Source organism: Scyliorhinus torazame, chromosome 11 (genome assembly GCF_047496885.1).
Source record: "Scyliorhinus torazame isolate Kashiwa2021f chromosome 11, sScyTor2.1, whole genome shotgun sequence".
Taxonomy (NCBI): domain Eukaryota; kingdom Metazoa; phylum Chordata; class Chondrichthyes; order Carcharhiniformes; family Scyliorhinidae; genus Scyliorhinus; species Scyliorhinus torazame.
In genome coordinates, this window is record NC_092717.1 from 132,897,425 (window position 1) to 133,041,603 (window position 144,179).

The following is a 144,179-nucleotide window of genomic DNA, read 5'->3' on the forward strand; positions in this document are numbered from 1 at the left end:
GGCACTCCCACCGACCCCCCCCACCAAAGACTCCCCCATAAGAGAGACACGCCACAGAAACTCCCTCCCATTACAGAGACCACTACCAGAGAGCCCCCCACCCCCAATAAGAGAGACCAATGCCTGGACCCCCCCCCCCATTGCAGAGACCCCTGCTTGTTAATTGAATCCTTGACCACCAGCTCGGTTGGATGGATAAGTGTGGATGCACTTACTCAGGGGTCAATAACCAGGAAGGTTTCCAGTTCAAGGTGTAAAGCAGGTGTGCAGGGGGTGTTGCCAGCGGCCACTCCTGCAAGCCCTAGTTTTGGAACTGGAGCAGCATCAGGGGACATTGTGGAGCATCCACGTGGCGGAAAGTATCGTGGATAGCACGTATACAGAGGTGGGCACATCGCAGGCTCAGACTCCACTGGCAGGAAGGGAATGGGTGACTACCAGGCAGAGCAAGAGGACTAGGCAGACAGTGCAGGCATCTCCTGTGGCTATTCCCCTGCAAAACAAATATAGCGTTTATATAGGATACTGTTGAGGAGAATGACCTCTCAGAAGATAATAGCAGCAACAGCCAAATTTGTAGCCCCACAGTTGGCTCTGTTGTACCGGGAGGAGCAAAATGCATAGAAATGCAATAATCATAGGGGATTCAATTTTGAGGGGATACAGATAGACATTCTTTGGACGGAAAAGAGACTCCAGGATGTTATGTTGCCTCCCTGGTACTAGGGTCAAGTAGGTCTCAGAGCGGTTGCAGAATATTCTGAAGGGAGAGGGTGGACAGCCAGTTGTCGTGGTACACATTGGTACATACGACATAGGTTAAAAAGAGGGATAAGGTCCTAAAAGCAGAATATAGGGAGCTGGAAACATGTTGAAAAGTAGACCTCAAAAGTAGTCAGCTCAGGATTACCACATGCTAGTCAGAGTAGAAACAGCTGGATCTATATGATGAATACATGGCTGAAAAGGTGGTGTGTGAAGGGGGTTTTTAGATTCCTGGGGCATTGGGACCGGTTCTGGGGGAGATGGACAAGTTACACCTGGGCAGGAGCAGGGCTTATGTCCTTGGGGTGGTACTTGCTGGAGCGATTGGGGAGGGTTTAAACTAATATGGCAGGGGGGTGGGAACCTATGTAAGGATTAAGAGCAGGGGGAATCCAGAACAAGAGAAAAACACAGCAAGGAGAATTAGAAAAGAGATAGGCAGAGAAATCAAGGGCCAGAATCAGATAAGGACACAATAAAAAATAATAGGGACAGGACAAGGAACGTTAAAAGGTTTTGTGCCTGAACACTCACGAGCATTCAAAATAAAGTGGAATAAATAGTTGCACAGATAAACGTAAAGGGGTATTATATACAGAGACATGACTCTAAGGTGACCAAGGATGGGAACTAAACATTGAGGGATATTGAGTTTTTAGGAAAGACAGATAGAAAGAAAAAGGTGATGGAGTTGTATTGTTTTATTTTATAAATTTAGAGTATCCATTTCATTTTTTCCAATTAAGAGGCAATTTAGTGTGGCCAATCCACCTACCCTGCACATCTTTGGGTTATGGGGGTGAGACACGGGGAGAATATGCAAACTCCACAGAGACAGTGACCCAGGGCCAGAATTGAATCTGGGACCGCGGTGCCGTACGACAGCAATGCTAACCACTGTGCCACTGAGCTGCCCTCGGAGTTGCATTGTTGATTAAAGAAGATATTGATACAATATTGGGAAAGATATCAGCACAGATTATGCTGAATCTTTATGGGTCGAGTTATGGAACACCAATGGGCAAAAAACATTCATAGGGGTGGTATAGACTACAAAACTGCAGTGGTAATGTTGGCAATAGCATTAGACAGGAAATCAGAGATGCATGTGATAAAGGAACATCTGTGATTATGGGTGACTTTAATCTGCACATAGATTGGGTGAGTCAAATTAGTCACAGTACAATAGAGGAGCAATTTCTGGAGTGCATACGGGATGGTTTTCTGGACCAGTACATTTTTAAATATATAAATTTAGAGTATCCAATTAATTTTTTTCTAATTAAGGGGCAATTTTACTGTGGCCAATCCACTTATCCTGCACATCTTTTGGGTTGTGGGGGCGAAAACCACGCAAATATGGGGAGAATGTGCAAACTCCACACGGACAGTGACCCAGAGCTGGGATTGAACCTGGGACCTTGGTGCCGTGAGGCAGTAATGTTAACCACTGCACCACCGTGCAGCCCCTGGCCCAATACATTGAGGATCCAACAAGGGAACAGACCATCTTGGACTGGGTATTGTGCAATGAGAAAAGATTAGTTGGCAATCTAGTTGTGAGAAAACCCTTGGGGATAAGTGACCATAATATGTTAGAATTCTTTATCAAGGTGGATAGTGAGGTAGTTGATTCTGAGGCCAGGGTCCTTAGTCTCAATAAAGGTAACTATGATAGTTTGAGGCATGAGTTGGCTATGATAGACTGGGAAACATTACTGAAAGGAACAGCATTGGACAGGCTATGACAGGCATTCAAGGAACAAATAGCTAAACTCCAAAAGATATTTATTCCTATCTGGCGCAAGAGAAGAAAGGGAACTGTGGTCAAACCATGGTTTACAAAGGAAATTAGAGATAGTATTAGATTCAAAGACGAAGCACACAAATTAGCAAGAAAAAGCAACAGACCTGAGGATTGGGAAAAGTTTAAAATTGAGCAAAGTCGGACAAGGGATTGATGAAGAAGGCAAAAATACAATATGAATGTAAGCTAGTGGGGAACATAAAAACTGGCTGTAAAAGTTTCTATTGGAATGTAAAGAGAAAAAGATTGACAAAAATTAATGTAGGTCTCTTACAGTCAGAAAAGGGGGAATTTATAACGGGAAACAAAGAAATGGCTGAGGAACTAAATTCACAAAGAACGACATGAATAATGTACCAGACGTTCTGAGAAACACAAGTTTTAGTGAGGAGCTGAAAGAAATCAATATTAGTAGATAAATAGCTTTGGGAAAATTAATAGGATTGAAGGCAGACAAATCTCCAGGGCCAGAGTATTTAAGGAAGTGGCCCTAGAAATAATACTTTAATTGGTGATTATTTTCCAAAATTGTTTGGACACTGGAATGGTTCCTACAGATTGGAGGATAGCTAATATAAGCCGCTATTCAAAAAGGGAGGCAGAAATAAAATAGGGAACTATAGACCAGTGAGCCTAACATCAGTAGTAGGGAAGGTGCTAGAGTTCATTAACAAGGATTTCATAACACAGCATTTGGAAAGCAGTGGGATAATCAAGCAAAGTCAACAAGGATTTACAAATCTACTGGAATTCTTTAAAGATGTAACTAGTAGAGTTGATCAGGGAGAACCGGTGGACTTGGTTTATTTATACTTTCAGATGGCTCCCGATAAGATCTCACATAGCAGATTACTTTGTAAAGTTAAAGCTCATGGGATTGGGGGTCATGTCTAGAGATGGATAGAAATCTGGCTAGCAGGCTGGGAGCGAGACCTTGGTATGCTTGTGCATCAGTTGCTGAAAGTAAGCGTGCAAGTACAGCAGGCAGTAAAGAAGGCAAATGGTATGCTGGCCTTCATAGAGAAAGGATTTTAAGTGTAGGAATAGGGATGTTTCACCTCAATTGTATAATTTGTTGGTGAGTCCACACCTGGAGTATTGTGTGCAGTTTTGGTGTCCTTATCTGAGGAAAAATGTTCTTGTCATGGAGGGAGTGCAGTGAAGGTTTACCAGGCTGATTCCTCGGATGGTGGGACTATCATATGATGAGAGACTAAATTTGTTATTATATTCATTGGAATTTAGAAGAGTGAGGGGTGATTTGATTGAAACTTACAAAATTCTAACAGGATTAGAAAGGGTAGATTCAAAAAGAATGCTCCTGATGGTGGGGGAGACCAGAACTAGGGGTTTGAGCATAAGGACTAAACATTTTTAGGATTGAGGTGATGAGAAATGTCTTCACCCAGAGACTGGTGTATCTGTGGAATTCACTACCACAATAAGTAGTTGAGGCCAAAACATTGTGTGATTTCAAGAAGGAATTCGATATTGGGGCTAAAGGGATCAAAGGATATGGGGGGGGGGGGGGGGGAGCTGGTGGAGGTGGGATCAGGGCATTGAATTTGAAGATCAGCCATGATCAGAATGAATGGTGGAGCAGATTCGAAGGGCCAAATGGCCTCCTTCTGTTCCTATTTTCTAATTAAAAGGAAAGGTAAAGTTGCCATAGTCCAAGATGACCATGGGCTGCTCTCCACTTTTGATGTGGAGATGCCGATGTTGGACTGGGGTGGACACAGTGAGAAATCTTACAACACCAGGTTAAAGTCTAACAGGTTTGTTTTGAATCGCTAGCTTTTGGAGCGCAGCTCCTTCCTCAGGTGAATGAAGAGGTGGGTTCCATAACCACATGTATGGACAAAGTCAATGATGTAAGATGATACTTTGAATGCGAGTCTTTGCAGGTGATTAAGTCTTTACAGGTCTAGGCGGAGCAACTGGAGAGAGGGATAATCACAGGTTAAAGAGGTTGAATTGCCTCAAGCCAGGACAGTTGGTAAGATTTTGCAAGCCCTGGCCAGATGGTGGGGGGTGAATGTAATGCCATACGAATCCAAGGTCCCGGTTGAGGCTGTGCTCATGTGTGCGGAACGTGGCTATCAGTTTCTGCTTGGTTATTCTGCGTTGTCGCTGTCTTGAAGGCCACCTTGGAGAACGCAGCAAATGACCCAGCCTTCAGGAGAACAGCGACTACGACACCACACAATCCTGCCATGGCAACCTCTGCAAGACGTGCCAGATCATTGACATAGGTACCGCCATTACATGTGAGAACACCACCCACCAGGTACGCGGTACATACTCTTGCAACTCGGTCAACGTTGTATACCTCATATGCTGCAGGAAAGGATGTCCCGCTGCATGGTACATTGGCGAGACCATGCAGACATTGCGACAACAGATGAACGGACATCGCGCGACAATCATCAGGCAGGAATGTTCCCTTCCAGTCAGGTAACACTTCAGCAGTAAAAGGCCTTCAGAATCTGATCTTCAGGTACGCGTTCTCCAAGGCGGCCTTCAGGATGAGCGACAACGCAGAATCACCGAGCATAAACTGATAGTCAAGTTCCGCACACATGAATACGGTCTCAACCGGGACCTTGGATTTATGTCGCATTACATTCATCCCCCACCATCTGGCCTGGGCTTGCAAAATCGTACTAACTGTCCTGGCTTGAGACAATTCACGCCTCTTTAACCTGTGATTATCCCTCTCTCCAGTCGCTCTGTCTGGACCTGTAAAGACTTAATTACCTGCAGAGACTCGCATTCAAAATATCGTCTTGGATCATTGACTTTGTCTATATGTGTTTCTAGAACACATCTCTTCATTCACCTGAGGAAGGAGCAGCGCTCCGAAAGCTAGTGATTCAAAACAAACCTGTTGGACTTTAACCTGGTGTTGGAAGACTTCTTACTCCACTTTTTAGGGGGAGAGCTGACTGGTGGTGGTTTAACCTGAGGAGCACCACACCTCAGGCGGTGGGGTGGGGCAAATTTGAGAAGGCTGGGCCTTCTATGTATGTTCCTATGTAAATGCAACACAAGCTGCAGGACAGCATATTTCAAAGCACACTCGCCAGGAATAGAAAATTCATTTTTCTGTTTTTTTTAAATCATGTTTGCTGCGTGTTCTTGCTTGTCTATTTATTTAATCGACATGGACTTGTTACTGGGTGGCAGCAGGCAGCCAGAATTGTGTCTTTCTTTTCAGGCCCTTAATAATTTAAACCAGCAACTTTTGACAAATGCTGGCATTCAAAGGTGACAGGACAGGGACAGGGAAGGTGATAAATAACATTGCTTTGTTGGGGGGTGGTGGAGGCGGACGGGGGATTTCCTCGCCCTGAAGATATAAGGCTGCAGTGAATGTGGTTGAAGAAGGATCCCACTGGATGCTCTGAGATTAGGCACTGTTTACACATTTCTCTCTCCTGTGTTTTAACTGACTGAAAGCTCTGCCCGCTCGACTTGACAATTCTGACGTCAGCGGCTTTGAGGGAATCCCAAAATTGTGAACATAATCCTTGCACAACATGGCACCGCGCCGCTGATGATCAGATTTGCAAGTAACTCGACAGGCATTTACTGCTCTTGGGGAAATCACTTTCTGGAGACTTCAGCTCGATCCTAATTGATGGACCTCAGTTTCAGTCCTCCGGGAGGAGAGGGGACGAGTGCCAGCGGCAACTTGGGAAGCAAGATTAGCAGGAGATGAAATTGTCATTACTTGCCACCTACCCAAATTCGATAGTATCATATTGAAGTAACACTTTGCTGACTGTATAAAACGCCCGGCGTGTGGATGGATGAATGCAGAACATTGTGCTTCTTACCTCGAGCCACTGGATCTACTTAGTGCGACACGGAATTGTTTGGAAACACGGGAGCACCTTTCTTCAAAACGGTCGCCTCTCTCTTCCCCGGAAGGAATCTGAAAGGGGCCGAAGGCAGAATCGTTTGAAGTTCAGGTGAGCCTGCGGGCAGTGGGGAAATGCTGCCAGCATAAAACTACTGTAAGATATTTTGACGAAAGTTTCACCGGCTGAGTTTTAAATGTCATTCCTAAGATATTGTGAGTTGAACGTATTATTTCGGAGCAGGTTGGCGAAGTGGTGCAACAAGTTCTGTCCAGAGGGACGCCAGCCACACTTGCTTTAGTGGACCATTGGAAACAGACAAAGTTGCAGAGTCTCAATGCTTTTTGTCCATTTGTTCCTAACCCCTGCGGTTTGCTAAAAGGGTCGATCCAGTGATGTGTGCAAAGTAGATCTAAACTAAAGCCTGGATTGCAATGTGCTGCTTTGGACACCTTTCTTAATCCATGTCTATAAATGTGACCTAACGAGATATTTATCTGGAACGAAACAAGCGACGAGGGGGGGAGGGGGAGGGTAGAGCAGCAGCTCGCATGATGCCGAGCAGGATATAAACTCAGGGATGTGGAGATTGAGTTATCCTTGTGACACCACCTCATCCCGTGATGAGAAGATTTTAAATTTGATCCAGGGAGCCTTAAGTAAAAGTAAACCCCGTGCATATTGCGCCAGCTCTCTGCTTTGCTCCCCGGTCTGATGTAACCCCCCCACCCCCACACCCCTCCCGGGCAGGATTGAAACACTTTTTTTTTCGGTCAGCAAGCTGTGTGGCAGGATTAGGAGAGAATTTGTGGTTCCAAAAGCTTCTGAAAGGAATGTTCATCTCCTGTCGGTCTCTCTTTTACCTAGAGATGGGCCGGAGGAAATGGCATACTGTTCTGGGCATCGTGCTCCTGCTGCTCTCTGTGGGACACTGTGGAAACAAAGCAGGATCCAGGCAGAAAAGGCGACCATCGCCCCGAGACGTCACTCTCAAAGGTGTGGGAGACAGCAGTCACGGGGGCAGGCACATAGCCAAACCATACAGCACTTCAAGTGCCTTGGACCGAGACTACAAACACTTCACAAAGGAAAAAGCCACGTTTCTCCCAAGGTCGGACAGACCAATAGGTAAGAAGTGACCAGGGTAGGTGCCTGAGTGTGTGTGTGTGTGTGTGTGTCTTGTTACACGCGGCGTCCTCCACTTCCCAACACTAATCCTGTGACAACAGACTATAATCCCGGGTTAACCTCTGTGAGTTAGTGGACAAGTGTGGATCATTCTACCCACAATAACAGGGGCAAGCATACAAGCGCACGCACTTTGGTCATGAGGAATGGCGTTAAGGGCACGATAGGATGATCCTGTATTGTGTTCGTGCGATGTCTGAATGGAACAATTGTAGTTTAAATATAAAATCCTCTTGTAGTAAAGTAAGGATGTGGGATAGCCCCATGCTTAAAGCGTTACTGTTCCTAGCCGCCAGTTCGTGTCTGATCTCAAATCAGGTGATGTTTTTGTCTGGAATTCACATGAGAATGTTTGGATTTATTTATATACTCCGCAAGAAGTCGGAACAATTTATAAATAACCCGATCTAGCAAGAAAAAGATCATTTACAAAAACTTTTTATTTTTATTTTGCTGTTTTTGATTTCTATTTTTGCCCACATCATTCTGGCTTTTATTCCAAGTTGTCAAAAATTAAAGCAAATAAAATGCAAGCGGCCCCTGTTCAGCTTGTGAGGCAGTCGGGATCTATTGCAGAGTCATGTGCTCCATATGCCGACAGGACAAATTATTTCACCTGTCCGCACCTCGGCTTTCTGGGCTTTTAAAATTCATTTCTACGGGGATGTGGGCTTTGCTGGTTAGGCCAGCATTTGTTGGCCATTTTTAATTGCCTTTAAGAAGGTGATGGTAAGCTGCCTTCTTGTACCAGATAAGGTGAAGGAACTGCGATATATTTCCAAGTCTGGATGGTGAGTGGCTTGGAGGGGCTACCTCCAGCTGGTGGTTCTGCCATCCATCTACTGCCGTTGTTTTTCTCGATGGTCGTGGCCGTGGGTTTGGAAGGCACTACCGAAGGAGCATTGGTGAGTTCCTGCAGTGCATCTTGTGGATGGTATGCAAGGCAGCTACTGTTCAATGGGGTAGAAGGAATGAATGTTTGTGGAAGGGGGAGCAATCAAGTGGGTTGCTTTGCTCTGGATGGTTGCAAGCCTCTTGAATTTTGTTAGAGCTGCACTCATGCAAGCAAGTGGGAATTATTCCATCACACCTCTGACTTGTGCCTTGTAGGTGGTGGGCAGGCTTTGGGGAGTCAGGGGGTAAGTTACTTGCTGCACAATTCCTAGCCTTTTTACCTGCTCTTGCAGCAACAGTATTTATATGGCTAGTCCTGTACAGTTTCTGGTCAATGATAACCCCCAGGATGCTGATAGGGATTCAGTAATGGCAGTGCCATTGAATCTCAAAGAGCGATGGTTTAATTCTCTCTTGTTGGAGATGGTCATTGCCTGGCACTTTTGTGGTGCAAATGTTATTTGGTTGTGATCATGACAGGAGGCGATTTGAGATGTAGATAATGAAACCGTTAAACATAATTAGAAATCTATCAGTTGAACTGTTGTGAAGATTTTGGTGTTTTCAGTTTAACACTCCAGCCAACACATATTTAGTATAGTATGGAAAAGAAACTTGCTGAATAACATGAATAAAATTGTACAATAATGAATTTACATTTGGAAGTGGAGTAGCATGAACAGTGGTTCAATGTGCATGCTATGTTGAATGGGAACTTGGATTAATTTGTTGTTCAAATTCAGATTCATTGAAACTTCACAAATACCCAATTCTTGATTATTCTTTGTGTCAAATGCCTCAAAGGGACTCAGGATACATCTTACAGAGGCATTTCAAGTGTGTTTAGCTGAATTCCTGGGGTAGCTCAGAACTCCTCTAAAAAATATTCCCTTGCTTTGAGGATGGGTCTGTATAAAACAGATCCACTGCGGGCACTTTACCTAAAAATGGCAACCTGGGGAAAGAAAATATGTGGAATAATGGCAGAGCCAGGTACTGCCCCACGTTGTGGCCCCTGACCCAGAGATCCCTGGGATTCTTCTTGTGCTCCGCGGACCATCCAAGGTTTTCCAACCAAGTTTACCTACTAGGGAGTAGAATTGTCTCCTTCCAGGCAGAGCTGGGACCTCTTTTTAAAATAAATTTAGAGTACCTAATTATTTTTGTTTTCCAATTAAGGGGCAATTTAGCGTGGCCAATAAACCTACCTTGCACATCTTTGGGTTGGAGGGGTGAGGCCCATGCAGACACGGGGAGAATGTGCAAACTCCACAATGACAGTGACCCGGACCCGGGATTGAACTCGGGTCTTTGGCGCTGTGAGGCAGCAGTGCTAACCACTGCCCCACCATGCTGCCCCCTACAACAGGGATCTTAATTAATGCTGGGCAATGTTGTTCGAGCTCTCTGATTAATGATGCAATGTAACAGCAGGCTTCATCACAATCAAAAATAAAGCTTTGATATTGTATGAAATCGTTTCATCTGCTATTTTCACAGACACCCATGCCTATTAAGGTAATTGGTTAATGCCATCAAGTGGTAATAATGTTGAAAGTGGAATTGCATGTACAGAATAAATGTGGCCTCAGAGTGTTTTAACCTGACCTCCTTGCACCTGAAAAAAAACTACCTGAGTGTATACTGGGGTGGGATGGAAAGTAGGATCTATTATATGATACAGTCCCCTTTTCCTTCACAGTGGAAAGTCCTGACAGGAATGATAGTCGTCACTCTCTGTGATCTGCCTCCTTTTGTTCTGGAGTCAGAGAGGAGGCAGATGGGGATGGCGTCATCTGTTGTAAATCCAGTCAATTCCTCCCCACTTGCACCAATTTATTTGGATATGAGAACCACCTTTGTGTTCACATAGTTTTTGAACTCAGTGTAACCAAGCCCGTGACTATGCTGCCATGGAGGTTCCACATGTTTAAATATGAGCTTTTTAAGAACTAAGATTACTTTCTTCAGCCAACCTTTCAAGTATACTCTGTATTCAAAGTGATGACCAAAAGGATAAACAGCTTGAAAGTTGTGATTCAAATCATTAATGTGCAACAATGGTGCCCTCTACTGATACATATTTCAGAAAAGCAAGTCAGCTCCGCCCTCGGTATGACCTGTACGAACAAAACTATCACAATCAAGCAAAAATGGTGTAAATTTGTGAAATCCTTTTTGGAGGTCATAGCCTATGTTTATCGTTTCAGCAGGAAATAATCTCTGATCCATCATTTTCTGAAGTTAGTCAATAAAGGCAACTGCAGTTGATATCAATGAGTTACTTTGAAAGAGTGGCACCATTTACTAGATGGTACATTCTGCATAATTCTGATTATATCAAAATCCAAATTTTTAGAGATTTTCAATTTGCTTTGGTGCTGGTCTGCTAAAGGCTAAAGGTCTGTGCATCCACTCCATATGTTATGATAGTATTTTGAATCATGAGCGAAGCTTGTGGATGAACACAACTGACTCTGAATTAGTTCTTGAGTTGTCACTTCACGCAAGCTGGAATTGTAGTAATGACAGGTCAAGAAAGTGTTGCACGGTGGCATTTATGGTGTTTCCTATAAGAATGTGACAGGATGCTACAAATATTCCACTGCTAAGAAGGAACTACTAATTTTTGAGTCACTTTGCAACTTCTTGAGGAGCCTCAGATTACTTAATTATCCTATTTATCTCTTGCATTTTGTGCACTAGTTGCACCCCTACCTCCGCCTCCTTTAATGGAATAGAATGCAGTACAATGCCAAGAAAATATATGATTTATATCCCAAAATGTCAAGGCTAAATATCATGATTTTCTGTTCCCTGACATGTATTTTCGCTTTGACACCAAGATCAATTGAATATTTCTGATCTTGAAAAAAATGAAACATCATATCAATTTGCCAACTTCTTATAAATCCATTTGTGGCCTTGTGGACAGGAATGGCTACAGAAAACACTTGTTATTCTTAGTCTTGATACATTCTGCAGCTCATCAGAAACTCTTACTTTTCAGCTGTCAGATGAATAATGCGCCTCAGTGAATGCTCCTCCATTGGGTTAGATGGCATGTCCAAAATAAAAAGCATTAATCAACCATGCAGTGAGATTAACAGCACCTATTCTGTTGTTCATATATTCATAATTGCAAGAAAAAATACAAATTTTGAAAGTGTTGACTTTAAAGGTCGAACTCATTGCTGAGAATATTGGTAAAACACAGAAAATGCTATAAGTACACAAGAGATCCAACACCATTCAAAACAAAGACAGTTTAACATTTTTGGTTCAAACTTTCTGTCGGAACTGCTGGGCTTCCTAAGTAGCTTTTGTTTTGTATTTTCAATATTCAAAGCTTCTTCTTTGTAACTCAACCTCCAAGGGTCTTTAATTTGAGTGGTGACTCTTCTGTAAAATAAATAGGAAGATATATGGGTGGCATGGTTGCACAGTGGTTAGCACTGTTGCTCCACAACACCAGGGACCCGGGTTCGATTCCCAGCTTGGGTCACTGTCTGTGCAGAGTCTGCACGTTCTCCCCATGTCCGCATGGGTTTCTTCTGGGTTCTCCAATTTCCTTCCACAAAATCCCGAAAGACATGCTTGTTAAGTAAATTGGACAGTCTGAATTCTTCCTCAGTGTGACCGAACAGGAGCCGGACTAGTGTGGCGATGAGGGGATTTTCACAATAACATCATTGCAGTGTTAATGTAAGCCTGCTTGTGACAATAATAAAGATTATTTTATATATTGCATTCCTGGGACAGCAGCCAGTCTTTGTATGAAAAATAATTGATCTCTTTTTTCAAATTTATACATTTGGAATTTAAGATAATTAAAATGTACTCCACGCATTTTGCCATCCACCTAGGCCAATACAAAATATATCGATTTTGCCAATCAGATAAAAAGGACAAGGATTTGCAAAATTCTAAACTCTAAAACTATCGAAAAGAATATCTAAAAAAAATCATCTTTTTTCCCCACAGAAGCTGTCCATAGAGACCCCAAGGCGAAAGAAAAGTTCATAAAGCATTTTGCAGGTAGGAACCACTCGGACTGTGTTAAATTAATCATGATTCATTAAAATAATAATACATTTTCCTGTGGCTGAAGCATTTTTATAAACCTCCTACTAATTATCAAACAGGACCAATTTCATTCTCGTCAGAATGTAGTAAGCAATTTCAACGTCTCTACTACAACACAAGGGATTGTTCTACACCAGCTTGTGAGTACTAAACACATTTATTTACCCACAGTTTATTCCTTATTAAATGATTTTGTTCTTTATTTATATGTTTTCTAATGTACCATTATAAACTTGAATCAAATTGCTAAATGTGATTTGGTGAAAACTTACGTTTGGCTTAATGTGAACAAATAGTTTTCCATTTCTTTTGGGGACATTAATTCTCAGAGTGACTAATTGACAAAAGAATATTATTTACAGATGTCACTGAGTGTATGCTCCAAAATGGGTAAAAGATGTTCTAAGGTTACTTTATGAGGATAATATTGACTGCTGTTTTCAACTTTCATTCAAGACTATTGGGAAATGTTAACCCCTATCGGTGCCACAATTCTCAACATGTTTCCCAACATTTTAACAAACCTGAAATTGTGAATATCACCTCCCCCGATGGGTCAGGGACCTAATATAAATTGCAAAGTCATGTCCGAATGATATCATCAAGTTTGTGTACCATTTTAACGATCAACTTTGCCAAGTGTTGTAAGGTCTCAAACCCACCAGACCAAACCTAGAATTGAGTGCCGAATTTTATGTTCCCCTGCCATCAGGTTTGTAGGCAGGTGGATGGCCAGAACATTCTTTGGATGGCCTTCCCACTGGTCTGTTGCCTGGCCTGCCTACCTCTCCACAATTTTTAAAGGGATAGGTGAGTCTAAGTCAGCACACCAGCCTTCACCCTGACTGAGGTCTTTAAGTGGCCAATTAATGTTGACCTAATGGCCATTACCTGCACTGATTCAATTTTCTGGCTGGTGGGAAGAGTTCAGGGGCTGAGGGAAAACCTAAAAGCTGACCCTCCTCACACCTTGGCAGAAGGCTGGGAGATGGGCACATCCACCAACTACTTCCTTTCAACAGCAGGCATTAGGTTCCGAGCAGCTCCATGATGGCACGGTGGCACAGTGGTTAGCACTGCTGTTTCACAGCGCCAGACATCTGGGTTCAATTCCTGTCTTGGTGGCTGTGTAGAGGTTGCACTTTCTCCCCGTGTCTGCGTGCGTTTCCTCCGGGTGCTCCAGTTTCCTTCCATAGTCCAAAGATGTGCAGTGTAGGTGGATTTACCATGAACAATTGCTCCTGAGTGTCCAAAGATGTGTAGGTTATAAAGGGTTACAGGGATAGGGTGGGGGAGTAGACTTGGTAGACTGGTCTTTCAGAGGATTGGTGCAGTCTCGATGGGCTGAATGACCTCCTTCTGCATTATAGGGTTCTATGATTCCATACTTGAACCTTTAAAACTGTCAATCCCCTTATTTCTGGGAACCACTACCAGTGTGTCTCTCCTAGATATCATGAGCCAGTTTCTGGTAGAGCAATGTTAATAGCAGAAAATGAAAATAAGTAGATGAAGCGGATCTCAAAGGTGGCAGCAGAGAGATGATCTTTTCTGAAGCAGGTAGTAGGGGAAGGACCCTGTCACATGAGAGCTTGGAGTTGCAAAAGGCTTTATACAAGAAGAGATCTAAACAGGTGGAAGTGTCAGAGAAATTTTGGACCATGATGTATTATGAACACACATGTTATTCTGTTTATGCATTGAGTGTGTCCCACGATGCCTGAGCAAAAATGTGACAGTCATCTTCTCTTGCGATGTCTACAAAGTGACTTTTTCTGACATTGGTTGATTAGTTTGGTAATTGAAACGTGGCACTCAGCACCATTGCCACCTCTTTACACATGTCTATGCTAATTACATGCCCAAATGGTTATTTCTCTGCTGAGACCTTGTCCAGGAGGATCAATAGCTCAGTAAACTCACCTCTTTCTACCATCTTCCTTGTGATTCACCGATGTGTGAATTTGTAGCTGAAAAAGAAAAGCAAGACATGCCTTTATATAAAATGTTGGACACCTCAGGTGATCCCACAGTGACTCTACATGCACTTTTGAACTGTTGGCATCATGACCGAGGGCACAGAAAAGTGCTCATTGCTTTATCTTCTGTTTCATATAAATTCTAATTTGTGGCAGACATATGATGGACTGAATGAATGACCTGTGCTCGATGATTCGAATAGTTATTAATTTGTAAGCTGCATCTTCAGTAAATTAGAATGGATTGACCCAGCTATGGGCGTATTCAAAAGATATCCAAAACATATATCATATAAAGAAGACATGAACAAACTTTGTGCAGCATCCTAATCTAACAGTTAATATGTTATATTTTGGATGACAGTTACTGACATTCTTGGCTAATAAAGTTTGAGGCAGCACAGTAATGTAAATTGGATACAGGTGAGCAATTTTATATTATATTTCTGATGTATAGGATAGACACGTGTTAGGATTATTACGCCAGTGGGAAAAAAATACTTCAGTAATACATTCAAGGAATCCATTCAATTCACTGCATATCTGCTATATTTTCTAACTTTCTGAAGAATTATTGAAAATAATTTCTCTGAGCAAATCTGCCTTGATTTGAAGGCAAGCTCTGTCTAACGGCACACAAACCATATGGGGGTGGAATTCAGCATTGACAGGTTGCAAAATCGGTGTTCGTAGACTGATCATCTATGATACACCATCCTTTACTTTTTCAATGCCTTCAATGCACCAATGTATTTTAGTACCCATGCCAAAGTTTAAAATAGTAATGAATACATGGGGATAATTTCATACTCTTCCATTCTCAGCAGGAACCCAACTTCCATGGAATACAAACAAGAGAGTTGTGCAATATCGTAGTACTCATCTCTTCAACTGATATTCTTTGTGTTCATGGTTACCATTAAGAGTGCAGAAGTATCAGAGTGTCATCCAGAAAAGCAGACTGGTCTTATAGAGAGGAAATTAAAAAAAACATATCCTGCACAACTCAGAGGCTGATTACAATGATAGGAGGGGCAGATGTCTTGAGCAAATCCCACAGGTGCACTGCCATAAATATTCTTGGCATATGCTACAAATGAATGCCAAATATGCAAGAAAAGTGGTACATTATTTGTCTTCCTACCCTGTGTAAATGAGGTGCTCTCCCACTAACCTTGCAAATTCTGATTGGGTCGGTAATGGAAGGCACTGGCTGATGTGATTCTGACATAACAGTTGGGATCGCAGCAATGAAAGCTGCTGATATAATTGGAAATTTGAAGATCAACAGGAGGAAAATGACTATGAAAATTGAGAGGCTGCTGTCCAAAAACCCAACTGGTTTGCCAATGTTTATGCAGGTGCTGCGACTCCACGTATTTAAAAAAAAAAATTTAGAGTACCCAATTCATTTTTTCAATTAAGGAACAATTTAGCGTGGCCAATCCACCTACCCTGCACATCTTTTGGGTTGTGGGGGTGAACCCCACGCAGGCACGGGGAGAATGTGCAAACTCCACACGGACAGTGACCCAGAGCCGGGATCGAACCTGGGATCTCGGCGCCGTGAGCCAGCAATGCTAAACACTGCGCCACTGTGCTGCCCTTCATTCCACATATTTAATGTCCTATAAAATTGTCAAGCACACCCCAGCAAGACAATTATTGCGAAGCATAGTATCATTGTAGGAGTATCATCACCAGGGCAGCCTGATGTCTTCTGAATTGATAAGGATAGGCAAAAAGGAAAACAAGGTGGCATAGAGCTGTTAATAAAGTGTGAAATCAGAACATTGGTAAGAAAGGATCTTGGATCAGAAGATCAATTGCAGTATCGGTTTGGATGGAGCTAAGAAACAGCAAGATCAGCAAATTTTGGCAGATGTTGTTTATAGGCTACCAAACAATAGTGATATCAATGGGCATGGTACAAATCAGGAAATTAGAAGTCCATGCAACAAGGTTAATACAGTAATCATTGGGGGGGGGGGGGGGGCCTTCGATCTACAAATAGAACTGGGTAAACCTAATTATCACTAATGTGGAGGGCAAATTCCTGAAATGTAAACAAAATGTTTTTTTAGAACAGTATTTTGAGGAACCAACTGGAGAATGGGCTATTATTGTGCAATGATAAAGGGATAATTAATAACATCATTGTAAAGGGGCCTCTGGGGAAGAATGACCATAATATGCTGGAATGTTATGTTAAGTTTGTAAGTGATGCAGTTCAATGTAAACCTAAGGTCTTAAGTATAAACAAGGAAACTACAAAGGTATGAGGGGAAAATGGCAGTGGCAGATTAGGAAATTACATTAAAAGATATAATAGTAGACAGACAGTGGCTAGCATTTAAACAATTAATACATGTTTACAATAAACATTCCTTTGAGATTCAAAAACCCAGCAGGAAAGTTGATCCTTTCATGACTAACAGGAGAAGTTAAAGATTATATTAAATCATAGAATCATAGAACAGAATCATAGAATCCCTAAAGTGCAGAAGGAGGCCATTTGGCCCATTGCGTCTGCACCGACCCTCTGAAAGAGCACATTATCTGGGCCCAATCCCCCACCTTATTCCCATAACCCTTCCTAGCATGGCCAATTTGCCTAACCTGCAGGACATTCGGGGGGGGACGGGGGACGGGGGACGGGGGGGGACGGGGGGGCGGGGGGGAAGAGGGTGAACAGCCAGCTGTCATGGTGCACATAGGCACCAACGATATAGGTAAAAAACAGGACGAGGTCCTACAAGTTGAATTCAGGGAGTTAGGAGTTAAACTAAAAAGTAGGACCTCAAAGGTAGTCATCTCAGGATTGCTACCAGAGCCACGAGCTAGTCAGGGTAGGAATGTCAGGATAGATAGGATGAATTTGTGGCTCGAGAGATGGTGCAAGAGGGAGGGATTCAAATTTCTGGGGCATTGGAACCGGTTCTGGGGGAGGTGGGACCAGTACAAACCGGACGGTCTGCACCTGGGCAGGACTGGAACCGATGTACTAGGGGGGTGTTTGCTAGAGCTGGACTTTGGACTGTGGGAGGAAACCGGAGCACCCATAGGAAACCCACGCAGACACGGGGAGAACGTGCAAACTCCACAGAGGCAGTCACCCAAGGTTGGAATCGAACCCGGTCCCTGGAACTGTGAAGCAGCAGTGCTAATCGCTGTGCCATCATTCAAAAAAAGAAGCTGCTGAAGGAGCCCAAAAAAGTAGCAAGCCTGAGAGAATAGCGAGAATGAGGAACTGAAAGAAATTAGAATTAGTAAAATAGTACTGAGACCATTAATAGGACTAAAATTTGACATCCTCTGAACCTGATGATCTACATCCCAGTGTGTGAAAGAGGTGGTTGTAGATAAAATGGATGCATTGGTTGTCATTTTCCAACATTCTATCATTTTTGGAATGGTTCTTGCCGATTGGAAGGCAGCAAATGTAAACCACGATTTAAGAATGGGAGTAGAAAGAAAATGGGGAACTACAGACCTATTGGCCTGACATCAGAAGTAAGGAAAATGCGAGAATCCATTAAAAGGATATGATAACTGGACACTTAGAAAATAACTGAAGGATTGAGTGAGTTCTCCCAGTGAGCCAGAGAAGGCACAGCAAGAGTGAGACAGCAAAGAGTGAGTTTGGGAATTTGAATCTAGGTGGGAATTCGAAGCTGGGTGGGGAGGAGGTGCTTTTTATCCCTGGTAAGTAGTTTTTCTTTTCATTGTCTAATTTATTTTATTTTTTTTCGTTTTTTGGAATTGTAGTTATATACGTTTACCTAAGGTTTAAGAATGGCAGGAGATCCCAAACCCATGCCATGCTCCTCATGTGTGATGTGGGAGCTCAAGGACACGTCCACTGTCCCTGGCTCCTTCACGTACAAGAAGTGTGTACAGTTGCAGCTCCTGTTAGACCGCTTGACGGCTCTGGAGCTGCAGATGGACTCACTTTGGAGCATCCGCGATGCTGAGGACGTCGTGGATAGCACGTTTAGCGAGTTGGTCACACCGCAGGTGAATGTTACTGAGGGAGATAGAAAATGGGTGACCAAAAGACAGAGCAAGAGTAGGAAGGCAGTGCAGGTGTCCCCACCGGTCATCTCCCTGCAAAACAGATATACCGCTTTGGATACTGTTGAGGGAGATGGCTCACCAGGGGAAGGCAGCAGCAGCCAGGTTCATGGTACCATGGCTGGCTCTGCTGCGCAGCTGGGCAGGAAAAAGAATGGCAGGGCTATAGTGATAGGGGACTCAATCGTAAGGGGAATAGACAGGCGGTTCTGCGGACGCAATCGAGACTCCAGGATGGTATATTGCCTCCCTGGCGCAAGGGTCAAGGATGTCTCGGAGCGGCTGCAGGACATTGTGGGGGGGGGGGGGGGGGGGGTTGGGGGTGGAGGGTGAACAGTCAGCTGTCATGGTGCACATAGGCACCAACTATATAGGTAAAAAATGAGACGAGGTCCGACAAGCTGAATTCAGGGAGTTAGGAGTTAAACTAAAAAGTAGGACCTCAAAGGTAGTAATCTCAGGATTGCTACCAGTGCCACGAGCTAGTCAAAGTAGGAATGTCAGGATAGATAGGATGAATGCGTGGCTCGAGAGATGGTGCAAGATGGAGGGATTCAAATTCCTGGAGCATTGGAACCGGTTCTGGGGGAGGTGGGACCAGTACAAACCGGATGGTCTGCACATGGGCAGGACTGGAACCGATGTCCTAGGGGGGGTGTTTGCTAGAGCTGTTGGGGAGGGTTTAAACTAATGTGGCAGGGGGATTGGAACCGATGCAGGAAGTTGGAAGGTAGTAAAACAGGGACAGAAACAAAAGGCAGTAAGGGGGAAAGTGTAAGGCAGAGAAGCCATAGTCAAAAATCAAAAAGGACGACAGTACAAGGTATAGTGACTGAGGGGAGCTCAGTGAATAGGACCAGTAATACTAAAAGGAATAAAACGGGAAGTAAAACCATTAATGGTAAGCGACGCGGCAAGTTGTTACACGAAGATATGGGTTCAACGACAAGGAAAATTAGGAGATAAGTTAAGAGGAAATATAACTTAGGAGAGGTTACTGATGGAGGTGTTAAGATTCAAAACAGCGGTTAAAAAACCCAATATAAGTGTACTTTACCTGAATGCTCATAGTATTCGGAATAAGGTAAATGAGTTGATGGTGCAAATCGTCGTGAATGACTATGATTTAGTGGCCATTACTGAAACATGGTTAAAGGATGGTCACGTCTGAGAGTTAAATATCCAAGGATATCAAACTATTTGGAAGGACAGAGTGGATGGTAAGGGAGGTGGTGTAGCTCTGTTATTATCGGATGACATCCGGGCAATAGTAAGGGATGACATCGGTGCTATGGAGGATAAGGTTGAATCCATTTGGGTGGAAATCAGGAAAAGTAATGTGAAAAAGTCACTGATAGGAGTAGTCTATAGGCCACCAAATAGTAACATTATGGTGGGGCAGGCAATAAACAAAGAAATAACGGATGCATGTAGAAATGGTACAGCAGTTATCATGGGGGATTTTAATCTACATGTCGATTGGTTTAACCAGGTTGGTCAAGGCAGCCTTGAGGAGGAGTTTATAGAATGTATCCGCGATAGTTTCCTAGAACAGTATGTAATGGAACCTACAAGGGAACAAGCGGTCCTAGATCTGGTCCTGTGTAATGAGACAGGATTGATTCATGATCTCATAGTTAGGGACCCTCTCGGAAGGAGCGATCACAATATGGTGGAATTTAAAATACAGATGGAGGGTGAGAAGGTAAAATCAAACACTAGTGTTTTGTGCTCAAACAAAGGCGATTACAATGGGATGAGAGAAGAACTAGCTAAGGTAGACTGGGAGCAAAGACTTTATGGTGAAACAGTTGAGGAACAGTGGAGAACCTTCCAAGCGATTTTTCACAGTGCTCAGCAAAGGTTTATACCAACAAAAAGAAAGGATGGTAGAAAGAGGGAAACTCGACCGTGGATATCTAAGGAAATAAGGGAGAGTATCAAACTGAAGGAAAAAGCATACAAAGTGGCAAAGATTAGTGGGAGACGAGAGGACTGGGAAATCTTTAGGGGGCAACAGAAAGCTACTAAAAAACCTATGAAGAAGAGTGAGATAGATTACAAGAGTAAACTTGCTCAGAATATAAAAACAGATAGGAAAAGTTTCTGTACATATATAAAACAACAAAGAGTGGCTAAGGTAAATATTGGTCCTTTAGAGTAGGAGAAGGGAGATTTAATAATGGCTGATGAGGAAATGGCTTAGGAACTGAACAGGTTTTTTGGGTCGGTCCTCACAGTGGAAGACACAAATAACATGCCAGTGACTGATAGAAATGAGGCTATGACAGGTGAGGACCTTGAGAGGATTGTTATTACTAAGGAGGTAGTGATGGGCAAGCTAATGGGGCTAAAGGTAGACAAGTCTCATGGCCCTGATGCAATGCATCCCAGAGTGCGAAAAGAGATGGCTAGGGAAATTGCAAATGCACTAGTGATAATTTACCAAAATTCACTAGAATCTGGGGTGGGCCCGGCGGATTGGAAATTAGCAAACGTGACCCCACTGTTTAAAAAAGGAGGTAGGCAGAAAGGGGGTAATCATAGGCCTGTGAGCTTAACTTCGGTAGTAGGGAAGATGCTGGAATCTATCATCAAGGAAGAAATAGCGAGGCATCTGGATGGAAATTGTCCCATTGGGCAGACACAGCATGGGTTCATAAAGTGCAGGTCGTGTCTAACTAATTTAGTGGAATTTTTTGAGGACATTACCAGTGCGGTAGATAACGGGGAGCCAATGGATGTGGTATATCTGGATTTCCAGTAAGCCTTTGACAAGTTGCCACACAAAAGATTGCTGCAAAGGGTAAAGATGTATGGCATTAAGGGTAAAGTAGTAGCATAGATAGAGGATTGGCTAATTAATAGAAAGCAAAGAGTGGGGATTAATGGGTGTTTCTCTGGTTGGCAATCAGTAGCAGGTGGTGTCCCTCGGGGATCAGTGTTGTGCCCACAACTGTTCACAATTTACATAGATAATTTGGAGTTGGGGACCAAGGGCAATGTGTCCAAGTTTGCAGACGACACTAAGATGAGTGGTAAAGCAAATAGTGCAGAGGATACTGGAAATCTGCAGAGGGATTTGGATAGGCTAAGTGAATGGGCTAGGGTCTGGCAGATGGAATACAATGTTGACAAATGTGAGGTTATCCATTTTGGTAGGAATAACAGGAAAAGGGATTATAATTTAAATGATAAAATATTAAAACATGCTGCTGTGCAGAGAGACCTGGGTGTGCTCGTGCATGAGTCGCAGAAAGTTGGTTTACAGGTGCAACAGGTGATTAAGAAGGTGAATGGAATTTTGTCCTTCATTGCGAGAGGGATGGAGTTTAAGACTAGGGAGGTTATGCTGCAATTGTATAATGTGTTAGTGAGGCCACACCTGGAGTATTGTGTTCAGTTTTGGTCTCCTTACTTGAGAAAGGATGTACTGGCACTGGAGGGTGTGCAGAGGAGATTCACTAGGTTAATCCCAGAGCTGAAGGCGTTGGATTACGAGGAGAGGTTGAGTAGACTGGGACTGTACTCGTTGGAATTTAGAAGGATGAGGGGGGATCTTATAGAAACATCTCAAATTATGAAGGGAATAGATAGGATAGATGTGGGCAGGTTGTTTCCACTGGCGGGTGAAAGCAGAACTAGGAGGCATAGCCTCAAAATAAGAGGAAGTAGATTTAGGACTGAGTTTAGGAGCAACTTCTTTACCCAAAGGGTTGTGAATCTATGGAATTCCTTGCCCAGTGAAGCAGTAGAATCTCCTTCATTAAATGTTTTTAAGATAAAGATAGATAGTTTTTTGAACAATAAAGGGATTAAGGGTTATGGTGTTCGGGCCGGAAAGTGGAGCTGAGTCCACAAAAGATCAGCCATGATCTCATTGAATGGCGGAGCAGGCTCGAGGAGCCAGATGGCCTACTCCTGCTCCTAGTTCTTATGTTCTTATGTTCTTGTTGAGCAGAGTCAACATGGGATTTATGGAAGAGAATCATGTTTGACAATCCTGTTTTTAAAGATGTCACTAGCAGAATAGAGAAGAGGAACCAATGGACATGGTGTTACTTGGAATTTCAGAAGACTTTCAACAAGGTCCTACACAGGACATGAGTAAGAAAAATGAGAGCATATGGAATTGGTGATAATATACTGCAATGGATTGAGATTTATTTATTGGAGAGCAGACAGAGGATAGGAATAAATTAGTCATTCTCGGGTTGGGTGGCTGTTACTAGTGTGGTACCACAAGGATTAGTGCTTGGGACCTAGCTATTCACACACCATATAAATCATTTTGATCAGGGGAACAAATGTAATACTTCCAAGTTTTTTGATGGCACAAAACCAAGTGGGAATGTGAGCAGTGAGGAGGCGCAAAGAGGCTTCAAGGGGATTTAGTCAGGCTAAATGGGCAAGAACATTGGAGATGGAATATAACGTGGAAACAATGTGAAGTTACCCACTTTTGTAGAAAAGTGTTGATGTCCAAAGGGTTCTGGGTGTCCTTGTTCATAAGTCACTGAATGCTTACATGCAGGTACAGCAAGTGATTCGGAAGGCAAACGGCCTTTAATGAAAGAGGACTTGAGTACAGGAGTAAATAAGTCTTGCTGCAAAAAGGGATGAGGTCCTGAAAGCAGAATTTAGGGAGCTAGGAAGTAGATTAAAAAACAGTACCCAGAAGGTAATAATCTCTCCATTACCTCTGGTGCCATATGGTCCTGAATATAGAAATATAGGGTTAGTCCAGAGGAATGTGTGGCTGAAGAGATGGTGCAGGAGGGAAGGCTTTAGATTTCTGGGACATTGGGACCGTTTTGTGGGACAATGGAACATATACAAGGCAGATGGTTTGCACCTGAACCGAAATGGGACCTGTGCCCTTGCAGGGAGGTTGCTGGTGCTGCTGGGGAGGATTTAAACTAACTTGACAGGGCTGTGACCCTGAGAAAAGATTCAGCAGGGGGAGATGCACTGTCACAATTAAAAGAGACAGCAAGTGAGTCAAGAAGGTATAGAAGTTATAGGCCAGTTGAGTCACAACGAAGTTTGGCAAGATTGGATGGTATTTAGTTTAATGCAAGGAGTCTGATGAACAAGACAGATGAGGTGAGGGCTCAAATAATTAAAACATGGGGGCATGATATTAGTGCTGTCACTGAGACAAGGTTGAGAGAGGGGCAGGATAGGCGGCTTAATAATCCAGGATAGAACTTAAAAATCAAAAAGGAGCAATCACATTGCTGAGAGTGTTCTACAGGCCCCCTAATGGTCTGAGAGAAATAGAAGAACAGATATGTTGGCAAATTTCAGAAAGGTGTAAAAGTAATAGGATAGCGATAGTGGGAGATTTCAACTTTCCCAACATTGACTGGGGTAGTCAGAATGTGAAAGGTTTAGAGGGAGAGGAATTCTTAAAATGCGTCTAGGAGAACTTTTTAAAACCAGTACCTAGAATGTCCTATAAGAGAAGGGGTGGTCCTGGATTTAATCTTAGATAACAAAGTTGGACAAGTGGTTGAAGTATCAGTGGGGGAGGATTTTGCAGACAGCGACCATAACTCCATTTGGTTAATAATTGTTACAGAAAGGGACAAGGATGGACATGAAATCAAAGTTCTAAACTGGCAGAAAGCCCATTTTAATAAGATCAGATATGATTTGGCCAGAGTGGACTGGGAGAAGAACTTGTAGGTAAACCTGTGACAGAACTAAGGGACGCATTCAAGAAGAAAATAGGAAGAGTGCAGGGCCAACATGTTCCAATCAAGAAAAGGGTGGGACCCACAAGTCCAGTGAATCCTGGATATTGAGGCATATGGTAATGCATAAAGAGGAAAAAGGAGGTTAATGGTCGTAAAAAGGAAATTAGGAGAGCAAAAAGGCGACATGAAAGGATACTGGAAGGTAAAATAAAGGAAAACCCAAAGTTGTTTTACAAGTATATCAAGGATAAAAAGATGTATAGGGAAAGAGTATGGGCCATTAAGGACCATGGTGGTAATTTCTGATTCTGATTCTTAAGTCATCCAGACTCGAAACATTAGCTTCCTTCTCTCGCCACAGATGCTGGCAGACCTGCTGAGATTGTCCAGTATTTTATGTGTTTGTATTAGACAGACTGGGGCTGTTTTCCTTGGAGCAGAGGGGACTGAGGGGTACGTATTTGAGATGTATAAAATTATGAGGGGCATGAGTAGAGTAGACAGGAAGAAACCTGCCCCCTTAATGGAGAGATCAATGACCAGGGGGAATAGATTTAAGGTAAGGGACAGGGGATTTAGAAGGGATGTGAGGAAAAGCTTTTTCACCCAGTAGGTGATGGGAGTCTGGAATTCATTACCTGAAATGATGGTGGCAGGGGCCCTCACAACACTTAAGAAATATTTTGATGTTCACTTGCGATGCCAAGTCATACAAGGCTATGGACAAAGTGCTGTAAAATGCAATTAGAATAGTTATCTTTTTTTTTGACAGGCTCAAATGCAATGGAATCATGGACCTTTTCTGTGCTGTAGACATCTATGACTCTATGAATTGTATAGAACCTTGGATACATGACACCATGAGTATTATGTACAGTTACCAGTGAGGAAGGATATATTTGCCATAGAGGGAGTGCAATGAAGGTTCACCAGACTATTCCTGGGATGTCGAGATTGTCCTAATAGGTGAGAGTGATTGAGGAGACGAGGCCTGTGTTGTCTAGGATTTAGAAGAATGTGAGGTAATCTCTTTGAAGCACACCAAATTCTTACAAGGCTCAATCGGGGAGATGCAAGATGGGTGTTTCGCCTCCCTGTGAGATCTAGAACCAAGGGATGCAGTTTCAGAATACGATGTAGACTATTTGCGGCTGAGATGAGGAGGAATTTCTACACTCGAAGGGTGGTTCATCTTTGGAATTCTCTATCCCTGAGGGCTGTGGTGAATGTGTGACTGAGCACATTCAAGACGGAGACCTATAGATTTCTAGATATTGAACATAGTAAGGGATTTGGGGTAGTGTGGGAAAATGTTATTGAGTTAGAAGATCAGCCATGATCCAGTTGAATGGCGGAGCAGGCTTGAGAGGCTGAAAGGCCTACCCTTATTTCCCTATGTTTCTTCCTGCTGCTGTAACATATTATCAGCACTGAGAGCCTTTGCCATGCGACCACCCAGCGGGCAGTGAATTGAGAAAGCACATTGAGAATAATTTGCTACCTTGAGCTACTTTTTGTTCACATTGGGAATGCCTGGCACCGCGCTGGCTAAATCCTGGTGATATTCCAATGGATCCCAGTAGGGAGTCCATTTTTATGTATCTTCTATAGTCCATTGAGAGACAGCTAACAGCAATGGCTACCCCAATGGGTGCTGTCCACAATTGGCCCCTGGCCCCAGTGATGGCTTGTTAATTGAATTTCAATGATAAACTTCAGTACATGGGGCGCGATGCTATGGCCATGCTGCACCCGAAAAGCAGCTTGCTGCGGCACAGCATGGCTGATAGAAGCCGGGAGACCCTGCTCCTGGGATCTACCCTGTGGTGTTCTTTGTGTTGCTTATTTAGGATGGTTGGCGTAGTGTTCCACAAAGACCACAGTATAGCTTTTATTTAAACAAAGCTATGATTTTATTTACACCACTAAACTTAGTCCTTTTGGAATAAAGAATTGATCAATGACATCTAAGTACACTCATCTTCTGCTATAAACTGGTATAAACTATAATCTAACCTTCTCACACTAACTGCTCTTATGACCTTCACTAGCTGTCTCCTGCTTACACTCGTCCCCAAAGGTCTGGCATCACTGTTTTATCTAGTAGTATCTGCAGTTCCCTCTAGTGGCTACTTGGGGTAGTGTGGGGAAACTACATTAATCCTTGTAATGCTGATAGTTATGATACTACCACATACCCGGCTCACAATGTCTCGCGAGGTCTAAGGCAATCACGCGAGATATTGCAATGTAAATCCCACCTGTTGTGGGCGGGATCACTTTTTAGCAAATCTGCATATTGAAATAGATAGCTCGTCTCATTTTAATGGGCAGATTCCCGAGGTACCCCATGCATGGGATATATCTCCTTCACTTCGGAGACCTTGGCGAATGCTGTTCTGTACTGGTCTCCACAAATGGGAACTAGGTGAAACGGCCCTCGTGGGGTCTCTGAGGGGATCGGAGAGCCCCCAGTGTATGCCCTTTGGGTAGGGTGGTATCTTAGCATTGCTGGTGCCACCTGAGCTCCCTGGCACTGCCAGCCTGGCACTACCAGCCTGGGTGTACCCTGCCAAGGTGACCAGTAAGCACTGTCAGAAGGCAGGGGCACTGCCTGGGTACAAAGTTGGCACTTTGTTACATGGTGGTTGGGCCGAGTGTCCTGCATGGATAGTGTATTGGACCTGGGGGGGGGGGGGGGGGGTGTCGGGGGTCACTTTGCGAGCTCCAGAGATTGAGACATCATTTAAAAATGGCCGTTTAAAAATGGTTAACTGAGCGCTGGGTAAGCTGTTCCCTTCCATTGAGAGAGCAGCAGATCTGCATTAGGTCAGGCCCAATTTTGGGCATTTTGTTGATGGTGAATCAGCCTAACAGTCCAGCCTATCCTGATTATCTATTTATAATGATATAATGGCACCCATCACTTCTAAGGGATTGTGTAAACATGTTGTGGGTTCATTTATTTAAACTAACGCATGAGATACAAAGCTTTGAAGACATCAGAGCTGTACTCTGTTCTCCGAACAGGCAAAAATGAAAAGGAGACTAAATCACAGGACACACTTCCGTTCTGATGATAACATGCTTCTACTTCTTAAAGGCATGTTACAACATCTCCCTTTCTTTTAAAAAATACTTTTCCCTCTTCCAGAGAAGTATATCTATTGACAATACATTTTCTTGTTTAATTACCATTATCTAAGTGTTTGTAAAAGATGTATTTATGATATTTTAAGCATAGAATTTATGCTAATATGCTCAGATGTTGCCATGCTAACTTTATCTGGAAGTTTCTTTAATGGTCCTCAATTATCTGTCGTTCTTGGATGTTGTTCCTGGTTGCATTTGGGACCTTGTCAGGCTGCACGGTGTTTGAGGAGCTGGGATGGATCTGATTTGTCCTCGATTACGCCTCACCGCTGTGCCTTTGTGTGCAATGACCTCATAGCACCTTGGTTCTGAGTAAATCTTTGTCACCTCGGCTGGTTGGCATATACCTTCTGTGTGATCCTAGAAGTGAACTTTTTGTCTCAACTATAAACTTGGCAATTCTGCACCTGCATTTTTAGAACGCACACTAATCATCTTCTCTTGTTTTAAAAGTTGATTTCTATTTTCTGGGAGAGTAGAATGGGTAAATTGGTGCACACTAGTCTACCATGCAATGAGCCCTTCTGGTGGTGGAGTACTTGCACTTAAAGGTGCCACTTTCAGATGTAACATAGATCTTGCTTAATTTGTCTACATTTGAGAATTAGGGATTTTGTCATGTGAATCATTTGTTCTGCTTGGCTGTTTGATCTAGGGTATGGAAGAGAAGAAGTAGTGTGATCCACTTCTCACACATCTAAAATGGTTTCCGAATAAATTGCATACTGTTATCTGTAATGATTTCTCCGGGCACACCCAATGTACCGAAAATAGCACTTGTTTGTGCAACAGTGCGCTTGATGTATTGTGCAGTTGTTGAATAATGGGGTACTTGGTAAAGCAGTTCGCAGTAACAATGAAGTCAGTACCATGGATACGATTTTGGACCAAGGATGTGTCAGAACCTCATTTTAAAAAAATTTAGAGTACCCAATTATTTTTTTTCCAATTAAGGGGCAATTTAGCATGGCCAATTCACCTAACCTGTACATTTTTGGGTTGTGGGGGTGAACCCCACGCAGACATGGGGAGAATGTGCAAACTCCACACCAACAGTGACCCAGGGCCGGGATTCGAACCCGAGTCCCCAGCGCTGCAGTCCCAGTGCTAACCACGTAGGAATCTCATTTGAAATCTGTTGTTAATTGTGCTAACATGACATTCCTCAAATATCCTCATGACAACATCAATATTATTGTTCACACCCAGCCAATAGACTGCTTCTCTTGTGAGTCTGCGTGTCCAATCCATGCCCATACATGAGTGATGAAGTTGTTGAAGAATATCAGGTCACAAAGATTCCGCTATGATGACCTGCCTGCCTTTAAAAATGACTCTCAGCAGTTGCCTAGCTCATCTCCTCTGTAAGGCCAACTTGTCTCACGTGTCTGTGAACATGTTGAATTGAGTCACTAATGATATTTCACAGTTTCTGTAGCAAGGAATCCATTGCCATTTCTTCTTGTAGCTGCTGACATTTGCACAGCACAAGATGTACCAGCTACTCATCCGACTTGCATTCTCCTGCAAGTGTAATATTGCCGTTCTCTTGAAACTACCAATTTTGTGAAAACATTCTGGATATTTCAAAGCTAGGTCATGAACTGAGGCAGTTAGGAAGTTATTCCTGAAGTTTATCTGCCGTTTAGGGTCTGATTCCATGCATTATCACTAGTGCAAGGTCACGATATGTCGGTTTACCTACAATCGCTGGGACTTTAGCTTCCATGATATAGAACATATATGACACCCAGGAAGACTGATTGTACTTGGACTTCAGGACTTTAGATCTTGGACCTGTAATAAGTGAACTGTTCTAAACTGAAAGTTGTGCAGTAGTAGGTTTCTTTGTGGCACTCCATGTCTGTGGATACATGTCATTTAGATTCCACAGATAGAGCATGTGGTAGCACTATTGCTTCACAGCTCCAGGGTCCCAGGTTTGATTCCCGGCTTGGGTCACTGTCTGTGTGGAGTCTGCCGTTCTCTCCGTGTCTGCGTGGGTGTCCTCCGGGTGCTCCGGTTTCCTCCCACAAGTCCCGAAAGACGTACTGTTAGGTAATTTCGATGTTCTGAATTCTCCCTCTGTGTACCCGAACAGGCGCAGGAATGTGGCGATTAGGGGCTTTCCACAGTAACTTCATTGCAGTGTTCATATAAGCCTACTTATGACAATAAAGGTTATTATTATGTTTACACTTTCCCCTATCTCAATCTTGGCCAATACTGAGTCGTTACAAATTTTCTTCAGACAGATCATTGGGTCGCACTTTGGACACTGTGACACTGGGCATCAACTAACGGCTGCGTCCCGCCCGAACGAATGCGCAACGCGGTTGTTAGATGCCGGGAGATGCCTCCCCATGTTTTTTGAAGGCCGGTAAGCCTTGCAAAATCTAACCAGGTGTCGTGAGGTATCACAATTGTTTGAGTGGGTTTAAGAGCCCACTTAACCATGCTGATGCTGGATCTAACAGGCTCCCGGCATCTACTGGCCTCAGCAAGGAGACCACAGCCGGGCGCAGTTTAATACTGACCCACACAAATATGGCTATTGTAGGTACCTGGGTGGCCAGGGACAGGGCAGTACGGCACCTTGGCGTTCCTCTGGCACTTGGGCATCTTGGCACTGCCATCCTGGCACTGCCAAGGTGCCTGCATGTCACTTTCAGGCTGGCAGGAGCACTGCTAAGCTGACAGGAACACTGCCATGGGTGCCAGGGTGGCAGTGTCAGGATGCCCAGGTGCCAGGGTGGTATTGCCAAAGGTCAGGGCCTGAATGGGGTCATGCCCATGAAAGGAGGGATGAGGGAGATATGAAAGGTGAAGGGGTGAAGGATGGGTACGAAGGGGCCTCTGGAAGCCCGGGGATCCTGGAAGGGGGAGACCTGAAAGGGGTATAGGAAGGCCTGAAAAGTGACCTCATAGTGGGGTATCCTCACTTAGGTGGCGGAAGGGGGGGAAAATGCCCATGTGTGTGTGTGTGTGTGTGTGGGAGGGGGGTGGGGGTGGGTGACATTGCCCATGAGTGGGGGATGTCAGGGACCCCCAAGCTCACTTAGAGATCGTTGAATGTTGTGTCAATATGGCATGAAAAAGAATGAAAGCTGTGTGTATCAAAACTTGATCTTGTTTTATTATTTTTAAATGAACCTCTTCTAAACTACAAATAGGCTCCTATAAGCTACATGACTTATGATTGTTCCGGAAGGTTCCAACAGAAATGCAAGAACAAAAGAGTTCCATGTCCATACTTGTGGAATCTACACCCCGTTGTAAGACCACATTATAATGATAAAACTGGATAACTAACAAGATGAACTAGCTCTTCCAGCCAGGGTGATAACAAAGATAGAGATATAAAAACTCGTTATACCTGAAGATGTGTTAACGGCACCATTTTGATCCCAAGAGAAACAGTTGGCGGGATTTATTGAACAATCCACCGCTTGTTTGTCGGCGATGGAGGTGGCCAGCCAATGGGATTTACCGACCCAGCCGTTGTCAACGGGATTTCCTGGTGACTGCACTCCTTGTTGGCGGGAAACCCTTTAGTCGGTGTGGGACCGGAATATCCCATTGCCGTGGACAGTGAATCCCACCCAATAGATTTTAACCAGGAGTACAGGAACTGCTTGCGAGGCTGCAATTAACTAATTAATGGGCCATGACATGTAACCTCATGCTTCTAGCCTTTTGGATTATTTAATATTACATTTCTACCCTTGCAGCTCAGACTGCTGATGTTTCACAAACCAGAAAGAGCTCCAGCAGCTCATGGCTAACCAAGCATTCAGCCACTTTATATCAAATCCTTGAAGCCTGTTTGATTTTTAAAATCTCTATTCATTGTCTGCCACATGGTGTAAGCACAGAAAACCCATTGTGTTGCACTATCCTTAGTTTCCAGGATTTTCATGTTGTTGGCTCCAACGAAAGATCATCTGGACTGAATTCCACCATGAAGGAAACACCCTGAGAACTTTGAATTCTCAGACTTTGGAAATCACGTGAACTGATTCATTTCTCTGGTTCTTTTATTGTTGCTGCCCAGAGTTGTAAATCTTCCTCTTTTCTATCCCCTATATGTGTGTGAGTGTTATTGTTTGGACAGGGAAGCATTAGGTGCAAAAATGTCAGAACCTCTGGATTGAGTGCCACAAATATTTAAATGGCAATTAGCTGGTGAAAAACATCTTGAACCCTGTTCCTAACACTGGCTTCAATTCCTTAGCAAGAGGATGTCTTCCACACACATAGGCAAAAGAGTGGTTCCAGTTAATGACCCCAATCTATCACCGCAGAGTCTTTGGCATCAAAAGTATTTGCCCAAAATTGCATCCAGAAATGTTTACTGGGAAAAAGTTGACACAGAAATCAAACAATGGGAAGTTAATTTGAACAAGCAGGACTGCATGTTGAAGTAATTTTTTTTTTCACATCATAGTTGTGTGCATGATATTTATAAAGTAACGTAAATCCTGTTATTTTCCTACAACAAACTTTGTAAGGAATTCTGGTAGCCCTGAAAATATGTAAAATCTCATGAAAAACTTGTCATTGTAAAACATGACGTATAAGTCAACATGGTGTATAAAACAGTCCAATTTTTCTGGCCCCAAAAATCATGGGCTGGATTCTCCATCGGCAGGATCCCCTACTTCACCGGTAGCGCACTCACGCCTGCAGATTTCCCAATGGCGTGCGGGTGCGGCAAACAGAGAATCCCGTCCCAAGTTTTTGCATATTCTCAGAGTACACTCAAACCTATTTTCAGGCTGAACATGCTATACTTGCAGAAGAAGTTGGCTTCAATATTTCACCTCACAAATGGTGTGCTAAAACTGGATACAAGGGATCAAGTAGGCGATGTGAGCTTTATTGTGAAGATGCATAGGAATTTAAGACACATTCATTCTTTCTATCGCACGTTGGTGACATTTCAAAACAGCAACCATCCACAACCATGCGACAGTTCCCTCTTCTATTCGGCATAGAAGTTGACTCCCATTATGGAGGGATTTTTCAAGGCTTCAAAGGCCATCTTATATGGGGACATCTGCAATGCTTAGCTAAAGAAGCATCAGACTGTTAGAGACTAGAATACATAGAGTGATTCTGAGAAATGGTTGTAAGCATTTGACACACTGATTTATTTTAAATATTGGTAACTCAGAATTCCAGTAAATTGAGCAAAATAAGCATGTGGGCAAAATAATAACAAAGGTAATTTAATGCTGTCAAATGAAATTTACTGTATATAGGTTATTCATGAAGGCTCTGCCTTTTCAACTTTGCCCCTTGCCTAAGGTGTGATGATCCTCAGGTTAAATCACCACTAGTCAACTTTCCCCTCTCAAAGCAACCTATGGTCATCTAGGACTATGGTGACTTTATCTTCCCTTTACTGTATATATTATATATATATATATTTGTCTACTGTGTACATTTCCTTGGTGGCAGAAAGATATTTTCCACTGTACTTCGGTACATGTGAGAATAAATAAATCAAATCAAAAAATATAAGAAAGAAAAATAAGTGGGATACATGTTCCATGAATGGTAATGAAATAGCTAAGAATGAAGGTGAAAGTAATGTGGATGTTTTGGTATACTCAACACTAAACATGCTCAACTAATCCAGGGTAGTAATAGACAAAGCAGATAGAATGGTAACCAAAAAAGTAGAATAGAAATTAGAGTAAAGCAGGATCAAACTGTACAGCATTCATTCAAATTGCAGCTTGAATCCTGCACCCAGTTCCAATCATGGAGCCAAGAAGAGATAAACATTCAAGAGCAGCGAGGCTCATCCCTTATCATGTGGCTGAATCATGTGGAGTGATTGAAGAACTGGAGGCATTTGAGAGGTGCTCTTATAAGGAAAGTTAAAGGAATTGGATATATAAAACTAACATATTACTTTAAATAGTACGAAGTCTTACAACACCAGGTTAAAGTCCAACAGGTTTGTTTCGATGTCACTAGCTTTCGGAGCGCTGCTCCTTCCTCAGGTGAATGAAGAGGTCTGTTCCAGAAACACATATATAGACAAATTCAAAGATGCCAAACAATGCTAGGAATGCGAGCATTAGTAGGTGATTAAATCTTTACAGATCCAGAGATGGGGTAACCCCAGGTTTAAGAGGTGTGAATTGTCTCAAGCCAGGACAGTTGGTAGGATTTCGCAGGCCAGATGATGGGGGATGAATGTAATGTGACATGAATCCCAGGTCCCGGTTGAGGCCGCACTCATGTGTGCGGAACTTGGCTATAAGTTTCTGCTCGGCGATTCTGCGTTGTCGCGGGTCCTGAAGGCCGCCTTGGAGAACGCTTACCCGGAGATCAGAGGCTGAATGCCCTTGACTGCTGAAGTGTTCCCCGACTGGAAGGGAACATTCCTGCCTGGTGATTGTTGCGCGATGTCCGTTCATTCGTTGTCGCAGCGTCTGCATGGTCTCGCCAATGTACCACGCTTCGGGACATCCTTTCCTGCAGCGTATGAGGTAGACAACGTTGGCCGAGTCGCACGAGTATGTACCGCGTACCTGGTGGGTGGTGTTCTCACGTGTAATAGTGGGATCCATGTCGATGATCTGGCACGTCTTGCAGAGATTGCCATGACAGGGTTGTGTGGTGTTGTGGTCACTGTTCTGAAGACTGGGTAGTTTGCTGCACACAATGGTTCGTTTGAGGTTGCGCGGTTGTTTGAAGGCAAGTAGTGGGGGTGTGGGGATGACCTTGGCAAGATGTTCATCGTCATCAATGACGTGTTGAAGGCTGTGAAGAAGATGACGTAGTTTCTCCGCTCCGGGGAAGTACTGGACGACGAAGGGTATTCTGTCGGTTGTGTCCCATGTTTGTCTTCTGAGGAGGTCGGTCCGGTTTTTCGCTGTGGCGCGTTGGAACTGTCGATCGATGAGTCGAGTGCCATATCCCGTTCGTACGAGGGCATCTTTCAACGTCTGTAGATGTCTGTTACGCTCCTCCTCGTCTGAGCAGATCCTGTGTATACGGAGCGCTTGTCCATAGGGGATGGCTTCTTTAATGTGTTTAGGGTGGAAGCTGGAGAAGTGGAGCATCATGAGGTTATCCGTGGGTTTGCGGTAAAGCGAAGTGCTGAGGTGACCGTCCTTGATGGAGACGAGTGTGTCCAAGAATGCAACTGATTTTGGAGAGTAGTCCATGGTGAGTCTGATGGTTGGATGGAACTTATTAATGTCATCGTGTAGTCGTTTCAGTGATTCTTCGCCGTGGGTCCAAAGGAAAAAAATGTCATTGATGTATCTGGTGTATAACATCGGTTGAAGGTCCTGTGCGGTGAGTAGGTCCTGTTCAAACTTGTGCATGAAGATGTTGGCGTATTGGGGTGCGAATTTTGTCCCCATGGCTGTTCCGTGCGTCTGGATGAAGAACTTGTTGTCGAAGGTGAAGACGTTGTGATCCAGAATGAAGCGGATGAGTTGCAGAATTGCGTCTGGAGATTGGCAGTTGTCGGTGTTGAGTACTGAGGCTGTTGCAGCAATGCCGTCGTCATGGGGGATGCTGGTGTAGAGTCCCGAGACGTCCATTGTGACGAGGAATGTTCCTGGTTCAACTGGTCCATGGGTGCTGAGTTTTTGTAGGAAGTCCGTCATGTCGCGACAGAAGCTGGGTGTACCTTGTACGATGGGTTTCAAGATGCCCTCGATGTAGCCAGACAAGTTCTCACACAGGGTCCCATTGCCTGAAACGATAGGGCGGCCTGGTGTGTTGGCCTTATGTATTTTTGGGAGGCAGTAGAGATCGCCAATGCGGGGAGTACGTGGGATGAGAGCACGTAGGGTGCTCTGAAGATCTGGATCCAAGGTCTTGATCAGTCTGTTAAGTTGGCGGATGTGTTCCTTGGTCGGATCTGCGGGTAACTGTCTGTAGTGTTCTTGGTTGTTCAGTTGTCGGTATACTTCTTTGCAGTAGTCCGTTCTGTTCAGTACGACAGTGGCCCCCCCTTTGTCTGCTGGTTTGATGACGATGCTGTGGTTGGTCTTGAGAGCGCGGATGGCATTGCGTTGTGCTTGGGTGACGTTCGGGGTTGTCTTGTGAATGCGACTGATGAATCTGGCATTGACGCGACTCCTGACGGCTTGAGCATACATGTCGAGTCTAAGGCAGCGGCCTTCCGGAGTGGTCCAATTCGACTCTTTCCTCTTCGGTTGCCGCACCGCAGATCTCGCGGTCTGCTGTTCCGGTTCATTGGTAGTCTGCTTGGGTTCGCTGTTGGCCTCTTGGGGTCTGTGGAAGAATTCCCGGAGCCTCATTCGCCTGATGAATTCCTCCGTGTCTGCTGCGAGACTGATGGGGTCCATTTTGGTGGTGGTGCAGAAATTAAGCCCTCTGCTGAGGACTTCGATTTTGTCTGGTTGAAGGGTGTAGTCTGACAAGTTGACAATAGATTTCCCTGTATTGTTTTCTACTGTGACACCGGGGGTGGCTTGGTTGCTGCCGGTGGCGATGCCAAGTTTCTCAAGCTTTCTGTTCTTGGTATGCATATAGGTGGCATAGTATTGTTGTCTCATCTGCGCAACAATCACCAGGCAGGAATGTTCCCTTCCAGTCGGGGAACACTTCAGCAGTCAAGGGCATTCAGCCTCTGATCTCCGGGTAAGCGTTCTCCAAGGCGGCCTTCAGGACCCGCGACAACGCAGAATCGCCGAGCAGAAACTTCTTGCCAAGTTCCGCACACATGAGTGCGGCCTCAACCGGGACCTGGGATTCATGTCACATTACATTCATCCCCCACCATCTGGCCTGCGAAATCCTACCAACTGTCCTGGCTTGAGACAATTCACACCTCTTTAACCTGGGGTTACCCCATCTCTGGATCTGTAAAGATTTAATCACCTGCTAATGCTCGCATTCCTAGCATTGTTTGGCATCTTTGAATTTGTCTATATGTGTTTCTGGAACAGACCTCTTCATTCACCTGAGGAAGGAGCAGCGCTCCAAAAGCTAGTGACATCGAAACGAACCTGTTGGACTTTAACCTGGTGTTGTAAGACTTCGTACTGTGCTCACCCCAGTCCAACGCCAGCATCTCCACATCATACTTTAAATAGTGACTTGGTAGTAAAGAACTTGTAAGGGCAGCATGGTGGCGCAGTGGTAGCACTGCTGCCTCACGGCGCCGAGGCCCCAGGTTCGATCCCGGCTCTGGGTCACTGTCCGTGTGGAGTTTGCACATTCTCCCCGTGTTTGCGTGGGTTTCGCCCCCACAACCCAAAGATCTGCAAGGTAGGTGGATTGAACACGCTAAATTGCCCCTTGGAAAAATTGAATTGGGTACTCTAAAAAATTTTTTTTTAAAAAAGAACTTGTTGAAAAAAGTATTGCTGTCAAAGCTTTTGGTCTTGCGGATATGATGGACAGAGGCAAGAATGTCAGATTTCAAGACAAACAGCATTTTGGCAATGGGAAGCCGAGTTAAGTCAAGGAAATCCGGGTTGTTTGAGGCAATCGGAGATGGCCAGGGTGAGGCCCAGTTCGCAATGGAAGTTTCGCTAGACCATGTCGGATGTCTATTGACTAATCCTAAATTTCCTCTCTGATTGGGGGTTCTGTCCTTATTTGGATAAGTGAGGTTCTGATACTGGCTTTGATTTCTTATATTTGGTCCTGGTGGTTATCTTATCTGGAGGAGGAGAATTGTATTTTTCCCCAAGAAATCCCGTTGATGGTTGTCCAGACGATTCTTCTCCTTGTCGGTGGAGTTTCTTTGGTAGAAAATGGTTTGAGTTTTCCAGTGATGGCGGGACCCGAGCAATGCCTCTGATTTGGATGGAGGAGAGTGAGGTCTATTTTGCGAGTCTTCGTATGGCGTAAAAAATCTTGGTTGCTTTATGGAAGAGGGCGTACGGCATAGGGCCATGTGTTCATGGCTTTATTTCCGTATCCTGTTATCCTGAGATCCCCTACTCTTTTCGGTATATTTTTATCTTTTCATTTTCCGTATGGAGGGAGAGGCCGACCGCATCAGTTACAATCTGAAGCAATTGTGTGAATATTTGCTGGTCTTGTCTGTGTATGTATATTGTTATGGTAAACGTGTTTTCAGAGCCCCAAAATGTATCATGGAGTTTAATGCCATTGTTGCTTTTCCAAGCACAAGGCTTGTTCTCCAGGTGTGGGATTACAGTTATGGACACGTGGGTTTTTAAACACAAAACAATGTTTATTCCATGAACTCGACTTAACCTCTTAAATAAACATTGGATCGCTTAACACATCTTACTTCAAAGATAACCCTGAAAATATTACAACACTAAATAATCCTTCAGTTATTCCTTTCAACATCCATGAGACTTAACACCTTTAAACAGAAACACATCAGATTAAACTATTATGAGTTTAAATCACCCAAATGATCCAGAGACAGATTTTCATGGCAGAGATCACAGCAGATCCAGCTCACTGCAAACACAGACACACACTCAAGCTCTTTTCAAACTGAAACTAAACTTCAAAATGGCTGATCTAAAACCAAGCTCCACCCACACTCTGACATCACTGCATTTCTTAAAGGTACATTGCTTAAACAAACATTTCTTAAAGGTACCCTCACATGACACCTCCCCCCAAGAAAAAAACCCCCATCAACTTCAAGATGGTTTCATTTTTCGCTTTTGCACCATCCACTAAGAAATGTACAAAGTAAATATACCTTTTTGTTTTTTTAAAAAAACCACGCAAACAGGTATAATAATGTAGTCCATTTTTCTTTGTTCTTCTTCCTCCAACCAAAATCCTTCTCGATTGACAGTTTCTTTGAACCAAGTCTCTGCATGATCCATCCATTCCTCTACTCCTCGGCATTTCTCTTTAGAATCAGATACTTTAGTTCAATCTGACCACAGAGCCCTTGCAATGCTCCAATACAGGAGCATTGGTGATCACAGCTTTCAGGCAGTCAAATGCCTGTTGAAAGTCCGCTGTCCATTGACATTTTTGCCGTTTCTTTAGCAAGCCCATCAGTGGAGTAATCACACCACAAAACCTTTGCACAAATGTTCGATCAAATCCACTCATGCTACGAAATCGCATTATTTCCCTTCGTCTTGAGGGTATTGGAAACTCCGCAAGGAAAGTGATTCGGGCTTCTCCAAATTCACTTTCGGCTAGGTTCATCACCAAACCCGCCACCTGAAGTCAATCGAAGAACTCCATATGATGTTTTTAAATGTTCTTTCCATGTCTTGAAGTTGGAAATAAAAGCAGATTGGCCCACTTTCTCAATGCAATCCTCCAAACGCAGGATCGGATAAGAGTCCGTTCTTGTAACTGCATTCACCTTTCGATAGTCCACACACAACTGTTGGGTACCGTCTGGTTTAGGTACCATCACTATGGGTGAGCTCCATTGGCTGCAACCCACTTCAATTATGCCATTTTTCAGCATACTCTCACTCTCTTTGTTAACCTGTGCCAATTTTAAAGGATTAAGTCTTTATGGATGTTGTTTGATCGGAACAGCATTTCTCAAATCTACATCATGTATAGCCATTTTAGTACTTCCCAATTTATCTCTACAAACTTGCCCATGTGATATCAATAACTCTTTCAGGTCAGTTTGTTTTTCCTCTGGAAGGTAACTTAATTCATCCCAATTTTTAAGAACATTGTCATTTTCCAATTTAACTTGAGGTATATCAAATTCACAAGTCATCTGGATTTGGTTCATCACTTTGAGTTAGAATCATTAAAACCTCCTTTTTCTCTCCTTCCCTTTCGAAGTACCTTTTAAGCATATTCACATGACACACTCGGTGAGCCTTCCTGCTATCTGGTGTTTTTACCACATAATTCACCTCACTTAATTTCCTTTCAATCTGATACGGTCCACAAAACCTAGCTTTCAAAGGCTCCCCTACCACTGGTAACAACACTAAAACTTTATCCCCACTGGCAAAACTACGAACTTTGGACTTCTTGTCCGCTACCCGTTTCATCCACCTGCATATGTACAGGTCTCCATTTTCTCATCAAGACATCATTTTACGGTAATAACACTCTAGTATACTCTCAGATTCCTCTTCCGTATATGCTTTCTGATATATCCGTTTTATTTCTACATCTTTCTGTTGTAACTCCGCCAATTTTCCTGAACTAAAAATATCCGCCTCATCCTCCACCTGTTCTTGTTCTCTTTCAACCATCTGATCAAAAATCGTTTCTGATAATTGCACTTCAACTTCATCTTCACTCTTTGATTTCTCCTCTTGTCTTAACCTGTGACTTTGCAACCTTGTTACTACACAATCCGGAAAAATCCCAGGATATTCATCCTTCAACACTTCAGTTGACTGATTTTCCACTAGCTTATCAACCGCAGTAGGCATCACTCCCACCTCCTTCCTCAGGTGAACCTGAGGAAGGAGCAGCGCTCCGAAAGCTAGTGACATCGAAACAAACCTGTTGGACTTTAACCTGGTGTTGCAAGACTTCGTACTGTCTTAAAATAGTGACTTCTTTACCTGCTCCTCCTGATACACATGAGTAAACTCTTCAAAGACATCTGGCACCTTCTTCACAATTACTTCTTGAACAGGCTGTACAATCGTTTGCACCTCCTTCGCTTCCCTTGGGCTTTCCTTTACCACTCTAACAAACCCCACTGTCTTATCCTGTTTTACCACATCAGCCTTCCCAGTGCTTTTCTTCAACCACCAACACTGTGACTTTACATGGCCTAGTTTATTACAGTGAAAACATCTGAAACTTTTCATCTCTTTTCCACCCTCCTGGATTTCTTTTTTAATCTGAGGTACACTCTCTTTATTGTCTCCCATCAGATCACCTTTACCACTTGAGTATTTCTCATGTCCCAAGTTTCTATCCCTCACCGGCTGAAACTGATGTCGGTAACCAACCTTTGATTTATGAACTAATTCATAATCATCTGCCATTTCCGCTGCTAATCTCCAGTTTTAACCCTCTGTTCTTCCACATGAGTTCTCACTACATCAGGAATTGAATTTTTAAACTCCTCCAAAAGTATAATCTCTCTGAGAGCTTCATATGTTTGGTCTATTTTCAAAGCCCTTATCCACCTATCAAAATTACTCTGTTTGAGTCTTTCAAACTCCATGTATGTTTGATCAAATTCTTTCCTTAAATTTCTAAACCTTTGTCTGTAAGCTGCAGGCACTAGCTCATATGCACTCAAGATGGATTTCTTCACCTCCTCATACGTTCCAGATACCTCCTCCGGTAGTGATGCGAACACTTCATAGCTCTACCTACCAGCTTTGTTTGAATCAGTAATACCCACATGTCCTGTGGCCATTTCATTTGTTTAGCTTCCTTCTCAAATGAAATGAAAAAGGCTTCCACTTCCTTCTCGTCAAACCTTGGCAATGCTTGGACATATTTAAATAGATCCTCACCACGTCATCGACTATGAAGCTCTGTCTCATTATCCTAATCCATCTCCTCCAACTGTACGTGTCCCTTTACGTCTGCCAATTTTAACTGATTGTCATGTTTCATGGCCATTTTCTGAAGTTCAAACTCCCACTCTTTATCTTTTTCCCTGATCTGTATCTCCCTTTCTTCTTCTTTTTGTTCTGCTAGGGCTATTCTTTCTTGTCTCCTTTCTCTCTCTCCTTTTCTTTTTCCTCTCTCTCTCTTTCTCTTTCTTTTTCCTCTCTCTCTTTTTCCTCTCTCTCGTATGCAAGCCACTTTAATTCTTTCTCATGTTCCATTTGTTTAATTTGCAACTGAATTTTTGCCATTTCCAATGAGTCAAACTCTATCTCAGGCAACTTTAAATGCTTAACCACCGCCATAATTACCTCATCTTTTCGCATTTTGTCAAGTAATGTTAACTGCAATGTTCTTGCCAAATCTAACAGTCTGCTTTTCGTTTCCGTCTGTAAAGTACTACGTGTAACATTCTCCACCCCCAAAACTTCTGAGCCTCTGAAAGTGCCATTGTTCACAACAGTCTCCCCACTTAAACTAAATACCACACCGGAAAAGCAACAATCCTTCGCTGTCTTTAAGTTCACAAAAGTCAATCCAATAGATAGACTTTTATCTCTCTCAAGCCTCCAATTGTTATGGGCGAGGCTGGTTTCAGGACCCCAAAATGTATCATGGAGTTCAACCAACCTCTCCCTTTAATGGATTTGTTGCTTTTCCTAGGTGTGGAATTACAATTATGGACACGTGGGTTTTTAAACACAAAACACTGTTTATTCCATGAACTCAACGTAACATCTTAAATAAACGTTGGATCTCTTAACACCCCTTACTTCAAAGATAACTCAGAAAATATTGCAACAGTAAATAACTCCTTAGAACATTCCTTCAAACTTCCAAGAGACTTAACACCTTTAAACAAAATCACATCAGATTAAAGGCTTTACTTTAAATCACCCAAATGATCCAGAGATAGTCTTTCATGGCAGAGATCCAGCTCACTGCAAAAACACAGTCACACACACAGCTCTTTCCCTCCAAACTGCAAAACTAAACTGCAAAATGGCTGAACTGAGCTGAGCTCCACCCACTCTATGACATCACTGTTTTCTTAAAGGTACATTGCTTAAACATCCATGTCTTAAAGGTACCCTCACATGACACCCGGTCTTCTTTCATTTGGATATGGGCTGCTTCAGTACCTGGGGTGTCGTAAATGGTGCTGAATATTGTGCAGTCATCAATGAATATCCCTACTTCTGACCTTATGGGGGAAGGAAGGTCATTGATGAAGGAATTGAACATGGTTGAGTCCAGGACACTACCCTGAAGAACTCCTGCATTGATATCCTAGAACTGAGATGATTGACCTCCAACCACCACAACCTTCTTCCATTGTGTCATGTATGACTGTAACTATCAGAGGGCTTCCCCCCCACCAATTCCCAATGACTCCAGCTTTGCTAGGGTCCCTTGATGCCACATTTAATCAAATGCTGCCTTGATGTCAAGGGTATTGACTTTCACCTCTCTCTAGAATTCAGCTCTTTTTTCCATATGTGTCCATTGTTTTTCCACATTGCCAGGTATATGCTAATGTTGCTGCTGTAGTGAAACAGCTTGGCTCGGGGTGTGACAAGCGTCTTCTGTACAATTGTCAGAATGTTGCCAGGGCCCATATCTTTTGCAGTGTCCAGTGCCTTCAGCTGTTTCTTGACCTCATGTAGAATTAATCAAATTGGCTGAAATTTAGCACCTATGATGATGATGACCTGGGCAGGAGGCCGGGATGGATCATACTCTTGGCACTTCTGGCTGAAGATTGTTGCGAATACTTCAGCCTTATCTTTTGCACTGATGTGCTGGGCTTCTCCATCATTGAAGATGGGGATATTTACGGCACATCATCCTCCAATAAGTTATTTAATAAGGATTTGTTAGGACTGAGACCTGACCCATTGCTATGGAATTGCGGCTGCTAATGCTGTTTGCCACACAAGTCGACCTGTGTAGTAGTTTCACCTGGTTGGCACTCATTTTTATGTCTATTTAATGTTCCTCCGGGGACCTGCACTCTTTATTGAACCAGAGTTATTCCCTGGCTTGGTGGTGATCACAGTGCCAATCTGGTACTCTGGCAGTGCCCCTGCCAGCTGGCAGTGCCACCTGGACATCTTGATAGTGCCAGGCTGGCACTTATGTGGCACTGCCAGGTTGGAAGTGACAGGTTGGCAGTGCCAAAGTGGCACAAGCAGTGCCACGGTATCTCATTGCCTAAGGGCAAGCACCTGGGGCCTTCAATCCCCTGGGAGACCTCCACAAGTGCCATTCCATCTGGTTCCCATGCCTAGGGAAACTGCATATTAATGAAAGACGTGCTGTTAGGTAATTTGGACATTCTGAATTCTCCCTCCGCTCTGTGTACCCAAACAGGCGCTGGAATATGGTGACTAGGGGCTTTTCACAGTAACTTCATTGCGGTGTTTATGCAACCCTGCTTGCAACAATAAAGATTATTAAAAGTCAGACTAGCTGTCTCGCTCTAATATGCAGATTGGCCACAAAATGATCCCGCCCACAATGGGTGTAATTCCCATCGGAACAATCTCACGAGGTGAATAATAGCCCTGCAAAACTTCCACTATTTCTTCATATGTTTATGTGCCTGGTTTCACTGGCTGTACCAGACTCCTAAGAAGGTTAAATGTTTCCCCCCCATTATGCTCAGAACCATTGGGACTTTTGTATCTGCTGCTATCTTGTTAGCTTGAACAAAACAGTCAAATAATTCTGTACACTAGCTCCATCGCTGGGTATTCTCATCAAACAGTTTCACACCTGCCATTCTTCTCTCCGGAAGCACAATGTGCCATGAATTTTGATCATTACTTTTCTCTCTAAAACAAAGCACAACCTGAGCTCAGCCTGTTCCTCTTTGTGTTTTGAAACACCCCCCAGCTCTAAATTAGTTGTTGCTGGGTACTTGCTACTCAGGGCTGCCGAGTTCATTTTGGGGGCGAGCATGAGGCAGACTTCTCTCCGAAGTTTTTCCTTTGGATTTTTCAGTGATTCAGCGGTTCTTCCAATGGCTGTAACTATTGTTTGGTTCCACCATTGGAACTTTCACGTTGCAACAATTTCAATTATTTATTAATTTTTTGGGTGCCCATAAACATTGATTGACTTTTTTTCCCGGTGCCGACAAATGCTGTTCACCTACCTCATTGGCAGTTTTTTTATGCAGTGAATTCAAGACTGAGTCTGCAGGCGTCGACGTTTCAACCAAAATGCAGAGCTTTACTTAGAAGAAGTTAACACTACAGACTGCGATGTTAGACTACCCGTTTGTCAGCGCAAACGGCCAACAATGGCATCTCCGGTGATGGTATACAATCGTTCTCCTTAAAGTGTAGCTTAAATTCAGCGACAAGGCTGTTTCTCTGAAAACATTAAAAACACTTACACAATAGTGTTCAGATAGCAAGAGTTTTTTTTAAATCAATGCTGCCTTCCCACTGTTGCCCATATCCCAAAACAAATAAAATTAAGTATGTTTTCTGATGGCAATGTGATCATCCTGATTAAATAAGCACTGAGGAAGCTAAAATTATGTTGCAGGAGTGCTCAGAAAAGCTACTGTTTCCACAATATCTTTTATCTTCCCCTCAGATGGAACATTCCAGAACCAAAACCTAGATCGAATCACAATCATAGAATCCTTACAGTGCAGAAGGAGGCCATTCAGCCCATCGAATTTGCACTGATCCTCTGAAAGAGCACATCACCTATGTCCACTTCCCACACAATGCCCGTAACCCCACCCAACCTTTGGACACCTGCATGACCAATCCACCTAACCTGCACATCTTTGGACTGTGGGAGGAAACCGGAGCACCCGGACGAAACCCATGCAGTCACGGGGAGAACGGACAAACTCAACACAGACAGTCACCTGAGGTCCAAATTAAACCATGTCCCTGATGCTGTGAGGCAGCAGTGCTAACCACTGTACCGTCATCACGCCCCAAATGGATGATGGAGAGACAAATAATATCAAGAATTTGAAGAACTGTGTTTAAAGCTTTCCTTTTATTTGAATATAGATTTAAGGCTGAGAAATGTAAGAATTTACTTTTGTTCATGGAGGGCTAGCACCAATTATTTGCACCTCTTCCATAATGTGGAGAGTAAAGGACTAAACAATCTGCCTCAAAATCAACTCAAATCATGAAGCTGATCACCTGCTGTGTGAGTTGAGTCATTTGTGTTCGTAACTATTGGATTGAGACACCCAAACTCATTCAACAGAAACCTTAAAGCCAGCACACAGTAGAGATTTTCAGACCACCAGCCTGAGTTGGTTTGGAACTTAGGACCTCGTAATAGATCAGTCTATATCCTGTGACATATCCAGTTGCTGTAATGCAGCTGTTTTATACTAAAGAATTGCACTAAATGCATCCCAGCAGCTTTGTCTGAGTAGATAACCAGATTAATCTAAGCCTGCGTGCCAGCTGCGTCTGTTCTTATGAACCTTGTATTATTAAATCGGGCTCACAAGGAACATGCTTCTGTGTAAAATAAACAAAATATAAGGCATAAAGGAATATTATTTTTTTCAAATCTATCCATCATTCTCATATATCCACATAGTTGCAGGGGGGAATAATGTTATTTTCCTCACTGTGTGAAAACATGTATGTGTAGACATCTAACAAGCAGTTGGTAAATACTGTGATTATTCCTCAAGCTGAACTGAATGCATAGCTTGAAAATTTAGCAATGGGTCAGCCTGTGCCCAAACGTCACAGACGATGGTCCCATTGCTAAGTTCATGGAGTCCTTTTTTATTAACCGTCCTAGTGTATGTCTAAAACTGACATTGCACCTTCTGAGATGCTCGGAAATACCTAATAACTGCTGAAGGAGCCTTTGCAAAATTAGTTATCAATGAATGAGGCAGGTGATGGGTCTGCTTAACTCACCAGCACGTTTGGCCTCTCAGTAATAGCTCCCACTGACTCTACAGGGCTTCACAATTGCCTGAGTCTGCTCTAATCCTTGTCCCAGAATGAATTGCTGTCAGCCACCCTAAATAGTCTTTTTCTCATTGTGTCAGCTGGCTGTGAGGATCGGCAGCTCGTCCCAAATAGTCAGAAAAAGCCTGAGGACAAAAGATGTTGGGCTGGATTCTCCATTATAGAGACTATGTCCCCACGCCGGCATCAAAACGGTAGAGTTTAACGCCAGAAAAACTTGGTTCCAAGGAACACGAATTCCAAGCCCTGCAGGGGGCTAGCAGGGACCCGGAGTAGATCTCGCAGCTTTTGCTGCAGATATGGGTCCCCGCACTTCTGGGTGGGAGGCTGTGCATGCGCACGGCGACGGCCTCCAGCGACTGCGCCGTGCTCCACGGCGGACTCGGACCGCAGAGCTAGTCCCAGTAAAGAGACCCCCCCGATCGGCTGCACGCTGACCCTCAACACCTGCAGAAGCACTCCCCGGCCGCCTATAAGGTCCCCCTTGGCCCCCAATCTGCCCGCCTCCGAACAGGGCAACCACGGACTGAGTCAGCAGCTGCTACGCGAGTATCCCGACCAGCTGGAGCACATTAGTTCCACACCGTCGGGACTTCCCCGAGTATTCCGCTTTTTGGGGCCAGCAGAATCGGTGAACCGGCGCTGGTCCCCATTTCTTATGGGAACATCGATTCTCGGCCCATGCGCCGGCCGCGATTTCGGCGCCAGGGTGCGGAGAATCCAGTCCATTGGTTCTTAATGTAGTAGAAGGGACCGGTGAACATAAGGTTAATGTGGGACTGAGTACAATACTGCCCATACAATGATTTAAAAAGGCACATGACCCAGACCTAGAGTCAGTATGGTGTTGATCAGAGACGAGCTAAGACCGAAGATGGAACTAACTCCGTACTTGTACTCTTTACTGCATATTTGTACATAGTTGTGAGCAGTTAATAAAGGCCTGCTGTTAACATATAGAAGATGACGAAACCTTCTTTAACAGACATGTCCTGTAAACAACACCAGCAGCATAGACTAAGTACTACCACTGGGGCAGGATTCTCTGTCCAGCGATACCAGAATCGCAAAACGCGATTGGGCAAAGAATCGTGCATGAGCCGAGAATCGTGGCCAACACCGAGCGCCTAACGGAATACCATGTTCTGGTGCCTGACGAAATGCCTTGTTCTAGTGCCTGATGGGATGCCATGCTCCGGTGCCTGACGGAATGCCATGCTCCGGTGCCTGACGGAATGCCATGCTCCGGTGCCTGATGGAATGCCATGCTCCGGTGCCTGATGGAATGCCATGCTCCGGTGCCTGATGGAATGCCATGCTCCGGTGCCTGATGGAATGCCATGCTCCGGTGCCTGATGGAATGCCATGCTCGGTGCCTGATGGAATGCCATGCTCTGGTGCCTGACGGAATGACAAGCTCTGGTGCCTGACAGAATGCCATGCTCCGGTGCCTGATGGAATGCCATGCTCCGGTGCCTGATGCCATGCTCTGGTGCCTGACGGAATGCCATGCTCCGGTGCCTGATGCCATGCTCTGGTGCCTGACGGAATGCCATGCTCCGGTGCATCAATAGCTGCGTCAATGCATTCTACTCCACACGTACAGTAAACGCTGTTGGCTTTAACGGGCTCAAGCCTGAATTCTCCGGGGCTCCCGAGATGCTCCCCCTCAGCCAGGAAGAATTACAGTTGGTGAGTTTCACTTGTGGTTTTAAAAATGGGGGAAAAGGCGCAGTGGTTGCTAAGGAACAGAGGGGAGGTAGGTCATGTTCCCAGAGGCGCGACTGTGGGCTGCTGGTCCTGCTGGGAGTGTTGGTTGGGGGAGGTGGACGTCTGCCAGGGTCGGGGGCATAGTGGGGTGCATCTGTGCCATCATAGAGGCCCTCTAAACCTGCTCGGCACAATATATCAAATTAAATGTGGATCGGGCCCACAGGTTGCCCGGGCAGCGTTCATCGCCATCGCTGAGATGCACCGGGTCCAGGGGGTGATCAAAGTGATGCATATCCCCCTACAAGCAGCGGCCCATAGGCCCATGAGTGGCCGATCTTCAGAAACTGAAAGGGATTCCAGTCAATGAACGTGCAGCTGACGTGTGACCATGAGCTGCTCATCATGCATTTCTGCACCCGATACCCGGCAGTGTGCATGACGCCTTCATCCTGATACTTCAACGGTTCCTGATACCATCGAGGCGCACCCCAGGGGTAGGGGTTGGCTCTTGGGTGACAGGGGTCATTCGCTCCAGTTGTGGCTGATAATGCCTATCCAGAGGCCACAGACGGACGCGGAGACCCGCTGCAACAACGCCCATTCAGCAAAAAGGGGCGTGAGCAAGCAGTGATTCGGCATCCTGAAGATATAGTTCAGGTGCTTGGACAGCTCTGGAGGGGCACTCCAATATTGCGCTATGAGAATCTCCCACATTGTAGTAGCCTGCTACATCCTCCACAACATTGCGCAGCAGAGGGGCGATGTACTAGAGGAGGGCGATGAATGCCAGGCCTCGTCCAATGAGTAGGATGGGGGGGGAGGGCCATGATGGGCAGGAATGGCAGGCACGGGAGGCCACACAATGTGTGTGCCAGGACCGGCAGGCATAGAACACTCTAATCGCCTCCAAGTTTACCGACCAGACAGCCTGGCGAATGGCACGGACATCCAACTCCCACCCCCAACCCCCCCCCCCCCCCCCATCCCACCCCCGCCAACCACCTGCTGACCACCCACCCCCTGCACCCAATGGATGGCACAATGTCACAGTGGTTAGCACAGTTGCCTCACAGCTCCAGGGTCCCAGGTTCAATTCCAGGCTTGGGTCACTGTGCGGAGTCTGCACGTTCTCCCCGTGTGTGAGTGGGTTCCCTCCGGGTGCTCTGGTTTCCTCCCACAGTCCAAAGATGTGCAGGTTAGGTGGATTGGCCATGCTAAATTGCCCTTGGTGTCCAGAAACGTTATATGGCGTTACTGGGTTGCAGGGATAGGGTGGAGGTGTGCGTTTAAGTAGGGTGTTCTTTCCAAGGGCCAGTGCAAACTTTATAGGTCTCCTTATGCACTGTAACTTGTATGAGTTATGATAGTACAAGCCCCTTTTGTAACCCCCTCTGTGATTCCTACCTGCCTCACTACGCAGTGCGGGCCCTCGGTTTGCAGTAACAGGTCGTCTGGTCCATGGGATAGAGGATGATGACGACCCACTCACCAATGAGCTCTGGTGCTCCACGTCATTTGGTAACGTCTGACCCCCTGATCCTGGTAGCACTTTCCATTGTCCACCTGAGTAATCCTGAATGCGAGCTGGCCATTCCAACATACCGAATCCGTGGCGTGGTGGAGGTGTGGACGGGGAACGGAGGGAGGGTAGGGTGGGGGGAGGGGGGGTTTGGGTTTTAGGGGGAGGGGTGGGATACTGGGGCGATGTGCAGTGTCCAACCTGGGGCTCCGCTCATACCCAGCTCCGATATCCGCCCAGCCCATTCCTCACACCCGCTGAAAGAGCAGCAAGGCACTTTGGAAATTTTGTGCCCGGGTGTTTATTTTGAATATAACGTGAATGATTTGTGCCCTAGCCCATAATGCTATCCTGCACCCGTGCCAACTTAACTGGTGTCTACCTTTCTGGCCTTGTCGTGTTAATCACCCTGGGGTAACACGGACTGCAACTGGATGCAGTTGTACTGTAAAGTAGACACCAAACTTAGACATTAGTTCAATACGTTTTATTGAACTGCTGGAGCAGTGCACACAGCTTGCTGTGGGTTGACACTCTACTAATCTAAGTGTGCTAACTATAACTAACTAGCCCAGACTAGCTCTGAGCCACGTGTAGAAAGTGCTAACTGATATATACACCCTGACTGTCACTACAGTTGCCACCAGTGGAAAGAGGCAGAGTGCTGATGCCTCGTGTGTTTTATAATGGGAAACCCCCCTCTAGTGTTCGGCCTGGTGATTGGATGTGTTCTGTCCTGTGTGGTGATTGGCTGTACTGGGTGTCTGTCACTGCCTGTCTGCATCTAATGACAGGCCTTAGTGGCCCTAACGCTACATCGAGCTGGATCCCCAGCTGGCATATTAGGGGTGGAGGCGGCCTGCTGAGATTTCCACCATGAGTCTCCTTTGGCAGCCTTGCACTGGAGCAACCGGGCCCAAATGGGCCCAACAGTCGCTCCAGTGTCCCAGGTGACCTGGCACCACCCTGTACTGCCCACTGGCATTGGAAGCACTAGGGGCAGGAGACAGGGAGTCTGAGGCACTGTGGTGTTCTGGCACCTCCCCTGCGGGAGTCACTGGCATGGGCCCCATCACCTCCTCCTCCCTCGGGGTGCCCAATCCTTGGAACAGGGGTGCGACAGGATCGAACTCCTGGTGTTCCCTCGTTGCAGCCAGTCGTGGAGGTCCATTCTCATCTCGATCAGGGTCTCCTTAATCGCTGCCATGGAGCCTAGGGACTGGGCCACCTTCCTCAAAGTGAATATGCACCTCCCTCTGGGAGTGGATCAGGTCAGCCAGCACCCAGGCAATGCCGTTGGTGCCCTCAGACATAATCTGTTGTGATTAGGCCAAGCTCTGCAGCGCTGCTGCAAGTCCAGGTGGCCCTGGTGCATCGTTACCTGTGACAGGGCAGCCCTGACCTGTCCACCACCCACACAAAGTGCTCTGGCAATGGACATCCTGCCCCATGGCCAATACCTTTGGCCCAAAGTGCGGTCCCATCCAGCTAGTTGTAGCGTTAGGGTCCCTAAGGCCTGTCATGATATGCACTCATGAATACAGGACAGAATTTGGCCCAAGGCCTCCACCGCGGGTGCTACCCATGCGGTGTTGGCCTAGGTGGCTCGCATTGTCGACACCACCTCCTGCCCTGCAGGCCATTGGACTCCTCCAATGACCCCTACAGGCACTGGAGGGTACTGACAGTCCCTCATGTAATCCCTGGCTCTGTGTCTGCTTCTCCATTATTGATGGGACCGCACTTTCCAGTTGCCCGAGACCCGCCGAGAGGTAGCTAGACCGAGGTGAGTGTCTCTGGTATGGTGAAGGGGCAAATGTGACGGAAAGTTAATGATGTCTTTGACTGGTATTTCGGGGTGTCTTGAGCTGGCATTTGGGGGCTTGCATCGCTGTCCATTACCGAGTCCTCATTGGAATCTGCTTGGGTTGAAGTCGGGGACAGAGGACACCAGAAGTATCCCCGGCATCGCCAGGTGATCCTATAAGACACAAGACATGATTGGGACATGGGTTAGGGTGGTGGGTGGTGTGGGGGAGGTAAGGTGGTGTGGAGGTGGTGAGGGGATTGTGGGGGTAGTGATCAGGTATAGGGGTGAAGGGATGGTGAGGGGAAAGTGGGGTGGTGAGGGGGTGGTGTGGGGTGGTGGTGCGGGCATGTGGGGGAGGTGCCATGGGGATGCTGCAACTCAGCGGGGACTCACTTGTTTGCCTGATGGCGACCTCCACCTCGGTGACTGCCCTCTTTCTGGGCTCAACGATCAGGTCCAGTGCCCGCTGCTCCATGACGATGAGGGGGTCGTAGGTTCGGTGGTCCCCCTCTGGTCTTCTCTCTCTCTATGGTGCCTTCTCCTGGAGCGGGGCTGAGACAGAAAGCGCACAGTGTTAGGCAGTCGGACATGTGCAGCACAGTGGGTGGTCAGCTGGTAGCCTTTGTGAACAGGGCACCCGGCCATTGCGGGAGGTATGGGTGCTAGCATGTGGTGCAGGGTGGGGACGACGTACACTGCTGATGGGTGTGGTTCGTTGCCGTCTGCGTGGGGGGGGGGGGGGGGGGGGAGAGGGGATTTATGGGTGTGTGGGACAGGGCTTGGTGCCAGGGACACGGTGCTGCCACTCACCCTGGCTATGCTGAGGAGCTCGTGTTGCTTCTTGTGACACTGCTGGCCGGTCCTGGCTGTGGGGACCGTGGCGCTCATGGCCTCTGCCACCTGTGCCCAGGCCCGGCGTATGGTGGCAGGTGGCAGCCTTCTCCCCACCCTGGGGAACAAGGTGACCTGCCTCTCCTTCACGGCGTCAGGCAGAGTTTGCGCCCGTGAACCGGGGTTCCGCTCTTTGTGCTGCCATCTTGTTGGCTGGGATGAGTGTGTGTGGGAAGTGGAGTGCTAATATATGGCTGCAGCTTGTCAGCCTCTCGAGTGGCAATCCCGACCCCAGCGAATCGGACACCGTGTATCATTGGAATCACTTGAGTTCTCCTGGCGCTGGTGCTAGCCTATTAATAGCGCCAGTTTAGTTGTCGTAGAAGTCTACCAATTCAATCCCAGCATTAAAGTCTCTCAAATGGAGAATCTCGCTCCTGGTATTATTCCATTTTGTGCTAAATTTAGACAGGTAAAAAATTTGAGTTAGTAATGATATTAGTAGTCATGTTTGATTTGTTAAGTGTTCATTAATTTTGTGTGTTCAATTGTACAGCACAGATACTGTTGCTTCAAATCCAAATCAGCACTTCCAATGAGATTATTTGATCAGGGTGCAGGCTTTAACCATCTTGTCTGCACTGAAATGATGACCAGAGTTCCTCTGCGACCATCATGCAGAACTTGAGTTTGTTATTAGGTGTTTCCCAGACCCTGATCAGTTCCCGTGAGGAACTATAGCCCTTATTTTATTCTTCACATCATTCTGTAAATAAAACAATATTTTAGAATGACGCACTGAGTTAGATGTAAGCTCTTCTTAATGAAATTAAGTCTTGCTGCATTGAAATAGTCTGAAATAGCTCCTCATAGAAAATAATTCTTGATAGGATTGCATTTTGCCAAAGCAAATAATAATTTGTGGTCAAAGCATTCTATTATGCAATTTTGACTTAAAACTTAATCCCGTCTTGATTTTTAAGTTGGATGTTGAAAAATGACTGCATTCCTGTGTGGAAAATATTGAGCATTATCAAAGCAGCAACTCTACACTTCTGCTGCTGAACAGTACCCCAGTTTTACTTTACAAGGTTCACTATTCATCACTTACAAACTCACAAGTTATTCTTGCAAATCAAGGTCCACATTCAACAAAAATGGCTGGAAATTTGTTTTGGCCCATGTTTGGAACACATCAGAGGCCAAATGCCTGACGCTTTCCCACATTTCTGGGCCAGTTAGTTATTTGGGGGCATTGTTATTGTTCTTAATTGGTATAAACACAATAGTCAATTTGGGCACAACCATGTCTTGCAAAGAAAAACATTAATAACCAGCAAATCTCTTTTTGATTGAGGGGAAAGTTACGGATCAGAACACTTCCTGTACTGTGCCCCTTACTCTGCTGAAATTTGTCTGTGTACTTCTGGAATCCAAAGGCAAGGTGCTGGTGTGAAGAGAACCAATTTGGGTCTAATGCACAGTAGCACAGTGGTTTGCACTGTTGCTTCACAGCTCCAGGGTCCCGGGTTGGCTTGGGCCACTCTGCGGAGTCTGCACATTCTCCCCGTGTCTGCGTGGGTTTCCTCTGGGTACCCCGGTTTCCTCCCACAAGTCCCAAAAGATGTGCTGTTAGGTAATTTGGGCATTCTGAATTCTCCCTCGGTGTACCCGAACAGACACCGGAATGTGGTGACTCGGGGCTTTTCACAGCAACTTCATTGCAGTATTAATGTAAGCCTACTTGTAACAATAAAGATTTTTTAAAAAAGTACTACAATATAACCCTCTGGGGGAGATTTTCTGCGTAGCTATAAAGTATCACTAGGATAAATTGCAGAGAGGAGTGAGGATGACCACATTTCTCTTATAGACCACAATAAATTTTCCTTCCAATAATTGAAAATCAGAAGTCAGCAACTTCAGTTCCTGGCATGCGATCCTCTCCATTGGGCTTGCATTCTATAATAAGGTAATGCTTAGTGCCTGGGTGGCAAAGACAAACATCTACTCCTCAATTCTAAAAACATCAACTGCTAAGTATTCCTTTATCCCCATAATATTTCAATCAAACTCTGGCCTACAGCCCTCCACAGATATTCCCTCTAAGCCAGCCACAAAGACACAAGAATGATTCCGGTTTGTGTTACAGATTTTCAAATGTTATAGACACCCTGCTTTCCTTTTCCACTGATTTCAATGGCAGTGAAAGCCATGTGATAATACTGACAGACACCCGCATTTGCCTTTGATTCTTTTTGCAGGATTGGACCACTGGCAGATTTACCACTGATGACGTTTACTGAAAGGGGCACTGTGGAACATATCACTGATCCATAGAATTCCTGCAGCGTAGAACGAGGCCATTCAGCCCATCAGGTCTGCACCGACCCTCTAAAAGAGCACTCTATTTAGGCCCACTACCCCACCCTATCCCCGTAACCCCACCTAACTTGCACATCCCTGGACACTTAGAGCATATTTTTTTCTAATGGCCAATCCACCTAACCTGCACATCTTTAGACTGTGGGAGGAAACCAGAGCATCCGGAGGAAACCCACGCACACACGGGGAGAATGTGAAAACTCTACACAGTCAGCCAAGGCCAGAATTTAGCCCGGGTACTGGCGATGTGAGGCAGCAGTAATAACCACTGTGCCACCGCGCTGCCCTGATACATTCCTTCTGTAGAACAAAGTCTACTTTTGATACCCCGTGCACGTCGCTTTCAAATAAATGGACTTCCTCTCAAATCACTGTCTGTTCTATCACATAACAATACAACAGCTCTCTTTGTCCCTTTGGGGAGCTGGTACTACAGGGGTATTGTCATTGGACAAGTAATCTAGAGACCCAGGGTAATGCTCTGGAGACCAATATTCCAATCTCATCGTGGAATTTGAGTTCAATAAAAGAAAACCTGGAATCTAAAGTCTAATGATGACAATGGAACCATTGTTAAATTTTGTCAAAGCCCATCTGCCTCACTAAGGTCCTTTAAGGTAGGAAATCTGCTGTCCTTATATGGTCTGCCCTATATGTGACTCCAGACCCGCAAAATGTGGTTGACTCTTAAATACCTTGTAAAATGGCCTAGCGAGCCACTTAGTCTGTGCCAAACTTGAGACAGCTCTCTCACAAACTAGTCAAGCAACAGCCTGACATAGCCATCGTGATGGAATCATACCTTACAGATAATGTCCCAGACACCACTATCACTACCCCTGGGTATATCCTGTCCATGCAGAGGTGGCGGCACAGCAGTATACAGTTTTCTGGCACTGATCCATGAAGTCTCATGGCATCAGGGCAAGGCAACCTCCTCCTGAGGAGCCCAGCACATCAGTGCAAAAGATAACTGAAACATTCATAACAATCTTCAGCTAGAAGTGCCATGTGGATGATGCAGCTTGGCTTCCTCCGGAGGTCCGCAGCAGCGCAAATGTCAGTTTTTGGCCAATTTGATTCACTCCACGTGATATCAAGAGATGGCTGAAGACACTGGATATTGCAAAGGCTATGGGTCCTGACAATATTCTGGCAATTGTACTGATTTGTGCTCTAGAATCTCCTGCACCTTGAGCCAAGCTGTTCTAGTACAGCTACAACACTGGCATTTACCTAGTAATGTGGAAAATACCCCAGCTATGCCCTGTACACAAAAAACAGGTCAAATACAACCAGGCCAATTACCACCCCATCAGTTTATTCTGAGCTATCAGTAAAGAGACCGGGATCAATTCCGTCCTTGTGTCACTGTCTGTGTGGAGTTTGCACTTTCTCCCCATCTGCGTGGGTTTCCTCCGGGTGCTCCGGTTTCCTCCCAGAGCCCAAACATGTGCAGGTTAGGTGGATTAGCCATGCTAAATTGCCCCTTAGTTTCCAGGAACGAATGGCCTCCCACTGCATTGTGGGGATTCTGTGATTCTGTGAAAGTGATGGAAAGGATCAGCAACAGTGCCATCAAGTGGCACTTCGCAATGACTTGCTCACTGATGCTCAATTTGGATTCTGTCAGGGTCATTGAGCAACTGATCTCATTACAGCCTTAGTTCAAACAAAACCAAGACAAAAGAACTGAATTTCAGAGATGAGGTGTGAGTGACTGCCCTTGACATCAAGGTAGCATTTGACTTGGTGTGGCAACAAGGAGCCCGAGCAAAACTGAACTGGACTAATCATATAAATACTGTGGTAGAACAAATAAGCTAAAAAGCCTTCATGAGTAAATCACCCCCTGACTCCCCAAAGCATGTCCACAAGGCACAAGCCAAGCATGTGATGGAATACTCTCCACTTGCCTGCTTGGGTGCAGCTTCACAACACACAAGAAGCTCAACAGCATCCAGGACAAAGCAGCCCACTTTACTGGCACATCTATTTACTCCCTCCACCTCCGCTGAACAGTTGCAGTAGTGTGGACGATCCGCAAGATTCACTGCAGGATCTCACAAGGGCTCCTGAGACAGAATCACAGAGTTGTACAGCGCTGAAAAGGCCCTTCGGTCTATCAAGTCTGCACTGACAATAACTGCACCTAATCGAGCGTTAATACCACTGATCAACACTTGTCCCATTTCCTTGAAAATGATGATGTTTCAAGTGCTCATCCAAGTGTTTTTTAAAAGCTGTGAGGTTTCCACTTCCTTCCCAGCAGTGCATTCTAGATTCTCACCACCCTCTGATTGAACTTTGTTTCTCAAATCCCCTTGGAATCTGCCACCCCACACCCTAAAACTATGACCCCTTGTGATAAACCCCTCAACCAAGGGGAACAACCGCTTCCTAATTACCCTATGCAAACGCCTCCTAATCTTGTATACCTCAACCATATCCCCCCTTAGCCTTCTCTGCTCTATAGAAAGTAATCCAAGCCTATCCAGTTTCTCCTTATAGCTCAGACGCTCCATCCCAGGCAGCATCCTGGTGAATCTCCTCTGTACTCCCTCCAGTGCAATCATCGCCTTCCTATTGTGAGGTGACCAGAACTTTACACAGTACTCCAATTGTGGCCTAACCAACGTACTATAGAGCTTCAACATAGCCTCCTTGTTCTTATATTCTATGATGTGGAGATGCCGGCGTTGGACTGGGGTGAGCACAGTACGAAGTCTTACAACACCAGGTTAAAGTCCTAAATTTAGCGTGTTCAATCCACCTACCTTGCAGATCTTTGGGTTGTGGGGGCGAAACCCACGCAAACACGGGGAGAATGTGCAAACTCCACACGGACAGTGACCCAGAGCCGGGATCGAACCTGGGGCCTCGGCGCCGTGAGGCAGCAGTGCTACCACTGCGCCACCATGCTGCCCTTACAAGTTCTTTACTACCAAGTCACTATTTAAAGTATGATGTGGAGATGCTGGCGTTGGACTGGGGTGAGCACAGTACGAAGTCTTACAACACCAGGTTAAAGTCCAACAGGTTCGTTTCGATGTCACTAGCTTTTGGAGCGCTGCTCCTTCCTCAGGTGAATGAAGAGGTCTGTTCCAGAAACACATATATAGACAAATTCAAAGATGCCAAACAATGCTAGGAATGCGAGCATTAGCAGGTGATTAAATCTTTACAGATCCAGAGATGGGGTAACCCCAGGTTAAAGAGGTGTGAATTGTCTCAAGCCAGGACAGTTGGTAGGATTTCGCAGGCCAGATGGTGGGGGATGAATGTAATGTGACATGAATCCCAGGTCCCGGTTGAGGCCGCACTCATGTGTGCGGAATTTGGCTATAAGTTTCTGCTCGGCGATTCTGCATTGTCGCGGGTCCTGAAGGCCGCCTTGGAGAACGCTTACCCGGAGATCAGAGGCTGAATGCCCTTGACTGCTGAAGTGTTCCCCGGCTGGAAGGGAACATTCCTGCCTGGTGATTGTTGCGCGATGTCCGTTCATTCGTTGTCGCAGCGTCTGCATGGTCTCGCCAATGTACCACGCTTCGGGACATCCTTTCCTGCAGCGAATTGGACCCCTCCGGAAGGCCGCTGCCTTAGACTCGACATGTATGCTCAAGCCGTCAGGAGTCGCGTCAATGCCAGATTCATCAGTCGCATTCACAAAACAACCCCGAACGTCACCCAAGCACAACGCAATGCCATCCGCGCTCTCAAGACCAACCACAGCATCGTCATCAAACCAGCAGACAAAGGGGGGGCCACTGTCGTACTGAACAGAACGGACTACTGCAAAGAAGTATACCGACAACTGAACAACCAAGAACACTACAGACAGTTACCCGCAGATCCGACCAAGGAACACATCCGCCAACTTAACAGACTGATCAAGACCTTGGATCCAGATCTTCAGAGCACCCTATGTGCTCTCATCCCACGTACTCCCCGCATTGGAGATCTCTACTGCCTCCCAAAAATACATAAGGCCAACACACCAGGCCGCCCTATCGTTTCAGGCAATGGGACCCTGTGTGAGAACCTCTCTGGCTACATCGAGGGCATCTTGAAACCCATCGTACAAGGTACACCCAGCTTCTGTCGCGACACGACGGACTTCCTACAGAAACTCAGCACCCATGGACCAGTTGAACCAGGAACATTCCTCGTCACAATGGACGTCTCGGGACTCTACACCAGCATCCCCCATGACGACGGCATTGCTGCAACAGCCTCAGTACTCAACACCGACAACTGCCAATCTCCAGACGCAATTCTGCAACTCATCCGCTTCATTCTGGATCACAACGTCTTCACCTTCGACAACAAGTTCTTCATTCAGACGCACGGAACAGCCATGGGGACCAAATTCGCACCCCAATACGCCAACATCTTCATGCACAAGTTTGAACAGGACCTACTCACCGCACAGGACCTTCAACCGATGTTATACACCAGGTACATCGATGACATTTTTTTCCTTTGGACCCACGGCGAAGAATCACTGAAACGACTACACGATGACATTAATAAGTTCCATCCAACCATCAGACTCACCATGGACTACTCTCCAAAATCAGTTGCATTCTTGGACACACTCGTCTCCATCAAGGACGGTCACCTCAGCACTTCGCTTTACCGCAAACCCACGGATAACCTCATGATGCTCCACTTCTCCAGCTTCCACCCTAAACACATTAAAGAAGCCATCCCCTATGGACAAGCGCTCCGTATACACAGGATCTGCTCAGACGAGGAGGAGCGTAACAGACATCTACAGACGTTGAAAGATGCCCTCGTACGAATGGGATATGGCACTCGACTCATCGATCGACAGTTCCAACGCGCCACAGCGAAAAACCGGACCGACCTCCTCAGAAGACAAACATGGGACACAACCGACAGAATACCCTTCGTCGTCCAGTACTTCCCCGGAGCGGAGAAACTACGTCATCTTCTTCACAGCCTTCAACACGTCATTGATGACGATGAACATCTTGCCAAGGTCATCCCCACACCCCCACTACTTGCCTTCAAACAACCGCGCAACCTCAAACGAACCATTGTTTGCAGCAAACTACCCAGTCTTCAGAACAGTGACCACGACACCACACAACCCTGTCATGGTAATCTCTGCAAGACGTGCCAGATCATCGACATGGATCCCACTATTACACGTGAGAACACCACCCACCAGGTACGCGGTACATACTCGTGCGACTCGGCCAACGTTGTCTACCTCATACGCTGCAGGAAAGGATGTCCCGAAGCGTGGTACATTGGCGAGACCATGCAGACGCTGCGACAACGAATGAACGGACATCGCGCAACAATCACCAGGCAGGAATGTTCCCTTCCAGTCGGGGAACACTTCAGCAGTCAAGGGCATTCAGCCTCTGATCTCCGGGTAAGCGTTCTCCAAGGCGGCCTTCAGGACCCGCGACAACGCAGAATCGCCAAGCAGAAACTTATAGCCAAGTTCCGCACACATGAGTGCGGCCTCAACCGGGACCTGGGATTAATGTCACATTACATTCATCCCCCACCATCTGGCCTGCGAAATCCTACCAACTGTCCTGGCTTGAGACAATTCACACCTCTTTAACCTGGGGTTACCCCATCTCTGGATCTGTAAAGATTTAATCACCTGCTAATGCTCGCATTCCTAGCATTGTTTGGCATCTTTGAATTTGTCTATATATGTGTTTCTGGAACAGACCTCTTCATTCACCTGAGGAAGGAGCAGCGCTCCGAAAGCTAGTGACATCGAAACAAACCTGTTGGACTTTAACCTGGTGTTGTAAGACTTCGTACTTATATTGTATGTCACGACTGAAAAAGGCCAATGTTCCATATGCCTTCTTAACTATCCTATTCACTTGCTCTGCCACCTTCAGGGATCTGTGAACAAATACCCCCAAGTCCATCTGTTCTTCTGAGCTTCCTAATGTCCTGCCATTCATTACATACTCCCTTGTCCTGTTTCTTCTTCCAAATGCATCACCTCCCACTTACCAGGGTTAAATACCATCTGGTCTGCCCATCCGATCAACCCATCTATATCTTCCTGTAACCTACCACTGTTTTTTTATACATTTAGAGTACCCAATTGATTTTTCCAATTAAGGGGCAATTTAGCGTGGCCAATCCACCTACCCTGCACATCTTTGGGTTGTGGGGGCAAAACCCACGCAAACACGGGGAGAATGTGCAAACTCCACACAGACAGTGACCCAGAGCCGGGATCAAACCCGGGATCTGGGTGCCGGGAGGCAACAGTGCGAATCACTGCGCCACCGTGCTTCCTCCTTCTTCACTGTTAACCACCCTTCCTGGTGTTGTCTGAAAACTTACCTATCATTCCCCCATGTTCCCATCAAGATAAATTTATATACATAAAACAAACAATAAGGGACCCAGAATCGATCCCTGTGTACACCGCTGGACACCGGCCTCCAGTTACTCAAACAGCCTTCTACCACCACTCTTTGTGTCCTATTTCTAAGCCAGTTTCGGATCGATCTCGCCAAGTATCCTTGAATTCCATGTGCTTCAACCTTCTCAATCAGTCTCCCATTTGGGACATTGTCAAAGGCTTTGCTAAAATCCATAGAAACTACATCAACTGCATTTCCTTCATCCACACACTCGGTCACTTTATCAAAATATTTCTATCACATTTATTAGGCATGACCTCCCTCTTCCAAACCCATGACTGCTACCATCCAGAGGGACAAGGGTCGCTGACACATGGGAACACCATCAGCAGGATGTTCCCCTCCAAACCACTCAACTTTCCTGATTTGGAATTATCTCTGTTCCTTCACTGTCGCTGGGGTGAAAATCCTGGAACTCTCTCCCTAATAGCACTATGGGTATACCTGCACCACATGGACTGCAGCGGTTCAGGAAGGCAGCTCACTACCACCTTCTTGAGAGCAATTAGGAATATGTCCCACCACATGAGTGTCTTCCTCCTGATAGGATTCAAACCTCCATCAATCATGAAACACCATGACAGTGCAGTATTTTTCTTTCTTTATTCTTTCATGTGATGTAGACACCACTAGTAATTGCTCTTGAACTGAGTGTTTACTGGGCCATTTTAGAAGGTAATTAAAATTCAACCATCTTGCTGTCAATCTGGTGTGAGATCAGACCAGGTAAGGATGGCAGATTTCCTCTATGAAGAGCACCAATGAAACCAGATGAGTTTTTACAATGATCAATGACAGTTGAAGATATGTTTTATATTTCAGTTGAATTTAATTTCCCCCAGCTGCCATGGTGGGAGCATTAGCCTGGGACTCTGGATTACTGATCCAGTGACATTACCACTGCACCAAAATCTTTGCCGTAATGCATTGCTGAGTGTATACAGCAAAGGTGCTCTTTCAATTAACATGGGCAGAGGGTATCAATCATGGTGCCGTCATTCTATGGCAACCCATTTTACCTGCTGCATTTGAGTCACCATGCCTTACCAAAGGGTAAAAAAATGATGGAGTTTTCCCACCGGAAGTGGCGGCAGAGTGCAGATCATGCGTCCCATACCCTGATGTCACATGCTCTGGGCGTGAAATCGCGGAGGAGAGATTCCTCCATTTTTACCTTCCACCAAGCAAGCAACAGGACTGTGTGAAGAACTGAAGATGAATAATTTTGTAATAAAGGAACTCAAAATTGAATCTGCTGGAGAGAGCTTCTGAAGAGCGTCCACGGCACGACAATGCACTGCCGGTGCCAGCTGTATGCAATGCTCCAGGGACTCTGGTGAACAAACAATTAGGAAGAAACGGAAATTGGGAACAATGCAGTATAAAGATGATTTCTTCAGGTATGGCATTGTTTACTTTGCTAATGCAAATCAAGATGCAAAGCCAATGTAATCTGCAGGGAAGTACTGGCAAATTAAATTTCAAAACCCTCAAAACATCAAAGGCATTTGAAGACGAAGCATGGCGAGTTCGAGGACAAACCTCTTGATTTCTTTTCAAAGGATGCAGCGAGAACTTAAATCGTCAGCTGAAATCCTTAGCAGAAATGTAACATTGAATGACAAAGCAAGTGAAATTATGAGGACCAAGTAGACTCGCCTATCTAGGTCAGCAATAATGGTGTGTCAGGAAGATCGTCTGGCATGCGTCATGAACGTTGACCGGCATGGGTCGCGAAGTTCAGCATAGATCCTGAAGGTCAACCGGTTGGTAAAAGTGGGTCCCGGGAAAATAAAGTTTAGAAAACACTGATCTGAAGAAGAACTCCCAAGTAGTTCAACACAAATACAGAAGGTAATACTATACCAATAAATAGTGAAAATGAAAAAGGAACCCCTGAAAACCAAAACGTAGCCCTCAAGAAAATTCACAAAGAACCCTTGAAAAAAATGAATTACATTAGCACTGGGAGTGCTATCCTTCTGGATGTAGCATGGCTGTTGGAGGTTGCTGATTTTCAGTGGAGGAGACAGCAGATAGCCTTGGAAGATGACCTTGAGCAGCATTAGGTTTAGATGGGCAGCATGGTAGCACAGTGGTTAGCACTGTTGCTTCACAGCGCCAGGGACCCGGATTCAATTCCCGGCTTTGGTCACTGTTTGTGCGGAGTCCGCATGTTCTCCCAGTGTCTGCGTGGGTTTCCTCCAGGTGCTCCTGTTTTCTCCCACAAAGCACCGAAAGACTTGTTGTTGGGCGAATTGGACATTCTGAATTCTTCTGAGTACCCGAACAGGCGCCGGAGTGTGACCGGTAGGGAATTTTCACAGTAACTTCATTGCAGTGTTCATGTAAGCCTACTTGTTAGGGAGGGAATGCATGGGGATAACAAACCCCAATGGAGTCTTCCTCCTGATTAAATGTTTAGAACATGACCTTGTCACAACAAACACCCCGTTCTGCCAGAGAGACAAGCAGAAGGCCTCATGGCAACACCCCCACTCCAAGTACTGGCATGTAATAGGCTACATTATCATTTGAGCGAGGAACCGCAAAGGCGTCCCCAACACCTGCGCGATTTTGGGAGTCGATGACTGCTGGAGTGACAACCGACTAATCGACTCTACCACCTCTGTCAACCTGGATCCAAACTAGCAGAGGCAGAAAAATCTCTGCTTCATGAGATTCAGTGCAGCTGGGCTCAAAGAAAAACCCGAAACACTTCTTCAGTGTTTCCCTACCTACCCCCTCCTCTGACCAAAAAAACCAAACAACCGCTGTAAAGATCAAGAGGAAGGCTCGAGGGCAGGTAGAAGTAGAAACAAGTTGAACCGTGATGTCACAGCCTGCAGGTAAAGCATTGGCTGGTGACTGGTAAGTAGTTTTTCTTTTATTTTCCCTCAGGTGTTATCGTGCGGGGCGCAGAGGTTGCTGAGTGAGTGCTTGCTGAGAAGGGGAGTGAATAACAGGTAAGCTCTTTCTTTCCTTTTCTTTTTTTTATCCAGAGGGGATGGCAGGGAAGGTTGTGCAATGTTCCTCCTGCAGAATGTTTGAGGTGAGGGACGCCGTCAGTGTCCCTGCTGATTTCATCTGTGGGAAGTGTACCCATCTCCAGCTCCTCAGAAACCGCATTAGGGAACTGGAGCTGGAGCTGGATGAACTTCGGATCATTCGGGAGGCAGAGGTGGTCATAGATAGAAGGGATGTAGTAACTCCGAAGAATAAAGATAGATGGGTGACGGTGAGAAGGGCTGGGAGGAAGCAGTCAGTACTCGTGGTTCACATAGGTACCAACTACATAGGTAGGAAAAGGTATAGGGATGTAAGGCAGGAATTCAGGGAGCTAGGGTGGAAACTTAGATCTAGGACAAACAGAGTTATTATCTCTGGGTCGTTACCCGTGCCACGTGATAGCAAGACGAGGAATAGGGAGAGAGAGGAGTTGAACATGTGGCTACAGGGATGGTGCAGGAGGGAGGGTTTCAGATTTCTGGATAATTGGGGTTCATTCTGGGGTCGGTGGGACCTCTACAAATGGGATGGTCTACACCTGGACCAGAGGGGTACCAATATCCTGGGACAGAAATTTGCGAATGCTCTTCGGGAGGGTTTAAGCTAGTTCAGCAGGGGCTTGGGAACCTGAATTGTAGCTCCAGTATACAGGAGGTTGAGAGTAGTGAGGTCATGAGTAAGGTTTCAAAGTTGCAGGAGTGTCCCGGCAGGCAGGAAGGTGGTTTAAAGTGTGTCTTCTTCAATGCCAGGAGCATCCGGAATAAGGTGGGTGAACTTGCGGCATGGGTTGGTACATGGGACTTCGATGTTGTGGCCATTTCGGAGACATGGATAGAGCAGGGACAGGAATGTTTGTTGCAGGTGCTGGGGTTTAGATATTTCAGTAAGCTCAGGGAAGGTGGTAAAAGAGGGGGAGGGGTGGCATTGTTAGTCAAGGACAGTATTACAGTGGCAGAAAGGACGTTTGATGAGGACTCGTCTACTGAGGTAGTATGGGCTGAGGTTAGAAACGGGAAAGGAGAGGTCACCCTATTAGGGGTTTTCTACAGGCCTCCGAAAAGTTCCAGAGATGTAGAGGAAAGGATTGCAAAGATGCTTCTGGATAGGAGCGAAAGCAACAGGGTAGTTGTTATGGGGGACTTTAACTTTCCAAATATTGACTGGAAAGGCTAGATTTCGAGTACTTTAGATGGGTCCGTTTTTGTCCAATGTGTGCAGGAGGGTTTCCTGACACAGTATGTAGATAGGCCAACGAGAGGCGAGGCCATTTTGGATTTGGTACTGGGTAATGAACCAGGACAGGTGTTAGATTTGGAGGTAGGTGAGCACTTTGGTGATAGTGACCACAATTCGATTACGTTTACTTTAGTGATGGAAAGGGATAGGTATATACCGCAGAGTTATATCTAAGGGAAAGGCAATTATGATGCGATGAGGCAAGACTTAGGATGCATCGGATGGAGAGGAAAACTGCAGGGGATGGGCACAATGGAAATGTGGAGCTTGTTCAAGGAACAGCTACTGCGTGTCCTTGATAAGTATGTACCTGTCAGGCAGGGAGCAAGTGGTCGAGCAAGGAAACCGTGGTTTACTGAAGCAGTCGAAACACTTGTCAAGAGGAAAATGGAGGCGTATGTAAAGATGAGACATGAAGGTTCAGTTAGGGCTCTCGAGAGTTACAAGTTAGCTAGGAAGGACCTAAAGAGAGAGCTAAGAAGAGTCAGGAGGGGACATGAGAAGTCTTTGGCAGGTAGGATCAAGGATAACCCTAAAGCTTTCTATAGATATGTCAGGAATAAAAGAATGACTAGGGTAAGAGTAGGGCCAGTCAAGGAAAGTAGCGGGAAGTTGTGTGTGGAGTCCGAGGAGATAGGAGAGGTGCTAAATGAATATTTTTCATCAGTATTCACACAGGAAAAAGATAATGTTGTCGAGGAGAATACTGAGATTCAGGCTATTAGACTAGAAGGGCTTGAGGTTCATAAGGAGGAGGTGTTAGCAATTCTGGAAAGTGTGAAAATAGATAAGTCCCCTGGGCCGGATGGGATTTATCCTAGGATTCTCTGGGAAGCTAGGGAGGAGATTGCTGAGCCTTTGGCTTTGATCTTTAAGTCATCTTTGTCTACAGGAATAGTGCCAGAAGACTGGAGGATAGCAAATGTTGTCCCCTTGTTCAAGAAGGAAAGTAGAGACAACCCCGGTAACTATAGACCAGTGAGCCTTACTTCTGTTGTGGGCAAAATCTTGGAAAGGTTTATAAGAGGTAGGATGTATAATCATCTGGAAAGGAATAATTTGATTAGAGATAGTCAACACGGTTTTGTGAAGGGTAGGTCGTGCCTCACAAACCTTATTGAGTTCTTTGAGAAGGTGACCAAATAGGTGGATGAGGGTAAAGTAGTTGATGCGGTGTATATGGATTTCAGTAAAGCGTTTGATAAGGTTCCCCATGGTAGGCTACTACAGAAAATACAGAAGGCATGGGATTCAGGGTGATTTAGCAGTTTGGATCAGAAATTGGCTAGCTGGAAGAAGACAAAGGGTGGTGGTTGATGGGAAATGTTCAGACTGGAGTCCAGTTACTAGTGGTGTACCACAAGGATCTGTTTTGGGGCCACTGCTGTTTGTCATTTTTATAAATGACCTGGAGGAGGGCGTAGAAGGATGGGTGAGTAAATTTGCAGATGACACTAAAGTCGGTGGAGTTATGGACAGTGCGGAAGGATGTTACAAGTTACAGAGGGACATAGATAAGCTGCAGCACTGGGCTGAGAGGTGGCAAATGGAGTTTAATGCAGAAAAGTGTGAGGTGATTCATTTTGGAAGGAATAACAGGAAGACAGAGTATTGGGCTAATGGTAAGATTCTTGGCAGTGTGGATGAGCAGAGAGATCTCGGTGTCCATGTACATAGATCCCTGAAAGTTGCCACCCAGGTTGAGATGGAGACGGCGTGTGGTGTGTTAGCTTTTTTTGGCATAGGGATTGAGTTTCGGAGCCATGAGGTCATGTTGCAGCTGTACAAAACTCTGGTGCGGCCGCATTTGGAGTATTGTGTGCAATTCTGGTCGCTGCATTATAGGAAGGATGTGGAAGCATTGGAAAGGGTGCAGAGGAGATTTACCAGAATGTTGCCTGGTATGGAGGGAAGATCTTATGAGGAAAGGCTGAGGGACTTGAGGCTGTTTTCGTTAGAGAGAAGAAGGTTAAGAGGTGACTTAATTGAGGCATACAAGATGATCAGAGGATTGGATAGGGTGGACAGTGAGAGCCTTTTTCCTCGGATGGCGATGTCTAGCACGAAGGGACATAGCTTTAAATTGAGGGGAGATAGATATAGGACAGATGTCAGAGGTAGGTTCTTTACTCAGATAGTAAGGATGTGGAACGCCCTGCCTGCAACAGTAGTGGATTTGCCAACACTAAGGGCATTCAAATGGTCATTGGATAGATATATGGACGATAAGGGAATAGTGTAGATGGGCTTTAGAGTGGTTTCGCAGGTCGGCGCAACATCGAGGGCCGAAGGGCCTGCACTGCGCTGTAATGTTCTATGTTCTATAAGACTTTGAGAAGAAAGAACTACTCAGCCGGTGCCTCACAGCCAATCTGGCGTTTACCAACGAGCCAGAGCCGCAGAGTGCCCACACCACGAGACTGCCCTACCAGCCACCATAATCAGCACCAGCGAGGAGACCCATTCGACGATAATGGTCAGGAGATCCAGGATATTCTAGACCACAAACGCAAGGCATTCCTGAACTGACAGCTTCACAAAAACCCAAGTAAGAGAAAGCAAACCAACAGGCAATTATAGGCCGATGTGCAACAAAGAACCCGTGACTTAACGAACAGATGGTGGGTGGAAAGAGCGCAATTGACTCTGCAACTTACTGACAACCACGGCCTGCATGGCTTCTTCAGCACAATTAAAGCCATCTAGGGTCCGAATACCCAGGGGCACCTACACACTGAGAGCCAAAAGCAGGGAGGCGCTCATCAAAGGTACAAAGGCAGTCAATGCCCACTGGAAAGATCATTTCAAGGACCTCCTCAACCAAGACACAGCCCTCGATGCACCTGCCCTCAACCCCATCCCGCTACCTACCACCATCTCCTCACCGCCCCAGCCTGCTATGAGGTTTAAAAAGCCATCCAACAGCTGAAAAACAACAAGGTTGACAACGCAAATTGAATCCCTGTTGAAGTTCTAAAATACGGCGGAGAGACACTCGTGACACGAATGCGCAGCCTCATGTCCCCCGTCTGAAAGAAAGACCGCATGCTGGGAGATCTCAGTGACGCCATAATTGTGATCACCTTCAAGAAAGGAGACAGGTCCAACTCCTGAAATTAAAGAGGATTTCCCTTCTGTCCGCCGCAGTAAAGGCCATGGCGAGAATCCTCCTCAACCAACTCCTCCCAGTGCCTTAAGAGCTCCTTTCTGAGTCTCATTGCAGCTTCCGGCCATCAAGAGGCACAATGGATATGATCTTCAGCACACGACAAATCCAGAAAAAGTGCAGGGCTCCATACCAAGCCCTGTACATGACACTTCTTCGATCTCGCAAAGGTCTTTGAATCTGTCAACCGTGCGGGATTGTGGAACATCCTCCTCAAATTCGGCTGCCCGCAGAAATTTGTCACGGTGACATGCTCCACGATGACATGCAATAGATCCATCACAGACTCAATACAAGTAAATTGGAGTCAAGTCAGGCTGCATTATTGCACCAAAGATCTTCTCTATCTTCCACACTGCAATATTCCATGCTATCACCATGAAGCTTCCCGCCAGAGTGGAGCTAACCAGGATAAGCGAGAAACTGTTTAGCCTCCGGCGCCTCCAGACCAGAACCAAGACCACCTCACCTTCTGTCACTGAGTTGCAGTACACAGATGACACATGCATGTGTGCGCATTCAGCGGCTGAGCTACAAACCATCGTTAATCCATTTACTGAGATGTATGAGAGAATGGGCTTCAGACTAAACATCTGGAAAACAAAGGTTCTCTACCAGCCCGCTCCTGCCACACAACACTGCCCCCCGACCATCAAGATCCACGGCAATCCGCTGGACAACGTTGAATACTTCCCATACGCAAGGAGCCTCCTCTCAGTGCCAGCAGATATCGACGATGAAATCGAACACTTAGGAAAGTTAGGACTTCCCCTCTCCCAGGTTTCTTCCCACTCCCCTTATGATACCTGCCGGCAGGAGCCCATAAAAAGTGTGCCAGTTTCCAAAGCAGTACGTGTAGTGTAACAGCAGCATTACATCTTTGCACCATGTCAAAATGTTCATTAGACCACTAACAGAGAGGGCAAATGCAATTCTAACCATTTAACACTTCACTTGCAGCCTGAGCAGAACACAAGAAAAAGTTACCATCTGAAAGGCATTTCCTTTCTGGCCTTTTATAGGTGAAAATATGGGACAGCACCATTGAGCTTTTCTGCAGTGTTTTGCCAAATCTGCTGATGTGCATGTTTTTCATAGGCACCACACCTCACCATGCTGAAATTAAGATTTATTGTTCTATCTCCCACTCCAACTGATTCTTTCCCAATGCCTCAGATTGCAGAGCTGCTTTCCCCCCTCACTTTGCAGCTCCAACATTTCATATATATTGAAATAGAAAATGTTCCCCCGATAGATAAATGAGTTTAATAGTGTTGAATAATTTTTGATCTGTTAATGTTAGTTGGTGGTTCTGAATAAATGACTGCTCTCTCGGTTCTTTAAGTTTTTTTTACAATTACCTGCCAACAGTTTACAATATATACTTTAATATATCGTTTTATTGGAGTATTTTGTTCATTTTTTTAATAATCCTGAGATGCTAATTCTACTGATTCTACTGTGTGAATTTCATTGTGTCAAGGATAAATTCTGGTCGCCACACTACCAGAAGGATGTGGAGGCTTTAGAGAGGGTGCAGAAGAGATTTACCAGAATGTTGCCTGGTATGGAGGGCATAAGCTATGAGGAGCGATTGAATAAACTCGGTTTGTTCTCACTGGAACGAAGGAGGTTGAGGGGCGACCTGATAGAGGTATACAAAATTATGAGGGGCATAGACAGAGTGGATAGTCAGAGGCTTTTCCCCAGGGTAGAGGGGTCAATTACTAGGGGGCATAGGTTTAAGGTGAGAGGGGCAAAGTTTAGAGTAGATGTACGAGGCAAGTTTTTTACGCAGAGGGTAGTGGGTGCCTGGAACTCACTACCGGAGGAGGTAGTGGAGGCAGGGACGATAGGGACATTTAAGGGGCATCTTGACAAATATATGAATAGGATGGGAATAGAAGGATACGGACCCAGGAAGTGTAGAAGATTGTAGTTTAGTCGGGCAGTATGGTCGGCACGGGCTTGGAGGGCCGAAGGGCCTGTTCCTGTGCTGTACATTTCTTTGTTCTTTGTTCTTTGTTTGATACAACGTTCATTAATTTCTGCTGTCTATTTTTGGTAGCCTCCTTAGAATCAGGAAACAAAATAAAATATACCATAGAAAGTTTAAAATGATCAATTTTCAAAGGTATCAATTTACAATTTCAAAGTTATTATCACATTTTCAATGTTTATTGAACAGTATTAAGCTTCTGGAAATGAAAGTGTGAGGATTGAAATCACAAAGGGAGAATTTCAATTCTGCTTCTCCATTTACTTGGGCAAATAATGAAAGATGAGGGTGTGAACTTTTGGGTCATAATCTCCCAGGCTAATTTCTTCCAAGAAAGGCACCGGCTACCAAATTGGTGGCAGTTGCATTTACCCCATGGTGGCATAATTGTAAGTTATGTGGGGAAGTGCCTCTGCTCTTTAATATTACAATTGCTGCACTTGAAAAATACTTCAAAAAGAAGTATTCGGGACATTCTGTGGAAATTTGCAACATAAATCCAAATTTTTTTTAACTGGATTTTGCTAAAAGTCCCTGATTTACACTTGTGCCCCTTAAGAACAGGCTGAATTTCACTTCCCTATAGAATCACGGAACAGTTATAACACTGAAATAGCCATTTGCTCAGTTGAGCCTCTGTTGACTCTGCAAGAACAATTCAGCTAGTTCCACTCCTGACCCTGTTCCCTACACCTGCAATTTCAATCCTTTCATGCGCTTATCCAATTTCCTATAGAAAAACAAAGCTGAATCTGCTTCCACCACCCTTTCAAGCACTGTATTTTAAACTGTAACCATTCTCTCCATAAAAAAGATTTTTCTTGTGTCTCCTTTGGTTCTTTTGCCAATCACTTTAAATCAGCGCCTATCCTCTGGTTTATTAATAACAATAATAATCTTTACTAGTGTCACAAGTAGGCTTACATTAATACTGCAATGAAGTTACTGTGAAAAGGCCCTCTTCGCCACACTCTGGCGCCTGTTCAGGTACATTGAGGGAGAATTCAGAATGTCCAATTCTCCTAACAAGCATGTTTTTCGAGACTTGTGGGACGAAACCGGAGCACCCGGAGGAAACCCAAGCAGACACAGGGAGAATGTGCAGGCTGCGCACAGGTACTGACCCAAGCCGGGAATCGAACCTGGGTCCCTGGCACTGTGAAGCAACAGTGCTAACAACAGTGCTACTGTGCCGCCCACATTTTGAACCTTCTGCCAATGGGAACAATTTCTCAACGTCGATTCTGTCTGGATCCCTAATGATTTTGATGCCGCTATAAAATTTCCTCTCAACCTTCACTTTTCTGCAGAGGAAAACTCCAGCGTCTCTAATTTATCCTCATAATTGAAGTCTCTCATCCCTGGAACAATTCCCGTAAATCTTTTCCAAGGCCTTTCTAAATTCTTTGCACTCTTCCTAAAGTAGCTTTATTGAATTGGACAGAATATTCCAGTGGAGGTCGTTCTGTGGAGGTTGATCAGAACTTCCTTTGGAGTCTAAATTTCTGGATTAGGCTCTGATTTTACAATGAACTGTAGCAATGTATTAAAAATCAAGAATTTCACTGCATTTGAATAAAATTGTTCACAAAAGTAATTGTTCTCTAAATATTTAATTATAAAATTCCATTGTGTGCTTTCTGTTTCAGACTATAAAAGATGTGCAAGGTTACTAACAAGATTAGCTGTGAGCCCATTGTGTACACAACATTAATTATTTGCCATGTAAGTATACAGTATATGCATAAAATGATCTTAGCTTTAGGTGTTAAAATTCCTTGGCTCTGCTGTGTGAGCACAGTGAACTGGGTATACCACAGGTAACCCTGCTGAACTTTCAGAGTTAGGACAAAATCAATTTCTTTCAATAATTGTGAAGGTGCCAACTTTACTATGGTCACATTTTGGATGCTTACTAGATGGTAGCTAATCATTAGCCACATGTGGTGAATTTGGAATCCAGGTATGGCTTTAATTCTCTTGTTAGTCAAGAATCTGTCTACATATACATTAAAAATATTCTTGACCCTGCCTCCACTGATCAATGGGGAAAAGAGTTCCAATGATTCATGGTCCTGTGAAAATGGGTAATTCTACTCATCTCCGCCTTAAATGGAAGAGCCTTTAATTTTAAACTGTGCATCCTAGTTCTACATTCTCCCACAAGGGGAAACATGCTTTCAGCATCCACCCTGTCCAATATTCCCTCAGAAACTTATACGTTTCAATAACATCACCCCTCGACCTTCTAAATGACAATGGATAAAGGCTCAGCCTGTCCAACCTTTCCGCATAAGATAGCTGTCCTCTCCCATTCCAGGGACCAATCGTGTGGACTTTCTTTTAACTTGCTTCTAATGTATTTTATCCTTTTTTAAATAGGAAGACAAAAACTATACACAATACTGTAATATCCCGCAAGGGACCTATGGGGCAGGAGTGATTGTCTTTCCCGTGTTCTTTGCGGAATACTAGCTCCCCGCCTAGGGGCAGGGTATCTGAATTAGCAAATATGTAGACGGTCGGCCAGTAAAGCATTGATCAGAGAGAGAGAGAGGAACTGGTAGCGATCTACCTGGTCATGTACGTATCATTTCTGTAAATAAAACATTGTCTTATTTACTCGGTGCAGACTCCCCACGTTCTTATTAAAAATACTCTAGAGTCTCCCCAATGCACATGGGCGGAATTCTCCGTAGCATGACGTGGAACTCAGGATCGGCAATTGGGCAGAGACTGGCTTCCGACGCCGGAATTGGGACAGGCGCCAGTCCGCTATATTCTGCCCCCTACAAATCGGTGTCATCGGGACGCGCGCAGTCGCAACGCTATTGGTGCGTCATTAGCTGGCCCACCCGCGATGCTCCGCCTGATCGCCAGTGGGCCGGCTGATAGTGCGGCAACAGCGTTGTGACTGCGCGCGTCCTGATTGACAGTGTCCAGGACCACCACACTTGTTTGGGATCCGTGCCACTGGCTAGGGGGCTTCTGCTAGGACTGGGAGGAGTGGTGGGGGGTAGCCAGGAGGTGGGCTGTGGGGTCAGGGTGGGCAGGTTAGGCCTCCAGCATGGCAGGTGCCATATTTTCCGATGCTACTGCTGCAGTTTGCCAGCCCTGCGCATGCACTGCCCTGGACTCGACGATTTTCCGGCCGTTTTTCATGCGATCCATGGATGTTGCACGTGGTGCCGGTGCTAGCCACTCACCAGTAGCGGAATCGGAAAGGGGCTTGCGCCACTTTTCCCGCCATGAATCACCCGCGGATTCTTGATTGGCGCCGGCACTTAGCTTCAGGAACATAGAATTCCACCCCATGTCTTTGATCCATTCCTCTCTCCCTCAAACAGAATGTGAATTCAATCATATTATGTTCATTGCTACCTAAGGGTACCTTCAATAAGAGGTCATTAATTAATCCTGCCTGGTTGTCTGCAACCCCTGAGGAAAAGTCTGATAACCTATTAACAAATGGCAATCGCTTAATTGGAAGAACATTTCAACACATATTTAAATTAACATGGCATCACAGGTTTCATGAAACTCACTGTTGAAAGCAGCATAGGAATGCAGTGGCGACTGAGGGGCTGATTCAAATGCATGGAAATACTGCACTAACTACTCAGTACTCACAGCTGCTTTCTTACCTACTAGTGGGAAAGGTTTGTTCAGTACTTTCCCAGGGAATTCAGATTCAACAGTTGAGGTTTTCTGAATCACATCAGGATGGGTGGTGCCTTGGCTGCCCTAGTCTGGACCTTGGATAAGGAGCAATATGATCAGCACCAGATGTGACAGCAACAACAGCAGCTGCTCTTGAGAGACCAAGAGTTGGACAATAGAGTGGGAAGCAGGAGAAGGCTGCAGCTCACAGGAGTCACTGCCCTCAGCATGGGCTGTACAGTTAAAGTCCCCTTAAGTTCTGGTGGCTGCAACTGTCAAGTCTGTCATGATATGCAAACATGCAGCTAATGAACACATAGAATAGAACACGACCAATGAGCAGTCAGGACACTCAGGGGTGGTATCTCACTATAAAAGGGATGAGGCACTCACACCCCGCCTCTTTCCACAGACCAACATCTACAGAATGAGACAGGGTGTATCCTCAGCATCACATCCCAGCACGTGGCTTAGAGCAAGGCTGGTTCAGTTAGACTGAGTGAGGTACCCTCAATAGTGACGCTGAGAGATTAAACTGTAAAGAAGGCTTTATTAGACTAATAACTATACTACAGCTAGAGACGAGAGCTGACTGTTACACAGACCATGAGGCAGGCCTGTATGTATGGCTCCCAGATGGGCAGAGCCAGAGGCGGAGTCCCCAGGGTTCCAAGCCCGGTCTTAAAGGGGACATCACCTTACATGATGATAAGGCAGTAACCGTTCATCACATTCATTCCCTGTTTAAAAAGGAGTCCGGCGGGGGTGAAGTGCCATCATAGGTCCATCCGTCTCGGTGGCCGGATCGTCCTCCTCGACCTCCTCAATTCGGGCAGTGGTGCGGCGGGCACGGACGTCCCGGTTGAGGGCACATCCGGGAGCACAGCGGTCGGAGCTTCGGTCCGGGTCGGGGCAGAGGAACTAGGCAGGGCCGGGGGTAGCGGAGCCGGCGCCGGCGGGGTGTGTAAAGGGGGAGCGCACGGTAGGAGCTCACCAACGGGTGGTAGGGCCGGAAGGGGGTGTGTTGTAGGGGGCAACGGGTCCTGCAGGGGCGCGGCGCGGGAAGGGGCGTCTGTGGTGGAGGATCCAGCGGGTGCCAGATCCCGGAGGGAAACCGTATCTTGCCTGCTGTCGGAGTACTCCACGTAGGCGTAACTGGGGTTGGCGTGGAGCAGTCGGACCTTTTCAACTAGAGGGTCCGTTTGATGGCATCTCGCATGCCTCCGGAGAAGAACAGGTCCCGGAGCCATCAGCCAAGGTGGAAGCGAGACCCCGGAGGTAGACTTCCTGGGGAAGAGAAACAATCGGTCGTGAGGGATCTCATTCGTGGCCTTGCAGAGGAGTGACCTAATGGAGTGTAGGGCATCGGGTAGGACCTCCTGCCAGCGGGTGGTTGGGAGATTTCTCGACCGCAAGGCCAGAAGGACAGCCTTCCACACGGTCGTGTTCTCCCTCTCCACCTGCCCGTTTCCCCGTGGGTTATAACTGGTCGTTCTGCTCGAGGCGATGCCTTTGCTGGGCAGATACTGACGCAGTTCATCGCTCATGAACGATGTACCCCGGTCGCTGTGGATAGAAGCAGGGAAACCGAACAGGGTGAAGATGCTGTGCAGTGCCTTAATCACCGTGGCTGAGGTCATGTCGGTGCAGGGAATGGCGAATGGGAAACGGGAGAACTCATCGATCACGGTGAGGAAATAGGCATAACGGTTGGTGGATGGGAGGGGCCCCTTTGAAGCCTACTTGTGACAATAAGTGATTTTCATTTCATTTCATTTCATTTCATATTGTGCAGGCCAATGCCTGCTACCATGGCAGCTATCATGATGCCTTCTTCACCCTGTGTTTGCCTGCTGTATCATATGCATTTGATCACAGTGTGGAATAAAGGTTAATGCAAAAATATTCCAAAACAAATCTATAAAGCAGCCACACAATGCTGCATACAAATGTCAAATAATATTGTACGCATGCTTTCCACGTGTGGTTTGTGAAGGCATTGGCCATCACAATATGCAGAGTAGATGGACATAAAGAGACCTTCCTGTTGTGGTACATCTTAAATTCCTTTAGTGCCTGTCTGCCTTTGCCTCCCCTGATGCTCTAACATAGTGTTATTCTAGTTACAGCATGGCTGTCTGGTGAAAGGTTATTGTCTTTCAATGGGTGAGGCTGCACATGGTCTGAGGATGACCTCGAGCAGTACTGGCCTTTGGAGGCCCAGCCCAGCCTCACTGCACCATCCAGCATGGGCAGGCACAGTCTGGGCTGGCTGAGAAACCACAACAAGGGCACTGGCAGAGTAGCAGTGATGAGAGGACGGATGTTGCCATCCAAAGAGAGGACAGTAGGTTTGTGCTTCACAAAGTCACTGACCCTCCCTGGAGTGGCATCTCAGCCATCTTAGTAATCTGATGGAGGGCCCGTACAATCCTCTTTGTGGTATCTGCAGCCCTGAAAGCAGCAGTTTGTGTAGCAGCGAGCTCATCTGTCAGCTGAGCAGTCAGAGCCGGTGTAAAAGCAAACTAACCTTTTATTGCAGAAGTCTGAGATTCCACTGCAGCATCAAAGTTCTAGGTGGTTGGCTGCTGCAATGGAAGCTGGAACAGCAGACATTAGACTCTGTATCATGGTTCAGTTTGCAAGTGAGCTCACAGGTTATGACTTCCAGAGTGGAAAGGGTGGACCCCAAGCTTTGCCAAAGCCTTGTGCAAAGTTAATGCCGGAATCCTCTGCTTCTTCACTTTGGAAGCAGACTTTCTGTTATACCAGCCAATGAAGCAAATGTTAAATTTTGCATATCCATCAGTCTTCTTTAGTTGACCACTCCATCACCCATCTGAGTCCTCAGCAACACAACGCACGTGGGATCTCACCCAACAACACTTCCTGGTTCTTTCCCCCCCCCCACCCCCCCCCCCCCCCCCCCTTTGCTAGCTGTAGCCTACTTGTGTCTGGTGTCTCATTCTCTGCAGATGCTGCCGTACATTATCTTCCAAAGTACGTGCAATGTCAGTAACTGCGCTGTTGGCTCTGAATGTTGGAGCAGATGAGAAAGTTTCTTCTTCATCGGTGTCCTTCTGCTCTTTCATCTCTTTATCTTCCACCACTGCCTGACCAGGTGGCGGTTCTGGTGCACCTGGAAGGATAAAGTCACAAAGATTGGGTTGTGATGAGGAAAGAAGGGGAAAGAAATAGGTGCATGTTTACACCATCTGAAGCTTGTAAATCAGAAGAGGTTGTGGGATGAGGTGCATGTGGAATGTGATGAGAAGGATTAGGTATGAATTTACCATAATTTTCAATAGATTCAGCTATGCAGGCATGCTTGCCCCCCCCCCCCCCCTCAGTGTTAGTGAGTGTGATGTAAGTATTTTGGTGATGTGACTATAATCATGTGCTTGATATCAAGGCAACATTGACCAAGTATGGCATCAAAGAGCCCTAGTAAAATTGGAGTTAATGGGAATCAGGGGGAAAACTCTCCATTGGTTGGTGTTGTACGTACCTGGCATAAAAGAAGATGATTGTAGTTGTTGGAGATCAGTCATCTCAGCCCAAGGAAATCACTGTTGGAGTTTCTCAGGTTGTATCCTAGGCCCAACCACCTTCAGCTGCTTCATCAAAGACCTTCCCTCAATCAATACATCAGAAGGAGGGATGTTCACTAATGATTGCACAATGTTCAGTACTATTTGTAACTCCTCAGATACTGAAGAGGTTTGTGTCCATTTGGAACAAGCCTGGACAACATCCAGGCTTGGGCTGAAAAGTGGCAAGTAACATTAGGGCCACAAAGTTCCAGCAATAACCATCTCCAACAAAGGAGTATCTAACCATCACCCTTTGACATTCAATAACATTACCATTGCTCATTCCCCTACTATCAACATGCCGGGGTTTATCACTGACCAGAAACTGAACTGGACTAGCCATATAAATACAGTGGCTATAAGAGCAGATCAGAGGCTGAGAATTATGCAGCGAGTAGCTCACCTCCTGACTCCCCAAAGCCTGACCACCATCTATAAGGCACAAGTAAAGAGTGTGATGAAATACTCTCCACTTGCTTGGCTGAGCACAGCTCCAGCTACACACAACATGCTCAACACTATTCAGAACAAAGTGTGCTTGATTGGCACCCCTTCACCAACTTCAACAGTAGCTCTCTCCACCACTGACAGACAGTGGCATCAGTGTGTACCACCTAGAAGATGCACTGCAGTAACTCATCCATGTTATTTCGCTACTGCATTCCAAACCATGACCTCTACCACCTAGAAGGACAATGACAGCAGATGCATGGGAATACTATCACCTGCAAGTTATGCTGCAAGCCACACATCGTTCTGATTTGGAACCAATTTGCCATTCCTTCAATGAATATCCTGGAACTCCCTTCCTAACAGCACTGTGGATGTATCTACATTGCATGGACTGCAACAGTTAAAGGAGGCAGCTCATTACGACCTTCACAAGGGCAATTAGGGATGGGCAATAAATTCTGGTCGAGCCAGCAATGCCCACATCCCATGAAAGAAATTTTTAAAAGGTTGAATAGCTGAGGGTGCATGTGAGCTGTGAGATGCGTTTGCAGCGTGCTATATGTGTGAAGGTAAGGTGATGTTGTGAATGTGAGTCATGATTGATAAAAATTGTGTATGTAGATGATGGGAGTGTGGTATGTTGAAAAATGTGTGAGGTTGATGGTGCAGTTGGTAGGATATGACATTTGACCATGTATTGACGGTCTTTTGAAATCATTGAAAATATTTTGTGATACTCCATCTGAGTAATTTGGGCTAGATTCCCAGCATTGACTGTCATGGCTATCAAACCCTATTGCCTTTGGAAAGGATGTCTGGCCACCTGTGGATAGTGGAGCAAGGAGTCTAGTGCTGAATTAGAGAATCCATAAACATGCTCTCCCTTAGTGAGGTTAGAAAAACAGCTGCTCCTCAAGAGGTAACGGATCCCCTAGAAATATATAAATAAACAACCTTAATCTTCCCTTTGAAATGCCTCAACCTGCCAATCTAAAAGCTTGTAAAAAGGCAATGGTCCATGAAATTGAATGTAAACAATGCAGTTCAAAGCTTATAGGCTTCTGGCATACAAACAGGCTCGGAAAAGAAGGGCAATGAAATTGACAGTGCAAAAAAAATTTGAAAGGTTTCCACCACAATAAAGGAATACTTATACCTTCATCTCACTGATCTTTGAACTCGGTATGCTGACAGACAGTTCAAAGATTCAGTTTCAGGCTACAAATGGAAGGATTTTCATTTTATTGTCAGAGAACTTTAATTTTGAGGTACTGACAGACAGTTTAAAGTATTCAAAGACTGCAGGTGGGAAGATCAGCCAAATGACCCAATCCGTGAAGGCTGAAGGGAGCGACTGGGGGGGTGGTGTGGGAGTGATGAGATGGGGGTGGGGGGGGGCTGAATTAGGGAAGGGGGACTGAGGGGGGCTGAGGGGTGGGGAGCTGAGGGAGGAATTTGAGGGGGGGGAACTGAAGGGGGGAATTGAGAAGGGACCCATTGCCAGCGATTAGGCTGGGGCCGTAGCAGTATTCTGAGATTAGGTTGCCCTTTTTAAAGAGCACCCCGATCTCTGGAGAGTGGGATATGTCAGAAAGATTAGGTCGTGCGTCTCTTGGGTCCAACATGAACCCCAATGTACCATTGAATGGCAAGAAACCCTGATCCTGGGTATAAAAATTCTATGCCATTGATGAGCACATCGGTTTCACTCCTAGCGCCAGCAGGAATAACTCTGGATATTCCGCAGGCGGGAGCACCTAGCCTCCAATTGTGAGAATCATGCCAACAGTCTCAGTGTGTTCACCCTCACCACTGTGAAAGATCCATAAATCAATAGAATCCCAACAGTGCAGAAGGAGGTATTTGGCCCATTGGGTCTGCACCGGCCTTCCAAAAGAGCGCCATACCTAAACACACTTCCCCTGCCATAACCCCACCTAACCTGCACATCTTTGGACTGTGGGAGGAAACTGGAGCACCCGGAGGAAACCCACACAGACATGGGGAGGATGTACAAACCTCCACACAGCCAGTCATCCAAGATCGGAGCTGAACCCGAGTCCATGGTGCTGTAGGCAGCAGTGCTAACCACTGGGGTACCATTCCGCCCTGAATGGGTAAGAGTGCCTGTGGGCATGTGGGTGAAAGTGAACCTTGGGATTGGGTGCAACCCAGACAAAAACTCTCCCCTTAGCACTCATCCACTCTCTCTCTCTCCCTCACACACACGCACTGACTCCCCATCTCTCTCATACACACACATTCACCTTCCTTGAAACACACACATACCTGCCGTCTCTCTCTCTCTCTCTCTCTCTCCCCCTCCCCGTCTCACACATATACTCACCCCTCTCTTTCTGCCTCACACTCAACCACCCTCTCTCTCACAGACACACACTAACACCCTCTCCCACACACACTAACACCCTCTCCCTCACACACCAACTTACCCTCTTTTTCTCACACACACTTGCCCTCTCTTTTTTTCACATTTACTCACTCACTCCCTCCCTCACTCACTCACACACACACACTCACCCCCTCTCTTTCTCTCTTACTCACATTCAACCCCTCTCTCGCACACACATTCAGACACTCACCTGCACATTCATACCTCTCTCTTTCTCTCTCATACACACTCAACCCCTCTCTCATATACATTCACTCTCTCCCTCACACCCACTCAACGCCTCGCTCTCTCACTGACGCACACCCATGCCCTCTCGCTCACAGACATACACTCAAACTCTCTCTCACACACACACTCACCCATGTTTTCTCTCACAGTCACACTCACCCCCTCTCACAGACAGACAGGCACTCAACCTCTCTCTCTCACACACACTCACCCAACCTCTCTCTCTCTGTCTCTCTCTCGCTCACACACACACACACTTATCCCCCTCACACACAAATTCAGCCTCTCGTTCCCTCTCCCTCTCACATGCTGGTTGGGACTGGTTTAGCTCACTGGGCTATATCGCTGGCTTTTAAAGCAGACCAAGGCAGGCCAGCAGCACGGTTCAATTCCCGTACCAGCCTCCCCGAACAGGCGCTGGAATGTGGCGACTAGGGGCTTTTCACAGTAACTTAATTGAAGCCAACTCGTGACAATAAGCGATTTTCATTTTCATTTCTCATTTCATGCCCTCCAACAGAGATTCACTCCCTCTCTGACTCCCACACACACTCACTTCCACAAACATTGCTCACTCTTTCCCCTGGCCCCACTCCCAGCACACAGTTTCTGTGGGCCCAAACTTCCTGCCGCTAGTGTCCACTGTTTTTCCAATCACTGATTGTTTCTCCCCCTCGTTTGTTCCTACAAGACTCACTAGTGAGCCTCTCAGCAGAAATGTGGGGGAGAAACAGTCTGTGATTGCAGGAACTTCTACTTGCACAATTTTCCATTCCAACTTACTTGTTTGATCGGCATTTCCAAAACTGCCGCATAGAAGAGCTTTGCGGGCACATACGACCATACAATGGATAAGCCTGTTCTAAGAGGCACTAGCCTCACATGAATATGGGCCTCCAGCATGCTTGCCGCTGAGTGGCAAATTGCAAATTAGTAAGCAGCAGAAATATGGCCTACCGCCTGCATCAGAAACAACGATTGGGGGTTATTTCCTGCTTTGCAGTCCCTGCACGTGTTGTTGGGGCTGTCCAATTTTGCATCCATTATCATCTTACTGCCTCCAATTAGAATAACATGCTACTGATGGCCAATTTAGTAGATGGGCATTTAATAAAGCCTTTACTAGTGTCACAAGTAGGCTTACATTAACACTGCTTTGAAGTTACCGTGCAAATCCCCTAGTCGCCTCACTCTGGCGCCTGTTCGGGTACACTGAGGGAGAATTCAGAATGTCCAATTCACCTAACGGGCATGTCTTTCGGGGCTTGTGGGAGGAAACCGGAGCATCCGGAGGAAACCCATGCAGACATGGGGAGAATGGGCAGACTCCGCAAAGACAGTGACCCAAGCCGGGAATCAAACCTTTGTCCCTGGCGCTGTGAAGCAATAGTGCTAACCACTGTGCTACTGTGCCGCCCATTCACACACTATCCCTCTGTCAGTTAATTTAATGAAAGTCTTGGATGAAGCAGAGTTGGAGCGGGCTTATGTGCAGCAGAAACCAGATGGGTTTTTCTGACAATGGCTTCATGCTCATCAATAGACTTTTAATTCCAGATTTTTATTGAATTCTTATTTCACCATCTGCCATGGCAGGATTCAAACCCGGGTTCCCAGAACATGAACCTGGGTCTCTGGATTGCTAGTCCAGTGACAATGCCACAGCGCCATCAATATCTCCCAGATCCTGTTTGTCTCTGGTTGCCCAGGGCTGCTCTATGGGTTGGCACAGTGCCAGAGCTAGCAGATTTTGTGCTCCATATCAGAATAGTTTGGTTGGAAAACAATAAGGAAGGAAGTGAACACGAAGAGAATTATCATTACTCCAGGTTCCGAAGGCTTATAGGTTGAATGGCATCCAAATTGCTTTCCAAAAATCTATTGGACAATGTGAAAGGTCTAAGGGGAGATGATGGGAAGACATGAAAAGAATCAAAGAACTGGCAAGTATTGGAGATAATGAAAATACACGGGAGAGACAATCTCAGGGTAAAATAGAATTGCAGCATGTCTGAAATAAAAAGAAAATATTGGCAAAATATAGTGGATACCGCAATGTCCAAATTCATCCCCAGTGGATTTCCACTTGAAATGAAAAATGAATGAAAATCGCTTATTGTCACAAGTAGGCTTCAAATGAAGTTACTGTGAAAAGCCCTTAGTCGCCACATTCCAGCCCCTGTTCGGGGAGGCTGGTACAGGAATTGAACCGTGCTGCTGGCCTACCTTGGTCTGCTTTCAAAGCCAGCGAATTAGCCCTGTGCTAAACAGCCCCTATCTTGCGTTTTAGACCTTAGTTAAACTGTAACATCTCAATGCTACATGCAGGAAAATGAGTTGCAATAAATGTATGTGCAGCTTATAGGTTAAAAATATATATACAGTAAATAAATTATTTCTTTAGCTCAGAACCTGTTGCATTTTAGTTTCTAAATGTTAATTTCAATTTTCTTACAGACCCAGATTATTGAAGGTGGAAACGCGATTTGCCTAGGAAGTGCCTTGAGAATTTTCCCAAGATGGATCCAAATTATAGCTCATATTCTTTTGGTTTACAGCATTGTTTGTTTTAATTAATTAATGCTTTTTATTTTCGTATGTGTGTGAAAACATTCCACTTTTTGTGTTAATTAAACATATCTTTGATTTATAATATTATCTTAGAATTCAAACAGACCAATTATTTATTGAAATACTTTGTATATAATGATCTGCACTGATGAACTATTGTAAACAGAAAATCTCTGTTGTATGAAGCAGTAGCCTTTATAGATTCTCATTTTATTGTCGTGACTTCTAAAACAATGCGAGCAGTGGACCAAAGCAGTGAAGTTCCAATATCAGCAGTTCTGTTATTTAACAGAAGTGCCAAACAAATAGTAGTGCTCTAATCAAAAGGCTGCAAGGTAAGGATGGTACTTTTGAAGGTATAGATCATTGTTCTGTAATTTCTAGTGTAAGAAAGAGACCCAAGTGATTCCCAAAGCTTATGGAGGTCAACTGAAATGAAGGTACAGTAGTCAGCGCAGCAAAAGTTCACTGGATGAAGACTTGTTCACTTTACAATTTCCCCAGCTAGTGCGAAGGGATTGTCCCTTTTCAGTGACATGTCTTCTTGCTGCTGATTGAGAGCACTCTGCACTACAGGTATTCAGTGTTTGATTATTGTATTCGCAAATTTGAAGATTTTTTATAATTTGAAATGGGCCAATATGATGTGGTGATTATTTAACAATGACATGTGTGGCTGTATTGTACCTCTACAATATTGCTTAGACTTGTTTTCATTATTTGCACTGATCTTGAATGCAATGCAATTCACCTTCCTTAGGGGCTGTAAAATGAACATTATTCCTGACTCATTATTCCCAAATATTGGTTTGATAATTTAGTTCTGAAGTTCTGTTACAATGTACTGCACATTGAAATATTAGGCTCAAACTATACCATGCTTTGAAGTAGTACCTTGTAGTTATTATCAATTACCATAGGTACTGGCACTTATGTAAAATGTTGCAAATGATGTAGGTAATCCAAAAGACTGGAACACTACAGAGCAGTTTATGGAATAAATTATAATAATAATGAATAATGCTTTCTGGTATTCTGTATTTATGGCAAGTCTTTTATAGAGAGCTTGGGTCTGGACTGTGCTCTTATTGTGGTGAAAGAAAGTGTTACAAAGCTTCACTTCGAAGGTTTGATATCAACTTCGAGTTGGATGGGGGGGAATTTCTATCCTGGACTCAAGCTGATGATTGCACATGGCACGACCAAATCACAATCACAGAATCAAAGAATTGTTAAAGCACACAAGGAGGCCATTCAGTCCATTGTGTATGCACTGGCTCTCCACATGAATAATTTACCTCATGTCACTCCCTTGCCTTCGCGCTGTAACCCTGTACACCTTCCTTTTCAGATAAGTCTAATTCAATTCCCTTTTGAGCGCCTCAAGTGAACATGCCTCCACCACGCTCTTGGAGTGTATTCCAGATATTAACCTCTCCCTGTGAGGAAATGTTTTTTCTTCTATCATATTTGCAATTTTGCCAATTATTCTTATTCTGTGCCCTCCCGTTCTCGATCCTTTCACAAGCTAAAACAATTTCTCCCAAACTATTCTGCCCTGACCACTGATAGCTTCAAATACCTTTATCAAATCTCTTCTCAACTTTCTCCAAGGTTAACCGCCCCAAGTTCTCTAATCTATCTTTGTAACTGAAGTTCCTCATTCCTCGAAATATTCTCGTGAATCTTTTCCGCACTCTCTCCATTGTCTTCTATCCTTCCCAAAGTGTGGTGCATAGAACTGAATGCAATACTCCAACTGAGGTTGAACTGGTGTCTTATAAAAGTTCAATATTACCTCCTTGCTCTATGCCCCTATTAACAAAGCCTACGGTATTACATGCTTCATTAATTGTGCTCTCAACCATTTCTGCCACCTTTAATGACTGAGGTACATAAACACGCGGCTCCCTCTGCCCTGCACTTTAGAATTGTACCCTTTGTTTTTCCATGGTTCTTCCTAGCAACATGAATCACCTCATGATTCTCTACATTGAACTTCATCGGCCACCTTCCGGCCCATTCCACCAACTTGCCTTTGCCCTTTTTGAAGTTCTATCCTATCAATTTCACAGGTCATAATGTTTGTAACGTCTGTAGTGGGTAAAGTCTTGGAGGGGATTATAAGAGACAAGATTTATAATCATCTAGATAGGAATAATATGATCAGGGATAGTCAGCATGGCTTTGTGAAGGGTAGGTCATGCCTCACAAACCTTATTGAGTTCTTTGAGAAGGTGACTGAACAGGTAGACGAGGGTCGAGCAGTTGATGTGGTGTATATGGATTTCAGCAAAGCGTTTGATAAGGTTCCCCACGGTAGGCTATTGCAAAAAATACGGAGGCTGAGGATTGAGGGTGATTTAGAGATGTGGATCAGAAATTGGCTAGCTGAAAGAAGACAGAGGGTGGTGGTTGATGGGAAATGTTCAGAATGGAGTACAGTCACAAGTGGAGTACCACAAGGATCTGTTCTGGGGCCGTTGCTGTTTGTCATTTTTATCAATGACCTAGAGGAAGGCGCAGAAGGGTGGGTGAGTAAATTTGCAGACGATACTAAAGTCGGTGGTGTTGTCGATAATGTGGAAGGATGTAGCAGGTTACAGAGGGATATAGATAAGCTGCAGAGCTGGGCTGAGAGGTGGCAAATGGAGTTTAATGTAGAGAAGTGTGAGGTGATTCACTTTGGAAGGAATAACAGGAATGCGGAATATTTGGCTGATGGTAAAGTTCTTGAAAGTGTGGATGAGCAGAGGGATCTAGGTGTCCATGTACATAGATCCTTGAAAGTTGCCACCCAGGTTGATAGGGTTGTGAAGAAGGCCTATGGAGTGTTGGCCTTTATTGGTAGAGGGATTGAGTTCCGGAGTCGGGAGGTCATGTTGCAGCTGTATAGAACTCTGGTACGGCCGCATTTGGAGTATTGCGTACAGTTCTGGTCACCGCATTATAGGAAGGACGTGGAGGCTTTGGAGCGGGTGCAGAGGAGATTTACCAGGATGTTGCCTGGTATGGGGGGAAAATCTTATGAGGAAAGGCTGATGGACTTGAGGTTGTTTTCGTTGGAGAGAAGAAGGTTAAGAGGAGACTTAATAGCAGCATACAAAATGATCAGGGGGTTGGATAGGGTGGACAGTGAGAGCCTTCTCCCGCGGATGGATATGGCTGGCACGAGGGGACATAACTTTAAACTGAGGGGTAATAGATATAGGACAGAGGTCAGAGGTAGGTTCTTTACGCAAAGAGTAGTGAGGCCGTGGAATGCCCTACCTGCTACAGTAGTGAACTCGCCAACATTGAGGGCATTTAAAAGTTTATTGGATAAATATATGGATGATAATGGCATAGTGTAGGTTAGATGGCTTTTGTTTCGGTGCAACATCGTGGGCCGAAGGGCCTGTACTGCGCTGTATTGTTCTATGTTCTATGTTCTATGTTTCAAGCTTTGTATCATCTGGAAAGTTTGAAAGCATGGGCGGAATTCAATGGAAAGATTTCTAAGTTAATTTGTGGCAGGTTTTTCAGGGAGTTTCTCACCGGTTCTGCCCACACTTAGGGCTCAATTCCCCTAAATGGAAACAGTGAGCGCGTTGAGCCACGTATTTCCCAGGCCTCGCTGAGAAAGAAAACTCGTGTTTTATAAGTGGCCTCAGCGGGGAACGTGCGGCCGAGGCCACACAGAGCCCCGTTTTGCATACTTGGGACCTCTGCTCGTGGGTCCTGATCGCCGAAGCCCCCAAACTGATCCCTGCCCCACCACCCCACGACCCTAACATCCACGCAGGGCACCCCCAGCCCGATCTCGGGTGCACACAAAATGCCAGCTTGACAACTTGGCAGTGCCCATGCCAGCTAGCAGTGCCACCTGGGCACCTTGGCAGTACAAAGCTGACACCTAGGTGGCACTGTTATGGGTGGAATTTTCAGGCTGCCTAGGTGGCACCAGCAGTGCCAGGGCACCACCCTGCCCAAATGGCATGCAGCCGAGGGCCTCCAATCCCCTAGGAGACCCCCATGAATGCCCATTTCATCTGGTCTCCGTTTGTGGGGATCAGTGCTGAATGTCATTCGCTCGAGGTCTCCGAGGCAAAGTGGATTAATTCTAAAGCCTCAGTTACCTCGGGAATCTGCACATTAGCGGGAGATGAGCTGTCTCGCTCTGATATGCAGATTTGCCAAAAGGTGATCCTGCCCAAAATGGGCCGTGTTTACATCGCAACATCTTGCAAGATCACGTTGGATCGCGTGAGGCGTTGCAAGCCGGGTAGATCCTGGGAGCAGGGTTTCCCGGCTTTTATCGGCCATGCTGCACCGTGGCAAGCTGCCTTTCGGGTACAGCGTGGCCATTGGATCGAGCCCTTAGACTTTTATTCAGCACTGAGGAGTTGAACTCAGAGATCGGGCTGCCATTTTGAAAGGGTGCCCCGATCTCTAAGTGAGCTTCTCCTCACCCATGAGCAAAGTCACCCCTCACACACATTGGCACCACCCCACAGCCCCCACCCCAAGTGAGGATCCATGCTATGGATCCATGGGAACTCCCTCTTAAGGCTCATCTAAGAAACCTTGCAGCACCCCCCCCCCTCTTCAGGACACCCACCCGCCATCCCCCCCAACCCCCCAGAAGCCCCTACTTTCCTGCCCTGCTAACCACCACCCTTCAAACCCCCTGCCAGTCTCCTTTCATGGGCTTAGCCTCCTTTGGGCCCTGACTTTTGGCAGTGCCATCCTGGCACCTGAGCTCCCTTGCACTGGCAACCTGAAAGTGCTCATGCCAGCTTGGCAGTGCCAGTTGTAAGCTTACCTGGAAGCACCACATGCCCATTTTTGACATCTGTGACGTGTGTTTAAACCCCTCAGATCAGTTAGCTGCAATCCATTCATTAATTTCTAGTAGTGGGTTGTGATTGACAGCTTCCACAATGAATCTGTGAGCTTTGTTCCGTTCATCTTCTTCACAGTTGAGTAAGTCTAAATGCTGAAATCACAATATTCACAAACATCCTCCACATCAAAGGGAGTTAAGTGCAGTCCAATCATGCCCCTTCACGCTTCAGTGATGTTGTCATGCTGAGCTGGAAATTGATTTGCAGTGCCCGGTGTGGGAAATACTACTAGGGTGGTGACCACAGTGGAGAGCCTGGTGGACGACGTCAGCGCGGTTGATGAAGGTGTGCAAGGTGTCACACTGTCGGTGACGTCCATGGCCAAGGGTTGTGACAGAATGTCTGCCTCGCTGGGGGATGTCACCCAGCACCAGGCCGACCTTTATGAGGTTCTGCAGTACATGTTCCACTCTCAGATGAGAATGGCCAAGGTGCTACGGGGCTTGTCCCAGTTGCAGGTGGGCATTGCCGAGGCACTGCAGAGCATGACCCGGTCACTGGGTGTTGTGTCCCAGTCACTGAGGAGCATCGCCTAGGGCGTCAACACAATGGCGCAGGCACCAGGACTGGCAGAGCCAGACGATGCAGGGGCAGCCAGGGCTCGAACGAGCTGCCCCTCTGTTCTAAGGTGGATCTGAGGGCCCTATGGGCACCGACTGGGAGGAGGGGGCGATGAGTGTCAACCCGGACCGGTCCCATGGGGTGGCGACAGTGGACATTGGCTCTCTCGGGTTCTACTCCTCTAATGAGGCCGCGTCTCGGGGTCAGCACATGGGACAGAATGGTACGGCTTTGCATGTGCCATCGACAGGCGAGCCACTGCCCTCCTGCCCCAAAGCCCCCAGAGGATGCCCATCAGGGCCATCGAAGACCATGGGACGAGCTGCCTGCCTCCACCTCAGATGTACATCCTGGGGACACACCTAAACGTAGTGGTTGAGCTAGGAGGGACAGGCACATCGACGATCACTGAGGGCGTGGGGTAGTCGGCGGGGTTGAGGGGGTGACATCATCGGGAGAGTGGAGACCTGTATTGAACTATGAACACCCTTGTGCACAACCAGTAGGATTTCTGTCACTTCCTTCCGAAATGCATCACCACGTACAGGTTATGGGCGTGAACGAGCACTCAGCAGATAGGCAGGGGTCAGACTATGGCATAGATTGAGGAGCACCAGCGCTCAGCATCCTGCAGGCCATCATCACCCCACTGCTCTCGACAGTGATCTGCTGACTGTGCCGACACAGTCCCAGCACCTCAAAGTGATGCGACACATAACCTGGGAGGGTGGGAAATGGGGGTGGGGGGTGGGTAAGGTTGAGATGATGGACCAGGCCACGTCCCAGGAGAAGCAGGCGGGTATGAGGGCCTCCCTGGTCCTCCGGGCTTGCCAGGCCCCGACCGCTGCCACCTGTCCTGCAGCCTCCGGCTGGGCCTCAGGTTCCTCCCTAGCCTCGTTCTCCAGCCCCTTCTGGTCCGGTGCCTCCTTGTCATCCTCATCCTCCTTGTCCTTCTCCCCCTCCTCCTCGGTGGTCACATGTTCCTCGTCACCAACCTCCAGCTCATTGCTCCGCTGCTGTGCCAGGTTGTGGAGGACACAACAGACATCACAAAGTGGGTGACCCTCTGGGCGGTGTACTGGAGGCACCACCAGAACGGTGTCTGTTCCGTGCATCGGAACTGCATCTTGAGGAGTCCGATGCACGGCTCAATGACAGTTCGGGTGGCTGTATGGGCCTCGTTGTTCCTGGTCTCCGCTTCAGTCTCCGGCCTCTGAACTGGCGTCATTAGCCAGGTCCTCAGCGGATACCCCTTATTCCCCAAGATCCAGCCGCCCATCTTCGGGTGCTCCTCGAAGAGGGCAGGGATGACGGCACGGTAGCATTGTGGATAGCACAATTGCTTCACAGCTCCAGGGTCCCAGGTTCGATTCCGGCTTGGGTCACTGTCTGTGGGGAGTCTGCACATCCTCCCCGTGTGTGCGTGGGTTTCCTCCGGGTGCTCCGGTTTCCTCCCACAGTCCAAAGATGTGCAGGTTAGGTGGATTGGCCATGATAAATTGCCCTTAGTGTCCAAAATTGTCCTTAGTGTTGGGTGGGGTTACTGGGATAGGGTGGAGGTGTTGACTTTGGGTAGGGTGCTCTTTCCAAGAGCTGGTGCAGACTCGATGGGCCGAATGGCCTCCTTCTGCACTGTAAATTCTATGATGACTGACTGCCCCAGGATGTAGCTATCATGCACAATCCCTGAGAAACTTGTACATACGTGCATTGTCTTCATCTGGTGGTCGCACAAGAGCTGTATGTACAAGGAGTGGAACCCCTTTCTGTTAACATAGTGCACTCCCAGATGGCCTGGTTAGTGCAGGGCAACATGCGTAGCATCTATCACCCTCTAGACCTGGGGCATTCCAGCGATAGCGGAGAATCCTGCAGCCCGGGCATCTTGCTGAGTCTGGTCCATGTCAAAAACAATGTAGTTTTCCGCCTGGGCATAGAGGCATTCGTGACCTGCTGGATGCACCTGTGTGATGTGGCCTGTGAGATACCATACAGGTCTCCACTCAAGCCCTGGAATAAACCCGTGCCGGAAAGGTTCAGAGCTGCAGTGATCTTGACAGTCACCGGGAGTGGGTGTCCTCCTCCTCCACGTGGTGCCAAATCTGCAAGGGGCGGGGTCCGGCACATGGGCGTCGACGGTTAGTGGCGGTTATGTGTGGTCATTGGGACAGATGGGCAGGGACAAGGGTTGCCCCTGGAATGGGTACACACAATCCAGGGGTTGGCATGGTGCCGCTGCCAGCGGTTGCTCCCCAGTTACCCCCCCCCCTCCATTCACCCTCACCCTGCCATGGCGGCGCACAACTGCAGAAAGTCCCTCACCCTCAGTCGATGCTCCCCCACCTCCCACCGGGCACTGGGGCAGAAAGCCTAGCACCCCTGGGCTCTTTGCCTGTGAGAAAAGATGGCTAATCACCTCCTCAGCTCCCCACAGAAGCTCTTCCTCCAGATTCACGTTTTTCAAAAGGAGTACTAATCGGCGCCAGCTTGACCACTTGCTAGCGAGGCTGCTGAATGATGTGAGGCCATTGGATAAGGGATGGCTCTCTTTAATTGTATGGAAATGAGACTTAAGTGGTGATAATCAATTTTTGCCACGATGGCGAGATCCAGATTTCGCTTCAGCGAGCGGGCTGGTTCCATTGCAAACTGTTTTGCGCCTGGCGCAGATCTTGTTTTTGGCCTCTCCCGCTATTCACCCGCCTCGTTTCGCTTGAGCAAGAGCGCAATGAGGCTGGAAGAACGCGCCCATCCATTCTGCATGGTTCACAAATTTTCAGACAGTTGCTATTCGCAATCCATGCCAAAGTATCATGAGCTGAAATGAAAAAGGTGATCTAATTTTGTGAATCGACTCATCGCCTTGGATATCAAACATTAAATGCTTTAAAAATATATAATTGCAGAATTCAAAAATGGTGAATATAAGCTAGTCATTGAACTAGAGATGTTCAACGAGGCTATCATTCCTGACAAGTATTCACTTTGTACGATCCAAGAAGTATCAACATCATTTCATGACTCTATGGTCTTCACGAAGCTCAACATAAGACAGAGCTATGTTCAGATAGCACTCGTGGAGAAAAGCCAATATGTTACAGCTTTTTACTCATTAAGGTGTATTTTAGTTCCACAGAATGCCCAATGACTAAATTCAGGATTGTCTGGAAGGGGAAAAACAAAATATGATCAGTGGTTATCAGCAGTGCTCACACAATTCAAACAACATTCAACAAGGACAAATGCACATTTGTGGCATTAGAGATTGAGTTTCTGTAGTATAAAGTGAGAGTAGCTCAAGTAAGGCATACACACAACAATATCAAGCCCATTTATACGCTTCCAACCATGCCTAATGCCAAAGAGCATCATTTAAAGAAACATTCATAGGATGTGGATGTCGCTAGTAAGCAAGCATTATTTGCCCATTCCTAATTGCCCTTCAGAAGTTGGTGGTGAGTTGCCCTCTTGAACTGCTGCAATCCATGTGGTGTAGGGACCACCACAGTGCTATCAAGAATTGAGTTCCAGAGACTTCCAGGTGCGGCGATGACCAGCTAAGTCGCACGTTTCGGCACCTCCCGTTGAAACGGACTTTTGGGCTCTTATTAGGAGCCCCAACGGCAATTTTTAACGGCCAAAATCATTGTGCGGTGAAATAGGAGGGAATCCCCCCGGATAAATATGGATAAAGGAGAGGATAGCGGCCGGATTGCAGTGGATCCACTGGAGCAGCGGCAAGGAAGGGAAGCTCGAAGCAAGATGGCGTTGGAAGGTGACTGTTTGGTATGGGGCCCGGAGTTCCTGCGGCGCTGTGTGGAAGAGCTGAAGAAGGAGGTGCTGGCCCCGATGCTACAGGCGATTGAAGGGCTAAAGGAGGCGCAGAGGACCCAGGAGTTGGAGCTTCGGGTCGTGAAGGCAAAGGCTGCAGAGAATGAGAATGAAATACAGGGCCTGGTGGTAAGGACAGAGACGCACGAGGGACAGCACAAAAGGTGTGTGGAGAGGTTGGAAGCCCTGGAGAATAACTCGAGGAGGAAGAATTTAAGAGTCTTGGGTCTTCCCGAAGACACAGAGGGGGCGGACGTCGGGGCATATGTGAGCATGATGCTTCACTCGCTAATGGGATCGGAGGCCCCGACGGGCCCTTTGGAGGTGGAGGGAGCTTATCGCAGACCAAAGGCAGGAGAAATACCTCGAGCCATAGTGGTGAGGTTTCACCGCTACAATGACAGAGAGATGGTTCTAAGATGGGCGAAGAAAACTCGGAGCTGCAGGTGGGAGAACGCGGTGTACCAGGATTGGAGTGCGGAGGTGGCGAGAAGGAGGGCAAGTTTCAACCGGGCCAAGGCGGTGCTCCACAAAAAGAAGGTTAAATTTGGAATGTTGCAGCCGGCGAGACTGTGGGTCACATACCAAGGGAAGCACCACTACTTTGAGACGGCAGAAGAGGCGTGGACATTCATTGTGGACGAGAAGCTGGAATAGTCTGGCGAGAGAAAAAGCTTCTGTAATAAAGTGGTGGGGTGATTATGTGGGACGAGGAAGGGGAAGGGGGGGGGAATTTTTTCAATTTTTCAATTTTGTAACTTTTCTCTTTTCCCCTCGTTGGGGGGGGGGGAGTATAGGGAACTGTGGGCGCCGGCGGGAAGGAAAGGGGAAGGAGAAGGGAACTGCGCTATCAGGGGCAGGGCCGAGTGGGAAATGCGGGCTTTGCTCCCGCGCTATGGTAATTGTGGCGGGAACGGGGACGCAGGAAGGAGGGGGCCTCGCGCAATGAGGGGCCGAGGACAAACGGGGGAAGCTGAGGTCAGCCAGAGTTTGCTGACTTCTGGGAGCAACATGGGGGGTGCAACTATGCTAGAAAGGGATCTAGCGGAGGGGGGGGGGGGAGTTAACTGGGTTGCTGCTGATAAGGGGAAGGGGGAGCTGTTATGGGGCGGGGTGGGCGGGACGGTAGAGCACCGTCGGTGGGATATACGGGTACGTGGGAACCGGGTGAGGAGCTGGGTTAGAAAAGGGGATGGCTAGTCGACATGGGGGGGGGGGGTAAAGAGCCCCCCAACCCGGTTGATCACGTGGAACGTGAGAGGGCTGAATGGGCCGATTAAAAGGGCACGGGTACTCGCACACCTAAAGAACTTAAAGGCAGATGTCGTTATGTTGCAGGAGACGCACCTGAAACTGGCAGGTCAGGTTAGACTACGTAAAGGATGGGTGGGGCAGGTGTTCCATTCGGGCTTAGATGCGAAGAATAGGGGGGTGGCTATTTTAGTGGTGAAACGGGTACTGTTTGAGGCAAAGACCATAGTGGCGGACACTGGGGGTAGATACGTGATGGTGAGTGGCAGATTGCAAGGGGAGGCGGTGGTTCTGGTGAACGTATACGCCCCGAACTGGGATGATGTAAACTTCATGAAGCGTATGCTGGGGCGTGTCCCGGACCTGGAGGCGAGAAAGCTGGTAATGGGGGGAGACTTCAATACGGTGCTTGATCCAGGGCTGGACCGGTCTAGGTCTAAGACCGGCAGGAGGCCGGCAGCGGCCAAGGTGCTTAAGGACTTCATGGAGCAGATGGGAGGAGTAGACCCCTGGAGATTTAGTAGGCCTAGGAGTAAGGAGTTTTCATTTTTCGCCCATGTTCACAAGGTGTATTCACGGATAGACTTTTTTGTCCTGGGAAGAGCACTGATTCCGAAGGTGACAGGGACGGAGTACATGTCCATAGCCATTTCGGACCAAGCTCCACATTGGGTAGATCTGGAGGTAGGAGAGCAGCACCCACTCTGGAGATTGGATGTGGGGTTGTTGGCAGGTGAGGGGGTATGTCTAAGGGTGAGGGGATGTATCAAAAGGTACCTGGAGCTTAATGATAACGGAGAGGTCCAGGTGGGAGTGGTCTGGGAGGCGCTGAAGGCGGTGGTCAGAGGGGAACTGATATCCATAAGGGCACATAAAGGGAAGCAAGAGAGCAAAGAAAGGGAGCAACTGTTGAGAGAACTTCTGAGGGTAGACAGGCATATGCAGAGGCTCCGGAGGAGGGACTGTACAGGGAATGACAAAGGCTACATGTGGAATTTGACCTGCTGACCACGGGCAAGGCAGAGGCACAGTGGAGAAGGGCGCAGGGAGTACAATATGAGTACGGAGAGAAGGCGAGCCGGTTACTGGCCCAACAACTGAGGAAGAGGGGAGCGGCGAGGGAGATAGGTGGGGTGAGGGATGAGGAAGGTGAGATGGAACGGGGAGCGGAGAGGGTGAACGGGGTGTTTAAGGCATTCTACGAGAGGCTGTATAAGGCTCAGCCCCCGGAAGGGAAGGAGGGCATGATGCATTTCCTAGATCGGCTGGAATTCCCAAAGGTGGAGGAGCAGGAGAGGGCGGGACTGGGAGCACGGATTGAGGTGGAGGAGGTGGTAAAGGGGATTGGGAGCATGCAGGCGGGGAAGGCCCCTGGACCGGATGGGTTCCCGGTGGAATTTTATAGGAAATACATGGACCTACTGGCCCCGCTTTTGACGAGAACTTTAATGAGGCCAGGGAAAGGTGGAAGTTGCCCCCGACTATGTCGGAGGCGACGATATCGTTACTCTTAAAGAAGGAAAAAGACCCGCTGCAGTGCGGGTCTTACAGACCTATTTCCCTCCTGAACGTGGATGCTAAGCTCCTGACCAAGGTGATGGCGACAAGGATAGAGGATTGTGTCCCGGGGGTGGTCCACGAGAATCAAACTGGGTTCGTTAAGGGGAGACAGCTGAACACGAATATACGGAGGCTGCTAGGGGTGATGATGATGCCCCCGCCGGAGGGGGAGGCGGAGATAGTGGTGGCGATGGACGCTGAGAAAGCATTTGACAGAGTGGAGTGGGACTACCTATGGGAAGTGTTGAAGAGATTTGGTTTTGGAGAGGGGTTTATTGGATGGGTACAGCTGCTATATAGGGCCCCGGTGGCAAGTGTGATCACGAACAGGCAGAGGTCCGACTACTTCCGTCTTTATAGAGGGACAAGACAGGGGTGTCCCCTGTCTCCGTTACTGTTTGCATTGGCAATTGAGCCGCTGGCCATAGCACTGAGGGGCTCTAGGAAGTGGAGGGGAGTACTCGGGGAGGAGAAGAACACCGGGTATCATTGTATGCAGATGATCTATTGCTGTATGTTGCGGACCCAGTGGAGGGGATGCCTGAGATAATGTGGACACTCAGGGAGTTTGGGGAATGTTCGGGGTATAAATTGAATATGGGGAAGAGTGAGTTGTTTGTGGTGCATCCGGGGGAGCAGAGCAGGGGAATAGATGATTTACCGCTGAGGAGGGTAACAAGAGATTTCCGGTACTTAGGGATCCAGATAGCCAGGAACTGGGGAACCCTACATAGGCTTAATTTAACATGATTGGTGGAACACATGGAGAAGGATTTTAAGAGATGGGACATGGTGTCCCTGTCACTGGTGGGCAGGGTGCAGGCGGTCAAAATGGTAGTCCTCCCGAGATTTCTTTTTGTGTTCCAGTGCCTCCCGGTGATGGTTACGAGGGCATTTTTTCAAAAAAATTGAGAAGAGTGTTATGAGCTTTGTGTGGGCTGGGAAGACCCCGAGAGTGAGGAGGGTTTTTTTGCAGCGTAGCAGGGATAGGGGGGACTGGCACTGCCGAGCTTAAGTGATTATTATTGGGCCGCCAATATCTCAATGGTATGTAAGTGGATGGGAGAAGGGGAGGGAGCGGCGTGGAAGAGACTGGAAATGGCGTCCTGTAAAGGAACCAGCCTATAAGCATTGGCGACGGCGCCGTTGCCGTTCTCCCCGAAGAAATACACCACAAGTCCAGTGGTGGTGGCAACGCTGAAAATTTGGGGGCAGTGGAGACGGCATAAGGGAATGACGGGTGCTTCGGTGCGTTCCCCGATAAGGAACAATCATAGGTTTGTCCCGGGGAGAATAGATGGGGGATTTAGAACATGGCAGAGAGCAGGGATTGTGGCAACTGAGGGATCTGTTCCTAGACGGGACGTTTGCGAGTCTGGGAGCGCTGACGGAAAAATACGGGTTGCCCCAGGGGAATGCATTTCGGTATATGCAATTGAGGGCTTTTGTGAGGCAACAGGTGAGGGAATTTCTGCAGCTCCCGACGCAGGAGATTCAGGATAGAGTGATTTTGGGGACATGGGTGGGGGGTGGTAGGGTGTCAGATATATACAGGGAAATGAGAGACGAGGGGGAGATCATGGTGGATGAGCTGAAGGGAAAATGGGAAGAAGAGCTGGGGGAAGAGATCGAAGAGGGGCTGTGGGCAGATGCCCTACGCAGGGTAAACTCTTCGTCCTCATGTGCCAGGCTTAGCCTGATACAATTCAAGGTCTTGCACAGGGCGCACATGACCGGAGCAAGGCTCAGTAAATTTTTTGGGGTAGAGGATAGGTGCGGGAGATGCGCGAGAAGCCCAGCGAACCACACCCACATGTTTTGGTCATGCTCGGCACTGCATGGGTTCTGGGTGGGGGTGGCAAATGTGCTTTCGAAGGTGGTGGGTGTCCGGGTCGAGCCAAGCTGGGGGTTGGCTATATTCGGGGTTGCAGAAGAGCCGGGAGTGCAGGAGGCGAGAGAGGCTGATGTTTTGGCCTTTGCGTCCCTAGTAGCCCGGCGAAGGATATTGTTAATGTGGAAGGAAGCTAAACCCCCGGGCGTGGAGGCCTGGATAAACAACATGGCAGGGTTTATAAAACTGGAACGGATAAAGTTCGCACTAAGAGGTTCGGCCCAAGGGTTCACCAGGTGGTGGCAACCGTTCATTGACTATCTCGCAGAACGATAAAGGAACTGGGAAAGTAGCAGCAGCAACCCAGGGGGCGAGGGGAGGGCTCGGGTGGGTCCTCAGGGGTGTTTTTGTATGGGTATTTTTACTTGGATATGTATAGTGGCTTGTTTGACTTTATTATTTGGGAGAGTTAATATTTTGTTATGGCTGTTGCCATTTCGTTTATATATTATTTATTTATTTGTTAAAAACGGTCACTATTATTTATATTGTTTTATTGTTGTAAAAGGGAAAAATTTTTGTACTGTTTTGTTTGGGCGAAAAAAATTTTGAATAAAATATATTTTTAAAAAAAAGAATTGAGTTCCAGGATTTTGATCCAGTTACAGTGAAGGATTGTGTCGTGATATCATGGTTGTGTTGTAATTCACCGACTGACCACTAAGAGTTTTACGAGTATATAAGTGAATCTAAAAATCAGCTGATCTCAGACTGGCTGGAGGAAGTTGAAAAGAGGTTACATTCGCATGATTTTACTGTTTTTCATCTGTCGTCTTGTATATAGTTTACCCACAGTTAAAGTTAATAAATCATTTATAACTTTAACTACAAGCGTTCTTGTAATAAATCAGGTCATCTAACGAGAACATAACAGAACGGAGATAAAGTTCCAAGTCAGCATAGTGTGAGAGATGGAGGGGAACTTGCAGGCAGTGTTCCCATGTATCTACTGTCCTGGTCCTTCTGGGTAGGAGAGGTCCAGGTTTGAAAGATGCTGTTGAAGGGGCCTGGGTGTGTTGCTGCAGTGCATCTTGTAGATGGTACACATGTTGCTACTGTGTGTCAGTGGTGGACCGAGTGGATGTTGGGTTTCCTCCGGGTACTCCGGTTTGCTACCACAAGTCCCGAAAGATGTGCTTGTTAGGTGAATTGGACATTCTGAATTCTCCCTCTGTGTACCCGAACAGGCGCCGTAGTGTGGCGACTGGGGGATTTTCACAGTAACTTCATTGCAGTGTTACTGTAAGCCTACTTGTGACACTAATAAAGATTATTATTAGGACCTTATTATTGGAGGTGGTGGATGGGGTGCCAATCAAGCATGCTGCTTTGTCCTGGATAGTGTCGCCCTACTTGAGTGCTTTGAGAGCTGCAGTCAACAAGGCTACTGGAAATTATTTCATTACACTCCTGACAAGTGCCATGTAGATCGTGGACAGACTTTGGTGAATCAGGAAGCAAGTTACTCTCTGCAGAATTCCCAGCCTCTGACCTGTTCTACTGAATCCAGAGCATTTGTGTCTTTGGGCCAATCCATTATATGGTCAATGCGTAACCCATAGGATAATGATTAAGGGATTCAGCAATAGTGATGCCATTTAATGCCAACAGAAGATGATTGGATTGTCTCTTCTTGGAGATGGATATTACTTGGCATTTGTATGTCACAAATGTTACTTGTCACTTGTCAACCTAAGGCTGAATATAATTCCAGGTCTTTCTGCATATGGATATGGACTGCCTCATATCCAAGGAGTCACAAATGGTGTGGAACATAATGCAATCAACTCAGCTTCTTAGTTTACAATGGAAGGAAGGTCATTGATGAAGCAACGGAACATGGTTGAACTGAGGACACTACCCTGAGGAATTCCTGCATTTGTTTCCTGGGTCTGAGCTGATTGACCTCCAATGACGACAACCTGGTAGAACCCAAATTGAGCATCAGTGAGTAGGTTTTTGCTGCGTAAGTGCCGCTTAATAGTACTGTTGATAACTCCTTCCATAGCTTTACACAGTGTGACCAACTTTTATCACAAATTCATTCCTAAGTAGTGATTGCAGGGCCTCTTCAGAAGCTATATCGCAGAAAAGCATAATCAGAAAAGACAATTGCGCAGCAAACAGCATTTGACACTGTGGTAAACCACTGTTGCACCTGTATTAGGTGATGTAAGGTAGGACCTGTACTACAGGTTTGCCGGTAGCCCCTGCCTGCTGGCTCCGCCCAGTAGGAGGAGTATAAATATGCGTGTCCTCTATTCAGCAGCCATTTCGCCAGCTGCTGTGGGAGGACACACATCTTACTGCAATAAAGCCATAGTTGTATCTAACCTGAGTCTTTGTACAATTGATCGTGCATCAATTTATTGCAGTAAGATTTTCTAGAAGATGGACCTCCGAATCAAACCAGATCGCCTGCAGCTGGATCCGCAGTCTAGCGACGCCAGAAAGGACTTTAATCACTGGCTAGCCTGCTTCGAGGCCTATATCAACTCAGCGACCACCCCTCTGACGGAGGCTCATAAGACACAGATTCTGTACTCAAGGTTGAGCTCCAGCGTGTTTCCGCTGATCCAGGACGCCCCGAACTACGCACACGCCATGGCACTCCTCAAAGAATACTACGCACAGAAAGTGAACACACTCTTCGCCAGGGATGTACTCGCCACTCTCCCTCAATTCCCTGGTGAGTCCATAGAAGACTTCTGGCGGGACCTAATCCCACTCGTCCGGGACTGTGACTGTCAGGCCGTTACAGCCACTGAACATTCTAACCTTCTTATGCGCGATGGTTTTGTAACGGGGATTGGGTCGGACCTCATTCGCCAAAGGCTGCTTGAAGGGGCCACGCTCAACCTAGCCGGGACTAAGAAGCTAGCACTCTTCATGATGGTTGCCTCACGTAATGCTCAGGCCTACCCCTCCAGCCACGCGGCCCACCTCTCCTATCCCTCATGGACACCACAAACGGCCGCCCCAGCCGGAGCTTACCCAGCCAATACGCCTGCACCACACGCCAATCCGTGCACCCCGGGGGTCCCCAATGTTACTTCTGTGGCCAGCAGAAGCACCCTCGCCAACGCTGCCCGGCTCGCACTGCCATTTGCAAGGCTTGCAGTAAAAAGGGCCACTTCGCCGCGGTGTGCCAGGCCCACGCAGTCGCCGCTATCGCCCCCTCCCCCCTGACCCACACACAATGGGCGCCACCATCTTCGTCCCAGCCAACGCGCGGCCAGTGGGCGTCGCCATCTTCACCTCCCGAGGCCACGCGCGGCCAGTGGGCGCCGCCATCTTCACCTCCCGGGACCATGTGAGGCCCATGGGCCTCGCCCCCGCAACGTCCAGCCCCCGCAACGTGCGGCCCATGGGCATCGCCATTTTGTCCCCCGCAAGATCTTCAGGCACCGCCATCTTGTCTTCCCCACGGGGCATGGACGCCGACAACATTCCGAGACCTGGGGCCCCCACGCTCTCCATCTTCAGACGCCAGCGACGACCAACCGCAGCTCTCCTCAATGACGCTCGACCAGTCTCGTCCACACAACCTGGCCACCGCCTCGACTATGGTGAAAATCAACGGCCATCTGACCTCTTGCCTGCTGGACTCTGGTAGCACCGAAAGCTTCATCCACCCAGATACGGTAAGGTGCTGCTCCCTCGCTGTCCACACCTCAAATCAAAGAATCTCCCTGGCCTCCGGATCCCATTCCGTCCTGATCTGGGGGTTCTGCATGGTCACTTTCATGGTCCAGGGCGTAGAATTCAGCGGCTTCCACCTCTACGTCCTTCCTAATCTCTGCGCTGCACTATTACTAGGCCTGGACTTCCAGTTCAATCTCCAGAGCCTCACCCTCAAATTCGGCGGGGCCCTACCACCCCTCATTGTGTGCGACCTCACGACCCTAAAGGTCGACCCACCCTCCCTCTTTGCCAATCTAACTTCGGAGTGCAAACCCGTTGCCACCAGGAGTAAAAGATACAGCACCCAGGACAAGACCTTCATCAGGTCCGAAGTCCGGCGGCTGCTTCGGGAGGGCATCATCGAGGCAAGCAACAGCCCCTGGAGAGCTCAAGTGGTAGTCGTCAAAACTGGGGAGAAGCACAGAATGGTCATGGACTACAGCCAGACCATCAATAGGTACACGCAGCTCGACGTACCCCCTCCCACGCATATCTGATATGGTCAATCAGATTGTGCAGTACCGGGTCTTCTCAACGATAGACCTAAAATCCGCCTACCACCAGCTCCCCATTCGTAAATCAGACGGTCCATACACTGCTTTCGAGGTGGACGGTCATCTCTATCACTTCCTCAGGGTTCCCTTCGGCAGTCACTAACGGGGTCTCAGTCTTCCAAAGGGAGATGGACCGAATGGTCGACCAATACGGTTTGCGGGCCACCTTCCCGTACGTAGACAACGTCACCATCTGCGGCCATGATCAGCAGGGCCACGATGCCAACCTTGCTAAATTCCTCCGCACCGCCACTCTCTTCAACCTCACCTACAACAAGGAGAAGTGCGTGTTCAGCACAATCCGCCTAGCCATTCTCGGCTATGTGGTCCAGAACAGAGTTCTAGGGCCCGATCCCGACCACATGCGCCCTCTCATGGAGCTTCCCCTCCCCCACTGCCCCAAGGCCCTCAAACACTGCCTGGGGTTCTTCTCCTACTACGCCCAGTTGGTCCCAATTGAAAGTCGGACAAGGCCCGCCCACTCATTCAGTCCACCCACTTTCCCCTTAAGGCCGAGGCACAACAGGTCTTTGCCTGTATCAGAGCTGATATAGTCAAGGCCTGGATGCATGCAGTAGATGAGACACTGCCCTTCCAAGTAGAAAGCGACACATCTGACGTCGCCCTAGCCACCACCCTCAATCAGGCAGGCAGACCCGTGGCATTCTTTTCCTACACCCTTCATGCCTCAGAAATTCGGCACTCGTCCGTCGAAAAAGAGGCCCAAGTTATCGTTGAAGTTTTGCAGCATTAGAGGCATTACCTGGCCGGCAGGAGATTCAGTCTCCTCACTGACCAACAGTCGGTAGCCTTCATGTTCAACAACACGCAGCGGGGCAAGATCAAAAATGATAAAATCTTGCGGTGGAGGATCGAGCTCTCCACCTATAATTACGAGATTCTGTATCGCGCTGACAAACTCAATGAGCCCCCAGACGCCCTATCCCGAGGTACATGTGCCAGCGCACAAGTAGACCGACTCCGGGCTTAACACGACAGCCTTTGTCACCCAGGGGTCACACGGTTGTACCATCTTGTCAAGGTTCGCACTCTGCCCTACTCCGTCGACGAAGTAAGGACAGTCACCAGGGACTGCCAGGTCTGTGCGGAGTGCAAGCCGCAGTTCTACTGGCCGGACCATGCGCGCCTGGTGAAGGCCTCCCACCCCTTTGAACGCCTCAGCATGGATTTCAAAGGGTCCCTCCTCTCCACCGACCGTAACACGTATTTTCTCAGTGTGGTCGATGAGTACTCCAGGTTCCCCTTCGCCATCCCCTGCCCCGATATGACATCTGCCACCGTCATCAAGGCCCTCAACACAATCTTCGCTCTGTTTGGCTTCCCCGCCTACATCCACAGCGACAGGGGATCCTCATTCATGAGCGATGAGCTGCGTCAGTTCCTGCTCAGCAGGGGTATCGCCTCCAGCAGGACGACCAGCTATAACCTCCGGGGAAACGGGCAGGTAGAGAGGGAGAACGGGACGGTTTGGAGGGCTGTCCAACTGGCCCGACAGTCCAGGAATCTCCCAGCCTCTCTCTGGCAGGAGGTCCTTCCTGATGCACTACACTCCATCCAGTCACTACTGTGCACCGCTACGAATAACACACCCAATGACCGTCTTTTTGCCTTCCCCAGGAAGTCCACTTCCGGGGTGTCGCTCACGATTTGGCTCGCAGCTCCAGGACCGGTCCTGCTCCGTAGGCACGTCCGACTACACAAGGCGGACCCGTTGGTGGATAGGGTGCACTTGCTCCATGCCAACCCCCAGTATGCCTATGCGGCCCGACGGCAGCCAAGATACTGTCTCCCTCAGGGACCTGGCACCAGCAGGTTCCACTCATACACACTTCCCCGGCCCGGCGCCACCCTCCCCTTCCCCGGCGCTCCCAACATGAATCCCACCAGGACCATCCCTCCTTCCCCTGCCCACGCAAGAGGATGAAGAGGATTTTGGCACGCTCCCGGGTTCACCCGACATCAGGCCAGCACCAACGTCGCCAGCATCGACATCGCCGCCACCGTTACGTCGCTCCCAGCGGAACGTCAAGTCACCAGACCGGTTGAATCTCTAACTGGCACCGGACTTTCAAAATACATTTTTTTCTCTCCTAATATAACACTGTACATAAATTCACTACTGTATATAGTTCTCCACCACCCCCGCCAGACTCATTTTTAACAGGGGGTGAATGTGGTAAACCACTGTTACACCTGTATTAGGTGATGTATGGTACGACCTGTACTACAGGCTCGCCAGTAGGCCCTGCCTGCTGGCTCCGCCCAGTAGGAGGAGTATAAATATGCATGTCCTCTATTCAGCAGCCATTTCGCCAGCTGTTGTGGGAGGCCACCCATCTTACTGCAATAAAGCCTCAGTTGTATCCAACCTGAGTCTTTGTACAATTGATCGTGCCTCAGACACATTAAACATTATGGGGAGAAGGCAGGCGAATGGGGATGAAAAACAATCAGCCATGCTTGAATGGCACATCAGACTCAATGGGCCAAATGGCTGAATTCTGCTTATGTCTTATTGGTTTATGGTCTTATGGAGATTGCAGGAGCTCTGACCCCATTTTTTAATTACTCTCTGGCCATGGGGGAGGTTCCGGAGGACAGGAGAACAGCTAATGTGGTCCCAAAAAGAAAATGCTGGAAAATCTCAGCAGGTCTGGCAGCATCTTTAGGGAGAGAAAAGAGCTAACGTTTCGAGTCCGGATGACCCTTTGTCAAAAGCTTTTGACAAAGGGTCATCTGGACTCGAAACGTTCGCTCTTTTCTCTCCCTACAGATGCTGTCAAACCTGCTGAGATTTTCCAGCATTTTCTTCTTGGTTTCAGATTCCATCATTCGCGGTAATTTGCTTTTATTTTAGCTATTGTGGTCTCACTATTCAAGCAAGGTGTTGAGATAAGCCAGGGACCTACAGACCAGTGAGTCTCATGTCAGTGGTAGGGGAATTATTGGAGAAATTCTGAAGGAGAGAATCTGTCTCCACTTGGATAGGTAAGGTTTGCTCAGGGATAGTCAGCATGGCTTTGTCGGAGGGACATTATGCCGAATAAATTAGATTGAATTTTTGGAGCATGTGACCAGGCGTGTAGACATGGGTATCAGCAAAATCTTTGACAAGATCCCGCGTGGGAGACTTATAAAGAAGGCAAATGCACATGGGAAACAGGGTAACTTGATAAGGTGGATTCCAAATTGACTGATCTGTAGGAGGCAGATGATGATGTCAGATGGCTGGTTTAGTGGCGTACCACAGGGATCTGGGCTGGGTCCCCTGTTTGTCATTTATATGAAGGACATAGATGATATGTTGGGGGGTAGGGTCTGTAACTAACATACCAGGGGCACGCTTGGTGATCTCTTGTAACTGACCCTTCAACTAAGGGGAACAGCTGCTTCCCTATCCACCCTGTCTATGCCCCTCATAACCTTGTATACCTCGATCAGATCGCCCTCAGTCTTCTCTGCTGCGATCTCCCAGGTGTGCCCTTCCAGTTGCTGTTTTGGGCATACTTCCTGGGCTGTCCTGCCTCTTTTGTGCCCTTTTGGGCCCCTGTGCCCTATTTCCCCTGTGTTCTGGCTTGTGCCTTGTCCTCCCCCTACTTGGATCCCTCCCCCCCCCTCGCCTTTGCTCCCTCCCCCTCCTCCTTTGTCTGTTTTGGTCACCATTCCGCCCTCCCCCTAACTGGTTGCCTCAGTGACTGGATGCCCGTATGCAGTGGCGTACCACAGGCATCTGTGCTGCGTCCCCTATTATTTGTCATTTATACAAACGACATAGGTGACGATGTGGGGGTTGGATCAATAGGTTTGTGGATGACACAAAGATTAGCCGGGTGGTTAACAGTGAGATTGAATGTCTTGGGTTACAGGAAGATACAAAATGAAATGAAAATCACTTCTTGTCACAAGTAGGCTCCAAATGATGTTACTGGGAAAAGCCCCTAGTCTCCACATTCCGCCACCTGTTCAGGGATGCTGGTACGGGAATTGAACCCACGCTGCTGGCCTGCCTTGGTCTGCTTTAAAAGCCAGCTATTTAGCCCTGTGCCAAACCAGTATGGACGGGATGGTCAAATGGGCAGAAAGGAGGCAGATGGAATCTAACCCTGAAAAGCATGAAGTGATCCACTTTGGAAGGAATAATTTGACAAGCAAGTATTCAATGAATGGCCTGATAATGGGAAGTTCTGGAGAACAAAACAACCTTGTCCATAGATCTCTGAAGGCAGAAGGTCAGGTTAATAGGGTGTTGAAAAGGTCATATGGGATACCTGCCTTTATCAATCAAGGCATAGATTACAAAAGTGGGAAGGTCATGTTGGAGTTGTACAGAAGTTTGGTGAGGCCACAGCTGGAGTACTGTGTGCAAATCTGGTCACCACATTATAGCAAGGATGTGATTGCACTGGAGGGGGTGCAGAGGAGATTCGCCAGGATGTTGCCTGGGATGGAACATTTAAGTTATGAAGATAGGTTGGATAGGCTTTGGTTGTTTTCTCTGCAGCAGAGAAGACTGAGGGCGACCTGATCGAGGTGTACAATGTTATGAGGGGCATAGACAGGGTGGATAGGGAAGCAGCTGTTCCCCTTAGTTGAAGGGTCAGTTACAAGGGATCACAAGTTCAAGGTGAGGGGCAGGAGGTTTGGGGAGGATTCGAGGAAAAACATTTTTATCCTGAAGGTACTGACGGTCTGGAATGCATTGCCCGGGAGGGTGGTAGAGGCGGATTGCCTCACATCCTTTGAAAAGTACCTGAATGAGGGCGGCATGGTGGTGCAGTGGTTAGCACTGCTGCCTCATGGGGCCAAGGACCCAGGTTCGATCTTAGCCCCTTGTCACTGTCTGTGTGGAGTTTGCACATTCTCCCCATGTCTGCATGGGTCTCATCGTCACAACCCAAAAAGATGTACATGGTAGGTGGATTGGCCACGCTAAAATTGCCCCTCAATCGGAAAAAAATAATTGGGTACTCTAAATTTCAAAACAAAGTACCTGGATGAGCATTTGGCAATGCCATAACATTCAAGGCAATGGGCCAAGTGCTGGCAAATGGGATTACGTAAGCAGGTCAGGTGCCTTTCTTAGTCTGACTCCATGGGCCGAAGGATTGCTTCTGCACTGTATGATCCTGTGATTCTGTGATACTCCTATGTTGAGTAGCTTGTAGGTTCATGCAATGAATAGCTGTCTTGTTTCTCTGTACTACTATCACAGGCAGTGTTAACAACAGCGATGTGATTTGTGACAATGAAGGCTTTATGATCATGGCGATTTTTCATTTGGCAGCAAATCTCGTTACATAAGAGATGTTGAAGGCTGAATTGGTGACAGTGTATCGCCAAAAGTAAGCCAGCACCTTCGAACCAAGTGGCCTTGCAAATTAAAGGAAGAATCAGTCCTGTAAAATAGAGTGAGTAAAGAACTCAATCTGGGAAGACAACTGGCAACTGTATCACAAAGTGAACTTAAGCAGTTGTCTCAAAAGCACGATAGCAATTTATATTGCATTTTGCCCACAAAGGACATCTAAGTGTTGTTAAGGTGAAATAACAACAAAGCAATCTATAATAATATAATAATCTTTATTCGTGTCACAAGTTGGCTTACATTAATGCTGCAATGAAGTTATTGTAAAAACCCCTAGTCGCCATACTCCGGCGCCTATTCGGTACACTGAGGGAGAATTCAGAATGACTAATTCGCCTAACGCCACATCTTTCAGGACTCGTGGGAGGAAACTGGAGCACCCGGAGGAAACCCATGCAGACACACGGAGAACGTGCATACTCCGCACAGACAGTGACCCAAGCCAGGAATCGAACCCAGGTCCCTGGTGCTGTGAAGCAACAGTGCTAACCACTGTGCTACCATGCCACCAATGTATGGTGTCCAGCAATGGATTACAGCATAGAAGAGTTCATTAGAAACTGCATAGCTTGTGAACTCAGTAAAAAGTATGTCACACCATGTCCCGCACACCAACAACTGTCCCCACAACCAACAAAACCATGGCAACAAATCCCAGTCAATATTTTTGATGAAGTGCAAGCAGTCCCTTGGAATCAATGCTGCTTGCCAGTTGCTCACGATCTAGATGGCAAATGGCCATAAATCGCTACAACAACTTCCATAACCACCATTTTGGTCATTGACATTCTGACACTTGTTCACAAAATGCCATTTGCTGGTGACTCACCCTACAGACAATGGATCATGTTTTGTTTCCAGACAGTTTACAGAGTTCCTAGAAGCTACAGAATTTCCGCCCATCTGACATTGCAATACAACCCACAATTGAATGGTGGCATTGAATGATTCAACAGGGCAGTAAAAAACAGTCTGAAATCTAGTGGGCCACCAGAACCGTTTTCCTTCATGGAGCGTCCTCGCCGGCAGCAGGATTCTCTCTTCCTGCAGCTGGCCAATGGGGTTTTCCATAGTGGGCACCTCACGCTGTCGGGAAACCTGCAGGCGTAAGTGCGCTGCCAGTGGAGCTGTCTGCATCATAAGAGGGCGGGGCTGCACTCCTTCTGCGCCGCGCTGGAGCCTGCACAGATCAGGCCGCTGGGGGCCCACAGGATGTTGAAGGGAAAGGAGGTTCCTCCTAACATCAGACCGCAGGTAAGTAAGCACATTTCTATTTCAAAATCAGCGGCCCATGAATCCAGTTTCAAAGGTCCAATGGTGAATTCCTTCACAGAGGTCAGCAGGTTCAACTGATGCTGGATAATTCACTTTTCCAGTAAAGTTGACTTCCAAAACCTAGGACTTGGTCCTTCCCTCTGCAACTGGATCTTTGACTTCCCGACCCATAGATCACATTCAGTAAGGATAAATAACAACACCTCTTCCATGATTGCCTCAATACCGGGGCTCCGCAAGGCTGGGTACTTAGTCCCCTACCATACTCCCTATACCCACACGATAGTGTGGCAAGATTTGACTCCAACTCCATCGACAAGTTTGCTGATGACACGTAGTGGGTGGGATCTTGAACAGCAATGAGTCATAGTACAGGAGGGAGATAGAGAGTCTAGTAGCATTGCGTAACAACAACAATCGCTCCCTCAAAATCAGCAAAACTAAGGAGCTGGCCATTGACTTAAGGAAGCAAAGTATTGCACACTCTGTCTGCATCAATGGTGCCAAGGTGGAGATGGTTGACAGCTTCAAATTCTTAGGTGTGCACATCACCAAAAACCTGGGCCACCAATGTTGATGCTATGACCAAGAAAGCACAACAGCACCTCCTCCGTGTCTGCGTGGGTTTCCTCTTGGTGCTCCGGCTTCCTCCCACAGTCAAAAGATGTGCAGGTTAGATGGACTGGCCATGTTAAATTGCCCTTCGTGTCCAAAAAGGTTAGGTGGGGTTACTGAGTTATGGGGATAGGGATGTGGCCATCTAAAATGGCTGCCCGCAAAGCACAAAGGGAATTGTGGTCAAGTCAGGAAACAGACAGTGCACAGCCTCTGTCTATTGAGCAAAGGAAAACCAGACCGAATTGAAACTTGCACCTGTTAAAGGTCAATCACCGATTTCCCCAGGACAATAGACTCAAATTAAGCAATAGCAACAGTAGCAGACTCCCCGGCACTACCTCCCCTTATTTGGAAAGGCATACACACTTGGACCAATAACGACTAGGACCCGCCCAGCCATCAAGATTCCCGCCCCTAATTGGCTGGTATCCATCTGAGTGATCGAGGCCCTATCGATCCATTGGATCCTGAGTTAATCCCGCCCAAAAGGGCACGAAAGGGAAGAACGATAAGAAGCCCTGTGCACGAGGAATCGGCCTCTTTTGGGACCGGCTAGTGCCCACACCAACTGCAGCATAATGACCAACCAAGTTCAAGGCCACGATCGCTACCTGAGAGAGACGAGCTGCAGCCGAGATGAACCTGACAATTTCCAGCCGACACACGTGGGGGCTCAGATAAAGGCCTTATTTACCCACACAGAGCCGGTCATCCAGAAGTTAAGTAAAGGTCATCTTAGTTGATAGATGTAGTTTAGTGCCCAGCCGCGTGTATCATTGCGCAGAGAGATAAGTCTTGTGTTTAATAATAAACTGTCTTTTGAACTAACTTACTGGTTGTGTGGTCATTTGTCCAATACAAGAAACGTACTCGCAGCTTGTGGTTCGATAGTAAAGTGGCAACTAGGTGTGGGCTTAAGTAGGGTGCTTTTTCCAGGGGCCGGTGCAGACGAGATGGGCCGAATTGTCTCCTTCTGCACTGCAAATTCTGATCTATGTGATCTCAGGAAACTAAGGAAATTCGGCATGTTCACATTGACTCTTACCAATTTTTACAGATGCACCACAGAAAGCATTCTATCTGGCTGCATCACAGACTGGTATGGCAACTGCTCAGGCTAAGACCATAAGAAACTACAGAGAGTTGTGAACACAGCTCAGTCCATCACCTTTGTGATGTCATAACTTGTATTTTTTCTTTTGGGCGGTAGGTTTTCCATTTTCTTTTCAATATTCTGCTATCTGCTTTTGTTTCTTCCTACTGTTTTCATAGAATTTACAGTGCCGAAGGAGGCCATTCGGCCCATCGAGTCTGCACCGGCTCTTGGAAAGAGCACCCTACCCAAGTTCAGCACCTCCACCCTATCCCCATAACCCAGTAACCCCACCCAATTCTAAGGGCAATTTTGGACACTAAGGGCAATTTATCATGACCAATCCACCTAACCCGCACATCTTTGGACTGTGGGAGGAAACCGGAGCACCTGGAGGTAACCCACGCACACACGGGGAGGATGTGCAGACTCCACACAGACAGTGTCCCAAGCCGAAATCGAACCTGGGACCCTGGAGCTGTGAAGCAATTGTGCTATCCACAATGCTACCATGCTGCTCCATACACATCTCCAGCTTTCATGCTCTTTCCCTTCATTGTTTTATCTTGTTGCTATAAAAGCAGAAAATGTTTGAGAAAACAACCTCCCATCCATTGACTCTGTCTACACCTCCCGCTGCCTTGGGAATGCAGACAGCATAATCAAAGACCTTTCCCACCTGGGTTATTCTCTCTTCCAACCTCTTCAATCATGCAAGAGATACAAAACACACAATAACAGGTTCAAAAACAGCTTCTTCCCCGCTGTTACCAGACTCTTGAATGACTCTCTTATGATCTGAACTGATCTCTTCACACAATTTCTCGACTGAATATACTATACACTGTATGCTTCACCTGCTGCCTGTGTCTATGTATTACATTATGTACTTATGTAATGTTCTATATTTTTCATGTATGGAATTAAGTGTCTGGACTGTAAGCAGAACAATCCTTTTCACAGTACCTCGGCACACGTGACAATAAATCAAATCAAATCAAAGAGAAAGACATGCAGAGATTAATTAGTTTTATAGGCAATTGTATAGAGGCTCAGAAGTTCCAGTAGAAATTATATAGATGGGGGCAGGGATTCATGGCTGGGCAGAGCCCTTTTCCGGACCAGCTCCTTGGTAGATGGAAGATGGCAGACTGACTTGGAGTACAGCAAGGCAGTACAACTGGTTCTCCAAGCTCAGATGGGTCTTGTCAAGTCATATGACTCACACCTCTCCACTTTGACTTTGACAAAGGGTGTGTATTCCCTTGTCTGGATTCCTGAGATTGTTAATGTTCCAAACATTAGGAACTTGAAAGGAAGTTGGCAGGGTATTTTGTCTTAGCAGATAAGTAGACACCTGTGACCTGGCACAGGAAATGTACAAGTCCCTTTGAATTTGTATAATTCCCTTTGTATAATTCCCTTTGAATTTGGTCTCTGCAGCACACAGGGGTTGCATCTTCTGAGATAACAAGATGCAAGGTGCTGCAATACTGTCAAGTAACTCTTTTTGTTCGAGGGTTGCAGCCCTATTAAAGATGAGTTACTCACCTCCTGACTCCCCTAAATATGTTCACCATCTGTAGGCACAAGTCAGAAGTGTGATGAATATCTCCACTTCCCTGAATGAGTGCAGCTCCAATAACGCTCAAAAAGCTCAATGCAATTCAGGACAAAGCAATTAGCGTGAAGGGGATCAAAGGATATGGGGGGAAAGCAGGATTAGGCTATTGAGTTGAATGATCAGCCATGAAATGAAATGAAAATCGCTTATTGTCACAAGTAGGCTTCAAATGAAGTTACTGTGAAAAGCCCCTCGTCGCCACATTCCGGCGCCTGTTCGGGGGGCTGGTACAGGAATTGAACCGTGCTGCTAGCCTGCCTGGCTCTGCTTTCAAAGCCAGCGATTTAGCCCTGTGCTAAACAGCCCCATGGTCAGAATGAATGGCACAGCAGGCTCGAAGGAACGAATGGCCTCCTCCTGCTCCTATTTTCTATGTTTCTATGTTTCTAACCCACTTGATTGGCATGCCACCAATTACATTAAACATTCACTCCCTCCACAATTGATGCACAATTGCAGCAGAGCACCATCTACAAGATACACTGCAGCAACTCACCAAGGCTCCTTCAACAGCACCTTCCAAATCCACAATTTTGATCACCGAAAATGGACAAGGACAGCAGATGCATGGGAACTCCACTGCATGAAAGTTACCTTCCAACATACACACCATCCTGACTTGGAACTATTTCACTGTTTCTTCACTGTGGCTGTGTCAAATCTTGGAATTCCCTTCATAACAGTGCTGTGGGTGTTCCTACAACACATGGACTGATGTGGTTCAAGAAGACAGTTCACCATCAGATTCACAAGGGCTATTAAGCAATAATTGCTGGCCTAGCCAACTATGCTTTCATTGCATGAGCAAATAACCAAAAAAAATGTTTTTCTTGTCAAGGAAAGTACTCCACAGTTGAAAAGGAAGCATTAAGCCCTTGGTTCATCAACATTTTGAAATAAACGTTTCTGAAAATACTGGCGAGACTGTGTTCAAACCATTATCCATTAGCAGTTTGGAGAAATTCCAGATCAGAAATCTTCATTTGTTTTACTGGAGTCTGACGCTTTAACCATTTACTTTAAAAATTGTTGCAGGGAGAAACAGGATTTTCTGGTCTCGATACCACCTCCCTTGCCAGAATGTCTTCCAGTCTCGCCAGTTGGCAGGATCTACCAGTTCCACCAAAATCAATGGACTTTTGGCTGGCTCTCCACGTTTACCAGCTCTGCTCCTGATGTGTGTGTGTGTTGGGGGGGGGGGGGGGGGGGGGGGGGGGGAGATTTTCCAGCGAATGTAACTGCAAACACTTTAAACCAGAGTTTGACCATATACTTAAATACCGCATAACTGCATAAAGGAGACTTATAGATTTTGTTTATATGCCAAACATTTTGGACATGGCCTCTCCAACTGTTTAAATGCTATCACCTTTTTGATCAATAACCTGAGGTCTTAAGATGTTGGACACTTGAATTTGGATTGGAATTTGGGTTGGGGGATTGTTGAGTGTATTGTATGTAATAAGATAATTACTAAAGTGTTTTCATGTTAAAGTGCAATATTTCAAAGGATTGTGAAAAAAATCATACTTCAGTATGACTTTGCTCTTTTGAGGGAGAACATATAATGGCCCATGTGCTTTTTGGGGGAAAAACTCTATATTTTATGTTGGGATAATCATCCCTTTAAGAATTTGACTTTGCGAGGAAATGATTTCTGCTCAAGAATCTTGCTTCCTGTATCTGATAGTGTTACAAAATTGTCTGGGAGAGAAATAAAAGGAAAAGGGTCAACAAGAAGTTAATTATTGGTTGTGCCTCTTGTCTCAAGCAAGATTTTAGTTTTCTTAAGCTTAGAAGAAGCCTGCTGAAGAAAATACCTCTTTCAAGCAGAGTTCAGTTGAAATTTTGTTTGTTGGCTAAAAGAGTTTAAACCTCTTGTTAACTGAAGAACTCCGAACAGTGAGTTGATCTTCTAGGAATAGCCAAGCTGAAGAGAAAGAAAGAGTTTTAGATGTAAAACTCCAGAGTGGAAGAATATTACAACCAGAGGAGTTCTGATGCGATGTGGTTATGCTTAAGATACTAACCACACCCATGCTGAACTTGGAGTCTATAACCATGGGACAGTTAGAACAGATTTGATTGATAACCTTGCCAAGTAAGCAGAAGGCCCAAGAAACCTCAACCTTTTCCTTGTAAACAGTACTCAAACCAAATAGTTGGTCCTTCAATTTTTGATAAGTATTTGACTTGAGTTTTGGTGTGTGTCAGTCAAATGGGTGAAGAGGAGATTTGACTTACAAAATTAGGTTTTGATAATAGGTAACTATAAGACCATAGACCATAAGACATAGGAGCGGAATTAGGCCACTTGGCCCATCGAGTCTGCTCCACCATTCAATTACGGCTGATATTTTTCTCGTCCCCATTCTCCTGTCTTCTCCAAATAATCCCTGATCCCCTTATTAATCAAGAACCTATCTATCGCTGTATTGAAGACTCAGCCTTCCTTCTGCGGCAAAGAGCTCCACAGATTCACCACCCTCTGGCTGAAGAAATTCCTCCTCATCTCTGTTTTAAATGATCATCCCTTTAGTCTGAGATTGTGTCCTCTGCTTCTAGTTTTTCCTACAAATGGAAACATCCTCTCCATGTCCACTCTATCCAGGCCTCACAGTATCCTGTAAGTTTCAATAAGATCCCCACTCATCCTTCTAAACTCCAACGCGTACAGAACCTGAGTACTCAACCGTTCCTCTTAAGACAAGCTCTTCATTCCAGAGATCATTCTTGTCAACCTCCTCTGGACCCTTTCCAAGACCAGTACATCCTTCCTTAGATACAGGGCCCCAAACTGCTCACAATACTCCAAATGGGATCTGCCCAGAACCTTTTAAAGCCTCAGAAGTGCATCCCTGGTCTTTTATTCCAGCCCTCTTGACATAAATGCTAACATTGCATTTGCCTTCCGAACTGACGACTGAACCTGCACGTTAACCTTAAGAGAATCATGAACAAGAACTCCCAAGTCCCTTTGTGCTTCTGATTTCCTCAGCATTTCCCCATTTAGAAAATAGTCTATGCCTCCATTTCTCCTTCCAAAGAACATAACCTCACACTTTTCCACATGGTATTTTTTTGCCACTCTCCTAGCCTGTCTAAGTCCTTCTGCAGCCCGCCTGCTTCCTCAATACTACCTGTCCCTCTACAGATCTTTGTATCATCTGCAAACTTAGCAACAGTGCCTCCAGTTCCTTCTTCCAGATCATTAATGTATATTGTGAAAAGTTGTGGTCCCAGCACCGACCCCTGAGACACACCACCAGTCACCGGCTGCCATCCTGAAAAAGACCCCTTTATCCCCACTTTATGCCTTCTGCCAGTTGGCCAATCCTCTATCCATGCCAGGGTCTTACCCTTAACACCATGGGCTCTTAACTTATTTAACAGTCTCCTATGAGGCATCTTGTCAAAGGCCTTCTGGAAATCTAAATAACTCACATCCACTGGTTCTCCTTTGTCTAACTTCCTTGTTACTTTCTCAAAGAACTCTAACAGATTTGTCAGACATGACCTCCTCTTGACAAAGCCGGCTGACTCAGTCCGATTTTATCATGCGCTTCCAAGTACTCCGCGATTTCATCTTTAATAATGGACTCTAAAATCTTACCAATGACGCAAGTCAGGCTAACTGGCCTATAATTTCCTGTCTTCTGCCTCCCTCCCTTCTTAAACAGCGGTGTTACATTAGCCACTTTCCAGTCCTCTGGGACCCTTCCTGCCTCCAGTGACTCCTGAAAAATCACCACCAATGTCTCCACAATCTCCTCAGCTATCTCTTTTAGAACCCTGGGGTGCAGTCCATCTGGCCCAGGTGATTTATCCACCTTCAGACCTTTCAGTTTCCCCAGAATCTTCTCCTTAGTGATGGTCACTGCACTTACCTCTGCCCCTGATTCTCCTGGAGCTCAGGCATCCCACTGGAGTCTTCCACCATGAAGACTGGTGTAAAGTAACTATTCAGTTCCTCTTCCATTTCTTTGTTTCCTATTGTTACTTCTCCAGCCACATTTTCCAGTGGTCCAATGTCTATTTTTGCCTCTCTCTTACCTTTTATATATTGAAAAAATATCTTCTAACTTCACGGTAGCACAAGTGGATAGCACTGGGATTTCACAGCGCCAGCGTTCCAGGTTCGATTCCCTGCTCGGTCCCTGTCTGTGCGGAGTCTGCACGTCCTCCCGTGACTGCGTGGGTTTCCTCCGGGTGCTCCAGTTTCCTCCCACAGTCCAAAGACGTGCAGGTTAGGTAGATTGGTCATGATAAATTCCTTTTCGTGACCAAAAAGGTTAGGAGGGGTTATTGGGTTACGGGGAGAGGGGGGAAATGAGGGCTTAAGTGGGTGTGTGCAGACCCGAAGGGCCGAATGGCCTCCTTCTGCACTGTATATTCTATGTTCTATGTACCAGCTAGCTTGCACTCATAATTCATCTTCTCCCCCCCTTATTGCTTTTTTACTTGTCCTCTGCTCTCTTTTAAAGGCTTCCCAACCTTTGGGTTCCCACTAATGCTCGCCACTTTGTATGCTTTTTCTTTTTCTTTTATGCTGTCGTTGACTTCCTCATCAGCCATGGATGCCTTGTCTTTCCCTTAGCATGTTTCCTCCTCCTTGGGATGAATTTCTGTGTGCCTCCCGAACAACTGCCCAAAACTCCTGTCATTGCTGTTCCACTGTCTTCCCTGCTATGCTCCTTTTCCATTCAACTCTGGCCAGCTCCTCCCTCGTGTTTTTACAGTTACCCTTATTTAATTGTAAGACCGTTACATCTGATTGCAGCTTCTCCCTCTCAAACTGCAGGGTAAATTCGATCATATTGTGGTCACTGCTCCCTAAGGGTTCCTTCACTTTAAGTTCCTTAATCAAGTCTGCCTCATTACACAGCACTAAATCCAGAATTGCCTATTCCCTAGTAGGCTCTGACACAAGCTGCTCCAAAAAATCATCTCCTAGACATTCAATAAATTCCTTTTCTTGGGATCAACCTGATTTTCCCAGTCCACCTGCATATTGAAGTCCCCCATGATTATTGCAATATTGCCTTTTTACATGCCTTTTCTATCTCCTGATTTATTTTCTGCCCCACATTCTGACTACTGCTAGGGGGCCTGTACATAACTCCCATCAGGGTCTTTTTACCTTTGCGATTCCTCAACTCCACCCACAGAGATTCTATGCCTTCTGGTCCTATATCGCTCCTTGCTATCGATTTAACTTCATTCTTTACTAACAATGCAACCCCGCCCCTTTGCCCATCTGCTTGTCCTTTCAATAGGCCACGTATCTTTGGATATTTAGATCCCAGCCCTGATTCCCTTGCAGCATGTCTCTATGCTGCCCACAACATCGTACCAGCCAATTTCAATTTGCGCAACAAGCTCATTTACCTTGTTCTGTATAATGCACGCATTTAGGTACAACACCCTCAATCTTGCATTGACCACCTCCCTTCTCACACTTGTCACCTTTTTTGCTCTGCCTGAGGGCAATGTTGTTCTCTTATTTTGGTTCTCTATTTCCCTTCAGTTATTACACCTTCTCAGCTAACATTTTGGTTTCCACCCCCCTGCCATACCAATGAACTGTGTTTATTGTACTTTTAGTATCTTTAACATAACTGATTAGTTAAGATAGAATATGGTTATTAGTATTCATGTTCTTTGATTTTTGTGTTGCAAAGTTCTTTAATTTAAACCGTGAACCTTGTGGCATCATTCTTTCACTATATAGTTAGGGCTTTGGATTCTCACGAAATGAAATGTTACTGGTCTCTATTGCGACATGACATAGTGTAATACAGTTGGTGTGTTGCAAATAGACTTCCAAATGACATTTGATAAAGTTTCACATAATAGGTTTATCATTAATTGGGGGCGGGATTCTCCGACCCTCCGCGACGGAACCGCGCCCGGCGCGGGAGTGGAGAAAAGCCATTCATGCCGGAAACCCAGCGCGACAGCGCTTCTGCGGACCAACCAGTCCCGCGCGCGGTTGGCGCGGCGTCGGTTGGGGGCCGTTGGAACAGGCCCCCGCGGCGATTCTCTGCAATCAACTGGCTGAACTCCCACTGACGTGGTTTACATGTGGTACCACCCAGCGGGAGCTGGGACCCGCGGCCGCGGTGGCGATCCTGCTTGGGGGGCGGGGTGTATCTGACTCCGGGGGGGGGGGGGGTGCCTCAGCGGTGGCCAGGCCCGCGATCGACAATGCCTACGATGTGGAAGACTTGGCCACTATGCTGCCTGCTGTCGAGCAGCTCAGCCTTCCAATTCATATCGCTTCAGCCAGCCTCGCAGGAATGTTCGGGCAATTCAACCCACGGTCACCGAGTCCGATTCCGACCTCCCACACAGCAGTGACACCGAGGACCTGGAGGTGCCTTTTCGAGTCGGTGTCGTAACGAAAAACAGGCTGTCCCCGAAGCAAAGACACCAGCCGCTGTCGGTATACAGCATCGATCCAGACGTTGAGTGGTGTGCCACCCTGACGGTCAACCGGTCCCAAATACGATTCCGCCTGGACACTGGTGCCCCCGCCAATCCCATGGTGTGGCCTGCTTTCCAAAGCCTTCGTGTCAAACCAACCATTCTTCTATCGGCCTGCCAGCTATTGGACTACAATGGCAACATCATTCCTGCTACCGGCTCATGCCAACTCAAAGTGACGCACTAGTCACGAAAAGCCATCCTTCCTTTCGAGATCGTGGGCTCCTCGAAGGACTCTCTGCTTGGCACACAGGCGTGCAAGCTGCTAAACCTTGTTCAAAGAGTTCACTCTCTCTCTCCTGATGACACGTCTGCCTTCCAGGATGCTGACTTCAGGGCGCAACTCAATGCCATCATCGACCAGCACCGCGACGTCTTCAAAGGTATGGGCACGATCCCATATACTTACAAGATCATACTCAAACAGAACGCCACGCATGTGGTGCATGCACCTCGCAGAGTCCCAGCACCCCTCAAGGACCGCCTCAAGCAGCAGCTGCAGGACCTCCAAGACCAAGGAGTGATCTCCAGAGTTATGGAAACAACCAATGTATAAGTTGACCGGTTTACAAGACAAAGCCCATTCTTAGCCTCAAAAAACATTTTGATTGAAACATGTACAGTGCATGAGCTGGCAAAAAAAATCAGTCTTCCCAATACAAATCAGCTGAAAATGAGAAACTTGCCTCCCACGAGGCAGAGAGTGTGCAGGCCATCTCCCGGATGCAGAGCCTCAGCATTGAAGACAGCGGCCACCTCGCGCACTTTTCCCGGAGCCCCGCGCATGCACGATGCGAACGGGATAACAAAGCGGTTGACACCCACACTGCGCAGGTGCAGACATCTGCCGACCACACTGCGCATGTGCGACGACGTACACCGCGTCACGACGCCGATGTCATGATGTGCCCGAACTGTGGCAACGCCCACTTAAAGGGACACTGCCCTGCAAGAGGCAGGCGATGTTTAAACTGCGAGATGCCTGGACACTACGCAGCCTTGTGCAGGTCTGCACCACCAGTCAGAGGCCTGCGCTCCCAATTCCGACGACGGCTCGTCCAGAATGTGCAACGCCGATTACAGGATTCTGATCCTGGAAGTACAAGAGATCCAGAGGACGAGTGCCTGGAGTCCGCCTACCGAGTGGGCATCATCACCACATGTGAACATGCCACACCTAACTCATCTCACATTGCGTCGATCCTCGCTGTGGATTCGGAGGACAAATGGCGTGCGGTGATACAGGTCAACCGCTGCTCCGTCCAGTTCAAGCTGGACACAGGTGCTTCTGCCAACCTCCTCCCACAGGCAGACTTCAAACGCATCAAGAAGCCCCCCAAGGTCCTTCCAGCAGCCTGCCAGCTCCTAGACTATAACGGTAATGCCATCACAGCACTGGGGTCCTGCCATCTACTCGTCTCCAATCGGAGTACTCATGCACGGCTAAGGTTTGAAATTGTCAAGCCGGACAGGGCATCCCTACTGGGCGCGCATTCCTGCAAAAAGCTAAACCTGGTGCGGCGGGTTTATTCAACGACATTCTCCAACGTGGATCTTCAAGCTGGCATTGACGACATCCTCGCTCAGTATCCAGATGTGTTTGACGGGATGGGCACTTTGCCATATCGGTACAAGATCCTACTGTGACCTGATGCCAGTGGTCCATGCACCACGCTGTGTCCCGGCTCCGCTGAAGAAGCGCCTGAAGGAACAGCTCAAGTTGGCGCATGCGCGGGAGCGCCAAAACGTGCTGGCGTCATCCCCGTGCATGCGCAGAGGGCTTCGTTTCCGCACCGGGAATGGCGGACCGATACAGCCTCCGGTGCGGAAGGATAGACTGCCCCTATGGCACAGGCCGCCTGCGGATCGGTGGGCCCCGATCGCGGGCCAGGCCACCGTGGGGGCACCTCCCGGGGCCAGATCCCCGCGCCCCCCCGAGAACGCCGGAGCCCGCCCGCGCCGTCAGGTCCCCCCAGTAAGGGATCTACTCCAATTTACGCTAGCTGGACTGGCAAAAGACGGGCGGGACTTTGGCCCATTGCAGGCCGGAGAATTTGGGCAGCCCCGCGCCCATTGAGTTCTGCCGGACCCCGCCATTCTCCGAGGCGGACTGCGCGACTCACGCCGGGCTGATTTTTGGGGTTTCGGAGAATTAGGAGGACGGCGAGGGCGGGATGCACGCCGACCCCCGGCAATTCTCCAACCCAGCGGGGGGTCGGAGAATCCCGCCCCAGATCACTCAGCAGGTCATGTGCCCTGACACAGACAAGTTCAAGGCCATCGAAGCCATGAAGGTCCCTGAAGACAAGAAGGTGGTATTGCGCTTCCTGGGCTGGGCAATTTTCTGGGCAAGTTCATCCCAAACATGGCCTCACACACCATAGCCCTACGAAACCTAGTGAAGACGTCCACTGCCTTCGAGTGGAAGGCGGCCCATCAGGCAGAGTGGTTGGAGCTGAAAGCCAAGCTCACCACTGCACCCGTATTGGCATTTTTCGACCCAGATCTCAACAGATGTGAGCCAGGATGACATTAATGCGGTCCTGCTGCAACGCGATGACACTTCATCCTGGGCATCGGTTGCCTACGCATCAAGGGCAATGACGTCCACCGGACAAAGGTATGCATAAATTGAGAAGGAATCCCTGGGCCTTCTCACTGGCATTCTCAAGTTTCACGACTATGTCTACGGCCTGACGACATTCACAGTCGAGACGGATCACAGGCCCCTGGTCCACACTATCCACAAGGACCTTAATGACATGACGCCTCGGTTGCAGCGCATCCTCCTCAAACTCAGAAGGTATGACTTTGACCTGGTCTATACACCTGGCAAGGAGCTCATCGTTGCCAATACACTGTCCCACTCCATCACCGTGCCTAGTGAACCACTGAACATCATCCGGCAAATTGAGTCACAGGTTGAGTCACAGGTGCAGCTGTGTGCTAGCACCCTTCCAGCATCTGATGAGAAGATGATTCGTATCGGTGAGGAGACAGCCAAAGACCCCCTCTTGCAGTGTGTTATACAACATCTAGCCAATGGCTGGCAAAAAGGGCAGTGCCCTCAATTTTTCAATGTAAAGGACGACCTGACGGTGGTTGATGGTATCCTCCTCAAACTGGACTGGATTGTAATTCCACACAGTCTCCAGAGCTTGGTGCTCCGTCAAATCCATGAGGGCCACCTGGATGTGGAAAAGTGAAGACGCAGAGCCAGGCAGGCTGTCTACAGGCCCGGGATCTGCCAGGACATCGCGAACATGGTCCTTAACTGTGCGACCTGTCAACGCTTCCAGCCAGCGCAGAGTAAGGAGACACTTCAGCAGCGTGAAATCGAAACCTCTCCGTGGTCCAAGGTTGGCATCGACCTCTTTCATGCAAATGGTCGTGATTATGTGTTAATCATTGATTACTTTTCCAATTACCCTGAAGTCGTGAAACTCTCAGACCTCACATCTCGGACCGTCATCAAGGCCTGTAAGGAGACGTTCTCCAGGCATGGTATCCCACTCACTGTCATGAGTGACAATGGCCCGTGCTTCAACAGCCATGAATGGTCTCTGTTGCCCAGTCGTATCAGTTCAAACACGTCACTTCCAGCCCACACTATCCGCAGTCAAACGGAAAAGTTGAGAAAGGGGTGCACATAGTGAAGCAGCTCATCTGACAAGCAAGGCCGCGGGTTCTGCATCTGACATTCACCTTGCACTGCTTGCATACAGGGCGACCCCACTGTCCACTGGCATGTCGCCGGCTCAACTCCTGATGAACAAGGACCTGCGAACGACACTTCCAGCCATATACATGCCCAAACTGAATCATCTCCCGGTGCTGCAGAAGGTGCAACAACTTCGAGACCGGCAGAAACAGGGCTATGATGCTCATGCCACCGATTTGCCCGTGTTATTCCCGTCAGACACTGTTTGGGGTCAAGATCCCTGATGAGGCTGGTCAGCTCCAGCTGTCATTGTTCGACAGGTTGCCCCCCGCTTGTATGTTGTGCGTCTGGCTGATGGTTCTGTTGTGCGACGAAACAGACGGGCACTGCACAAAGTTGCCTGCCCGCAACCACATTCTTCTCCGTTTCCTTCTCATGTTTTGCCACCTCCTGATACCTCGACTCATGAGGCCACAAGTCAGGCTTCAATCCCGCCCATCAAGGCACTGTCGTCCCCACCACCACCTCTCCGGCGGTCGACCAGGATAAGACGCAAGCCACACAGACTTGACTTATGAACATTTGTTCTGTTTGCTATGTTCTGTGTTCTTGCATTAGACAGCTGTTTTCACATGTACGTATGTTCACACCCACTGCATGTATATATGTTAATATTGGCCTATTCTTGTAAATACGTTCACATATGTCATCCAAACATATAAAAAAGGGGAGATGTCATGATATGCAGACACACACATAATGATATACAGACAAGCAGCTAATGGACACAGAGAACAGGACATGACCAATAAGCAGGCAGGACACTCAGGGGTGGGATCTGACTATAAAAGACACGAGGCACTCACACTCCGCCTCTTTCCACTGATGAACATCTGGAGAGTCAGTCAAGGGTGTTGTTACAATCTCACACCTCCACCACGTGGCTAAGAACTAGTCTGGTTCAGTCAGACAGAGTAACCACACTTAAGTTAGCAGAGAGTCAAACTCACAGGGAACTGTGCTATTAGTTCAATAAACCTGATTGAACTAACTTCAAGGTCTGGAGTATCTTTTTGATCTAAACTGCATCCAGTTGCAGCCAGTGTTAGACCAGTGTACCGAACACGACAGATGGTTAATGCCCCTGTCTTTGAGCCTGATGTTCTGGATTAAAGCCTTTTCCAGGATCTTAATGGTCAAGAAAGGTCTGTTCATGTGTGGCCAAACCAGCATGCAGGTGATAAGAATTGGAGAAATTCCTGGACTGCCATGTGATGGAAAGAAAGTTGAAGTCTCTACCATCACTATCCATAGCTCAAGAATGCACCATGCAAGTAAAGTTGCATGTAACCACAGAAACTCAGACATACTGAGTGAATTGTGGTGCACAACTATCACCAGCGCCACATTATAATTGGCTGCAAGGGATCAAGCAGGTGACTGTTGAGCCTGCCTTCATTGAAACATAGTAATATGGAATATAGGAGCAGGAGTAGGCCATTTTACCCTTCGAGCCTGCTCTGCCATTCATTATGCAGATGGTTGATTATCCAAATCAGTAACTGTTGCAATTCCAGTTGATGTTTTAACTGACTCCAGAATGTAACAATGGCTCAAAAGATTGTGGCCGGGATTCTCCGAAATCCCGGGCAAGTGTTGACGCCGGCGTAAACCCCGGAGTGGTGTACGCTGGCGTTGATGGGCTTCCTTGCCCAGCAATTCAGCGGTCTTCAGGGGGCCAGCACAGCGGCGGAGTGCTGCGCATTGCTCCAGCGTCGAAAGGCGGCCCTGCACGACCGGCACGGGTCCGCGCATGTGCGCGACAGCCATCTCCGTGGCGGCGCATGTGTGCAATGGCCGTCTCTGCACTGGCGTACGCGCGTGGTTGCCATCTCCATGCCGCGCCGCCCAACATGGTGGAGACCTACAGCGGGGCTCACGTGGAAGGAGGTAGGGCCCCACCAAATCACGGGCGCCCGTCATTCGGAAGCCCCCGATCGCGGGTCTGGACCCCGTGGAGGCCCCCCCCCCCCAGAGTCAGATCCACCCGCCCCCCCACAAGAACGTCTACCGCGGCCGTGGGACCGAGCTCCCACCAGGTGGCACCAGGTTGGAACTACGCCGGCGGGACTCGGCGGAACTTGACGGGAGTTTGGCCGGTCGACCGTGGAGAATCGCTGCGGGGGCCTCTTTCAGTGGCCCCTGACCGGCGCTGCGGCAACTGCATGGGCGCAATAAGTGCCAATTCTCCAGTTGCCGGAAAATCGCGTCCAGGCGCCGGAGCGGCGTGGCGGGAATTTCCCGCATCCCCGCTGATTCTTCGACCCGCCGCGGGCTCGGAGAATCCCGCCCTGTATCTTTTACTTTTAAAAAAAATCAAACGTGGAGGAACAGAGTCAGGGGACTGCTTGTTACTTTCAACCACAAGAAAAAGACATTTATTAAACTTGGGTAAAATGGATTGTAATACAATTCTCATTTACCCCCCCCCCTCCCCATACACTTAGCAAATGCATAACAATTTTAAGATTAACAAGATGACAAAGTACATTTAAAAAGTCCTTGACACCCAAGATGCCTGTGGTCAAATACACACTCCATCCTGAAACCTCAAGTGAAAGTTTATGGATGTCTCCTCAGAATCTCTACAGATTATTGTCATGTAAGAGTTACCAAACTCTAATCCCCAATCTTTAAAATCTTCTCTCATAATTATGACCATTAGCCCTTTGCATGCTGAAATCTAGTCCATGTTTTTCAAAGAACACTTTGAACAGAGCTTCCGCTCCCTTGTACCAATGAATACACTCCAGGTTTTACACTGACCCGTTTTAGGATTTATTTGTCATGACTGCTTTTACACAAACACACATTCTCATATCCAGCTACCGCTTGCTTCACAATTATTTAAATCAACCTCACAAACTGTAATAAGATATCACAAACTTTAGAACCATTTCAGATATCTTTCTGACTTCTCACTAGCCAGCTCCTTTACAGTTCTGTGACTTGAAAGGTACTGTGCTTTGATCTGCTCTCAGTTCCTTTTTGTTCCTTTAACTTCAGTCTCCCTGGAAAGTCTTCTTCACTTCTCTAGTTTCCTTATGTAGCTAACCTTTACATTTCTGACACTGGCTTTCTTAACCATTACTCCATTGAATGTTTTTTCTTCTGGAAAGGCGGAGAAAGATGTTCCCTCTCTCCCTGCCTTTCAAGAACTGTTGTAGCTTCCAACTAAAACTAAAGAAAACAAGAACTCTTTATTTCCTTACAAGGTTCTCTAGTTGCTAAGCTACTATATTTATTCTTCACACCATAGTTCTTTCCATCACAGTTGGAACTTAATCTGCCTTCACACCTTTTGTTCAGCATGAATCTAACTATAAGTCCCTTCCAAGCACTGAAACATTAATGGGAATCAGGGGGCAAACTCCTTGTTGGTTGGAGTCAGACCTGGCACAATGGAACGTGGCTCTGGCGGTTAGAGGTAAATCATCTCAGTTCCAAGACATCACTGCAGGAGTTCCTCAGGGTAGTTTTCTAGGCCCATCCATCTTCAGCTACCTCATCAATGGCTCCCCTTCCATTATAAGATCAGAAGTGGGGATATTCGCAGATGCCTGCACAATGTTCAGCACCATTCGCGATTCCTCAGATTCTGAAACAGTTCATATCCAAATACAGCAAGGACTTGGACAATATCCAGGCTTGGGCGACAAGTGACAAGTAATATTCATGCCACACAAGTGCTAGGCAATGACCATCTCCAACAAGAGAGATATAACCATCACCTCTTGATATCCAATGGCATTAGCATTGCTGAATCCCTCACAATCAACATCATGGAAGTTACCATTGACCAGAAACGAGGTGGACTAGCATTATAAATACTATGACCACCAGAGCACATCAAAGGCTAGGAATCCTGTGGTGAGTAACCCACCTCCTGACCCCCCAAAGTCTATTCACAAGTCAGGAGTGTGATAGAATACTTTCCACTTGCCTGGATGAGTGCAGCTGAAACAACACTGAAGAAACTCAATTCCATCCATGACAAAACAGCCCGCTTGATTGCTCCCACTTCAATTCAATCCCTCCACCACCGTTGAACAGTGGCAGCCGTGTATACTACGCAATGTACTGCAAGAACTAACCCTAAGGTACCTTTCAAACCCATGACTACTACCATCTAGAAGGACAAGAGAATCATCTGATACCTGGGAACCCCACCACCTGTAGGTTACTCTCCAGATCACTCACACAATGGAAATATATTGCCATTCTTTCACTGTCGCGGGGGCAAAATTCTGAAACTCCCTCCCTAACAGCACTGTGCGTGTACCTGCCCCTCGGGACTGTGGCGGTTCAGGAAGACAGCTCACCACCACCGTCTGAAGGGCAATTAGGGATGGGCAACAAACGCTGGCCTAACCAGAGATGCCCACATCATATAAATGATTTTTAAAATAAAATATTGATTATTTAGCCTATAGTTGATTGATACATTCCTGATTGATTGATTATTGTTTTGTTGTCTAAAATTTGCTTACAATCGGGCAGCACGGTGGCGCAGTGGATTAGCACTGCGGCCTCACGGCACCAAGGTCCCAGGTTCGATCCCAGCTCTGGGTCACTGTTACTGTCCGTGTTTGCGTGGATTTCGCCCCCACAACCCAAAAATGTGGAAGGTAGGTGGATTGGCCATGGTAAGTTGCCTCTTAATTGGAAAAAATGAATTGAGTACTCTAAATTTAAAAAAAAAAATTTTCTTACAGTCAATAAACTTCATTAGTATTTACCAATTTGGTGTCTGAGTACCCGATGATTACGTCTGCCAAACTTAAAATGTTAAAAAGAGCAATTTTCATATTAGGCCATGCGCAGCTAAATGAAAACAAGCCTGATTTATCCAAACATCTATTTGAAATGAAAATCGCTTATTGTCACAAGTAGGCTTCAAATGAAGTTACTGTGAAAAGCCCCTAGTCGCCACATTCCGGCACCTGTTCAGGTAGGCTGTTACGGGAATTGAACCGTGCTGCTGGCCTGCCTTGGTCTGCTTTCAAAGCCAGCGATTTAGCCCTGTGCTAAACAGCCCCTATTTTAAAACTTACATTATGGAAGGAAGGTCATTGATGAAGATGCTTGCGCCTAGAATGTGGCCCTGAAGAAGTGCTACAGTGACGTCCAAGATACTGAGATGATTGGCCTCTGAAAACCACAAAACCTCAGGGGATATTTATGATGCCTTCTCTTCTTGTTATTTGCTTAATCGACTATTATCACTGCAATAAGTGGAGAATTTGCCCTGATTCACATCAAATTCAATTTTGCTACGGCGTCTTGATGCCACACTTGGGCAAATGCTGCCTTGATGTCAAAGCCAGTCACTCTCACCTCACCTCCTTTGGAGCAAGGCCGTAATCAGTTCAGGAGTTGAATGACCCTGATGGGTCCCAAACTGAGCATCAGAGACCAGGTTATTTCCGAGTAAGTGTTGCTTGATAACTGTGTTAATAATGCTGTTGTTCACTTTTTTTTTTAGAACATGCAGTGCAGAAGGGGGCTATTCGGCCCATTGAGTCTGCACCGACCCACTCAAGCACTCATTTCCACCCTATCCCCGTAACCCAATAACCACTCCTAACCTTTTGTTTTGGTCAGGGTATACCTGAGCAATTTTCCATATTGGTAGGTCAATGCCAATGTTGTAGCACTACTGGAACAGCTTGTCTAGGTGTACGGTTAGTTCAAGTAGGACCCGGAGCCAGTTCCGTTAGCTGTTTCCTGATATATAGAGTGAATCAAATTGGCTAGAGACAAGTATCTGTATTGGTGAATAAATTTATTGTGGCAATTTCTCTTTATGGTGTTGTTTATTTCAGCACTTTGGACAAGCGGTCACTATAATAGCCTGTAACTTAAGGATTGGAATGTGAGGAATTATGGAACAATGGTGATGTTGGGATGTTGTCTGTGCATTTGGAACCTGATGAGTTGGCCATGGACAGTCCTTCAAAATGAGAGTGTGCCCTTTCTCTTTTCGTTATTTCCTTCCTCCTCCGCTGCCTCTTGCGGAGCTTGCCAAAGGCTTGGTGTCAAGGTCTTTGCTCTGGCGAGAACTACATTGTGTGGGACACAAGTTGCGCACAGTAGCACACTGGTTGGCACTGTTGCTTCACAGCGCCAGGTTCCAGGTTCGATTCCTTTTTTGAGTCACTGTCTGTGTGGAGTCTGCACATTCTCCTCGTGTCAGCGTGGGTTTCCTCTGGGTGCTCCAGTTTCCTCCCACAAATCCCGAAAGACGTGCTTGTTAGGTGCTTTGGACATTCTGAATTCTCCCTCTGTGTACCCGCACATGCGCCGGAATGTGGTGACCAGTGGATTTTCACAGTAACTTCATTGCAGTGTAATGTAAGCCTACTTGTGACATTGATAAAGATTCTTATTATTATTTATAGGGCTCCCTTCCATGGCCTCCCCAGAATATGAACTGTTCCTTTAAGGGGGAGGGGCTCCCCCTTAACAGGGAGAGCCCCAACTCACATAACAACCTCGACCTGGGTGCAGATCGGAGAAGACGGCCCTTAGGGAAGTGGAGGAGTTTGGATTTGTATTGTAATAAACCTTGTTCGTTAATTTCTACCTATTGTCTATACGTCCTGTTTACCATGGATTCAACAGTTGTACTTCCACTAACTCTGGAACAGCAAAAGAAAGTCAAAAGCAGCCTGCCTGAAATGTTCATGCTGCTGCCTTTAAATAGTGCTAGTGGTGGGGACGGAGGGGAGCAGAATGGGGGGGGGGGGGAGGAGTTATGGGGGCAGGGGGGTGATGGGAGGGGGGGGGGGCGGCGGCAGTGTGGAGTTGGTGCCCATGGTAATGAATGCATATTCAAACATGAGTGTTTAAGGCCTTTGCTCTGGCGAGAACTACATTGTGTGGGACACAAGTTGCCGCACAGTAGCACACTGGTTGGCACTGTTGCTTCACTGCGCCAGGGTCCCAGATTCGATTCCCTTTTTGAGTCACTGTCTGTGCGGAGTCTGCACATTCTCCTCGTGTCTGCTTGGGTTTCCTCTGGGTGCTCCAGTTTTCTCCAACAAATGGGGACGGAGGGGAGCAGAATGGGGGGGGGAGGAGTTATGGGGGCAGGGGGTGATGGGGGGGGGGGGGTGGAGTTGGTGCCCATGGTAATGAATGCATATTCAAACATGAGTGTTTAAGGCAGAGCATAAACAGTTCCTATGAGTCCCAAAATGGCCAATCAGGCACCAATCAGCATTGAACAGTAATGTCATAAAGTGCTGCAACTGTATGCTTTCACCACATGATGTCTGAATTATCATCCTTGCAAACACAGAATCATAGAACTCAAGACTTAGAAGCAGGAGTTAGTCATTCAGCCCCTCAAGCCTGCTCTGACATTCAAGAAGACTGTAGCTGATCTGATTGTGGCAGTCCCTTATTGGTCAAAAATCTATCTAACTCAGTCACGAGCACGTTCAATCACCTAGTCTCCATTGCTCAACGAGGAAGAGAATAACAACCCTCTGAGAGAACAAAATTCTCTTCTCAGGACATGCTTTATCCTGGAATTTAAAACTCTCAGCTCACCTGTGTTAGGTCTGCTGACTTTGCACTCTGGGAATTGAAATTGAACTTCTAAGAGAAGCTGTGGAGTCTTCTGCTGCAGTGAGGAATTTTAAACTTCTGCCTTCAGCTTCCAAGCCTTTCTTTGGTGCTTTTCCCTCATGCTGTTCCTTCGCACATCTGCTTCTCGAGATTTTCTTCAGGTCAGAATGCTTCGTCAAATTTTCCTTCAGTCTTGTAGCATTTTAATTTCTCTCCCAATTTGTTGCAAGATCTTGTGTTTTTCCATCTGCTGCCACCATGTTGTAGGATGTTGGATATGTTTTGTAGGTCTTAATGAAGTCCCTGTCATCTTAAGTAGATTAACTGCATGTATTTATTAACTCCAAGAATCATGTACATATAGAGCATAAAGGATTCAAGCTGGGAGCTTGGCCATACTTGTGCACAGGCTCTGTCCAACACTAAACTGACCTTTAAATGTGGTTCATGTGTTCCCTTACATCACTGAGTGGGCAGAAGAGTACTCAGTCCCACGTTAACCCTATATGTACCAGACCTTATAGGCCAAAAGCAAATTACTGCAGATGCTGGAATCTGAAACGAAAGAGGAATTGCTGGAAAATCTCAGCAGGTCTGGCAGCATCTGTAGGGAGAGAAAAGAGCTAATGTTTCGAGTCCGATGACTCTTTATCAAGGCTAACAGACAGAGAAAGTGGGAAATATTTATACTGTGGAGTGAGAATGAAAGATAGCCACAGAAACCCAGGGAAACCGGGTGCTAATGGCCACAGAAACCAAGGGGAAAGAGTGCTAATGGCAGTCCTCAGGGAGGACAAAAGATGTGAAAGGTCAAACAGCAGGGTAACTAACATCAGAGGACGAACTATAGATGTGGGGGGAGGGGAAGGGGGAAGACCTTATCGGACGTTTTCCAACAATGTGAAGTCTGGCTCATAGTTTGAGATGGCCAGTCTCATACAGTCCATCAGATGGGCACCTGTGAGACCAGTGCGATCCTTGGACTTGATGTTTTTCATATGGGAAAAAGCCAGTTCACAGAGGTATGCGGAATCAAAGTAGGCCTCCACCATGAGTGCATAGATGTCCAAGAGGGGTGTAGTGGTGTAATGGTTATGTTACTGGACTAATATTCCATAGAATCATAGTTCAAATCCTACCATGGCAAGTTGTGAATTTAAATTCAGGTTTAATAAATCTGGAAATTAAACAGCTGGATTACCAATGGTTAAGGCGCAATATTTTATAGCACTTGGGAAGAATGGGATCAAAGGCTATGCGGAGAAAGCAGGATTAGGCTATTGAGCTGGATGATCAGCCATGATCGTGATGAATGACGGAGCAGGCTTGAAGGGCCAAAAGGCCTCCCCCTGCTCCTATCTTCTATGTATCTATGTATGTCAGAAAAGGGCACTTCTCGCTGTTTGCAAGTCCCCAAAAGTCTATGTTCCTTGACCTAGCTTTCAGCTCAATGTCATTTTGCATGGTGATGATTTCCATGCCAAGCCCATTGCTTTGTTCAAACACCTGCTGAAGAAATTGTGCTGTCAGTTTCCAAATGTCCACTTGAAGAAAAGGATTTGAGACAAACATAGTGATTTGTTCCATTTCAGCTACCTCCTGAAATCGTCTGTTGAATAAATTTTCCAATTTGTTCAGATGGCCACAGAATTTGTCCGAATGGAATCCTTTCTGTTTGACCTATTGTTGGATTTTCTCCAGATTTGAGAAGTGCCCAGTGATTTTGTTCTTTAACTGAGAGGACCACAGGCCCAGTTTCAACTTGAACGCATTCAGTGCACTGATCGTGTGTGACAAGTCTCTGTCTTTTCTCTGCAGTTCACGATTCAGCTCATTCAGTTTTTCACTTGCGTCCGTAAGAAAAATCAAGTCTAGCAACCACGAATATGGAGGCATTGATGTTTCACCTCCAAGATTCTGAAGTCTCTGGAACAGGTCCTACAGATTGGAGGCTAGCTAATGTAACCCCGATTGTTAAAAAGGGAGTAGAAAGAAATCAGGGAATTATAGACTAGTCAGCCTGACATTGGGAATGGGAAAATTTCTAGCGTCCATTATCAAAGATTTTATAGCAGAGCATTTGGAAAACAGTGGTAGAATAGGACAGAGTCAGCATGGATTTACAAAAGACAAAGCATGCTTGACAAACATACTGGAAGTCGTCGAGGAAGTAACTCGTAGAGTTAATGAGGGGAAGCCAGTGGTTGTGGCTTATTTGGACATTCACAAGGCTTTCGATAAAGTCCCACATAAGAGATTAGTGTGGAAACTGAAAGCACATGGGATTGGGGGTAGTGTATTGAGATGGATAGAAAACTGGTTGGTAGACAGGAAACAAAACGTAGGAATGAACGGGTCTTTTTCCGAATGGAAGGCAGTGACTATTGGAGTACCACAGGGATTGGTGCTCGGACCCCAGTTATTCACAATATATTGTAGCCATCTGGGATGGCCACTTACAATAAGAAACATGGATGGTCGCAAAGCATAACGGGAAAAATGGACAATGTAAGGTTCAGGCAGGCTCAGAGCCTGAATGTATATTTGTGAGCAAAGAATCCAGACAGTATCGAAACCCCCAACCGATTAGTAGTTTGATGGCTCTCCGTAAGACAAAAGACTGATACTTGAGCAACCGATACAATCCCAGACTTTTTGGCGCCACTCCCTGTACTCAGGAAGCGTAAACAAAGGGTCAATGACCGCTTAAGACACGCCCAGCCATCAAGGCACCCGCCCCTTTATTGGCACAAATCGAACACAGTGATCAGGAGTTACCCAATTAGTGGGGTCCAAACTGAAGGACCGCCCAAAAGAGCGCGAAACTCCCCAAGGATAAAGAGAGAGACTGCCATGTGTTTGTTCTATCTCTTGGACCTGGTGCTCCGGCAATGTCTATCTCCAATTGCAGCACCACCAGAAGTAAGTTCAAGTTCAACGCCCGCTACCAGACAGATGAGCACAGCTGAACAGCAGTTACTTCTCCAAACCCGATAGGTCCAAATTCGAGCAAACGCCACTATTCCTCTGACCTAAGCTGGGTGCCTGATTTAAGTACAGGTTGTCATAGTTGATAGGTGTAGTTTAACTAGTAGTGTTTATGTTGCATGATTAAGTGTGTGTGTAAATAAAGTACCCTTGATCTTGAACTAACTAACTGGTGTTCGGCTCTTTGATCGGTATCCGGTTGAACCTTGTGGTCGTATCATTTGATATCTGGCAACTCAGCAATATAATAGTGATATCCACAGAAAGAAGGGCAACCTTATTGATTGCCATATTTATAGCAGATAAAAAAGGCAACAGTTATTGGTGACATCTGATGGGACTCGACCCAGAAGTGACTGAGAACCCACAAGACGGTTGAATTAGAAATCCAAATTGGCAAGGTAAAAGAAACCACAAGCGTAAGACCAGTATCGATCAAACCTCCAAGATTCGGAAGTGTGTAATTTGCATGTGTACTAACAAGGGATATAAGGTAACCTCGATAGATTTTGTTGCGTGAAACTTTCGGGAGTTGCGTAAACCGGAAAATAGCTTGGGCCGTACCCATGTTTGCACCACCGCTTTATTCCCCCTTACCCAAATTCCCGGTAGAGAAACAGAGATAATCGTAGAGATGGCAATGAAGGCAATGGAATGCCTTATGCACCCACAAGAGCCCGAGGTCGCAGTGTCCAACAGAGCAGAACAGTGTCCCATATGGCAAGAGGAGATTAGACAGTACCTAAAGGGGAAAGGATGGCCCCTATGGTCTGTGTTTTGTGCGAATGAGGAAACAGGTCCTGGTAGCAGAGGAGAAACTTGGTGGGACAACCTGACTGAGATCCACAAGAAGAATTTGAGTAGAGTTCGTAAGCCGATGGCAATCGTGTCCTGCTTAGCACAATTGCGTGGCACAGAGGAGGTCGTGAGGATGCTCCGTATACAGCTTGAGGAGAAAGAGAGGAGTAGAGAGGGAAATGTTAGCGAGTGTGAGAGAATAAATGAGCAACTCCGAGAGCAGCTATGGGCAAAGGACAAGGAGATGACTGATGTCAAACGGGCACACCAATCTTGTCTCGCTCACCTAAGTAGCTTTCGATACGATAAGGCCTACCAGGACACGCAACGTGCGGTTTTGGTAAGAGAGGAAACAGAAAACCGAGCAGAACAGTTGAAAAAACAATGTGAGGATTTAAAGGCAGCCCTACGAGCACTCCACAGTTCCACCACGGAATAAAGGCAGAGTTCGGTGAACCATGCCAAGTGCAGGCAGCAAATTACAAGATTGCAATCACTGCTCTCAGTTCAGAATGGGTTCAGAGATACCTTTGGCCCACAGTTAGATCAGGAAGATGGCCCCGATTGGCAGGAACTTAATGAAACGGCCTATCGATATGTGAACGAGACAGAAAGTCAGAATAGAGACCCCCAGGCCCCGAAAAGGAAAGCCACACCACCGACTGCACAGGCAGCACCCAACCCAATGAACCCCATCATCACGCAGCGTAGGGTAACAACAGAAGACCAACCCGATTTTGTATACACCACCCCATTAACCATCACCCAGTTCAGAGATGCCCCCGATAAAATTGAAACTTTTCACCCCACGTCAGACCCACACCACTTTTTCGAACGAGTTAGGCAACAGACCCTCATGTACGGTCTGGATGAGCAGGAAGAAGTAAATCCCTACAGAAAAAGACAGAGCAGGAAAGAGCAGACGCCAACATGAATCCAGTAAGGGCACACCAAGACCACGCATGGGTAAAGGAAGGTAGAGGTAACACACAGCGCCCTAAAGTGCAGGAATGTGGACAGAAGGGACATTACGCATGGGACTGCTAAGCCCCCCCGAAACAGCAACGGAATCAGCCCACAAATGCCCCCCCTAAGAACAATGCCAGACCTATCCACAGCGTTAGCGCCCGTGCAGATAATTTGGCCATAAATGGCACTGATTGACAGTGTTCAAACTCCCCAACTTGGGTCTGCGACACATTTTGGGACAAGTCCAGAAGACCAGTAGTTACAGGCACAGTCCGGGGACACCCCGTAGAGTTCCTTCGGGACACAGGAGGATCCCGAACCACGTTAAACTCCTCCATGATGTACCAGCGAGATATATGGCCCACTACAGACACCATTACTCTTAGTGGCTTTACAGGGCACCTCCAGCAGGGACACATTACAGCCCCTGTGGATATCCAGATCGGTACCATTAAAGCGCAGATTTACCCCAGACAACAGAACACATATTGGGAATAGATTTTATGAGTTCACCCAACCTTTCTTTCGACCCCGTAAATGAATGTGTGTGGAAAATGGCTATAGCAGCACGAGCCCCCGCCACGCTCACAGTAGGAGACTACGCACACAGGATTAGTTCAATGGGAGAGTACTGGTTTGATCCACAAACAATTACCACAGACAAAGCAGTTAGAGAGAAGTCTTGAAGAGACATAAAGCATTGTTTGCCCAGCACAAGCATGATTACAGTAAAATTCCAGGAATAGTCAACATTACAGGTCCCCATCCTAAGCCCCAGAAACAATATGGTTTTCCACAGCAAGCCGAGGGAGTGATAGCTAAAGTAATCCAGAGTTTATTGGACCAAGGAATAATTCGGCCCGTAGCCTCAACGAACAATGCCCCGATTTGGCCCGTAAGAAAACCAGATGGTTCATGGCGACTGACCATCGATTATAGAGAATTAAACAAAGTAACTCCGTTAGCAGCCCGCACCATTGCCACGAGTCCCGAGACCATGTTAAAACAGGGACTTCAGTCAAAATGTTTCACGGTTTTGGACATTAGCAATGGCTTTTGGTCCATTCCATTGGACAAAACGTGCCAGTACAAATCTGCGTTCACTTTCCAGGGACAGGAGTGCACGTGGACGTGCCTTCCACAAGGCTTCCACAACTCCCCCTCTATTTTTCACAGATAATTGGCGAACAGATTAGCAAAATTTTCCCGACTTGAATGCCTCGTTCAGTATGTGGACGACATGCTCCTACAGACTGACACCAAGGAAGAGCACATTTTGCTTCTTTCGGAACTATTAGGACTCCTAACAGAAATTGGATGCAAAATTAAGCCCCCCAAAAATCCAGATTCTCCAGGAAAAGGTCACTTATTTAGGTACGGTCATCACGCATGGTAAGCGTGAAATAGAACAGAAACGGATAGATTCGATTGTAAAATTGCCCTTGCCCCAAAATGTTATAGCACTCCGGTAATTTTTAGGACTGGTCGGTTACTGCAGGAACCACATAAACGGTTTTGCCACAAAAGCAGCCCCACTTTCCGAGCTCCTTAAGAAACAGGCCCCATGAAAATGGCTTCCACAGCGTACGGATGCCGTAGATACGTTGAAACGCGCCCTAAGCACAGCCCCTGCTTTACAGGCACCGGACCCACACTCCCCATACGCAATAGAGGTAGCGACCACCAACCGAACCCTTTTGGCCATACTTCTACAGCAAAGGCACGATCATTTAGGAACCGTAGCCTATGCATCATGAGTTTTAGACCCAGTAGAGCAAGGATGTCTGCCTGCGAGAGGCATTTGCTCACAGTTTTTTGGGCTGTTCAATACTTCTCGTACATAACAGGACTCAATCTCGAAACCATTTTGACCGAGCACATCCCGACACAGCTACTATTAGACGGTAGGCTACAAGACGGCACAGTAAGCCAAATTTGCGCAGCGCGCTGGACCCTACTCCTACAAGGACGCGACATTACGGTAAAAAGGACAAAGACACACACGTTTCTGGCCGACAATTTAGAATATGCAGGAACCCCACATGAGTGCGAGATCATTGCAGCCAAGCACAGCACAGGCCCCTTTGTTCCCAAATCGGTGCCGAAAAAGGCAGGCATCCGACCACAGACAACCCAGCCCACAGACAAAGCTCTAAAAATTTATGTCGATGGCTCCTCCACAGTTCTAAATGGAAAAAGGATCACAGGATGTGGAATTTATGTAGCGGACGCGCAGGGACGCGCTTTAGAGGAAATCTCATTAAAGTTGCCTGGACATTTAGGTTCGCAGGCAGCCGAGTTAGCAGCCACTGCTTACATTGCCAGCACCCAGATTCATCCCTGACCCCAGCAGACATATATTCAGATAGTTTGTATGTCTGCAACAGCTTGACAGACTTCCTGACCCTGTGGGAATCTAGAGGATTTATATCCGCCGATGGAAAACCCCTACCTTCAGCGCCATTACTCAAACACATTCTCCAGACAGCGAAAGGTAGAAACTACAGAATCATAAAAGTTAGAAGCCGCCATCGTTCCTCCCCACCCGGTAACGTGAAAGCAGACTCGCCAGCGAAGACAGGCTCATGACATGGCCACTTTTGGCAACCCCCCGAGAGTGCCCCAGTACACGCGGTTCAGGTCTCACAGACCAATATCCAATATTTAGCCCAGGCACAAAAAGAAGATGATACGCGAAAGGTAGTTTTAAAGGGTGACTTCCCAGCTCCCTATGATAAGTTTAAAAACACGTTAACGATTCATGAGGGAATCGTATTAAAGGATGGTATTTATGTGGTCCCCACCCAGGACAGGAACCAGATTATTTGTCAATTCCATGACGGACACGGACACCAAGGGATAGAATCCACCCTTGCCCATCTCAGACCTCCCTGCTGGTGGCCCGATTTAAAAACTGATGTAACCCATTACATTGAGAATTGTTTGATTTGCGCCCAGAACAACGCGGACAGATATGCAAAGAAAGGTTAGCTAAGACACACCCACCCTGTTAATGGCCCATGGACGGACTTGCAGTTAGACTATATTGGTCCCCTCCCCCCCTGCAGAAATGGATACAAATATGTGTTGGTCGTAATCGACACCTTCACGAAATGGGTAGAAGCTTTCCCTTCAAAAACACACACGGCCAAAGCCACGGCAAAAATTCTAACTGAGCACATTTTCACTAGATGGGGACTCCCCCGTAGTATTGAGTTGGACCAAGGTTCGCACTTCACAGGCAGGGTCATGAAAAACGTCCTGACGATTTTCGGAATAAAACAGAAGTTTTACATTGCCTATCACCCACAGTCCAACGGCATTGTGGAACGCATGAATCGAACCCTAAAGGCAACACTTAAGAAGATGGTACAGCAGCATAATATGGGACACAGTGCTCCCATTCGCACTGATGTTTATTAGAAACACGGTGTTGAGTTCGACAGGATACACCCCCCATACCCTCATGACCAGACGACCCATGAAGGGTACCAAGTATTTATTTAGACTTGATTTGGCCAGCCCCGCAGTCACCGCCCTTACCCACGAAAAAGCGATCCAAAACATAATGGAGAATATTAAAGCAGCACAGCTCGATGCAGCTGTTCGACTAGGCGCTAGGAGAAAGCAGAGTAAGGCCTGCTTTGATAAGACAGTACACCCGACAGAGTATGCAGTCGGACAGCAAGTAATGATCTCCCTGTACAATCCCAGTTCATTCCTCTCCCCCAAATTTGCAGGACCCTACTCAATTTCTGATAAAGTAAGCCCTTCAGTTTACAAGATTAAATATCCAAATGGAAAATCAGGATGGTTCCATATAAACCAGCTTAAGGTTTATGGAACGCAGTGCAGCCACTCACACACCTTTCACTGGCAATGGCAGACAACAACGAAGACCTGCCCACTGACAACCCAATCCAGCCCTCCCCCAGCCGGGACAGCACGTCCACAGACACGACCTTGACTCCGCCCCCAGAGTCCAATTTCACCCTCAAACTTGATTCGGCCGCTAGCGATAGCGATAGCGACAGCAAAAGCACAACGGACGCTCTTGATATTCCCGATCAATGGAAAAACAGACCAGGCCCCAGTCACTACAGCCCCAGTGACACCGACCACGATATGTTTGGCCCCTCAGACACAATTTATTTGCCGTTACCAGAACCTGACCCACCACCTGACAATAGCGACACCCCCCTTGCCCCGACCGCCCTACAGAACACAAAACAATAGCACTGGGACAATTCTTATCGACTGATAAGAAACGACAAGATGGATCCCAAATCGGCCCACGCCGCATTGGCACTGAAACTCCAGTTACGAGTTTGGCAACTGGGAGATGGTGATGACTCCGAGTCTGACTCCCACCATGCTAACCCCTTTGAGACCCTTTTCGGAATGGAACCCTGAGGTGTCCAGATGATGAGAGAAGGAACCGATTGAGATTTACGGTGTCCTACTCCCTGATGGAACCTGCCCGCTTTCTTCTTTAGTTTTAAAATGTTGAATGTTTCTCTCTTGTACGACTTTGTGTGTCGATCTCACGAAAATTTCTTGATACAGTTATGACTACTCCTTTGATGCCACATGGTAGTTAAAGGGACAAGTTTGCTGAAAATCCATAAATATTCAAATTCTTACCGTTCTTGTAAGGTCACCCAAGCAGTGGAACAACGGCACTGATCACCGCCCCACCCGGGGATTCCACCCATTCTTGCCCTAAACGCACCCCATTCAGAAAGTTCTTTTCAAAACTCTTTTGCTGTTCTTTTTAAAATGTGGTTTAAAGAATGCACTTTGCCATAACCTTTGCTTCCTTTCCAGCGACCCTTCGGTTGCTAACCCCGGCCGGCTATTTACATGTTAAAACACTTGGTTGGACTTCCGGTTGCGGCTATGCCTAGGTAGGTCGCACATTCGGCAGCTCCCGCCGGGAACGGACTTTTGGGCTCTCTAGAGGGGCCCCAACGGCAATTGTTCGATGACTTCCAGTGTGGGAAGGTGACAGCAAGGTCCCCCCGACATTATATGGATTGGACCAGGAGTGGAGCGGTGAAAAAAGGGATCTTGGAGCAGCGAAAAGTGAGAGGAAGAAAAAACAAGATGGCGGAGGGTGGAGACCAAGCAGCATGGGCGCTGTGGTCGCAGGAGCAGCAGGGGTTTCTTAGACGCTGCTTTGAGGATCTGAAAACCGAAATGCTGGCGCCAATGAAGGCGGCGATTGTGAAACTAGTGGAGACCCAGATGGCCCAAGGAACGGCGATCCGGGAGGTGCGGCAAAAAGCCTTGGAGAACGAGGATGAAATCTTGGGCCTGGCGGTGAAAGTGGAGGCACACGAGGCGCTGCACAAGAGGTGGGGGTAAAGATTTGAGGACCTGGAGAATAGGTCAAGGAGGAAGAATCTCCTGATTCTGGGTCTCCCTGAAGGAGTTGAGGGGTCCGATACCGGGACATATGTGAACACGATGCTCAATTCGCTGATGGGTGCGGGAGCTTTCCCGAGGCCCCTGGAGCTAGATGGGGCTCACCGCATCCTGGCGGGGAGACCCAAGGCCAACAAGCCGCCAAGGGCTGTAGTGGTGAGGTTTCGCCGCTTTATGGACAGAGAGTGTGCCTTGAGATGGGCCAAGAAAGAGTGGAGCAGCAGGTGGGAGAACACGGAGATCCGAATCTACCAGGATTGGAGTGCAGAGGTGGCCAAGAAGAGAGCTGGTTTTAACCGGGCCTAGGCGGTGCTCCATCGGAAGGGAGTGAAGTTCGGTATGCTGCAGCCAGCGCGACTGTGGGTCACATTCCAAGATCGGCACCACTATTTCGAAACGCCCGAGGAGGCTTGGAGCTTTATACAGGCAGAAAAGTTGGACTCAAATTGAGGGTCTGTGGTTGTGGGGGGGATGTTTGCTGTATAAATGGTTTTAACCACGTGTAGGGAATGTTCGCTTGGTTGGGTGCTGGATGGGGATGGATGACGGGATTTGATGGGGTGGTTGTGGGAGAGTGTGGGCGCCGGTGGTGGAGGGAGGGGAGGCCCGGGGATGGGGGAATTGAGATAAGGCCGCAAAACGAGCTGCGTCAGAGGGGGCGGGGCCGGCTCAGGAAAGCACGGGCTTTTTCCCGCGCTCGGGAAGGACGGTGGTGGGGGTCGGAGGAGCGCACACTGACTGAGGGGGAGAGGGGATTCCCACACTGGGGGGGTCGATGGGAAGGCAGGAGAGGCCGGGGTCAGCAGGTGTCAGCTGACTTACGGGAGTATTATGGGGGGAGCAAAAGAGCTAGATATCGATCTAGCGGGGGGCGGGGGGGGGGGGGGTGCGGTATAGGGTTGCTGCTGCATTGACCAGTGGGGAACTGGAAATTGGAGAGGTGGTCGGGGCGGGGGTTCGCCGTCTGGGGCACTGGAGGGTGTGGGAGGCGCGGGCACGTGACTGGCCTAGAAAAGGAGATGGCTTGTTAGCAGGGTCGGGGGGCGGGGCGGGGGGGTGAGAAGCTCCCCAATCCGGCTGATAACTTGGAATGTGAGGGGTCTGAACGGGCCGATCAAGAGGGCCCGGGTGTTTGCACACTTAAAAGGACTGAAGGCTGACGTGGTCATGCTTCAGGAGACACATTTGAAGGTGGCAGACCAGGTCAGGTTGAGAAAGGGATGGGTAGGACAGGTATTCCATTCGGGGCTGGATGCGAAGAACAGAGGGGTTGCAATACTGGTGGGGAAGCGGGTGTCGTTTGAGGCCAAGAATATTGTAGTGGATAATGGAGGTCGATACGTGATGGTGAGCGGTAGGTTGCAGGGGGTGTGGGTGGTACTGGTAAACGTATATGCCCCGAACTGGGATGAATCTGGATTTATGAAGCGCATGCTGGGTTGGATTCCGGACCTGGAGGATGGAAGCTTGATAATGGGTGGAGATTTCAACACGGTGCTGGATCCAGCATTAGATCGCTCCAGATCCAAGACGGGGAAGAGGCCGGCATGCGGCCAAGGTGCTTAGGGGGCTTATGGACCAGATGGGGGGAGTGGACCCATGGAGGTTTGCTAGGACCCTGGCCAGGGAATTCTCATTCTTTTCCCATGTACATAGAGCCTACTCCCGGAGAGAGTTTTTTGTTTTCGGTAGGGCGCTAATCCCGAAAGTGGAAGGAACGGAGTATTCGGCCATAGCCATCTCAGACCACGCCCCGCACTGGGTGTGAAGTGTTGGGTGCTCTGAGGTACAGACGAACCAACACGGTTGCGATTGGTACAACGCAGTTTTATTCCATTAAACTATTTATACATCAAACTTGGTACTCAGCACGTTGTGACTGTGTGAGTGTCTTGCTTTGAGGTCCTGGCCCTGTGCCGTCTCCAGATGGACTGCCCAGGAGGTGTCGTGTTTCTTGTTTTATACTGTGTCTGCTCTTGTCTGTGATTGGCTGTCGTGTTATGTGTGCTAATTAGTCAATTGCTCTGTCTATCATTATGTATGTGTTATGATGTATGTATGAATATCATGACATCCCCCCTTTTTTACAAGATTATGTGCCTACGTGGTTATAAATATAAATGTGTCCTGAGTGCAGCTAAATGTGTGTGTGTGCGTAATATTTACATCATGTACATGGGGCTTAACTATATACAAGGGGCGATGTCAGGTGTGACATGCTAACGAGGTTGTACCATAACAAAAAGAAGAACAACGTGGAAATTTGGAACGATCAAACGAATGCCTGTAACGAGAAAACAGAGATGTCATAAGACAGTGGTTGTAAAAGTTCAACGTGTGAACAGTCTCATAAGTCCAGTCTAGTAGGTGGGCGACGAATTCGGGTTGACCGCCTCAAGGGTGGGTCGGGAACCACTGGCTGAGGTGCGTGCCTGGCCACTGGCGGCGACAGAAGGGGCATGGTATATGGCAGCTCCACAAAGTCGCTATCAGGAACCAGTGGAGGACATAGTGTCTGTGTAAGGTCCCGTTGCGAGTGTGGAAGTAAGCGAAGAGCTCGGCGATTGCGCCTACGCACTGATCCATCAGGCATGCGTACCAGGAACGAGCGGGGAGCCACGCGTCGGAGAACTTCAGCAGGTGCTGACCAGCCACCGTCTGGTAGGTGGATGCTGACGTTGTCTCCAGGGGCCAGGGAGGGAAGATCAGTTGCCCGTATGTCGTACGATCTCTTCTGGCGCCCGCGCTGCAGTTGCATCCTATGCAGTATCGGAGCATGGTCTATTGTTGGTGTCAGGATGGAAGGCACAGTGGTTCAGAGGGCGCGACCCATCAGCAGCTGTGCTGGTGAGAGACCAGTGGCTAGTGGGGCCGAGCGATAGGCCAGCAGGGCGAGGCAGAAGTCCGACCCAGCAGCAGCAATGTGAACGCCCTTCTCCGCCTTTCCATTTGACTGGGGGTGCAGAGGGCTGGACGTCACGTGTGTGAAGCCATACGAAGCAGCAAAGGGCGACCATTCCTGGCTGGCAAAACAGGGCCCATTGTCCGACATGACAGTCATCGGAATTCCATGGCGAGCAAAGGTCTCTTTGCAGGCCCTGATGACAGCAGACGACGTTGAATCGTGCAGGCGTATGACTTCAGGGTAGTTTGAGATGTAGTCAACTATGGTGACATAGTCACTGCCGAGCACGTGAAACAGGTCGACACCCACCTTCACCCAGGGGGACGTCACCAGCTCATGGGGCAGAAGCGTCTCAGGATGTTGCGCCGGCTGGAACCTTTGGCAGGTTGTACAGTTGAGCACCATGTTGGCAATATCGTCACTGATGCCCGGCCAGTATACCGCCCCTCGGGCCCTCCGTCTGCACTTCTCGACCCCCAAGTGGCCTTCATGTAGTTGGTCGAGAACCAGCTGGCCCATGCTGTGCGGAATCATAATCCGGTCCAGCTTCAGAAGGACACCATCAATGATGGCTAGGTCTTCTCGAACATTGTAGAACTGCGGGCACTGCCCTTTGAGCCATCCTCCCGCCATGTGGGGCATCAGTCGCTGCAGAAGGGGGTCGGCCGCAGTCTCTCGGCGGATACGGGCCAGACTGGAGTCGTCAGCCGGCAGATTTGCCGATGTGAAAGCCACCTGCGCCTCGACCTGACATACGAACCCCTCCGCATCTGGCGGCGTGCTCACTGCTCTGGATAGGGCATCCGCCACGATGAGGTCCTTCCCTGGAGTGTAGACCAGTTGGAAGCCGTACCTCCTGAGTTTAAGTAGGATGCGCTGGAGGCGAGGGGTCGTCTCGTTCAGGTCCTTGTTTATGATGCTGACCAGGGGGCGGGGGTCAGTTTCGACAATGAACCTGGGAAGACCATATACATAATCATGGAACTTGTCTAAACCGGTTAGCAAGCCCAGGCACTCCTTTTCGATCTGCGCGTAGCGCTGCTCTGTGGGGGTCATGGCCCGCGATGCATTGGCAACTGGGGCCCATGATGCCGTGTTATCCCGCTGCAGGAGCACTGCTCCAATGCCGGATTGGCTGGCATCAGTTGAGATTTTGGTGGCACGAGGCGTGTCAAAAAACGGCAATACCGGTGCAGTGGTGAGTTTGCGTTTGAGCTCCTCCCATTCCAGCTGGTGTGTGTGTTGCCATTGGAACTCTGTGGATTTTCTGACGAGTTGGCGCAGAGTCGTCGTGTGGGAGGCAAGGTTGGGAATGAACTTCCCAAGGAAGTTGACCATGCCAAGGAAGCGTAGGACAGCTTTCTTGTCGGCCGGCTGCGGCATGGCTGTGATGGCGCTCACCTTGTCTGCATCCGGACGGACCCCTGACCAGGAGATATGGTCCCCCAGGAACTTCAACTCGGTCTGGCCAAAGGAGCACTTGGCTCGGTTGAGGCGCAGGCCGTTTTCCCGTAAGCGGGCAAAAACACGTTGGAGACGATATATGTGCTCCTGCGGTGTGGTGGACCAGATGATGACATCGTCCACATATACGTGCACCCCTTCGATGCCTTCCATCATCTGCTCCATGATTCTATGGAAGACCTCGGATGCCGAGATGATGCCAAATGGCATCCGGTTGTAGCAGAACCTGCCGAAAGGGGTGTTGAAGGTGCATAGCTTTCGGCTGGACGGGTCCAGTTGGATCCGCCAAAACCCCTTAGAAGCATCCAGTTTTGTGAATATCTTCGCCTGGGCCATTTCACTGGTGATCTCCTCCCGTTTGGGTATGGGACAATGTTCCCTCATAATATTATTATTGAGGTCTTTGGGGTCAATACAGATACGGAGCTCGCCGGAGGGCTTCTTGACACACACCATGGAGCTGAGCCATGGCGTGGGCTCCGTGACCCTGGATAGGACCCCTTGGTCCTGGAGATCCTGCAGCTGCTGCTTGAGGTGGTCTTTAAGTGGCGCAGGAACCCTGCGAGGTGCGTGAACGACCGGGATGGCGTCCGGTTTGAGGCAA

At 47.2% G+C, this 144,179-nt stretch overlaps 1 protein-coding gene across 2 annotated transcripts; it reads left to right on the forward strand.

Annotated features, from left to right (window-relative positions):
• Positions 1-6,100: 6,100 nt before the first annotated feature.
• Positions 6,101-84,049, forward strand: alkal1 (ALK and LTK ligand 1). Of its 2 annotated transcripts, XM_072467780.1 has the most exons (6): positions 6,105-6,549; positions 7,306-7,566; positions 12,505-12,558; positions 12,666-12,746; positions 71,763-71,838; positions 82,915-84,049. In XM_072467780.1, exons 2-5 carry the CDS (start codon positions 7,308-7,310, stop codon positions 71,825-71,827), a joined length of 459 nt encoding a protein of 152 aa, XP_072323881.1. In that variant the 5' UTR covers positions 6,105-6,549; positions 7,306-7,307; the 3' UTR covers positions 71,828-71,838; positions 82,915-84,049. The 2 variants fall into 2 exon arrangements, with proteins under 2 accessions (XP_072323882.1, XP_072323881.1); XM_072467781.1 differs by lacking the exon at positions 71,763-71,838 and having other exon boundaries at positions 6,101-6,549.
• Positions 84,050-144,179: the final 60,130 nt, after the last annotated feature.

Coding starts and splice junctions, on each gene's coding strand:
- alkal1 (XM_072467780.1), top strand. CDS start 7,308: ATGGGCCGGAGGAAATGGCATACTGTTCTGGGCATCGTGCTCCTGCTG. Junction 7,567..12,504: donor AAGGTCGGACAGACCAATAG/GTAAGAAGTGAC, acceptor TTTTCCCCACAG/AAGCTGTCCATAGAGACCCC. Junction 12,559..12,665: donor GTTCATAAAGCATTTTGCAG/GTAGGAACCACT, acceptor ATTATCAAACAG/GACCAATTTCATTCTCGTCA.